Below are 121,734 nucleotides of genomic sequence, written 5' to 3' on the forward strand. Positions count from 1 at the left end.
CGGATGTGTACGTAAAGCTGCTGGAATTGATTTTAAAAAAAAAGTCTTCTTCCAGGTGAGTGAGATTAAGAAAACACCGAGGTACCGTATATCCACAATTAGTTAAAATCAACACTACATCAAGACGAGATACACTTCATTTCTTTGAAAGGGATCATGGAAAATCATGATATATAATAACGAGCTTAGTCCGTGTGTGTGTGTATGTGTGTGTGTGTGTGTGTGTGTTTGTCTGTGTGCCACGAAATTCGAAAAAGGGGGTGCGACGGGTACCTCAGCGTCGGATTGGTGCGCCGGCGCCGGATACCTGTAAAAAGGATTGCGACGGGTCCACCGGCGTCGGATTGGTGTGCCGGTTGCGTTGCTTTTCACCTCTATGTCTCCTCTAGGCGTCTTTTCCTTTCACATTTGCCTTAGGTTGGTATAATGCCTTCCTCAGAAAGTGGAAACACCAATGAAACCGGCTGCTTAAATAGTACACAACAGTTTATATGATTTGACCAGGAACATTATCTTTATCAGTAGAATGATGTTTTTCCCGTCATTTTATGCCAAAACATCATTCTTTGATAACTGTTCGAGGGAAACAGAAGGAAAACCCAAATTTCGAGTAATGCATTCAAATTGTGTCTACATCGTATTGGTATCAACGGAGTGTTTGAAAGCGAAGTTTGACTATTCTCCAAATGTAGAATTGACGCGTTTAGAAGGAGAACTATGAAATCTTTTGTTTTTGTTTACAGTAAAAAAGAAAGAAGAAAACATTGTTAGAAAAGCGGGGTTCTGAGTTTACAAAAAATGTCACTACCATTAATTTTTGATCAATTGATCAGTGAAGGCGAGCGAAGAGAACACCACAAAAAAGTCTGAGGTCCGGCTTTAGCCGGACATTCAGACTGGTAAAACAATAATAGGCTATAATGGTGGTCAGCCGGCCACGTTCCAAGGTTCTCCGTCACTACTTCGATAACGAGAAGCTCACAAGTACTCTCCGTACACACTCGATCCTTTTACCGTTTGCCCCTCTGTGTGCCTGAAATCCAAAACGTTTGCAGAGAACTATGTGATGAAGTTTCGAACGCTACGTTCCTGGAACGACGATCAACAACATTTTGAAATGCTGGAAACGCTGAGCAGAGATTCTGTGGTGTTGAAAGCAAGAAAGAACCGTGGCGGTTACGTATACAGGGACGTTAATCAACGAATATATTAGCTCAAGTAATTTCCACACACACAAATACCTGATTCAATTAAATTCCATACGCATCTCGCAATAGAGCACAGTTTCCCTAGAATCCTAGACTCGTTTCTCAGTTCTCTCAGTGTATCCGAACTTGACTGACTTTGACTCGTCTATCAAACTCACAAGAAGGAACTGAGGTCCGACTGGTTGCCCTATCTAAACGATTGAATTATAAATCCACAGAAGTGCGATGTCGGAGCTTTGAGATGTCAAAAATCCGTGACATATGATACACTGTACTACACTTTGACAGCCGTACACGATCCCATTCAGCCTCCAGGTTTCCAGAATTTACAAGAAAAACGAGAACGGGATGGATCTGAAACAATTTGTGAGCATAGCTGCGTTCAATAAATACATAACATCCCCTACGTCACGGTAGTTCACAGGTAGATAACTCAGAAGTGTGTACAGAACTAATCTAAGTGTTGAAAGGGTTCAGAGTACAGTAGAGTGATGGTGAAAATTAGTTCCGAACACGTTTTTTATATTCATTTTAATTTCATCTATCCAGTTATTTTACTCTATGTTTATTTTTGAACTTTTCCAGCTTCCAATTTCTCCTTTTCATCCCACGGGCGTCTTTAATCACCTCCGCCAATATTTATTGGGAAAGGATCATTGCTGCCTTACATTTCCTGCTACTTCACAGACTTCGCCTTTTCCTCTCTCTCTCTCTCTCTCTCTCTCTCTCTCTCTCCCAAATCCTTATCTTCGTCGCTCGCACCAAAATCCAAAAAAAGATATCCGCCTAAACGCGGCAACGCTAGCTCTTAAAATAAACATGAACGACGGCCGAAAAATCCAGAAGCTAGTTGGCATAGCTGAAAACCACTCTGTGTTTGTATGGGAATTGAAATATCATGTGAATAGAAAAAAAAGAGAATAGGTGTGGATCCCCAAACGTCGACTGTAGAATTCAGTTTGACGTTCCGGTTTCACTGAATGTGGCCGCTACTGCTAGCTTCACTCATACTTCTAACGCAATCGCTTGCTTCAAAAGAATATCTGTTTCCAGTAAGTAAGAAAGAGAAATTCCAGCTAGCTTCAGTGTTCTGGTGAGTCTTTCTCACTAATTTCCTCCATCCTTCATATTGTTAGGTGTACTGGAACGTCCCCTCTGCCCCATGCGTGAAACAAGGGATTAACATTCCAATTAGCAACTATGGAATCATATACAATAAAGGTGAGATGCTTTCAATAATATATGGCAAACAACTACGGTTTCTATAAATCCAATTTCTAGTCCACATTACATTTTGACAGGCCAAGAGTTTATCGGTGACAAAATTGTGATATTCTATGAGAAAAAATTCGGTTTGTGCCCGTACTATGAAGGTTACGATCCTAAAAAACCTATCAACGGAGGTTTACCACAGGTTAGTATGTCAGAATTACTGGGAATTACATAATTTAAAAAAACTACTGGAGAAAAAACGATTTCAAGTCTCTTCTTTCGAAATATATACATGACAAAAAAAAGACAGAAGAAAATCAAAAATCTATTTTAGAACGTCGACATCGAGAAACATTTGATTCTAATAGAGAAACAAATCCGGGAAGCAGTTCCAGATGAAAATTTCAATGGATTAGCAGTGATTGATATTGAGGAATGGCGACCTTTGTATGAAATGAATTGGAACGATAAAATGGTAAGGGATATCTCTTCATCATCCTCATTATGCGCAAAAATATTGAATATAAAATTGTGTGCTTCAATAATAATAATAATAATAATCATGATATATAATAACGGGCTTATTCTGTCACGTGTGTGTGTGTGTGTCAGTCACGAAATTCAAAAAGGGGGTGCGACGGGTCCACCGGCGCCAGATACCTATAGAAGGGGGTTCGACGGGTCCACCGGCACCAGATACCTATAGAAGGGGGTGCGACGGATCCACCGGCGCCAGAAGGCCATAAAATGGGTTGCAACGGGTCCCGCGGTGTCGAAATGGTGCGTATTAACTTCGTGTGCATGTCGCAAAAGATAAATGGTTAAAGCCGTGGTCACTGGGAACGTGCGCTTTTCACCTTCATGATTCCTCCGCGTATCTATTTCCTTCTTCGTTCGCCTCAAGTTGGTATCATGCCGTTCTCAGAAAGGGGAAACGCACATGAAAACGGCTGCTTAAATAATAGCAGGGTGTTTATATGATCTGACGTGGAACGTAGTCTTTATCAGCAGGATGATGTCTTTCACGTCATTTTATGCCATATCATCATTCTTTGATAACCGTATATAGAAAACAGGAGGAAAACCATATTTCGCGTGATACTTTTAAATATTGTCTATAATATATTGATAAGGAGTGTTTGAAGCTGAAGCTCGAATGTTCTCCAAATGTAGAACTGACGCGTTTAGAAAGAAACTATGAAATCTTCAGTTATAATGTAAAAAAGGAAGGATTGCTGGAGATACGCAAATCCAATTTCATACAACTAATAACAGTAATATTAATTTTCGTTTGTCAGTGAAGGCGAGCGAAGCAAACACCACAGAAAGCCTGAAGTCCGGATAATAATAATAATAATAATAATAATAATAATAATAATAATAATAATAATAATAATAATAATAATAACAGGAATAGGAATAATAATAATAATAATAAAGGATATAAATAATAATAATAATAATAATAATAACAGGAATAGGAATAATAATAATAATAATAATAATAATAATAACAGGAATAGAATAATAATAATAATAATAATAATAATAATAATAATAATAATAATAATAATAATAATAACAGGAATAGGAATAATAATAATAATAATAATAATAATAATAATAATAATAATAATAACAGGAATAGGAATAATAATAATAATAATAATAATAATAATAATAATAATAATAATAATAATAATAATAATAATAATAACAGGAATAGGAATAATAATAATAATAATAATAATAATAATAATAATAATAATAATAATAATAATAATAATAATAATATAGAACAGCAGGTTTATAGAATAAGCTAAGCCTCAATCAATGATGTCGCCAGATGATACTTGAAAACACCTATCACCTCCGTAAGCTACGTAACGCATTGACGATGCAGCTATCTTTAAAAACCTACACACACGGTTGTAATGTGCGCTATTATATCTGCGCAATACCGTACTCATAAATCCCTCCTACCGATCCCGAATAACTCGCGAAATTATCGAGAATTACGACAGTTGGCGGCCGATGTTGTTGAGAGAGGCTATACTACACGCATCCTGTAGACCGTACATTATTGAGGATTATCGATTAAACGATACTCGTTTCGTTTAGGTCTACCAGAAAGAGTCCATGAAGCTTGTCCGATCCAGGCATCCAACACTACGCTGGAAACAAATTGAACAGATTGCGGAAAAGGAATACAATAGAGCAGCAAAGTGAAGTTATAGCAGTTTTATGAGCATTTTAGTGTAAACCTTAAATTATATTTTTGAACTCCTAGTAACTCAGTCGTAACATCACTCATTTCCTTACTGTATAGGATTGTACTTGCCAGCTTATTGTATTGTAAGTGGCCACTTTGTCTGCGTTGATCAACTCTGCGAAGGATTCGCAATTGAATGCAACAAATTCTGGACAATGTTCATGCTTTCAAAATTTCATTATTTCATTTTCATAGTTTCTTCAAAGCGAAATAATTCATTGTGTAATGTGACGCATACAATTGTTCTGAAAATTACTTTCGACCAATCACAGAATCATGTAGGCGTATCACTGCGCTTTAGTTAGTGGTTGACGTAGAATTAGAGGGCGGAGTCCAGCGGCGGTTCCTTCGCACCGCTTCTAACGTAACAACTTATGTCATACCTACCCAATCCCCTTCCCTCCAAACCAAGTCGTTTTGAACGGGCTCTGAGTTTGTGTCCGTTGTTATCAATGTCGTGGAACATATTTGATCATAGAAGACACGAATAAAGATAGAGATAAAAAGATAAATAGATAAAAATAGATAGGGATAAAAATAAGCAAAATATGATGTGCTAAAAAATATTCATTCAGGACATTTCTCATGAAGACCTTGAAAAAAGCCAGGGAAGTACGTCCGAATGCCTTATGGGGTCTTTACGATTTCCCCTTCTGTAATGGGAAAGCCGGTGAAGAAAAAGGAGATTTCGAATGCTCAAAGGAGGCCCAAAATTACAACGATAGGTAAGAATGAGTTTAAATTCACCTATTTTATCTATTAATTATAATTTTCTATCTTATTATGCTGCAGAATGGCCTTCATCTACAACACATCTCGGGCGTTTTATCCTTCTATATACCTGAATGGAAAAAAAACGTTCGAGCAAAATTTCCGGTTTAATAGGGTAAGTTTAGAAATTTGTTGGCTTCTGTGTTACACGAGAGCACCCTGTTCTGGTCACTTTGTGTCAGTAGAGAGAAAACGAAAAAGGGAAGGTATTCCGAAAAGATAGGGAGGGTGTAGTGTAGCGGCTAGAGGTTCCGCTTTCTGCACGATCGATCGGAGGCTCGAATCCGCCCCGGTGCTCTCCAAGCCTTTCATCGCTCTGGGGTCGATGAATTGGTATCAGACTTGCCTGGGAGGATAAACACACTGACTTGACACAGCGGCTAGCCACCGCAAGTCATTGTATAGGCCAGTTACACGTTCATAAACCTCAAGCGATTCTGAATTGAAGTGAACGTGGGGGCGAAGGTCCCAAGCGGGTTGATTTACTCCAGACGCTTTATCCTTTTATTGCGAAAAGATGTGTGCCTTTACTGGGGAAAAGTCCCTTAATAAGATCGAAAAATAGAAATTTAATAGTAAGGAATCAACCTTCAAAATATGATAACGAAAATAGACGATACATTACAAAAAATACAAAAAATACAAATACAAATATAAAAAACTGTAGGTTTCCAAAGAATCAGAAATGTCTCTTCATAACTCTCCGATCAGAATAAAAATATTGTTGAAAATTTCGCTGTAAATTCGTATTTCATTCACCTAAGAAACAGTTCCTACCTAAATTTTTATTCTACTGAATTTCTAGGCTATCATAAATGAAGCGAGAAGAATCGCAAACGATCAACAACGGCGAGTAGACTACTACGTTTACACTAAATTTGAATATGATCCATATACACGCTTTGATTGGTTTTATAAAAGTGTACGTTATAGGTTTTCCTTAAGCTTTTAAGGTACAGATGATCATCACTATACAAATATGTGTTTTTATTTAAGGAGGACATCTGTAACACTATGAAACTTCCTGCTGACCTTGGTGCAAGTGGATTGGTGCTGTGGAGTACCAGTAAAAATATGCGCGATCGATGTGGAAACATCGATAGATATATGAGAAATCAGCTGCTACCGTGAGTTCCTCTTCAAGGTCCAGTAGCACTTCGTCGTCCCTTACTGTAGGCCACCTTCCATAGCACCCGTGATAGTAGCTCCGAATCCTATCCTGGACGTACATGACCTACTACACGGATATGGTAGCCAATGGAACTTATGTCAGAATATTTACTTCGCCTAACGCCTTTATCTGGTACCACTCATATCACGGTGGCGACTACCAGTATCTCATCGTGTTCCCTCCGGCCTCAACCTCCGTTGTCTTCACCTCCAGCCACTACATCTGAAACTTAGACTTGCGACAGATTTCACACAATGAGGTCCGCTATACCCCCAGATATTGCTATATAAAACATGTGCTAAAAAATAAGGAAACTTCATGCTCGTTGCTCTAATGTCCATCCGTATGCTCTGTACTTACACAATGAGTATATAGCCATTTTATTAGCCCACGTACACATTTTTAATAACGTTAGTAATGGGTGGGATCAGATCGGCTAGGTTTCCACGCGCCCTACCAAACATAATCTCCCTCTGATATATCGAAGAAGTTAACAGAGGGCGCAGGGTCCCATTACCTTCAAATTTTGCATTGCAACCTCAAAGACGCTGGGTTATATCTTCACCACCATCTACTTCTCCTTGTCGGCAGTTGTAGATGCTGTGCTCGAGATTTTCAAGGTTGCTCCTAGTTGGATCAAGACTGCTCCGCTCATTGCGCACGCTCCATTTTCTGATCAATGACGAACGAACTTCGCCGTACTAGGGGACCTTTCTTTAGGCATAGGGTGGACGGATCGAAAAGCTCTCTTTTCGTTCATCGCATTCCTTGACGTTGATTCCTTTACCGTTCAGTCTAGTAAGGTGGATTGCATGCTTTTCTAGGGTGATAGTTAAATTAATAGTATCTGAGAATCAGCATTAAAGACATGCTCTCATCCTAGGTTTATTTCTACGATGAGGGATCAAATTGGTGAGTGTCGCCGAGAAATGTGTTCAGGAAACGGGAACTGTGTCCTAAAGAAACAACTCAAAAAGTGAGAAAGTTTGAGGAAGAGTCGGATAGCCTTCAATTATAACAAGTTAGCATTTTAAGATGTTATCAAAAGATGAACTATGCCGATTATGAGTGCCGGTGCGATCGTGGATTCGAGGGACCTGATTGTTCGCTGAAAAAGAAATCGACCACCACAATCAAATAATATCTTGTTGTTTTAGACTTTTTGGAATTGCTTGATGAATTTAAATATCAAAATCAAATATATGAATCAAAATAGATTTAAAAAACATTTTCGCTTAAAAATTCTGCCGAATACTTTCACGTAATTCCGAAAAGCGGTTTGGAATAAAGGTTTTGCATCATTCATTTTCATCCGCATTTATTTTCTTTTACAAGGAGACCAGTGCTAGTTCTCCTGATATGAATAACCTATTTTTGAATATGTCACAACTATTCCAAAACTTTAAACAGCAGCGGGAATTGCGGTACATCGAAATCGCAGAAAAAAATGATTGTTTCTTTTACTGAAACTTTTATTGAAACACGCAGAAAAAAAAATGATTGTTTCTTTTACTGAAACGATCGTCGTACACATTGAAGTCACAGATATCCAGGAATATAAAGGATAATTATGCAGTTAAACGATGGGAACAAATTTGTAACTTTTCTACAACATTTAATAATGTCAACAATTAGTAATTTTTGAAGAAATCCCTTTGCTTTCTATTATAATTAGTTTAGTGAAAGATTAAATCTTACAAAGAATAAAAGTTGAAGTACCAAGCATGCTTCAATCCCTTTCACCCATGTGTTCAGTTAAAATTTAGATTCGCAACGAGTAGAGTCAGCAAATCTTGAAATTGATAATGTTGGAATCTTTCTACAAATAGATAAGGGTATTGGGTGTACTTCAAGGGTAGAGTCATCATTCCCGTTTATCTTTAGCAATCCAAAAGACGGGGTGTCAAAAGCCTTGAGTGATCTCGTACCCAACGATCCAACTTATTACGAGTACAAGAGCAATAGTGATCCAATTGTGCAGGTTTTTCTATTTATCTGAGTTTTTTTTTATAGTTGGGTCAAAATCACATGAAGCACGGACAGCAGCGTAAGCGGCTGCAGCTCGAAGCGTGCCGTGAACTGGTTGGATCGTGTTCCTGCCATCCGTGCAGTTCATGTCGTTTTGACCCAACTCGTTCCAACCCTTGCCCCCCCCCCCCCCCCCTCCCCCCCCCCCCCCCTCGTCCTTTTCGTTTTGACCCAACTAGATCTGGATTCCAGACAATTGATTGGGGCGTCGGAGTTGCTCGCGTTTTATCGCGTAACAAGTTCGATCGTAGAGGGAGATGTGCAACAGAACTGCTCCTATGCCTTTTCTGGATTACTTAGCGGAATTGAATGTGATCGAACCCATATCTGTGAACTACATCCCTACCACAATGTGGTGGTGAAGAGATCCCGACATCGTCAGTTTCGTGGTGCGCTGTCTCGCATCCTTCCAAATGAATCTGACATCGATTCATCGATTCCGTAGGGATTGAAGACTTGCTTGGGTTGCTGTAGTGTCGAATCCATACGCATACACTGTGAAACAATGTACCGCTGCGTTCGGGAAGAAAGACTCTGAACTTCTCAAAGTGACGTGAGCATAGCTCACATGATTTAGTCCGATGCTACATATTCTTTCGAATGGATGGTTCACGAAAGCAATTACTGCGGGACCTGAGCAATGACAATTTTCTCTAGCTCCCAGCACTCTTGTCACTGTCAATAGATCTGTAAAACACAGTAACACATTATGATATAAACTATGATTTTTATAGTAAAACCAATAGTTATACTGTGAGTGGTGTAGTCAGCTAAGCTCATTGGAGTCGCCGAAGCCATGGAAATCCGAAAATTTTCATCACTAAGCGAAGTTATTTCAAGCGTTCCCAAAGTAAGAGGTTGGAAAATATTATACTTCAAGAGATCCATTATGAAAAATTGAGAATTCTTCTGTCAACCCCTGCTGAGTCTCTCCTTAACTCGAGAACAAAACAAGAGAGGATTAACGACAGAAAGAAGAAAAAAACAGCAAATTGCAAGCAAAAGGAAGGCCTTTTTAGATTTCCCCGAGAACTGAGTCAATTTCCTAGCTTTCAAAAAAAAAATATATTGGAGAAGAGTATCGCAGGGAGATTTTAGAAATGGAACAACTCACGAACTTTTCCGGTAAGATCGTGAAGTACATTGTTGATTTCATAGCATATTGATATTGGGCAACGACTACTGTAATTTCAAACTGCCACTACTGAAAATGAGAGAAACAAAGTAGAATAAAGGAAACGATTCGCCGAATTTGATGACAGTATACCACGAATCTGATGTGGTATGGATTTCCAATGGAAAGCTTCTATTCAGGGTCGCAGATTGCGGAAAACCGGATGATTCTGCTCATCTCTCCGTAGTCACTGCAAAAAACGGCTCGGTAGTATCCGCTTTTTACGACGGCTTGCATTTCGTGGACACCGTTGTGCACGCGCCGCATCAACGAGCGAGCTTTCGAGGATCAATAAGGTCTCCTCACCAGCCAATATTCAAGTTAAATTAATGAACAGACTGCCGAAAGCGACGAAACGTGCGCAGAGAAGGGATTTTTTTTTTCTCGTAGGAACTAAAGCGATTCTCATGCCGTTTCTTACGACGACCACGTAGAGATAAGCTCAATCACATGGTTTTTTTTGGAATTTATCACTCTGTGTAAAACCTTTCCATGAGAAATCCATACCACATCAGATTCATGGTATGCTACCTTCAAGAAAAAACCACTGAAAGAGATTACTGTCGTATGCAGAGATCTGCGGCACCGGTAACGCTCTTCTAACGGCGAGAGAATTTTCAATGCGTTCAATTCAACAATAGCGGGAGATGTGTTGCAAGTAACCAACAACGCGTACAGAAGACTTTTCACATCATTACTGGTCAGTCGACAGAAACGCGAGCCCACATGTATCTGTACAGATTCATATGCCTTCATGATGGCCGCAAGTACGAGTCTGATTGCTGCATTCTCGTGGTGGTCATGCTTCTACCAAAAAAACTAAGACGCTTGAGTATAGACGCTCCAGGCACATACGAACTTGCACAGTTTTATGGCGGAACTTACCAAGGTATTGGAAGAAGGTGCTATCATGCAGCAGAATACCAATGAACAACAAAAACACGTCATATGTATACTTAGAAAAACTGTACTTGTAAAGATAAATTTATATCTTTCCTAACGACGTTTTCTTCATTTTTTCCTTAGAAATCTCAACGTAGATGAATTGATGGTGAAATTGAATAATGACTTCATAGTTTTCTTCCTAAATGCGTCAGTACCACATTTGAAGAGAAGAGTATTCTCTTTTCACTTTACACTTATATTTCTTCGATACCGTAGCAATTTTGAAGTATAATTCGAAGCATGAGTTCTTCTCTTTCTCCTCGACAATTAGCGCAGAAAAATCTTCCGACATATGTTGACGTGAACCTCATCATCGTACTGGCAAAGACAAGGTTCCAGGTCAAATCATTTGAACTGTTTTCTATTATTTGAGCAGCCGCTTGCATGTGTGTTTTCAGCTCGTGAAAAAGGGGCCTGAACAACATGAAACGATTAACAGCGTGTGAATAATGGTCTGATAACGTATTCTCCATACATACGTTGTTGATTAGTTGCAACAGATCTCGCGTTTTTGCTAAAATAAATGCATCAAACAATTGTCTCCTGTCTCCGCCGCATAATGTACTGATTCTGTAAGCGAATCATCATGGCATTATCGTTAATCGCCCATTGCATACACTTTATTCTGAACGAAATTGCATCCTCACCAAACGTTATGAAATCTATCGTAGTGGCTGCGGTAATACTTTTTTCTCTATTTACGATGGAACGCCACTAAGTGCGGAGAAATACGTTTGACCGCAATGCTTACAACTACAGCGTTTCATTCTGTTTTTTTCTATTATTGTCCGAAAATAATGTACCGTACTGTCAGGCTGTGCTTAACTAGCAACTCTCTATGCTATTTACAAATCAACTTTCAGGGTTGTAAATTTGTTGGGAAACCTAAAGAAAAAGTATTCGGCGCTAAGCAATCCGCTTGGCGTGTGCCAACGCGTTCACTTAAATTCGGAACCGTTTGAGATTTAGAAGGGGCGCCTATCCTCTACGATGTCTCGTGGGGGTAACCGATGTGCCAGGTCTTTGGTTTTACCTTCCCAGACAAGTATGATAATAATTTATCGAACCCGAATGTACGAAGGGTTTGGTTGACAGTAGAGGATTCGAGATTTCAATCGATCGAGCGGTCACAGCAAAATCTCTTACCGACTGCGCTACGCCCTTCCAGTTTTGAATCAGATGGAAATAAGTGAACGCGTTGGCACACGCCAAGCGGATTGCTTATCGCCGAATACTTTTTCTTTAGGTTTCCCAACAAATTTACAACCCTGAAAGTTGATTTGTAAATAGCATAGAGAGTTGCTAGTTAAGCATAACCTAACAGTACGGTACATTATTTTTGGACAATAATAGAAAAAAACAGAATGAAACGCTGTAGTTGTAAGCATTGCGGTCAAACGTATTTCTCCGCACTTAGTGGCGTTCCATCGTAAATAGAGAAAAAAGTATTACCGCAGCCACTACGATAGATTTCATAACGTTTGGTGAGGATGCAATTTCGTTCAGAATAAATTGTATGCAATGGGCGATTAACGATAATGCCACGATGATTCGCCTACAGAATCAGTACATTATGCGGCGGAGACAGGAGACAATTGTTTGATGCATTTATTTTAGCAAAAACGCGAGATCTGTTGCAACTAATCAACAACGTATGTATGGAGAATACGTTATCAGACCATTATTCACACGCTGTTAATCGTTTCATGTTGTTCAGGCCCCTTTTTCACGGGCTGAAAACACACATGCAAGCGGCTGCTCAAATAATAGAAAACAGTTCAAATGATTTGACCTGGAACCTTGTCTTTGCCAGTACGATGATGAGGTTCACGTCATCATATGTCAGAAGATTTTTCTGCGCTAATTGTCGAGGAGAAAGAGAAGAACTCATGCTTCGAATTATACTTCAAAATTGCTACGGTATCGAAGAAATATAAGTGTAAAGTGAAAAGAGAATACTCTTCTCTTCAAATGTAGTACTGACGTATTTAGGAAGAAAACTATGAAGTCATTACTCAATTTCACCATCAATTCATCTACGTTGAAATTTCTAAGGAAAAAAATGAAGAAAACGTCGTTTGGAAAAATACAAATTTATCTTTACAAGTACAGTTTTTCTAAGTGTACATATGACGTGTTTTTGTTGTTCATTGGTATTCTGCTGCATGATAGCACCTTCTTCCAATACCTTGGTAAGTTCCGCCATAAAACTGTGCAAGTTAAGTAGTTCGTATGTGCCTGGAGCGTCTATACTCAAGCGTCTTAGTCTTTTTGGTAGAAGCATGACCACCACGAGAATGCAGCAATCGGACTCGTACTTGCGGCCATCATCAAGACATATGAATCTGTACAGATACATGTGGATTCGCGTTTCTGTCGACTGACCAGTAATGATGTGAAAAGTCTTCTCTACGCGTTGTTGGTTACTTGCAACACATCTCCCGCTATTGTTGAATTGAACGCATTGAAAATTCTCTCCTGTGTCACTAATTGCCTTATCCTTTATAATGTGACGATTTTTTTATAGCGAAGCATTAGGACATTATCGCTAAACGCCCAATATATACACTTTCACCTGAGAGATTTCACTTCTTCGTCAAACATTATGAGATCTTTCATAACGGCTGCAGTCATCTTTGTTGCCTTGTTCTATGTGACCTATTCACGCCAATTTACTAAATGTGAAGAATGGTGTTTGACCGTTTTGGTCCCACAAAAATTCTTTCGGGCTGATCTTTTTGATTGCCATCCTGGTACGTATGCAAGAAATGTGAGTTTACATTTAACTAGCAACTTTTCATGCTATTTGCAAACCATTTTACAGTGTCTCACTTCTGCTAACGAGCTTCTTGGATTAATTCCCGAATTCAGCGAACACGAGTGTCCCTATCTTAATTATTTCATCGTTTCTGAAGTACAGAGATACATTAAATTTAGAGACTCTCTGCCTCCTGATGGACATAGAGGCCACTCTATCGAATATTGCACGCAATCCGCCTACGAGAAATACAGAGCTCGCGGTACTACCGATATTGATCGTGAATTGTAGTGATGTCCCCTTCGTTTGTCCTCAGTGGGCAATAAAAATTTCAACTTTGTGAGCACTTTCTGTGAATTACTGCCTCGGAATTGAATTGTTGTTGTTTACAACGATTCGTCTCATCCTTTTCTAGAAATGTAGACATTGTTGAAAAATTTCGCAGTCTTCCTGCTGAAGATGAGGTTAGAGGTTAAAAGAGGACTCAAACTTGATTCTACCTAATTTATGTTCCCTCTATAAGAAAATAAGAGATAAAGTCTGTAGCATATCAACACGCTCAAAATGCGGCAGTGTGTTCCAAAGCAATCACTGCTTTTCGGGATTTTTGAGATTTTTGAATGCCTGTTGGCCCAACCATTCAATTGCGTGCACGGTCATGGGTGCGTTGAGAATTCCTCAACGGGGGTCGTAAGAGGGGAGTCGGATAAGGAGGGAATTCGTAAGTCTTGTCAGCAGAGGAGAAAAAAACTGAAGAGAGCAAAGAGAAAAAGGTGAAAGGATTGTAGATTTCGAATAAACTCATACAAAAGGATGTAAAATGTTAGAAAAATAGATAGCTTGAAGAATATCTTTAAATATTTTGGTGGTATATGTTGCTGTCATACTTTTAGTCCGAGACTAGTTTGGGAGAATATCATTAGGATAAATGCAAGGGATCATGAGTACGAAGGCAAGAAAAAGAGTTTAAATTATACAATGCGCTCTGAAGAAAGCCTTGCGGCCTTGTTTTAGGTGATTTGTTTTTAAAAGTCTTCACCAAGAAAATATCAATTATTGAATATGAGAGAAGGAATCAAAGAGTGAGTATCCGGTACCCATAGTCGGCTGAAGCTGATAGAGACCACTAGTTTTTGGCACTCGATGGCGCAACGTGGAGTGATTGTATTTTTTTTTTGCGTTTTTATTGCGATTGTCAGGGATCAATCAGCGACAGAAATGGAATTTTCGCATCTGGTGTACGAGAGTTAAAAGAGCACATTTTTCATCCGGCAGTGATGAATTTATTATTATCACTCGAAAAAGCAATATCGATGTTGTTATTGAGCGAAAAAAAAGACATCTACAGGCCCAATCAGGGAAATATTAGTACAAAGTAGGCCCATGAGTTGCTGAATACCGACGCTAAAAGTGAATTTCATGCAATTTCTGGCTGCGCTTTGAAGAGAGAAAGTTCTTCTATATACATATACGTAGTCTATTATACGAATTTGATTCGAAGTATGTTGTAGAGGAAGATTTTTACTATCATAACTTAATTCTACTTTCTTTCAGATAGTTTTCGTTCTTCCAAAAGCTGGTTGAGAAAAAGTTGAGAGAAATGCTAAATTTCTCACCTTTTTCTCAATTACCTTTCAAAAAAACCAAAGAGTACCTAAAAACGGTATTTTAACTCTTTTATAGCCCAAATCTTCCTTTACAGAACGAGGCCGCCTTTGTTTTCCTCCGTCTCCTCTGTAGTCCGTTATTCATATTTATTTCATGCCATTAAAATCCTCCAAGTGCTCCAGTAATTTCCAATCCAATGGACTCTAAATAGCACCTGTATGCGGTGAACAGTGCTCTAAATACAATTTCAGAAAAACTACCGTGAAATGTTTGTCCTAGTACTTTTTTCGATTTTGCAAAGATCAAGATTCCGGGTGGATCGAACTATTCATCGTCTACAATCGCTATCAATGAAGAAAATTGTGTGTAGGAAGTAGAATAGTGAGAAAATGGTTTTAGAATGTGAACTGCTTCGGTATTATTTGTCTTTTCTACTTTGCAAAACTGAGAAAATTTCGGCTGGTATGGAACCCCCGAGCGTTTGTAATTAGTGTCAAAAGAATAATTGTGTCATCGAGTACACGTTGAGAGCTTCCTCATCCTCTCAACTTACATGTCACCATATGTACTCACTTCTAATCCTTACAATGAGCTATCGGTGGCATCTATATAATATTACATCTTTATTTTACTTGTGTCAATTTATATTAATATTCATTATTGCACTATTTACTAATATTTGCTCTATTACTTGATTTATATATTGAGTTTGTTTATTTAATTCTGACTATTACAACTAATTTTTCATTGCTTTTCATTGCTATGTGAGCGGCTATACTAGAAATAACGAGAAAGAGCTCGTTTTCTGGAGAGTCTTCTATGGAGGAGGTCGATATCAGGAGGGGTTTTTCCCCAAAGACACGCTCGACCCTGTTTGCGAGGACCAGTCGTTACATCACATCAGTGGTTTTTACCCTCTCGGACGAGTCTTCCAGCAATTTCTCAACCCCGGAAGGACGAAAGATTTGGTTAACACTAAGCAATCTATATTTCAGTCATCGTCTTAACACCCGAACTTCTTACCGACTGCGCTACACTCCACTGGAAGATCGTAAGAGAATCGCATTTCATTGTAGAGGTGTGGTCAGCGCCGAATATGCTTGAGAGGAAGCGTCTTAAATATGAAGTGCACGTTCTGATTGATACACAGTCCTTTTAATCCGCAGTGCTCGTGTTAAAGATGCACTCGATCAAACAAATTAAGTCACGTCTTTACTACTGCTAGCATTATAGACATTAAAAGTGTGAAGTAGAATTAGCAATGAGAAGTACATCGGTAAGTCAAAAATCAGAGTGCAACCTAAGCAGAAGTATTACCTGTCTAACTGCTCCGAGGAAAAACTTTGTGTTTTGCGGGCTTACGTTCTGGTAGATTTCATCAGAGATTGAAAATACGAAGTAAAGTGTGAAACTGGTTAATCGTTTGTAAACAAAATTCACGACATTCTGATTTCATGTCGACTTTCCAAAACAAGTTTTTTTATGACATAGAAGTAAGATTCACACGAATACGGCTTCGAAATCTACATAAGGATTTGTGCAGCTGTCTATGGACGAAAGAAGTAGCACAACCATTTTTTAAAGAAAACACTACCTACTACAGATTCAAAGATCAACATTAGTGATAACCGCATTTCCGGGAATTTTAAACATGACGTAATATAAATACTGACGTTTCTCTATATGAAAACTACTCCGCTATCAAAACAAATAGCCAGGAATTTGTACGTAGATAACATCATGTTTCAAGTAAATTCTGAAAACGAAAATTGAATTCTTCTCGAACTACAAAGAAGCCAAAGGCATCTTTGCGGAGAGCGACTTTAATTTGTGAGAATTCGTGTCGAATAATTTAGAAGTAAATTCTGCTATATCTAGAAAGTATAAACTATCAGAAAATAAATTAAAATCCCTGGAAAACTTAATTACGAGATTGAAAAGGATGAATTCTCAACTTAAACAAAATTTTTCTCTAAAGACAAACTTAGGAAACGAGGTGTCGTGAGTCAACTCAATTCAATAAGTGATCCTCTTGGAATGATAACACCATTATTAATTAAACTTAAATCCTTAAAACTTAATTCTTAATGCGAGAAATCTATGACACTGGTGTACAGTGGGAAGATATTGTACCAGAAGATACCAGAAGAAGCAAATGGTACGCAGCTTTACAGGAATTTAACGATGTATCAATTACCATACCACGCTACGTTATTAAGTGAACACATTGATCCTAACAAATCCTCGTTCTGGATCTTTGCTGAGGCAAGTAAGGTCGCCATGGCAGTATTCGCATATCTAAGGCGGGAACAGAACAATCAGGTCACACGATTGGTTGGTGACAAGACATCCACTCAAAAGGCCTTTCAGACAATACCGAGCTTGTATCTAGTAGGTATTGTATGAGCTTTGCGCTTAGCGACGATAATAACAGAAGTTACAAAAAATAAACTCTCCTATTCACTTCCAGTGATGGCCTGTTGATTGATGAACAATCACCTTCTCTACTGCTTCTCAAACGGCCAAATGACAAAGATATTTAATAGTTGTGGACGGTCTTTGGGCTCTATGGACGACTTTGTAGACTAGGTGCAGGTGCAAGCCCCCAACTACACTTCATCCCTTGTACGTGCAAGGCAACAAACTCAGTTCAGAACTATTATTTTCTAAACATAACAACGAACTTAAAATTAATGCTATAAGTTGTGGCTATGACGCAGCTAAGAAGTTAAACACAAGAAATCATGTGGTTCTGGTGCGTTGTCAACAATCGTTCGGTACAGCTGAGGCAAAAGCAGCTGAACATTAGTACAACTACGCGAGAAGTGCTGCGACGAGACCGTTACTCATCCCTGCAGCCTGACAGGAGCTATCAAGGGGTCCCACCTCCATCGCAACAGCTCAGAGAATAGCATCAACCTTACGGCTAGTTTCGACATGGCTACATGCCATGTAATTTGAACTGGCGGCGGATTTGGGGAACCAGATAGCAGTCATCACTCTATTATCAGGAAGAAGCCGATTGATCTTTCCTCTACATTGCGCTGTAATCGCTCTGTATATAGTCTTCGTTTTCAAGTTGTTGCCATCGGTCTGTCTAAATTACAGTATGTGGCGGACTTTATAGTCCTTGATTGCGCAGGAAAATCATCTACGTATTCCTTAAGCATCATCATCAGTGTATAGCATGCGTGTCCAAATATTCATCTCTTGCATAACGATTTTTCTGCATCCTTCCCCTTTTTTTTGGGTCGCTAACATCTTAACACGTTCATATGCAAGATTTCTCTTGACCAATCGCAGTTCTAATTCCTCTCCCAAATATTTGCATTCTCATCACGTTTTCTGTCATGCTTCCCATATACTATTGTTACCCACTGCTAACCGATCCATTTATTCACAATAATGATTCCATTAATTTCAGAAAATACACAGTATTTCAGAAAATTGTACGTCCCTTGCGGTCCGTATCACACTCTGCAATAGTCATCGGTCAAATCATGGTGCTCAAATTGTTCATACTCGCAGGTGCAGATCTTGGTGGCCAGTGTTTAGTGCTGAGTAGATCGACTTCTACTTCAATGCCATCTGAATATGTTGTGGAGACCCATAAAAATTACAAAATCAACATCTAGCTCACCTTCCATGACCCTCCGGACCCTTTCACCACAGCAGCAACCACCACCTCAGAAAAAACCAAGGACCTAAGTTTTCAGTCCGACAACGTCTACTGATAGAATTATTGAATCAGTTTATCCTCATGTTCACATTCGATGTCAGTGAAGTAGTCACCAGGATACAATACTATACAGCGTTTCAATTCATATGATTCAAAATTACAATGTGTCAGATCAAGAAAGATCAACAAATTCGACAATTCGCGACAAATTGCGGATGAGAATAGAAAACGGATGGATGTGGCTTTGGGGAGGGGTGTCGTGGAAATACTTTAGCGCACAAAACACATACAATCATTAACAACGAATTGCGGTGCAGATCATACTTGTGCCACAGGCACGTCATCACTCCACCAGATGTCGCCGTGTTCTGCTGCTTTTAAGTCAGGAGCGCCCGTCCCAGCTTCTATTGGGGTCATATCGGTGTTGTCGGAGACGGCTGTTGGTTGCGAAGACGCAGTAGCAGTGAGATTGCCCTCGTCAAGGCTTTCTGTGCTTGAACCACTGTTGCCCATATCAGGCAAAACACCATCGCCTTCTGTTCGAACTCCTCCAACTTCTGGAAGGGCTCCGTCGTAAGGATGGAGATATGAAGACATCACTTGCGGTTCAGAGTTAATGTCGCCTTCTTGATAGGTTCCTCGTCTTCGAAACAGTTGATATCTGCAACAAAAACACTGGGGTCGCAAAAGATCAGTAGCATCTCGAGTACACAGCAAAACTAGCCTGTCGGTCTTCTTCCAGAAGTAGTAGTACTCTACAAGCTCGCCCACGCGCCTATATGGCAGCTGGAAGGAACGTATTCCAGTAATTTAGGAAATACAAACATAATTTCCATATATCATTTCCATTTCCATCCATTCATTTCAGTGAAAGCGTAAGGAAACCACTAAAACTCACCAATCTCTTCTGTATAACGGAGAAATTTTTCCCGTGCATTGCAATACCTCTCTCAAAGAGATCACGCTCGCCGAGATCCCACTCCAAGGCACCTTCACGAACTGTACGGAATGGTTGATTTACTCGTGCAAAGGGAAACGATGCCTATAAAGTCCTTATTAGACAAAGGCGAAAATTTTGTAAAAGCAGATGTGATCGATTACGTTGATGAGTACAGTTATGCACGTGCTTGTAAGCAACGTTTGATTTGAATACACGTATTAGACCTGCCATATCCAAATGTAAAACATAGACATGAACTTATAGTTAAATCTAGACGAAATATGGAAATATGGTTATGTCCGGCTACACATGCAATTTTATTGCATAGAAATCCACAGTTTAACATAAAATTAAAATATTGTGTTTAAAATGTTGTATTGGTGCACTTCTATCGAGCCAAGACGTCCATTATCATCATTATCCAGTAAAGGACAACAGGCGAAAAAAAAACGATGGAGAAAACCTACCTTCGCTTTCTCTATGTCGTAACGATTCCTATACAACGCACACAATGCATCTTCGTCGTCTCTGGTCTGAAACACGTAGTTAGGATTACAGAAAAAAAAACACAACTTATCAAGATACAACGTTCTTCATGAATACAGTAAGCTTTCCCACTATAAAAAGAACGGCATGGAAGACGTCGTTCCTTACGACGATTTCAGTTGCAACGCGCCACCCTTCTGCATACGCCGCATGCGCCGCCTCTGTTTTCTCACCAGCCTATTCAAGTGAAACTAATAAATAGGCTGCTGAGGGGACCAGAACGCTTATATAGAGTTCTAACGAACCACGTAGGAACGAAAGCGTTTCACACTCCGTTTTTTACGACGATTTTGAGGACATGAGCGGAACCACCCCGAATCCCGCAACCCACAACCCCATCTCAAACTTTTCCTGCGCATTTCCTCACCACGTCAGATTCGTGGTATGCTGCCTTTAAGTCAAGCTTTCGGTCTCCCTAAGTGACAATTCACAGATTTCACCTTTCTGAATAATTCCTCCAGCGAACAATGCGATTTGAAACATGTACTAGAACTAGATAATGAAAGTAAAGAGAACAATTATTGATTGATGGTTAGCTTCATAACAAAAACTAGCGAACACGGAGCAAATTCATACTGAATCGGTGCTACTATCCAAAGAAGCAGAAGGCCACCCAAATACTCACCGTCAAATAACGATCCGAAAACGTCTGACCATGAGCTGCTCGTAAATTCACTATATCCACAAGGTATCGATCAATATCTGCCTCTGTTAAGATACAAGAGGGTGCCCACAGAGCACCGCCTGGTGCTGGATTCGGCAATGTCGGCAAATCGTTGTCAGTATCACTGGACGCTAACGATGTTTCATCGTTCATAGATTCAGGAACAGCGGCTTGGTAGCGCCCAGGATCGACACGTACCTTTGGAAAGAATCATTTGGTTCGGAGCATCAGAATAGACTAGAAATTAACTCAAAAATGGAAACCTACATCCTTCTTCCACGGATCAGGGGGAGCGTAATCTCTGTCATCTGATTCTTCGCCCTCATCGAGCTCATCGTATGGAAGTTGGAAGAACTCAGTAGTTTCACTTGCTTCCACATCCACTGTTCCACATTCGCCAACATCTTCTACCACACCGACGTCAGAACAACTATCACACTGAAAAGGATCAAAGTTTCAAAACCTACACCGTTTCCAACAGCAATTGAGCACCAAAACTGTTCCTTCTTTTGGGAAGAAAGGAAAAGAATTGCGCTGATATGCGATAGCCTTAAGGAGAGAGAGTTACCAATAAAATAATAAAGAGAATGTTATTAATCGTACGACTACTGCTAGGACACAATTGCAGCTGAGTAAGTTTCTACACTCATATAATATCATTCTGCCCAATTTGATGGAAATTCCCCTCGCAAACTTAACGGTGAACACTGCGCCTTTCTAAGCCGAAAATGAAAAAAATACCTCAGCTTCTGCACTGTCCTCACCAGATAACGAATACCCATAACGCCTTCGCAGTTCCTCGATATCCATGGATCCTTCATCCTCCAATTCTGGAACGGAGAAATATTCTAAAAACCATTATTGCACTAACCGTTACCACATTAACTAAGACAGTGAAGCATCCAAAGTGTGGATGTAGGAGCTAAAGTTGGGACTTATTTTCGTATTTAAAATTTGTTTGCTCACCTCTAAGTTCGCTAGCATAGTCGACACCACCAAGCATCTCCTCTTCGTCTAATGTTCCTAAAAGCTTGAAACATAAAGTTGCTCTTGACAGACAAATAAATAGAGGAATTTGGTGCAGGAAGGATAACTATCGCAGGGAATAGCCAAAATACAAAACGAAACTCAGTAGCTTAAAATACTCTAACAGAAACTTCATAGTCCCAAAAACTAGAGGGTACGAATAGAGAAGGTTATTATTCAGTTCCAAAAGAAGGAAACACAAATGACAGGTGAACATAACATTTTCAAGACTAATACAAGTAAAGAGCAACTACAAGGCAAATACTTCGTAAAATATGTCCAAAAATTAGATAGACAGGTATATAAGAACACCACCTGTTCTACTCATGAAGGCTGCGTACTCTGGCTTTAGCGATGAGCGTATCATCATTTTAAAAGTGATGCACACACACCGTCTAGGAACAGAAGAAGTTTAACTGCCGTAAACAGTGAATAGAGCGAGCGAAGATTATCAAATCATGCTCTTCAAAAAGAAACTGTTCAATGATAGAAGAAAACTATTCTAAAAAATATTTCGAACATAATGAGAAGCAACACATTTCACATTTCCCCGAAGTGCAATTAGCGATAGTTATAGAACCCAATTTTTTCGCACTTGCAGTAAATCCTCAACTCCTAAAAAACCTAAAAACAGAGATTCAGGCAACGAGCTTTGGAATTACAGTTCTGGCTCATTGGAAATATGTCGTACCAATACGTTCTTCTTCAAAACTACGCAAGGTTCAACTTTCCCTGATTTACAAGTTATGATAATTTGCAGCGTCAATATCGTGATCCCGCGCTATTGGACTGCAGCCATTCCAAACAAAGTAATACGCATTTCATACAATTAATTGAAGCCAGACAGTCAATTTATGGAACTGGAATATCAGTCAGATCAACGAAGTTACATTCAATTTAACTATCTAAAAATGGTAGTGCGACCATAAAGATATAAATGTAAACAATCATGAATCTTTGGAAGTTGGCGGAACATTCAGAATGAATGAATGAATGAATTCTTGAACTCGAAATTATATCCAGAAGTCGTTCTGGACAAATGAAAAACTTTTGTGACCTCAAACCTTTGCTTTGAGCTTTCACAATGAAATTTCTATGACCTTTTTTCATTAGAAGCTCTTCCTTGTTCTTTATGTTTCCCTTTGTTCAACTTCTCAAAGAGCTAGACTTCAAGATATGTAACGTATGTCGAAAAAATATCTCACTCTTTCTAAAATAACTTCACTACGACATTTTTATTCTGCTGCACCGAAACCACCTTTAGGTGCCGTATTTTGCTAAAACAACTAAACTGTAGAAAAAACAAATTTTCAGTGACTTTCTGCAATAAAGAAGAAATAGCAGTCTAACTACAATGACAAAAGAAATTATAGACACATGCAGTACGTTTCATCTGTTAACTACCACTAACTTACACAGCGGTCTGGTTTTCCTTTTTCTCACAGTTCCAAAAAACCCTTCATTTTCCCTCACTAACAAATACCAGATAAGGGCACAAAACGATCGGAAATGCCCGCCATTTCACTTAATTGTTTTAGTTGTCAAACATAACAAGCAAAATTGAACTACAAACTGCAAGTTATAAACAAAAGATTCCATCTCTTACCAAAAGATTAGGTGAAATGCATGTATAAACGAAGAAAAAAACGGCGAAACGCAACAGTACGGCCGCCACCACTTCTGTTAGCCCGACCAACAGTGACGCGCTCACGTAGGTTCGATATGCTCCCCTTCCCCCTTCCTACCGAAGCCCCAACACATACACCAATGAAACTTTGACAGGTGGAAAGCTGAAAATGCCTATACCTGTTCAATACAAACACAATATACTATCATTAGAACCTATCTTTAGAAGTTAATTTGGAAGCATTCGTTCCTCAAAAAGAAGAACTTAGTCATTTTGGTTCACTGCACTACATTCGATGCAAAACTGAAACAGCACTGTCTACTTTTTTTAACCAGGATATTTCAAAACTTAGTTCGAAAAGCAGAAGAAGGTATTGTGGGATTTAATTTACATTTTGGAAAACTCAACATCTCGATTCTAGTTCCTCAAAACGCTAAGAAATTTGAATAAGCAACCATACTGTTAATCTTGATGTTACATGAGCTGTGTTTATACCGAAGTAGCTTACTATTTTGAAAGAAATGCCTGATTGACCAGACATTCATAAATGGAAAAGTGGACTGAAGTTTCTAAATCCGGTTTGCTCGCTCACAGAGGGAATTCTCTTACAAATCTCTCTTTTTAAAACAGTAACAAACTACACAGTAATAGCGAAAAAAAAAATCTAGAAGTCAAAGTTTACACAAAATCCACCTTCAAAGTCCTCTCCGTTGTCCTCAGCCTCTACGAAATCGTCGTCGCCATCATATGAGGACGCAGATCGCGAGTGCTCTTCATCGGCCATGAACGACCGAATCCTGGATATAACAACTTTGTACACAAAAATTAATAATAGACAATAACAGGCAGGGAAGGGCAAGTATTCACAAACAGATGGTACGGTTTGGAGACTTGCAAAAAGAAAAGTAGAAAAATAGAAATAAAACACGCAACTGAAATAGAACTCTCGAAAAAAAAAGCCAAATGCGAAAAGCAATCGGAACACGACAATGGTTACGCTGCCTACATTATTTACTTGATATTAAATACATCTAGAAGTTGAAAAAACAAGAACTTAAATAAACATCATTTCGAGAACAAATGGCATAAGATAATGAGAAAAGAGCACCTTCCTAGGAACATCTACGAGGAATTCGGAAATTTTCGACCCCACAAATCAATCAAGATGTCTATAGAAAATCCCCGTGTAACCCCTGGATAGACGAATATCGTCAAACCGAATCTGAGACCCATTTAAAGTTGGGCTTCCCGCCGGACACCCTTTAGAGGATATCTGCTTAAGGAGCTGCGAAAACGTCCAGAAAAGGATGTTCAGAGAATTGGAAGGTTGCTTCCATCGCTCTCATTGACTTCATCAAGTCGCAGATTCTGAAGACACCGATGACGTCATCCGAAGACGTCATGAGAGCGTCGCGAGGTCCAGCGGTTGCGTGCGCGGCGTCGGCTGCGGGACGGAAGTCACGCCCAGTGAATCGATCCAGCACCGCATTCGTCGGCATCGGCGCTTTCCGAAGGGCCGCGCACCGTCGGTATCGTCCAGCAGGCATCCGCAGTGTCTGGTGGATCTCAGAAGATGGGTGTGATCGCATGATGCGTCAGTGCTCGTAGCATGGGAGAGGCTGAGCATGAGTCTCATTTGCTGCTCCTCTCCAGCTCTTTTCACAGGATCCCTTGCACGTGATTATGGTTGGGGATGGATGAATTTACTGTCGTGTACACTGTATAATGAATGGCATCATCGCCGTGCAATAAATAGAGGACCAAAGAAGGTTGAACAATGATGAGCTTGTATTTCAGAGATTTTGACTATCAAGTACCGATCTTGACAATTCATTTTATATCATGGTGGCAGACCAGTACTCAAATAATACACGAATTCCTTTGTGTATTTACGTATATTTGATCGAAATTCAAGCTAATATTTCCATTTGTGTACTATACACTATTACCGTAAAAAAAGTACAAGTGCGAAAATGATATTTCATCGGCATCACTGCTCACTGGGAATTTTTTCCTGGTTTTTGGAGTTGTTCAATAGCACATTGTGGTCAGACTTGAAACAAACAACAGTCCGATAAAAAATTCGGGGGAAATGTAGTTGGGGGCATACACAATGACGCCCTTATTTCTGGACGCTCTATCTTACTTTTCTCTCTTAGTAACTAGAAGTAACTATAAGACTAATGCTTAGGTCTTAGGGGCCCAATTGATTTAATTATTTACTTCCAGAAATGAAGGGGACACTGAATGTCCGAACGAACAGTTGCGTAAGCGGTCTGTCATCTAGGCAAGCCTCCATTCAATAGTTTAGAATAAAGGAACGTTAAATACACATATAAAAGTACCGTTCGAATTCAGTCGAAACGTTACGGAATTACAGTTTCTTATGAGAGAATATGCAAATACAAAGGCAATATCCACGATAGGAAACCTCACACTGCAGATATCGCCTCTGTATGTGATAGCACAAATTATATGCATGGTTGAAAATGATAAATGGTACAATATTCAATAGGAGTTTGATTCAAATTACTGTAAGCGCATCAATACTCGTGAGAATGTTAGCAACACTACATAGTTTTAACATCGACGTTACTACTGCGAAATGGAATGCAAAAGGTTGCTCAAAGATTGGCAAGTTTATCCAACTTTGAAAGAAAAGCGAAAATCTAGATACGCTTTCCTCACAGACAAATTCAACTCTTTCATTACCTACCGCAACCAAATTATCAAACAATGGGGAATTTTACAGCTGCACACATACACCACACTAACTGAAACGCACAATTTTGAAAGGTTTACGTGAGATATGTTTTGACCAACGTTAAAAAGTCCAAAGCCCTATGTTCTGTCTGTTATTTTGTTCTGTTGTTATACATCAAGAATACCAAATTTTTGCGACAAACTTACCAAAGCAGAAGACAAAGAATAACCCGTCCAAATGATATATCAGATGATTTCTTACTTAACATGCGCAACAATGAACTAAAATGCAATTGCCGAACAGCATGAACTAGGCTTCATGCTACCCCGTACATACTTCCTCACTACTTCGTGCACTTTTGCGATATTTCGCGATGAATGTGTCACACACCGCGAAATAATCAGTTTCAAGAACAAAAAAGGGTATTTTATCCGGGAAAAAGAACGTTTACGAAATGCATAAATAAGTAGAACTATTTCGCCTTTGGGTCAATTGGAGTTAAAAATGGGAACAATATCGTGATTTAAAAAACAACCGGAAAACGTAGCATAAATCAATGAGAATACATTTCCGAAAAAAAAAAAACATTTCGAAAAGAACCGAACTTACGGAACAGCGTGCATGGGCAGTATTGGCTTAGAAAAAAACCAGAGATTGACAAGTTGTTTTTTCGGGGCTGGTCAAACTACTCAGTGAAGATTTGACGGGTGTTAGGAAATTACCACCACTGAAGTGGATCTAGTTCATCGAAAAAAAATTCTACTTGAAATCTACGACAACATAAATCTTCGGTAATATCATAGGTTTCAACTACGCTAGTATAATCAACTAACATTATTTTACATTTAAAAATAAGAACTGGATCCCTACCCGCAAAAAAAGCGAATGTATAGCAACGTTGAAAATATCTAACAAACAAAATGAATAAATACCAGCTATGTATAACTGGACCTAATTTTTGCATTGCAGAAGTCGATACAAAAGAGAGATCTACTGACAGCACAAAATAACAATAACATAAACAATAAATGAAACAGATTTTTAAGTTAAAAATTTAAAGATCATCTACTTAGCGTACATATTCCGGACACAATCGACTTGGTATCACAAAGGAGTACGGTTTCTTAGCCCACTTGTCCTTGAGGTCAGGTCCTTGTGGTCTGACCCGTAGCTGGTTCAGCACCGAGTCACCATCTATCACCACACGAGTAGTGTCATCTAAATCAGCTTTAATCATAAGGAGTGGTCCAAGATCCACTGAAATTACAACGTACACAAATTAGAATCAGTACATAGATCGACATTGGGAGAAAACTAAATAGAAATGAGAACTTAATGCGGAGAAAGATGGAAGTTAGGGTACGACTGCACATCTAAGATCGATAGAAAGGAAGGTAAGCAGAGTTTGTGAAATCGTGAAATTCTGTTGAGGAAACACAGAAACAAACTTAATAGGAGGCATATATCGTCGGATTAAAACTACGTGAACCTCGATATAGTTGTGCAAGCGCCTGTGCTCGAAGCGTCGCGCTGGAGCGTAGCGGTTGGAATCGAAAGGAACTCTCGCTAGCACCACTCATCGCTGCAATCCGAGTGAAGTTAACATTGATCCCACCTCGATCCCAACCGCTAGCCTTGCCGTGCCGCTTCGAGCATAGCTGACTACGCAAGTGTACCGAGCTTCAGGTCTTTCTGACCCGATGGCGCTGTATTAAGACATATAAACATGCACCCTACTCGGACGACTTGGATTTTAAGAACAAATCTTTCTAGACTTCTTCATCTATTAGAATACTTTGCTTAAAATCGAAATGACTTAGAGTCCAATGAAATGGGAAGGTAAAACATGCTATATTGCTTGAAAAAACACCAAAACGAATAGTAACCATAAGAGAGGTAGTAGCTCTGAAGCGCTCGTCGGATTCGCTCAGCTAACATAGGAAAGTAGTAATGGGCACGTAAAGGTATAAACAAAACAAAATGAACAAAATCAAGCACAACATCACACTGAAACTAATACAGTGTATATTAAAAAACTTGTCGAAAGATTTTGGAGGAGGATGAAAACACTTACCATTCTCCCATATATGTTGAACCAAGGCTGTTGCGTAATCCAACATTCTGGACTCGATTTCTGCTCTCATCACTTGGTTTAAGAGCTCACCTTGTGAATGCACAACGTCTAATATCTACAATCATTCCAATTATGGAAGTTTTCGGAATATGTCAAACAGATTCGAATTCAACATTATCTATACCTTGAAAGATAATCGCTTCCATTTGGGTTTTGCACATACCGCAACGCATAAATGGAGGACAATTTCAACTGATGACACGTACAGTTCTCCCGGCTTACCTTTCCTGGAATGGAGAAAAGTTCAAAATCAAAAAAGAGAAAAGTAAGAAGCAAGGAAGTCAACAGAAAATCTGTTTGTATTTATTCACTGGCGTTAAGTAAACGTTATGAGTAGAATATATCTTACTCTTTGATACTTGCAGGCTGGAGAAACACTTGCTTTGGAGGATGCCCGAACATTTGCAGTTGGGCAAGAACCTTAAAATCTCACCAGAATTAAATTTGATTCAATGAAAGTACCGTGAAACAAAATAGAGATCTTAGTTCTACGTCCTATTTATTTTGTTTGCACTAGCGAGATAAATAAACAATAACGAAACAAAACCCTAGGAATATTTCTTTAAAATAATCACAATGTACTGACGACAAAAAGAAATGAAAGGAACGCTGAAAAATAAGAGAGTAGTCCACCTCTGGGAGTGCCAACTCGGCCAGTGCATTCCAACCACTTTCCGTCAAAGACATACGTGTTAGAGCGACCTAAACAGAGTTCCTAAAACATGTCTCAAATCCTATTAGGTTCAGAAAGTTGTTGAAATGTTGAGTATTTTTACTGACAACACTACGAGGATAAAATCATTCAAAACAAATAAGGAATAGAACCAACTGCAATTACTCGAATTTGCCCGTATAATCACGTTTACCAAAAAAAAAAAGATCTCCTAAAGAAATGTGTATTATTTATTTGCAACAAAAGAAAGAGAAGCAAAGTGAAACCGTATAGTCGTCGACGAACTCTACAATGAACCGAAAACATCTCAGTGCATCGTTTAAAAGGACTCTTAATCGAACAATTTCTAACAATTGCTAATAATCATTCAAGGATTGATGACTCCAGAGAAGCAAAGACCTTTTCTTGGACAGTCTTCTTGTTAATTCCCACGAATAAGCCCATTTTTAACCGGAAATCGGATGTCACCAAATTGAACAACCCGTACAGAAATGATTCCAACACTCACAAAAGATCATTCTCTAATCACTTCAGTATTTTCGGGATTCGAAAGGCTGATGTCACCGTTAATGTAGAAGACCCGTACGCCCGTATAGGGAGGTCTCAGAGACGCACGCGAACTGCGTCTCAGCTGCGCCTCATTTTAATAAAGGTATTATCCGCAAAAGTGTGCTCATTTGTAGCAATATAATGAAACCCTGGGATTGTTAACTCCCGTGATCGAAAATATACGCTGCAGTACTGTTGAAACAATGGAATGTGTGAAATTCCAGGATCTGCTATATAAAGTAGAGTCAAAACGACACGAAGCACGGTCCACTTGCGTAAGAGGCTGCGTTCGAAGCGGGGCGGTAGAGAAAGCGGTTGAAATCGAGGTGGGACCATTGCGAACTGCAGCAATGAGTGGTGCTAGCGAGAGTCTCCTTCGATTCCAACCGCTACGCTCCAGCGCGACGCCTCGAGCGCAACCGCTTACATAATCATGTCGTGTCACATCATTTCGTTTTGAAACATACAAACAAACTACGTGTGTTGTAACACGGCGACGCGACGCATACTCATTGAAGGTTTCCGCTGAGCTCCTACAGTATGCAGTATGCAGAAAAACGTCCCGAACCTCTTTTCTGTTTTTTTTTCTTGTGGTTTTTCAAAATTTTCTCACTAATCAGTGCTTCTAAGATCTCATTTTGTAGGGATTAATTTTTTTGTCCCATTATTCCATACAACTGTATATGATTAGGGTTTGTTGCGATAAGAACTACAGTAGGATCGCAAAATCTTAGAAAAAGACTAACCATGCATAGTTACGCAAAAAATTGTGATTAGGAGAAAGCATTGAACTAGTGAAAAAGGATTTTCCTCGTATTATGGCTAAGAAAGTTAAAATGATGCACCACTACCCAAAAATTGGAGAAAGTAAGTCCCTACAAAGTAAAATCTTAGAGACACGCTAGAAGTTAAATGAGCGACAGAACCAACGGTGTACTTCACTATGACCATTTAATCCTATTCATGCTTCATTACACGAAAAAAAAAAGAGAAACTATGAAGAGCAAGAAAAAAGAGTTTTTTGTTTAGTGCTGAGAGAGATAGGCACACCGAAACAACGCGACGACGAGTCACGTTGTTTTTATCCAAATGTACTTATCCGAAATTCCGACTTACCATGAGACTTTTGAAGAGCAAATGATCTCGTAATGACTCAGGATTTCCTTGGGATAATGCTACCCAGTCCATTTCAATCGATGCAAGCAGATCAGTCATATATCTCGCGACGCCCGTTTTAGAAACTAATGCCGCAAACTGGAAAACAGACACAAATATTAAAGGTTATGAAAGATGTGCAGTTACCACATTTTTGAACACAATCACAGAGAAACTGAAGAAGGAGTATCCGTACCGTTCTAGGATCTTCGTGCAGCACGTCGCTTAGCAACAGAAGAGGAATACTCTAAAAGAAAGTCGGCTTGAAAGAATTTTGCCTCATAGACTAGATTACTATAGAATTAAAATAATACTCAGTTTCATAGTTGCATTCTCTACTTTCTCTTGAGTCTTCAAATCCTATTTTTTGTTCGCTGGAACAACTATAAACAGCTTTAACTTGGGGGCATGCGTGATTAGTCTTCGTTATATATACACGCTGTCACGAGTCTCTAAGGGGCAGCCGATATCTCTCCACAAAAACAAAGAAAAACAAAACAAAACTACACGTATACTATACTATAAATAAAAATAGAATGAAATTCAATATAAGTCAAATGTTTCGTAGCATAAACCTTTCGTTGGAGATGACTGTAGACAAATTAGTGAGGAGCTCTCACGCTGTAATAGAGGCGATATCCTCTGTTGGGGTAAAATAGCTAACTATTGGTTTCTATATTAAATTTCAAAACATGTATGCGTTGTTTATTTGCCAAATTTTCAATGGTTAACTTCCAAACTCATAAAGTCTGTTTTAACGGAATTCGAGAAATTATTAAACATTGCAACATTAAAAACTTCGGTGTTAGCAGACGTTTCACCTGTTTCACGACTTTTGACCCACCCTACTTAATAAACATACTATACTTCAGGATACTATATGAGTTTATCACGTGAAAAGAAAAATCAACTCAATCATGCTTACGGCTAAAAATCTCGAACTGCTTTAAAAATGAAATTCGTGTTTCTCTTAGCCTTGTTGTAACTATACTTCAGTATGATTGCAATTTCATTCTGCAATTTTTCATTTTGAAATAGTTTTGCAAATTTATTCTTTAGAACCTTTTGAGGATAACAAAGACTCTAGTTATCATCGTTCAAAGAGAAGAATCGTATCTTTCACTCATTTCAAGCAATAGACTTTTTCGCTTCATCGAGCGCTCTTGGAAAACCAAGCTTTAGTTGTCTTTGCCTAATAAGGCGGAACTTAATCCTATATCCTTTATCTGAACTAAGCTTTCGCATTGAATCCAGAACGTTAATTCAGTAATGATCTTTTTTTTAAAAAAAATCGCCGATTCTGACGCTAATATTTAACGACTGAATTGAATAGGGTTATAAGATTGATGACGTCGAGTACTCCCTCGGGAATGAGCAAGCCGCGTTAGCGACTTCTCCCGGAGGCATTCCGACGTCGAGCTTTGACACACAGCACTTATTGCAGGCACGACACCAGCCAATTGCTATAGCTGCTGGCCGGTCGCTTTCCCTCATCTTTGCATTTTTTTGTGGTTCCTACTACTATCATTACTACTAGTAGTAATAGCAGCAGGACCCAAAGAACACGTCCTTCCTCTAACCCAGACATGCCATGAAATAGAATTTGTCGGCCACATCATCCAATCTTATCAATCAAAATACTCCCCAGAGAAGCTGAAACAATGCAGTTTTGCCAAGCATTGACAAAACTTTCTCTTCTTTTCAGTATCGCTTTCCGTCTCGTTTATACTTTCATCGTTCTGAGCAGTTAAGACATTCCGATAGCAATGTGGACATTTGGCAATTCTCTCGCGTGCAGAGGTGACAGCAAAAAGAAAAAGAATTTGTCATCATTGCTCTTCTTATTGTTGTTCAAGGCTAATTCTACATTATTCAACCGAATGTGAGAAAATTGTAGCAGTGGTTGAGTGCATTTTTTTCCAGGTCAATCATACTTTTGTTTGAATATCCAGTATTTTGAGTGTATTGAAAACTAATTTATTGAAAGCTACAATTCGATTTCATTCAAAGCGAATGAAACGAACTAGATGAATGCTGCTTTCGAAAATAAATTGTTGTTCCTTTTATGACCACCCATCACTACTTCGTTAACTTTACTCTTATTCCTGTAATTATTTATCCACTACTGTAGAGAAATCTGAGAAATGAAGCATAAGAAACGAGTTGGACTTAAAAAAAAGTTGCATGGTTTTTGTATTTGGTATAGGACAATAGGTTTTTTTTAAATTTAAATTAGGATAAGATATAAACTTATGTTTTTTTTTTTCGTTATGCGGACAGTTGTGTTATTGACATTGATCTCATGAAAACGGAGTTGAACGAAAAATTTCTCGCGAACCCCTGCTGAAAGAGAGCTTAAGTTTGGAGCCAACTCATACATAATTATAGTGCTAGAACGACATTCGTAATCTGAATCTCAAGAGGATCAGTAAAGTTGAATTTCTGAGCCAATTATTATGCAAATGAAAAAAAAAGACAACTCATTGTTTTCATTTCCATCTGCTTTTGGTCCAAATAAATGCTCTCTAATTTATCTAATGGAGCGGGTGTGGCGCACTCCGTTAGAGGTCCACTGTGGCCACATGGTCGATGGTTCGAAACCACCCTAGTGCAAATCAAGGTTTTCATTCCTACGAGCTCGAAAAATTGGTATTAGATTTGTTTAGGAGAATAAAAACACTGACTTGCGCATCGGCTTGCCCCCGGAGCTCATTGTATAGGCCAGTTACACGTTTGTAAACCTCAAACGATTACGAATTGCACTAAAATTACCGCATCCCAAGCGGCTTGATATGCCTGCGATTTTTTTTAGTTTATCTAATTAGCGCGAACAAATCTATAAAGTCAGAACAACAATGTACCAGGAGCTATGTACTTCCCGAAAATCCCTTATTAGTTTTTCCAAACATTTCTTATCACTAGATTTTTTTTCTTAAAAAAAGATAGACGGAATTATCGAGGTCTAATCCATGAGACATGGATGTAACTTGGAACGTGAAAACGACGTCAGAAGGTACTTTCCCATAGACTTTCAACATTGTCTTGTAACAAATTGAGTGATGTCTCTGCCTACACCTCTTCATTTTCCGCCAATCCACTGATTCTTTCTCATAGCCAAAATTTTTTTGGCTGCTCATACCTCCTAAACACATTTTTAAATGGTTCTAAGGAAATAATACATTATACTTCGAGTCTTCTTTTCATCTCAGCATTTTTTTTAAAAGAACGAGCATAAATTATGTATAAACAGCAAACTATCAACCACTACAGAGTAAGATATTTAAAAAAACGAATAAAATGAGTGGAAAGTCGCTTTCAGGTCGATGCCTAATCTCGCATCAACCCCTCCCAACACGTCTACTAGTGAAACCGATTAGCTGTCCAAAATGTGCTTGACAAATTCTCAAGCGTTTCGACTAGTTTTGTTTGCAAAACGGATATACCAGAAATATAAGTGAGTACCTTTATTTTTTTTTTTTATCCCAGTCATTTTTGTAAAGATCCTTCCGTCTTTTTCATGTAAACAGGAACTGTTAATTGTACAGATGTTAATTCTTGATGCTATTCTATTTCTTTCTCTGCGATTTTTGTTTCTCTTCAAAATTTTCAAAAAAAAAAAAGAGTAGGAGAGTGGTTCAAGAATAAACCTGTATTGTAGTTGAAGAATTTTCAGCCTCAGCCATTTCCTGCTTCTTTCATCCTATGTGTCTTTCATTGTGGCATCTGCTGCTGCCTTTTTTGTTATCGAATCTTTCAACTCAGATAGATTTCGACGTCAATGGCAGCGAAGACTTGCTAGCGACCGCAACTCGTGGGTTTCGCTTTCTTTAAGGACCATCCCCGCTCTCAAATATCGTCCCAAATATGAATGTTTCACATCTATATGTTTTCAGTTTTTGCTCACTCATCACTTCCATTCAGATTTATTGTCAAAGATCTACTGCCTGAAATTTTCAACAACACCAAATTACTGCTGTATATCCATGATCAAAAATCGCAATATTTAACCGCTATCATGAATGAACGCCTCGAAGTTTATGAGAATCAACTCAAACTTCGACCACCAATGCCAACCCTGCCATGTACATTTCCCAATGCGTTGTTATTCGTGAGTTTCTTTTTTTTCGATGCAATGCAATTTTGCGGCTAAAATGGCTTCAGGATTCTTTTTTCGATCAGCTACAATCTATTCTATATACGGAGAGACCGCACGAAACTTTGGCTACTAAGTTCGGAAAATTTTTTCGTTACATTTTCTTCATATTTACCATCGTATGAAAGGTGTAATCAGAATGTAATCATCACACACGATTTTAGCTTGCACGATGCACGTTTACTACTTTATTACTGTAGGTAATGTTGTACCTACAGTAATAAAGCGAAATTTTACCGCAGTATGTCTGGAACATTTGTACGAGGATAGTAGGCATAGTACGAAAGCAAAACTGAGACCGAATAATTTCAAATGGACTGGTTCGCATTGTGATCGAAATAATAAATGAAAGTGGGAGAGTTCCGCTGCTTTTAAATGTCCACTCTCCTCCGTTATTCCTCCGACCATCATGCAACCTCTAAACCTCAATGAAATACCGGAGATTTTTTTGGGGGTTAAACAGTTGTCAGGCAGTGTATGAATTGTCAAGATTTTTTTTTTGAAGTGAAAAATTCACAAACAGCTACACTTACATCTCTATTCAGGTCTAATGTTTTCAGTACGGCCAAAAAATGTGATAGAAAGATGATTGAAGTGCTTTTCAAGCTATTTTAAAAAGAAAAAAAAAAAGAAAGCAGTGGGAACTGTGACCGTTTACATCCATGAGTTTATTGTAAGTAAGATATTAATGCGCATTAATATGCAGATATTAATTTACAACGCTGAACCTTGTATCAAGAGGAATGGTGTGTAGATTAATGGGCCTTACGTCAGAACAAACTCAACGATGAATATAGCCAGGTCAAAAGGACATGAAGCACGGACACTTGCGTATACGGTTGTGCTCGAAGCAGTGCGATGGAGATAGCGGTTGGAATCGAGGTGGGACCACGGAGAACTGCAGAGATGGGTGGCGGTAGCGAGAATCCTCGCACGACCCGAACCGCTACGCTCCACCGCGCCGCTTCGAGCGCAGCCGCTTACGCAACTGTCTCTGTTTCATGTCGTTTTGACCCAACTATATGACAACTGACGCTGCTTTTTTTACCTCTTTCCCCTACCTACATTAGCGATTCCAAAGTAACCTTTTAATAACTAAAACTTAACAAAATTGTTGACATGTTGCATCTGAGGGAATAATTGTAGAATGGCTGATTTCATACCGTTGTTGAAATTAATACTATTAAAGGTATTCTCCACAATCACTACAATCGGTTACGGATACATCTATCCAGTAACAGATGCAGGACGAATGCTCTCCATATTCATAAGCCTTTTTGGGATTCCTTTCACGATTGTCGTCATTAAGGATATGGCTTATATCATTGCAAAATTGATGAATTATCCCTGCGAACTGCTAGGTAACTACATCTCGCATGAGTCCATTAATGTACATTGCATATTTATTTTTCACAGCGAAATTTTGGGCAGCTTTCCGATTCTGTACGCTTAGACCCATCAATGAAGATGAACTGGAGAGAAAGCTTCATGGAGAGCATGGTGAGAGAAAAGATTACCGTCTACACAATATGGAACGATTGCTCGCCATACCGGTAAGTTGTTAATTATCCAGACTAATAAGAGAAAGCTCCAGCATACGATCCTTGCCAAGTTTGCTGTCTCACTGATTTTCACGTACGCTACCGCATCATTACGACCTGCTCATGTTTCTGTCAATATCTCCTGACATTATCCTGCATAGCTGACATTATCCTGTTGAGGAAAGGTGTTCACCGTGACATTAAAGTTGGTAGGAATAAGTGCGACGTTGCTCTCATCTGGATAGTTCGAGATATCTTGACGTCCATTTTTCGAGATTTATACTCCATGGTTCTACTGTGGCGCAAAATGGTGCCGCATTTTTGAGCGAATCAGATATATTCTTTCAGGTGACAGTAGCTGTGATGGCATTGGTTGGTTGGACATGCATTGGATGTTTTATTGTCCACTTCTATATCCCTAACCACGACACTTCTACCACTTTTTACTTCATTTTCAATTCTCTAGCCACAATCGGCGTCGGCGATATCGAGCCAGGACGTGGGCATTTTCCGAACATATTTGCTATTTAAAAGAAAGTAGTAGGAACTCATTGTTTTCATTTTCCTTTTCAACTAATTTCCCAAGTTAATATTTGAGAAGGAGACTACATATCAAATTATTAAATTTTGAAATCGTAGAATATCAGTGAAGAAATCATAATTAGCCTCAAAATTTTTCTTCATAGGGGCAAATTAATAAAATAAGAGGAAAAGAGACACAGAGAAAGAAACCAGTAAAACCAATAAAATTAGAATTGAACAAAAAAAAACTGCTGTTCAATTAAAACCTTCTAAACCAGCAGAACCAGTAGAACCAGTAAAACCAATAAAATTAGAATTGAAAAAAAAACTGTTCAAGCTGTTCAGTTAAAACCTTTTAAAGAAGAAATCGATTGATCTCATATTGAACAAGAGATGAAAAAAACTGAAAAAAAAACTCTTGATCGACTACAAACGTACAGAATAAAACATTGATGATTTATCAGCTTCTGGTGCATACTTCACATAAACACACTTCTTTTTTTATACTTATCTTTTTTTCGGAGGTACAGGATAAAGAGATTGTTTCTACCGTAAATTTGGGCTCTTATTTTGCCAAGGTGAAATCTAATCCTTTACATTTAAACGATAGTCTTTACCCTTTTCAAACTGCATGCAATAAATGAGTTTACGAGTGCTTATTTATCCTTACAGGTCACCCACTCGTTCTTTTTCTTCTATTCATCTACCTGCTCATTGGACTATCTATAGTTTCATTGTTCATAAATCTATTGCACACAAAATTTAGTCGCGCATATTGGCTTCCTGGCCGAATGTACATGCCTTTGAGGTTGTTTTCATTATTTATTTACATTGCAGTATTTTTTTTTATTGTTTTCATTTTTTTATTCTGGTATTTTTTTGCAAAATTTTTTGTTCTTCTTCAAAATACTGTTGCACAAAGTGGAAAGAGCTTTTAAGAACACATCAACTCCCCGCCACCCACACGCTGGCCAGCTTTGATAGTTACGAGGAAATGGGTATCAGCAGTGACTGTCCAGTAAATCACCTCACCACCTTGGGTATACTTCAAGCAGATGTAAGTCATATGAAAGCCAAGCAATTCGAAATTGATAGAGCTACTGTAACTTCAGGATAAGTGCCCTCTTCTCGGGGTTTCTCGTCGCGAATTCGCTTATATTGATGCAAATACACAAACAGAGAAAACGGTACACACTATTATAATTTGACCTCTTTAAAACACTGATTATTTCTGATTATTTCTGATTATTTCTTTTTCTTAGATTCCACACGGCTATCGCCCAACTCCGGTTCTTCCTAGCCCATCAGCAGTTGTGCTACCGTACCCTCATACCTCTCACGAGGACGTCAATTCGCTAATAGTGGAGACTTACGGTGTCAAACCAGCCAGACTTATTCTCAATCCGGACAAATAAACATATTAGTACATTATATACGTCAGATCAAGACAATATACAGCAGAAAAAAAAGTAGGAGTAGAAATCTAACTGAATATATGCAAGTGTGGTGAGAAAAAACTTTCAAGCTAAATTTAAAGCGGTTGAGCGCGGAATAAAATAAAATGAAACAGAAACCCACTTATAAGAGTAGAAATTTTGACTAAACCCATGAGGATAAGCTCAGACATCGCCAGATTGTTTATGGTTTATAATTATAATGAGTAACTTATATATAGTATTATAATAAATAATTTAGAAAACAGTAAATTGGTGAAAAACAAAACATTTTGAAGAAGAAAAAATAAAGGAAAATATTGCTTAATAAGTGAAAATATTCATGGTAAAATGAATACATTTGAAAAAAAAATATGAATCTGTCATAAATAGTAAAAATGTTTCACGTTTCACCTAAACAAATCGATGACTCCGAAGTACGAGAGTCATTCTCTGGTTAAATGAACAAGATATGGTCATTTTCTATAATGTTTTTGAGTCTACAACATCCTTAGAGTATGTAATGTCCTAAAAACACCGTTGAATACTATTGAAACGCAAAAATGATGAATGAGATGATAGCTATCTCAAAACAAAAGTATTAATGAAATTTAAAAAAAAAGGTTTCGAAGATAAAGATTATGAGAAGCAATTTACTGTGAGCAGTCGTTGGAACCAGTATGTGTTGAAATTACTACTAACCTTATGTTCTTGCGGTAAGTCCACGATATCTCGTGAGATACATTGACTTAGCTCATAACTTCTAGTACTTAGCACTTCGTTGATTTGGTCGCTGGTCGGTCCATTTCCAGTTATAACTCCATTCGTTAACCAATCACTATTAGCCTCATTTGGATCCTAGAATGATGGAGAATAGTCGATCAAGGTGATCGGGATCTTTAGCAATATGGATTTATATGGACCTTTTCTGGGATTTCCATGTATGCACTCCTTAAGCACGTTCGAGCACTTCCATAAATTGATATCTAGAAATTTCAAAATATTCTCTTAATAATTCGGTGAGTTTGAAAAATTTTTATTGCCTTGGCTTGCAGTGGACGTTCTCCTGGCTGAAATAAAAGTTCTAGCAGTGGATTCAGCAGATTCGCGATTACACTTCGCCGTTCGGTCATCTATAAAAGATGCCTCGGGAGTGGATCGCAGAAAAAAAGAAATAGAACATTGTGCTATACATTTTTTTCTGGATGGATTAACTACTATACTCTCTTCTCTTCTCTAAGGTGAGCGCGGCTTGTCGCTCTCGCTTTCTAATCATGGATAGATCGAGAACGGGAACGTAACAACACCCTGTACCGCTATCAGTAACCAGTTATTCAGGATCAAAAGCGAACAAGTTGAAAACACAGCGCAAATCCGGGTCGACGCAGTATTTAAGTCTTCGATAATGATTACTTCAACAGAACCAATAGTTTTCATGTCGTATGTTGTTACTTACTTTGTTTGGTATATTTGGAGGTAATAGGACCGGATCGCTCAAAAACCATTGAAGCTTGTATACATTTTAAATTCATTTTAGAATGTATCGTCGTGAATTTTAAGAAGTGAAATCATATTCTCCAAAACTATTCTTCTCTTTTCTGTGTTCTCCAAAAATAAAACTGAAAATCTCTTTTGTTGACATCACCTAACTCTAGCTTTTCATTGAATTGATCATCTAGATAGCAAATAAAAATTACTGTTCAGGTATGAAAGTCTACACGGTGACTTTCATTGCGAGCTCTCTTAGCGGCATTGTGTTAATATGCTGCCTTTTGTCCATCGGCCAAATCTACAACAATGTTCAAGAATTTTGGCGTGAGCTGGATGAAGAAATGAGCACTATTCGAGTACGTTTCTTACTCAGCAGTTCCCTTTAACCTCATATGTCACTACATTTACTATCCTTTAGACTCAAACTGATGAAATGTGGCGCGACCTTGTGCACATCGGCGCTACTCGCCGACGACGTGATACCTACAATCAAGGTGGCTCAAGTTCATACGTCGCTCCTAGTGTCCTTCCCAGCGCTCCTGCACACGCCTTCGCCATGCCCCCTTCGGGTCCTGCGCCCACCTCCGCTGGATGCATGTGTAAGAGTGGAGCTGATAACAAGTGTCCTCATGGACCTGTCGGAGCAAAAGGTTAGTTCCAGCATATACGCCAGCTACTCATTCACATCTTTCAAGTACTACAAGAATCTTTAGCATCAAGATTGAAAAAAAAAACATTCCAAACAAAACAATACATGTGTTCACGTATTAAAAATGTTTTAAAATAGATTCTCATCACTATACTGTTAATTTAAGGTCTTCCCGGACTTCCCGGTCCTAACGGTATTCCTGGAATTGATGGCAAACCAGGAGTAGACGCTCTTGACGTTAGTCCGGAACCTCAAGATACAGGAGTTTGCTACCACTGCCCACAAGGACCCCCTGGTGCTCCTGGACCTATTGGTCGCCCTGGACAACGAGGAATGAAGGGAGTAGACGGAGCACCTGGCCGGCAAGGACATGACGGAAATCCAGGTCGCCCTGGAGAAATGGGAGCCCCTGGTCCACAAGGACGTCCTGGTCCTGATGGTCGCCCTGGAGAAAAAGGAGCTGACGGACGCAAACCCATTGGCCGTCCTGGACCCAAAGGTCAACGAGGTCCTCAGGGAGACAGCGGAGCCCAAGGCAATCCAGGCCAAAATGCACCACCAGGCCCTCCTGGACCAGCTGGACCAGTCGGAGCACTCGGACCTCAGGGACCGACAGGAATTGGCGGACCACCCGGATTCGAGGGAGGACCTGGAAGGCCAGGTCGCGATGCAGAGTACTGCCATTGTCCAGCTAGAGGCTTCCATGGAGCAGGTGGAGGCGGTAAGGACTCTTACAACAAGGTCAAAGTATAAAAGCAACATACGCTTCATCGCATCTACATATCAATACCTTAGAGTTAAGGTGTCAATAAATATAGTTACAAAGATGATTCTGTACAGCATTAATGTCAAGGTATATTTTAAGTAAATGATGAAAGAGAAAAACCTCTGGATACTCTTGCTTAGCGAGAGCGCATATAGTTTTGCACAATCGGAGTAGTGTTGCGCAAACGGCCACCTGTTCTTCGGCGCCACATCCACTGACATATTCGACCAATAAAAATGCAGCATCGGTGAGCACATCATGTTGGACAGCTAAAAAATAGAAATCACACCAAATGTTCGAAGATCCCCATCACCGAGATTTTGCAGCTAATAGATTATCTGCCAACATTGCAAAAACCCAAAAAAATCAGAATAGATTTCCTGCACAAAGTGGCAAAACACTACAAATTATAAAATGTTTTCCAACGATGGCCTCAGGAACCAATATACTGAACAACCGGATTCGAATAACTCTTACGAAAACAAACCTATTGAAAAGAACGGCACTGGTGCAAACAATGCCATCACATTTAGTAGTGCTGTACAACCAGATACAAGTTGTTCGGATGCGCCTCTTTGAAGAAGTTGCGCATTGATATCAGTTCCATAGGTTAAAACCGCTTCCATCTCCTAAATTACCAAATATGTACATAATATGTAAAGGTTACCAAAAGGTTAACATTAGCCATCCAAAGTCAAAAACACATACCGTGAAACTGTTGTGATAATTAAATAAACAATAAGAAATATCTACTTACTCTAGTGGCAGCCGTTGGGTCCTCAGCTTGAGTGCTGACAATTTCTCGGGTTAACAATGCATGTAAATACAGTATGTCGTACTGAGCAATATTGAATACTGTAGTTGTTTTGCAAGTGTCAAATAACTAAACGAGTAATACTCATTTTACGGAATGAGGAGTGTAATATCCATAACATCGAAAAAAAAAGCTTCAAAAAGCAAGAGTATCCACCTACCGCATGGAGTTTCTGAGCGTTGAAGTGAACCAAACGCGGATAATCAATTTCTTCAGTGAGATCAATATGACCATGTCGAAGTAGACTGAAATACAAGTCGATACACTTTAGCCATATTTTAAGCAGTCGGACCATTTAGATTTAAGTGGCTGTAGCCATTGTCTCTTTCGTTCACTATTCCCTACAAAAACCAATTAACTTTACCTGAATAGCAAATTATTCACGCCTCCTTCTGTAGTTTCTTCATGACTTATGACAGCCTCTGATGGTTCCAACAATGTGCTATAAATCTCATGTGGTTGGTTGAAGTGCCCTAAAGGAAAAAATCTTGCCATTTTTTAAAATAATTTCTTCTGAAGCAACAAACTCCTACCGGACTTTAACAGAGACGACACTTCTAAAGCCGCTAGATGCAAGATTGATCCAGAGATCATACGTGTTACGGAAAGAAGCGTGGGACCGTCGGAATGATTCTGAAAAAGAAAACCAATAACGCACAGAATTAAACACATTGAAAAAAAAGTTACTGTGGAATTTCTCATCAATTTAGAACAGCGCATGCTCAACAACTTCCTAAGTTATTACATCACGCAACTTCAGCACTGATCACTGATCTGACCACTCCAGCAATGATATTTCTGGGAAAGGATCCCCACAAACCATGTCGTCTCTATTATATTGCGAAAAAAAATAGTACTCCTACACTCCTACAAATATTAGATAGTTAGATATTAGACCCACCAAAAAATCAAACCAGCTGAGAAAAGTTTCAAGATTTCCCATCAGAAACTCAAGATCAAGCAAAAACTAATGAATTGCAAAAAGAAATTGAAAAGAAAAATTATCCGCTTATGTAGGGGTTAACAGGTCTCTTAACAACAACATTATTGGTCAAATTGAAGATAACTAAGCGCCTCAATTTAGTTAACACGCAAATGAGTTTCGACAAACAAATGAATAGAAAAGTTCCTAGAAAAAATGTTGAATAAAACAATACCTGTGATAATGGTGTTGATAAAAATGGCGACGTAACAAGTTGCTGGATCAAATTCATAGATCGAACAAAGCGAAGCACTGACGACGAAAAGATGCAATCTACTGAGACCAATCGTTGCTAAAATATACAAACTCACAGATAACTTCCTAGAAATTATTATAAGTATCATCCTGATTGCAAAACATAAGAAACACACCAGTAGACGAAAAGCTGGCTCAATTAGTGCAGAAAATCGTAACTGGAAGGGATCCGGAGCGGCAATGAATTGTTCCAGGATCGAAAGAACTTGATGAAAACCAGTTGGAGGTGCGTCTGTGGAAGAAATCAGCAAATAGAGAAGAACAAGTGAAGTCAAACTGCATCAAACATGAGAGTAATCGTACCGATATCATATAATTGGCCAGATATGTCGACGGTCGGCTTGAAGCCGAACAGTAAGAAGCACAGATTATTTCCAGCTGGATCAGTCTCAATTGAGTCTAGAAAAGTATTGTGACAATAAAAGCAAGCAATACAAATAATAAAGTATATTATAGATGAGAACTACTTCTGCAAACCTTCGTATGAAAAGAGCAAGAATCAAACGAAGCTAAAAAAAAGTCTATCTGCGACAGACCTGATAATGTCTCAAGTACAACAAGCGCCGCTTCGCCTCTCATGCGAATCGGATCAGTTTCGTCATACTCTGAAATGAAAAGCTTGCATACTTCATACTATTATTAAAAACCAAAAGATCCAATATTCTCGTAAAGTTTCGCTTGGGAGCCAAACAAAATAAAAAGTTTTTCGCCTATTATTTTCCTGCCAGTTTGCTAGTGAAAGATCATCTATCAGAACACCTTTGAAAGAAAAAAATACTATTGCTAAATGTAAATATTGCTGTTTTCGAAGCAGATAAAATAAATAACGATAAAAATAATAAAATAATTATGATGAATAAATAAAATAATGGTATAATATAGAAAATAAAATACAACAAATAATAAATATGATAAATATTTCGTGCATTCGGAAGGGCTACAACTATGCTAATTATCATGTTATAAAAAAATGGTTTAAAAAAAAAGAGCTCCAATCTCACCTATGGCTACCAAATCCGAAACAGTGTACCGTATCGTGCCCGGATTCAAAATACCACGAATAGCACGAGCATTACGTGTTACCATTCGCCGGGCTCTCAACAACTCAACCATACGGGTCTGTAGTGATGGCCTCACCGCACATAATTCCCTCAGAATACGAGCTGCATATAACGCGTGTCCTGGCAGATCGTCACCCTGCAGCAAACATCTCATAAAATGTGAAAATTCATCAATTTAATGTCTAACCTCTTCCAAATAAAGCAGCAAAATATCCAGAACATTTAAACCAGACGGCTGCAGTGGCGATAATAGTAAAGTATGTAGCGGAGCGAGCATTATGTCGGAATCAGTGCTACGAATCGAAGCTTTTAAGGCAGCGTAGCGAGAGACCGCAACTAAAACAAAAAAAAACTAATTCAGAGAGAAAAATTATATTTTACAACTAACTTGATAACAGTTCAATAGCAGGCAATGCTGGAGCGGACGTTCTCCTTGAGGTTCTAGTCGTTTGATCTTGAACATTCACATCTTCGAGAAGTACCGAACAAATCTAAACAAAGAACTTAAACAACATATAATTTGCATATCAAATTTCCAGTTCATCTACCGCTCTATATATTGGAGTATCGTTGAGGATTTGTGCCAATAATGCAACATGTGGATCTCTTCGGATAACAGCACGAGAGTCCACATAGGATTTCTTCAGTAAACCAAGTAACGCCGTCAAAGACACTTCTTCAAGTTCGTACTGGAACGAAAGAAAATGTGAGGAAACCCATAAAGGACACACTTTGTGTCGAATTCAATCAGCACACGAGGAAGGATAGCTACTGATTTCACACCAATTTCTACTAATTTATGTTTGTTTCATATATTATATTAAAAATACCAAACCTACTTATTTTTACACAAACGATGAGTTAAGGATAGAGGAGACCAAGAAGTGAACCATAACAGGTATTCTATTTTGCAAAAATCTACATCTTCTTATCTCTACCACCATTTTTTTGTTTTTTTTTTTACTTTTTTATTTTTTTTATTTTTAGTCTCTAAAATATCTATTTCAGAAATCACCGTCTCCGCTTTCCTTCATATTACCGTTCAACCACAAATTTATGGGATCTTTTTCTTCTAAAACAAGTCACCACCGGGTTCAATTCCCAGGATCTTCGTATTTTTTTTCCAAAAATTTATTTATATATTCAGAAGCGTGGGAAAACCCATTTGTGAGTCTTCCGAAGCACACTATGTCATCGGGTCTCTCTGCTGATCATGTTACACTCATGTTTCCACATAGCAACCAAACAAAACTGAGCTTTGCACTTTTCCGCCGTCCTAGTGGAACAACAGAAAATCAATGAATTGCAACGCTATAACATTTCATCCCAACCTCCAGTCTACATGTTGTGGAACTACGCACATCTGCTGCTGCTACTGATCACATAACAATATCCTGACAATCTTCCTTCTGGTTTCTTGACTCTCTATCTACTGGAGTAATATTCCTGGATTTTCTGGTTTTTCGTAGCTGCACATCCCATATTCACACATTTTCGGGAAAAATTAACCTACAGTGATAAGATAACAAATCATTCTTTTTTTTTGATATTACGTGACAATTACTGGGGTGATTGTCACGTAATATCAAGAATTATCATATCATTTCGCCACAAACTTTACACTGTTTTATTGATTTGAAAAATGTGTCATTTTCTGTTCTCTTATTTTCCGTAAAATTGAAGCGCAAAGCAATTTGTGAATATTGATCTTCTTTCTTCAAGTAATTTATCTACTAGCTAAGTAGGTCGGATAATGAAGGACGTTGACTACGAGATCGTGAATTCCGTCCCACCAGATGATCGCATTTGGCTGGAGTGGAAAACGCTAGTTGAGAATGAGGGATGGACTTCAGATGATCTCAGTGTATTGACTCTCACACCTTCACTTCCGTCTACGAGAATTGTACTGGCCCGGAAGAAGGAAGGTAAACAGTACAATTTAAAGTGTCACTAATCAGCTAATCTGGGTCGGAATTTTTAGATGGAAGTTTCATTGGCACCGTTGTCTGGAACGAATACGACAACGTCGCTTTTATTGGTTTTTATTTAATGATGCCCGAATATCGTGGGAAAGGTGTTGGTTCTATTATCTGGAGGCGAGCAATGGAGCGGATACCTAAGGACTATACGATTGGTTTGAGAGCAGGTACGCATTGGAAAGCCGATCCATGTTTGCTCTTTTAACAGCAGAAAAACATGTTTTACTAATTCTCAGTGATAAAAGAGATCATGTACTTTGTTTCGTATATTAATGATCTTTCTGTGCCATGATAATTCGGAGGAAGTGAAAACCCATATACAAACTTCCTCAATCAAACAGTTCTCAAGTATAGTAGATATATGGATGAGTTAATCAATTCGCTTGGGATGTGCCAATGCATTCACTCTATTGGGCCCAGCCAATGATCAAGTCACTGTTTTTATCCTCCCAGATAAATCTGGGACTTACTTATCGACAACTGAGGGATGAAAGGCTCCAGGGCGGTTTCGAGCCATCGGCCAACCGTACAGTTGCAGCGGAACCTCTTAACTAACTGCACTATACCCGCCTTCCCTCAAAAATACGAGCCTATTATTTGAAGCATTAAGAAGCAAAATCCAAAAATATCCTTGATGAACTATCCCGAAGAAAGGCAACGTCACGAATCTAAATAGTCTGATAAATTTGGTGATTTTTTGTTGTATGTAAAAGAAGTTCTTGACATTGTAAGAGTCCACGCATTTCTTCTATAAGGAACTAGGCATCCCCCTTACTAGGTTGCCTCTCCTATCTCTTTGAAGGAGCGATAGGCGAGATCAACCTACTTTTATTTGCGAGTTCATAGTTCATATCGCGTGAATTAACAGTTTTTCTGCACGAAAATTGAATGCAATTGAAAATATGCAATATCCGCATAATCGATACCAAATATCTAACCCCATCCTTCAGTTCCTTACATGGCACCTCGCTATAAATCTCGGGACACACCCATCGAGGGACCCTATCAGTATTCCTATGGGATGGAATGGAAAACGCTTTCAGCAGTAGCCGAGAAGCATGGAACCAGCGTACGTTTGCATGTTCACTATCGGCATAGTATGAAAGCTTTTGTTTCTCCTGAATCTCTTCTATTTTTAAGAATCGCATTGTCAAGATGGTCCGTGACCTCGACAAAGACGAGTACAAGCAACTGGAGAAGTTCGACTTCTCCGTTGTTAACCGTGATCGTAGCGATTTTTTGCGTCATTTTCACAATCTGTCCTTCACTTCTGGAGCCGTACTTTTCAATGAGGAAAAGCAAATTGTAGCCTGTGCATACGTCTGTCCAACATCTCTCGCCTCAAGTCATCTCTTTAAATTAGCACCTCTTTATGCATCCAACGTTGAGGACGCTTTCACAGTTATTCGACCTCTTATTGAAGAAGTTAAAACTCGAGATCCCGAGGCACGCTTTCTTTTTCACGTCCTTAGCGACACTGCTGGTTCTCGACTTCTTATCCCTTTGTTCAAATTAATGAACATACCAGAGAAATTTTGTGGGGTCACTTTATACAGTAGACATTACGATAATCCTATAGACAAACAACGGTTGTTCATTGCCCACAATAATTCCGGTCATTTCGATGCCTAGTGAATAGTTTTAACAAGAGTTCGGATTTTTAGTTGCAATTTTGCTTCAATCCTTCTCTACCAAATTTGAAGAAAAAAAGAGAAAAAAAAACAAAAAGAAAGAGAAAAAAGAAAAGGATGTGTATTAGTACAATTCTTCTCACTGATCTGTCATTCTTTTTTTTTCAATGTTGTTTTTTTTTTCGAGAAACTTACGAGTATCAACTTCATATGTATTGATCCCCATAGGGTCGCGTACATGGTCTGACCGATCTATTATAATAGAACGATACCACCTTATCACTTGTCTGCTCAGCCACTTCGCTTTCTCTGCTTTTTGCCGCTTGAATGTGTTTTTACAAAGTTTTTTTTCTTAGAAAAGAACTTCTGTTTGTATTTAGGAGCCTTAATCTTGGAATTATGTAATATCGATCATTCCAAACATTTTACTTCTTGATATGTTTTCATCAATGCATTACTGCAAAATGTTTAAGTTCTCCAATTTGCTGTTTTTTATTTACATTCCTTAACATAATTAGTTTCTTTCAACTAAGCAGGCAGAAATTGGAATCAGCAGTAGCGAAGACAATTCCTGTAGTAACTTTTTTAACAATGTTGATAAATGAATGCGATGATCTGAGAATTTCATATAAAAAAACAACTACGAAAATACGTCGTTACTGCTGCTGTTTCCTAGCAGCAAGCATTTCTTTAACTTTGGAAAACTACAATAAACTTTGTTTTCATACTTTTTCAAATTTATCGGTTGTCATTGCAGAACCTATATCTGCACTTTAAAAGCAATAACAGAAGTATTTACGTTACAAACCGCTTCACTTGAAAGCTAACATTTGAAAAGTAAAATTATCCAAACGACAATACGACTTCGGTAAATTACGTGAATCACAACCCCTTGTTTTTGTTAACTGGGATCGAAAATTGCACCAAAAAAAAAAACGGTAAAATTTTCACGAATACTACAAGTGAGAAGTGGTTTTCGGTTGTACATACTAGTACAGTCACTACTTCGGTGCTACAGTTAAATCAAAAAGATATGTGATGTCTGGAGCAATTGTGTAGGGCTAAACCCAAAGCAGTAAAATTTCACAAAAGATATGAGTGAAAAAAAAGTTTTCCCCTACACGTTCAGTTTGCAGTTTGATTCGATAAAACAGTCTCCACCACAACGTTTTCCTATCCTGCAACTGTTGTACAAAGTTATCAACACGAAATCCACTAATCCTTTACAAACTTCCACAACCAATCTGTAACAACCCAACTATCGACGTAACCCAACACTTGATTCAAAAAAAAAAATTTTAGAATATATTCAGAATGAAGCAGTGCGAGTACGAAATATGCAATTATGTTTCGCCAGACGATCCCTCATGGATCGAGTGGAAAAACAGCATTAAAGCTGAGGGTTGGATCAACTGTGGTGACGAAAGCTCTCTTGCTATCCTACCCAGCTTCTCAAGCACTAAAGTGGTGTTAGCAAGAAATAAAGCAGGTAATAAGTAATTATTCAAAAATTGACATCAGCTGACTTTGCAGTAGACAAGGAAAGAAACACCGAAACCTAATTATTTATTGTGAACTTGGAATTTACATTATTTCTCCGACAAGAATATTTGTGGAGCAATATATTTTTTTATGCCAACGCCTTACTTTGTGCCTCTCATGCTTTAAACTCCTTTAAACAAAGTTTTTTCATTCCTCCACAGAGCAAAACTTTATCTAGACACTAATAGTGCTAAGATGCGAGAACATTTAATCAAGAAAATGTAAAATACATGTTGGAATCGTCGAGAATTCGATCGTTGAAGAATTTCATTCCTTTTCTTTTCCTCTCGGATCTTCTAACTACCTCCTTATAATAATACCTTATATTCCCCTCCTCTGCAAGTTCTCAGTGTAGAGCGACTATTATGATTTGCACATACGAGAGAAAGAAATCACCAGAATAAAATCCGAGAACTTGAATTCTCTCTCTCTGAGAATCTGAGAATTCTCAAAATAAGAATGGATTGCTCCGACAAGTGTATATGTTGTCTCAAGCACACAAAATGTAAGGAGCAGAGGATGCTAGTACAGGAATAACTACCACTCAGACGGTTCCAGCGTTCCAGAAAGGAATAAAATGTAAAAGAGCTCTTTTTAGAGCAGTAATGTGAAATAGTTTCGATGTTCTGGGCCATCAGAACTGAAGCTGGTCATTTAGATGAGAGTTGATGAAGAGAGACAGAACTATTTGACGCCACTTCATCCTCTTTTACGAACGAAAATGAATAGGATCCATTTGAGAATTCTGAAAGCTTCCGAGAAAAATCTATGGTCGGTTAGAGGGATTCTTCCCAAGTAGAACTTTTGGAGAGACTATTTAAACCATGCAACAACAATAGGAGGGATTTTGTCACAATATTCTGCTTCAGATGGGAATTTTATTGGTTCTGTTGTATGGAATGAGAACGATAACATGGCATACATTGGATACTACATTGTCCAACCGATGTACAGAGGTCTCGGTATTGGTTCTTTGATGTGGAAACAAGCATTGCAGCGGATTCCACAAAGCTATACAATATCATTGCGAGCAGGCCAGTTTTCATCAACATATCGCTCTCCAAGGGAGCACTAATGTAAACCTAGATTTTCAGTAGAATATATGGCACCACGATACAAGAAGACGGACACTCCAATCGAGGGGCCGATAATTAAATCACAGCGGATTCGAGTCCAAGATCTTGTGGACATCGCAAAGCCACGGCTATTAACTGTGAGTCTCAGGAGTGGCGTGAGAGTGCTAAAGTGAACGAATCTGCACATAACACTCTTTCTCTTTTCGTTTTGACAAGAAGAACAAATATTCGCGAAAAGCCTATGCAATATTTAAAAAAAGAAACAGGCTTTTTAATAAATTCCAAACAGAAAAAAGATCTATCTCACTTCCACGATTTTAACGGAATGGATGTAAAAACAAATAATTCTTAGCAGCTTCATCAAATCTCGTCTTGCAACTACAAGTACCATGTGAAAATAGATATATAATACAATTAGTGTGGAGATACAAGTCATATACATAACTCTTGGGAACTAACATAACATAACTTTTCAAACTGTTGGGAGTATTCCAAGATCATCAGTTCCTCTTATTCTATGTTTGTTTTTACTTCATTTTGAACACCCACAACATCTCCAAACGATCTCAATTGCAGCACTTATCCACGAAACTTGTTAGCACCCTTAGCCCTGAACAGTATCAAGCTATGTTGGATTACGATGCTGACATAACCGGTCGAAATCGTTCGGAACTGATACGTCAACACTTCGATCTAAATTTCACTGAGGGTGCTGTTGCTCTTGGAAAGGAAAATGACGTCATTGCCTTCGCCTCGGTAACACCAACTGGCACTCCTAACAGTCATCTCTACAAAATGGCTCCCATATACGCTCAAGGACTTGCCGAGGCATTCACAGCGATCTATCCACTGCTCAAGGAGATCGAAGCGAAGGTAGTTACATAATATGTTATAAGATATTGAATAATATTTAATAATTTCAACCAAACTGCTAAGCAAAACCCACATTTAAGGACGCTGACGCTATCATTGTGATCAACACGTGGAGTTCCTCAGTCGGCGAACAACTTCTATGGCCTCTTATCGAAAAGAAGAGCATCTTCTCAAAAACTGGTGCCTACGTGTTATTTAGCAAACCATACAAAAATCCTACAGATTTCTCAAGACTGTTTGCTGGTCACAGTCATGCGGCACATTGGGAAGCATGATTATATCGCCTCCGATATGCTGTTTGTCGTTGAAGAAATTTACTGATTCTCAACTAGTCACTTGGATACCTACTGACATTGTTTGAAATGCTACAAAAGTATAAAATTAGGACACTTTAGATCCAAATATACCGGCTAATGCAGGCTTAAAACATCTAAGTTAAAAATAGAAGTGTTGTTGATCCATCGTGAACACTATAGTCATGAAAACAAAACGAGAAAGGAATAGCGACGGCAGAGAGAGAAAAAAAAAGCTGCGAAACGTCAATAGCAACAAGATTCTTCTGTAATTCTCAAGTTTCTAATCCCCGTAAATAATACAGGAAGAAAACTTATTGGTGATATAAAAGAAATAAATGAATTGAAAAAACAGAAGCAACTCACAAATTGAGCGATATTCTTGTAGGATCGTGAGCCCATTTGTGACACTATCGACTTTGTAAGATACTGTAGATAGGGTGCAGCAAATTCAGGAATCACACTGTAATTCCATAGCATTGCCGATGAAAAAGAAACAAAGAAAGCGGTAAGAGAGACTTTAGTTTCAAAAAAAAAACTGAACCAGACTGCTTACATGTGTGAGTGCGACAGAAGAGATCTTAAGAGGTAAACAAATCCCAGAGAAGTATCGAAAATCTCTTCACTACATTCTCGCTCATCCAGTTCTCTCTGAAAAATAGCAATTACTCTACAATGTTTTATATAAGCTCTTAGAGAAGTTCACAAATGCTAAGCGCTTTTGTCAATAACAATTGGCTCTAGTCGGAATAGAATAGCAAAGAATTTAATTAAAAGTGGACACAGTTTAAAAAGATGAAATTACGACAAAAAAAAGCCTCCAGCTACTCACTGGAGACAAATAATGAAGTGCATAACGTTGATAAACACTTATTGGAACGCAATTACGCGTAAGATTATTAGATGCGATAAGGAGGAGCCGGACCCTCCTCAGGTAAAGGGGGTCTAGGTCATAGAGTGTAGCTCAACTGATGAGGATGCCTTTCCCGACCGTCCAAAAGTAAAGGAGTTCCTTCGAAAATCGCCCAAAAATAGAGGTCCTTTCGCCAACCGTCTAAAAGCGAAATGGTCGGAGCACTGGCTCCAACCATCGCATCTATTGTTACGCGTTCAACTTCAATTCAGAATCGCTTGAGGTTAGTGAGTCGGTGTACAACCTATACAACGACTTTGAAAAGGTAGGTGTGTAGAAAAAATAGTATTACTATATATGTGTATATCACCGCAATAGAAAACAACACCCTACATAAAAAAATAATGATAAAACATATACAGAAAAGAAAATAAGAAGAGATGATGCACTAGAGTTTCACCTGCAATCCGAGCAAAGCCCCATTCTCTGCGAAGGTACAGAGGGCATGCGCATTCAACGCATTCCAGATCCTAGAAAAAGATCTCTGTGAATATATTATCGAAGAATGCCTAGGGCTTCCTTTCTAACAACTAGTAGAGTCCTCACCTAAGCGCAGATGCCTCCCTCTTTGCTAAAGCAGCTACTAGTCGAAGAAGTGCCCCTTTTAACGGAAGAGGAACAGGCGCTGATACTATTCCTAACGTTGCGTCTAACACAGCCCATTGGCGTTCTTCCAGAAACACCTCAGCTGCATCGTCATCCTGTTTATGCCGAGGTTGAAAAAATTTAAAGGGAATAGTAGAATTTTAGCCCACCAAATCCACAACGGTCCTCGCCAAAGTGATCCAGCTAATCAAACCTATCAGTTCTCTGGGTGGAATCACGGCTTTTGGTTGTTGCTGCGCGGAAAGAGAATGTCTGAAAGTTCGGGTTTGCACGAGTAGCATCTTTGATGAATTGTTGCCTCTATCATACCCTATCATGGATGTTGAGCCAGCTCTTTCTCGGAAAAGCCTTTCGTATGATCTTAGAGCAGACATTACATGGTCCCACCCCACATGTACATCTACAAAGTGGAGAAAGTAGTTATAAGTTGTAGCACTTGGTAAAACCATGCAAAATAACAGTTTGACAACCCACCATCATGTGCCGATACTCTTGCAAATACGTCAAAAATGAAGGCTGCAACTTGTCGTGTACGACAAACTGCACAAAGCATGTCCAGATATGCAACAGCATGGACGACATGATGTGAGATTCGTGCGCGTTCCATGAATCGACAAAGTTCCATCTAAAACTATTATAATGTGCTTCAAACACATCTGACCAACCAATTACGTGGATAGAAAACTCACAGAACCAGAGCTACTATATCCTAAGCTGAGTTCTGTTATGCACAATTTCACAGCACCACTCGTTTTCGGATCATCAGCAATTTGATAAAGATCCGAGATACATCGAAGAAAACTCTCATAGTGTAGAGCGGGAGTAGCCTAGAAAGAAATTAAAAAAATCGTTCTAGTAAAGGCCAAAAAAAATATTAAAGACAACCTGCTGCCCTTTTTCCGCCATTTCGTCCACCCAAGTAAGTTCATCTTCAGAATTTCGTTCAATTTCCATTAACTAAAAAGTGTGTACTGAGTATTTCGTGGATTTTTTAAGCCTGTTTTAGAGTCGAAACACTTACGCATCAACCTAGTGAAAATAGTTGTAAAAAATGAGAACATTAACCAAATGAGAAAAACCATGACAACCTACCTTCGCGGGAAATAATGCAATCAGCTGTTTTAACATAGTATCCACTACGCGTACATGAGTACTACACAGCTTGAAAGAATCAGATCTGAAAACACAGGAAGGTCAGCATAGTTTTCTAGAGAAAGGGCAAACGAAAAAACAATGGAAATTTGGAAATGAAGGAAATATCGTGTGAATTTTTTGAAATGTGTGAATTGACACTCCGAGTAGAATCTGCATTATTATACGTACATTTCTTTGATTTGAAAAAAAAAAAACTTATTTCTTGGCTGACATCCAGAAGAAAAATTTATCGAATCGGTTTAAATTTATGGAATTATACAAATTTATTACCAAATCAAAGACCCACCCGATCACACCATGACGAATGAATATCATAGCTAAGTTCTTGATGGCTCGATCCACAACCTTATCAACGTCCACTTCAACGTTTGTTATGTCTACAAAATCATTCTTGATTGAACCTATGCAACCTCGAAAAAGAATGAGTAAAAAACATGTATGGATAGAACAACAGCTAAGGGTGTATAAATAGAAGCTCACTTAAGTGATCTGCTGGGCTCACAGCTAGAGCTCGCAGAGCTATTGCACAGGCGAGCTGGACAGTGCCGCATACCGATTGATCACTCCATACGGTCTCGTTTCGGATCTCCTTTACGAGATTTGAAAGCACAGCTGCAGCAGTGTTTGCTGGAAAAAGATAATGTATGGAAAATTCCTCGAAACTAATTGTGAACTGTTACATGAATGTTACAGAAAAACTCATTATGATGGTCCGAAACGAGTACTCCAACCTTCTAACCAACATCATAAGTGGACTAGAAGGATAGGAAGACTTACTTTGTGACAACACACTGCTTGAAGTGAGTTTCACGAGGCAAATCCAGGCGGACAGGTGATGGGCAGAAAACTTTTCTGCCAAAGGCACAACCTGAAAGTTGAGATCTATAGCAGCATTAAACGTAACCTAAATCCAAGTTCTTGAAAGTAGAAGGAAGTGAACAAGGCTAGTTATTTTTTTAAGCACAATTCTTCCATAGTTTCAAATAGACCTAACTTTTTATGATGTAGGTTAAAAGAAATTGGTTTGAAGAGGTTAGAAGGAACAAAGTTGAAGAGGAAAACACTGCCAGTGAACAGGTGTAATAAAGATGCGAGAAGTTAGAAACAGCAATAGATTTAACGTGAAACTCCCAAACCTTGAGGATAGGGTAGATATCGGCCAAGAATTCATTCGAATGTTCAGCTCCCCACTCACAAAGTGAATAGAGTGCTTCTGCGCTATTTTCACGGATTTCCTCTATCACATTGCGGAGCTGTAACAGAACAGCTAATATTCTTATAATAAATCGTAAATGGAAAAGGAACTAACCAAATTCTGATGCCGAGGCCCGCCAAGACCATTCACATGCGGTTGTGACAGCATGTGGAACTCAGTAATAACGTTAAAAGTCGCTTGTAGTTCTTCAAAAACAAACTATAAATTCAATCAGAAAGGTGAAAAGAAAGCAAACTAACGTAGCAAATGTTGGAACATCGTACGCTGCACAAAATTCTGTTCAATAAACACACGAAGACTCTCATGCATTGATTCCTTGTCCCATTCGAGCATTGTTCTCAGAAGAACAGCGAGAAGACGATGTACATCATAGTAGCATACAACAGCAATTAGACCACGATTCAAGCAATCAAAATGGATTTTCTGACTTTCCCCTGCAAACAGTAAATAATCGAATTTAATTGGTAACGCAATTTATTACAACTAAAGTGGAAAAACTAACTCACCGGAAAGCACTAGTTCAAGCGCTTCCATTTCGTGGAGATTGAAAATATCACTGATAATGATCGCTTCATCGCATAGTGGCTGATCCAACATCACTTTGACGCCATCAATTGGAATTTCCGTGTTTGCTTTAAGTTTGACACGATCAGTTGGAGATTTTCCCTGTAGCGAGAGAAATTTTGATGTTACGACCGTGCAGTTGAAAACTATGGAATGCAAGACCAGTGCACGGTTATCAATGGAATTCTTTTCAGGAATCCCATAGTAGTAATTTAATGGAAGGTTGCTGTCAAAAATAAGAATTTCTGTTACTTCAGATATGCCAGAAATGCTGGGTTACTACTTCCTTTTTTTCAAGAAAAAAGAAAAAAAGTAGAAACAAACTTTCTAGGAAGACATCGCTGTTCCTTTCATACTGAAACTTCGAATAATGCACAAGATATGGGATAATTTTGCCGAAGAAAACAATATTCATCATTTGTAGTCATTAATACGTGACCCACTTGATTTTTCAATATATTCTGAATCCTCCACTTGAACTTCTCCACCTCCTTAATCAATTCGCTACAAGCCGCAGCATCCTCAACATCAGTAAAGTTCTGTACTGCTTCACATGCTCGCCGAACTTCGATCCACATAGCCTTAAACAATAAATGGAACTGAGAAATCAATTCACGGGATTCTGGAAAGGACGACAAATCTGAAATCCAAATAATGATCGGATCCACATCTACTTTGGCAAATTTGAAAATAATACATATCAAGAACACTGAAGAGAGGAAATTTAGAGAGAACATAAAAACTCGCGAAGAGGGAGAAACTTGGAATTTTGAGCAACTGCAAAACTCCCTTTAGAAAAAAGTGTATGAACAACTGATCAGTGTTAAACGAAGGTCGAAACAAACCCGTAGAATCCACAAAGCTCGAGAGATACAAGTCCAACTGGTAACAGGCGAAAATATAAATTTTTGAACTGTGCCCTTGACATTTGAGCGTATACCTATTATTAGAGCACGCAATCCAGCAGTTCCTTTAGCGGGTAATGGGATATTTTTTTATTAATTAAAACCAGGACATTTAGGAATCTGATTCAAACTGTGAACGTTCGACTTTGATTTGCAGATATGAGATAGGCGTAGACGATAGGAGCTTGCTTTTTCCTCGATCTTTTACTTGCTGTTCTTCCAGTACCTCACGGAAGAATAGTTTCTGAACAAATGTTCATATCTTTCTTCGGAAAATCCTCTAGAAAGAGATTCTATGTTTGCTTTATCATCAAGATTGTCTCAAACCTGTGAGAGGACCGGTTTCAGTGGGCTCAGAAGTGATAAAATGGACCCATGATGATATGGCTGATGAGGTGATTGTGAACAAAGGTTATAGTTCTGAGTTCTGCAAACTCCAGATACTTAAAGAAGAACTCAAATCAGAAGATAATCATGTATATAAACACATGGCAATAAATAAACAATGACAAATAATAATCTTTGAAAAAGTAATTTTATTAATTTGAATTTGAATTTTTCTTTAATTTTTCCAATTTTATGAAAATATTTCGAAGAAATTGACCTTGTATATGATTTTTTCAACTTCCCTGACAGTTCCCGATAATTCCTCCAAACAATGGCTGAGAACAAAGAGAGCCGCCAATGTTTAGCTGTTTGAAAATTGAAGCTGATGGAAACAAAAACTAAAATTTTCCTGTCATATTCTGGCGCGGAGAAGAGAGTTCTAAAAACTGAAAAGTTGACCTTTATCAGTGAGAATTCATCGTCTTGATTCCTGGAAATTCTGAAATTAGTTTTCCTATCATTTATCTATAATAAAATAATTACGAGATTATTTGGGTAATTGACAAGACCTAAGCTAAGCTCGAAAAGAACCAGACACTTCAATGCTGACACAAATACTGTGTCGATGACAAAGTGTTTTTCGGAAGAAGTATTTTCTCTCTAGTTGACAAGAAAAAAAGGCTTAAATTCGAATGTTCTCTTATCTTGAAACCTCGGCAAAAAAAGCCCCTGTCTAAGTTTTCTAAAAGTGTTCTTACGAGGTTTTTTTTAGATTGAACTTTTATTTGAGTGACGTTTCGGTTTTTTCGCCGTCTTCAGACGCCTAAATAGAGGTTGATTGGAACAATTCTACGTTTATCCCGTCAAGATCCACCACTATCCTGGGTCAAAGTTTGGATAATCGTTCAATGTAGTGAAAATAGAACCCCGTATACATTGAAAATAATCTAACGTGTTGTTCCACCGAATGCACGACGGCAGACTGCATGGACGCGTCTTCGATGTGTCACGAAACGATAGGGAAATAAAAGTTCCGTGGAAGAACTTAATAGGACCCCTGTAAGAAAACAATACACCTAAATTATCCAGAAAAGTTCCAGTGTTCTTCCGTAGCGCATTTTTCTGGACGTGGAACGAAGTCTAACTGGTTTACAAGCAAGTAACTAACACAATTGTTGTTGACTAGTTCGTCGATACATTACAACTTCACTTGCACTGCAGTCATAACGGCATCCATCCGTTTGGTCACCACATTTAGAAGTCAATTACACTTCGTTTCATCCGAACACTTGTTCATATTCCTTAGATATTCATTCTTTATTTTATTTTATACCGTAGGAGGTCACTGGAATACAAAGAAATTCTTGAGAGCAGAACTAACTCAGATAAGTGTAATTTATATGTGGATCCTAGAACGTAGAGAAAAAAATTGGTGGAATAGTAGCATCTTAAATCCAATTAAAAACTAACTCTAAGGACATCACTCTTAATTTCCCAGTTAATATCACCCGTAACAAATGACCTCGACAGTGCCGTCAAGGTCATAAGGGCCTCGCACTTCCTTCTCCTACTATAGTAACAGATCCATTGTCCTTATGTGTTATTAATTAGTTCTAAGATCTACTAACGGCTTCAGCGGCTCGTATTCTCGTACGCTTATTTTCTAAGTGCCTCTAATACATGATTGCAACACCTACGTGGCGGTAAATAAGCCCTAATTACGGTTTTTTTTTCTGTTTTGAAAGATTTACTGTCGTTTTCTGCGTGCCGGCTCTTTTCCTGGATCTCTAGAATATTCAGGATTATAGAACTTATCAGAATGGTTGCCCAAAAAAAACACCACTTTTTCCATTTCCGTTCAACTTATCTTAAAAAAAGGTCCGGAAGTTTTCCAGATACTTTAATTTTTCATATTTTTTTCTTTAGTTTCCCAAATTTTCCAGATACTCACTTAACTGACAATGTTTCCGCATGCCCGATTATATTTATTATTTTTTTCTTTCATATCTCAGCGAGAACCGAAATAGCGTTTCCGGACCAAATCCTTGAATTATATATAAGTGAGGATGAGTTTTTTCCTAATCGATTTTTTTTGAAATGCAGTGATTTTTTTAAACTTCAATTCAGGAGAGTGTAATAAAACGTAAATTCGGTGTCAGACATATGTAGGTTAATTCTAATGCTAATTTATTATATGTTTATTGCTATATCTTTATGTAATACATCCTGAGGTTGAGGTAGCCGGGAATTTCTAACCATTCCTGCTAACTTTTCCCGAAAATGTAACTATTGTCGAGAATCATTGGTGAAGAGCATATTTTTCCCAAGATTGATTTTTTTTCCGGATCATCTCGCTGTAGTTATACGCTCCAGTACATACGTGAATAACAATTACTGAAGAGTGACACATCTCTATGAATCGATTCGGTTACCGTACTCTCTAGTTGGGAAGTGTTTTCCACTCCTGTGCAGGTTTTCTAACGGCAGTAATGACAATGATGATAGCCGTGTTTGCATCCAGAATAGGATTTCGACTTAGAAACAAGATAATCTTCTAGTTAGCAAGGTTCTTTGAGTATGTAATAAGGTAAAATATGAGGAATTTGCGAGCTTAGAGCTTTAGCGAAGAAATCTGGGAAAATGTAGTTGGGGAAGAGGGCACTCAGTCGTCCAGTTATTTCTGGAAGTTCTAACTTACTTTTTTTTTCCTCTTAGTAACTTTAGTTTACATGTCATAGATCCTCTGAGATTAATGCTTAGGCCTTAGGGCCCCGATTGATTTAATTATTTACTTCGAGAAGTAAAGGTGTCAGTGAGTGCCACCACCCTCAACTACTTACATATTGCCCGGGAATCTGCTTGTGCTGAAAATATGGTCTTGTATTAGAACCATAAATAAAACTGCATAAACTGTTCTCGAGTAACTTCTCCACAGCAGCTCTTTTTTTTCTAGACAGCAAAATGAGCCTCTTTTCCCTCAATTTCTTCGAATGACCCTATTCATATTTTTATATCGGTAGGCTGGATTCAATCACGCTCGGTTTTACTACCTTTACGACCCTTAAATCTTGTAATTAAGGACAACTGTCCTATTTTTGCTAGTTGTCTCATTCTTGTAATGTTTCTCCGTGGACGATTTTCAATTCAGAACACCAAAAGAACCGTCGTCCATGAAATTGTGTTGGTTCTGGTTCTTGAATATGGTATAAAGATACCGTTAGTTTCAGTAAACGTTTGTTACCTAAATTTTGAACGAATTTGTTGTCGATTTAATGTCGAAAGGTTTTCAATTTCCTATTTCCATTCGTGACAAGAATTTTCCGTCTCCATGACGTGATTGACTTTTGTATTTTTAAAACATTTTTGTACGGGACAGTGGAGGCCATAGTAGAAGCAAAAATCCGCTATATGAATGACTTTTATAGTGTGAGATTTCCTAGAGATTAATTCTAGAGACTTTTTTGGAGCAATTAAAAATTTTTCTTATCGTTTTTTTTTACATCTGGCTATACTTTTGAGGATCAAAACCATTCTCCTTACGGATTTGTAAAGCTATCGTAGTCAACGAATTCGCTAAAAAATCATTTCTGTATGGAATAGCATCAAAAATTTAAAAAAAATGATTCCAATGCCCCTATGCTTAAAAGTTGTGCGGGAAAGGAGTCAGTGAAGGGGAAAGGAGTGATTTATAATTGGAGAACTTTGAATTTCACTTATAAATGTTGTTGTCGTACATCCGCAATTACGTACCTGCACATTTCTGTGATCGCTTTCTGTGAACAGTATTTATTATTGCAGATGAAAAAAGAACTCATCGATGGGACAGTTGACGAGAATTTTGAGCCAATCAGGGAATCATTTCGGTGATTTTTCTTTTCTTCTGATGTTAAGGAAAAGAAATTTGGGTTCCATAAATTACAGTCACAATTATGGACATAATTATTTTTTCCCCTCTGCTTCTCTATCCTCACAAACAACACTTCCATTTAAGACACAATTTCACTGAAGGATGGGAACGAGGCGGTGCTGCTTTTGCTGTTTATTATCATGGAAAACTGGTAGTAGATTTATGGGGTGGTTATGCCGATAAATCGTGCAATCGTCGTTGGAATGAGGACACTATCACCACCATTTTCAGTTGTACAAAGGTAAGTGGATGTTGTGTAGTCTTGGACGACAAGCCAGGATGCGCCCCCACGTTCACTTCAATTCAGAATCGTTTGGGGTTCACGAACGTGAAACTGACGAATAAAATGACTTGCGGTGGCTAGCCAATGTGTCACGTCAATGTTTTTATCTTCCCAGACAAGTCTGGTACCAATTTATCGACCCCGGAGAGATTAAAGGCTTGCTGAGCACTACGGCGGATTCGAACCTCCGATCAATCGTGCAAAGAGCGGTGCCTCTAACCGACTGCGCTACACCTGCTCACGCGTTCAAGTATATTTTGTATAACAGCACAATAATTCAATACTGACCAGTATTTGATAGGTCATCATGGATATAAGCGCCGATTTTTAAGTTTCCGTTTAAATTTTTGTTTAAGTTTGTTTATGTTTAGGTTTTTTTTTTTGTTCGAGTTATATAACAATGAGGGGCGGGTGTAGCGCACTCGGAAAGGGGCACGGCAGTGATTGCATGTCAATGGTTCGAAACCGCACTAACGTTAGCGGAGCCTTTCATCCTTTCCGAGATCCGAGATCAGTAACCAGGTACCAAACTCGTTTAGGATAATAAAAACGCTGACTTGACACATCGGCTGCACCTCCTCGGATTGGCGTGGTTGGCTTCCCCTGCGGATTAATACGAGAGGGACCGTATCCTTTGATGAAATTAGTTTTACAATTAATCATAGGGTAATTCATGTAATATTTGGTGATTCCCGACTCTACACGAATCAGTTTGGTGTGTACGACCAACTTCTTGCAGCTGTACGCAAAAGCACAGATTTTTTCGTTTCTGCTGCAAGGAATAGCGGGATTCACTCGGGTCAAAATGACTCGAAGCCAGGCGCAGTTAAAGGTAGCGTATCACGAAATTAACGGAGTACGGAAACCCTAGGGATCCGTAGAGCTTGGAAAGAAGGCTTTTTTCCTACGAGGTAACTTGGAACCCACCAGCCTTGCGCACGCGCCGCGTCCACGAGCGAGCGGTCGAAGGTCGATTATGTCTCCTCACCAGCCTATCTAAAGAAAACCAATGAATAGGCCGCCAGGGAAACTGGCGTCGCTCCGCTCATCATCTCCCAATCGGAGCGTGCACAAGGGAGAGCGTTCTAACGCACCTCGTAGGAACAAAAGCGGTTTTTTTTAGGAAAACAGGGGGAGTTGACAGGGAACTGGAGCTCCAGGTTTTTGCTACGGTTCCGTATCACGTCAATTTCGCGATACGCTCCCTTTAAGCGGTGCAGTGGAGCCTGCGGTTACGATCAAGATACGACCTTCGTTCGTTCCACTTAGATTGCAAAGATCGTTTTGATCCAACTTGACTGCACCATCAGGATGTGGATTTTAATCAAATCCAACCGAAATTTCCCAGCTATTTTTAGTAGGATACATCCCATAATTTTATTATTAAACTGCATGAAACAGTATCTAGAACCTACTGATCATTTTCAGAGTGTCGCTGCAATTTGTGTGGCAATTCTAGTGGATCGTGGATTGTGCAATTACGGAGACAAAGTTGTAAAATACTGGCCTGAATTTGGTCAGAATGGCAAGGAAGACATCAATATTCAAATGATACTTGCTCATAAGGTGCTCAGTTCAGTTCTGATTTTAAAAAAAAATGCTACGTTGCTGGGGTCTCCTTTTATTAACGTTAAAGTTGTGGTTTAAATATTCCCTACCTTACTTATAGGCCGGTCTCCCGTATTTCGAACCTGCTCTAACTCTTGCCGATCTTACGGATGGTCTACGTATGGCCACCATTGTGGAACAGGAAGCGCCAAAATTCCTGCCGGGAACCAGGACGGCGTATCATCCACTGACATATGGTTGGCTTGTTGACCAAGTAGGTGTATAGCTGTAAAGGTAAACTGACAGTTTAATTTTACAAAAAATACAAAAACAGAAATACAAAGGGTTCTATGGGTCAACGTTTGAGACCCTTAGGGTTTTTTCTTCGACTGAAAAAGTGCTCTTATTGATAAAGAAACTTACTACGAAACATTTTGCATTATCAACTTTTAACAGAAATGAAAAAGTGCTTTGGATTAGCAGAAGTTTTCCCAACAAAAAAAACTTATTCTCACGTTCATTTGCTTTCAAATTCTAGTTCGCAGATATTCTGTCGGATCGATCCAAAACATCGAACAGTCGGCCAATTTTTCCGAGAGGAAATTGAAGCAAAACATCGTGAGCACATTTTTTTATTGTGTTTTTCTCTTTTTTCCTGTCTCAACTTCCTCAGAATCATCATTTCCTCTTTTCATCCGTTCATTCTTAGACCCTAGTTTCCTTATAGGTCTTATTCGACAAATAATTAGTTGCACTCATACCTCCAGATCGATTTATTGATTTTAGACGTTGATGTTCATATCGGTGATTGTGCGGCGGAAGAGGTTCGAGTGGCACGATTGACTGGCTTGAACCCTTTACTAGCCGTCAGGTAAGACCACAATTTTTAAAAGAACAATTCGGTGAATTGATTGATCCATGATTCAGGGAATTTTTATATGATCGGAAAATTGCGACAATTGGACGGTATGCGCTGGATCCACGAGGATATTTCTCGAAAGGACTAAGGAACATGCGAAATTTCGGGAAGGTCCGTTTGAATTTATTTTTTTTCAAGAATTCGCGCAGGACTTATAGTATCATGAACGAGTGCTAGATATTATTAAGGGCCCTATTAAGGACTTCACTCTTTATAATAATCCTGAAACTCGTTATGCTGGACAACCAGCAGTGAATGGTGTTGGATCGGCGAGAGGATTGGCACTGGTTCACCAGTTAGCCATGGACGGCACGCTATTGTCTAATGAGTTAAAACAGGTGATTACGGTAATGTTATTTAGCTGAAATGTGCGGTTACGGTAACATTGCCTACGGTACACCGCCGATTCATTATCTTTCAGAAAATCTTCCAACCACTATTCGTGGACGAGTTCGATCACTCAATAGGCGAACTGCAAAGCAAAGGCTACGGTTTTATGTTCACTCGGAGTCCTACGGTAATTTTTTGTGCATAGTCGGGTACTGGTTGTTTTGTTTACCAATCATAGACAAGCATGATTAGCAAAATCTAATGAACTAACAAAATTGTGCTGGTTCGTCTGGGTCTCAAACAGAATAGGGCTACAAAGGGAAATAAAATGATTCAAAATAAAATGACGACTATCATATATAATTTAATGGATATTATCGAATTATATTATTTTTAGGGATCATGGCAAGTCGGCCATATGGGCGTAGGAGGACAAATAGTACGATTTGATCCAGAGAACGATATTGTACTGTGCTACCTCACAAACGCCTTTAAGGCCGGATCTGGCGAACATGTCTTCACCTACAATCGATTGCAACGGAAAGTATATGAGATTATTAAGAAATGATCTAATAAAAAGTTTTCATTCGATATTTCGATCAATAAGAGGGTTCTATCAAAATGCTACAGTTACTCTCACGTTGTCCGATGGGAGCACTGAAAACAAAATGAAAATTCGCATTTGATATGATTATTACGTTTAACAAAAAACTGACTGAACAGTCAGCGACGGTTTTTCGGAGTGAAGATATTTCTTGTTTACTAACAACTGATCAAATTCGAAAAAAAAAACTAAAACGAGATTTTTCCACATTGCGAACAGTGCGGGACAGAAAATAATATCGTGATTGAGTTCCAATTCCTCCTGTAACTTTATCAATCCTCTTATTTTATAGGCTACTCTCCTGTTATCTGGATATAAGAGGCAGTATAAGCTCACTCCGAGTAATCACAATTGAATGAAAAGTATTAAAATAATTATAATAAAATTAATATTGAAAAAATTTACCTGCCACCCATTATGCAACTAATTCAACGACGATATTCCATTGTACGGATTCCTTCTCGGAGATGGAGATGAATTGCTTAAAGGCAGCATGACACGAATCTGATGAGGTGAGGGAATCTGCTGGAAAAGCTGAAGATGAGGTTGTAGATTGCAAGATCAGGGGGTGGGTCCGCTTATCCATCACGGATCTTCCGAAAAAATGACGTGGGAACCACTTTACTTCCTACGAGGAACGTTGGAACGCTCCTCTATGTATACGTTCTGGTCTCCTTAGCAGCCTAATCATTGGTTTTACTTAAATAGCCTGGTGAAAAGAAGTTATTGATCTTCGACCGGTCGCACTTCGATGCGGCGCATGCACAAGGGTGGCGCTTTGGAACTTAACAGTAGGGAAGTACGGGATCTTCCACGCCGTTTCTTACGGCGATCAAGGAGTGATGTGCGGAACCACTTCTGATCCAAAAATCTACAACCCAAACTCTAGATTTTCCCGTGTACCACCTTACATTCCTGGTATCCTGCCTTTAACCGAACACACATAATTAAAACTCCGATGCGGTGTGCTATACACATTTTTTTGTCGCGGATTCCAATATTCCTGATTTATCGGGTCGATCCTTAATGCAAAAGCAAGTTGATGTGTGCTGTTTTCCTCTAACATCTCGCTTGGATAAAACATGACTTTCAACCGAGGCATCTCCATCGCTGGATTGTACCACTCTACATAGACCACCTGCAGTAAGGTTTTCACTCTTTTCCCGGAATGCAGCGTGAGCCTTAAAAAAGTCAGTCAATCATACAAACCTTTCTGATAACTTATGATTATTTATGATCTCGACACTCACTAAAAGAAAAAATTCGGATTTCCTTCATACTCTCGGCGGTTACCTTTTCATGAACTCATTTATTCAAATTTATTATATTATTATTTTTTATTTTATTACATTATTTTTATTTTATTGTTATTTATTTTTTTCAGTATAATGAGGATGTACCGTTGTTACGTACCTTATTGAAAAGTTCAAAAGTTTTCATGTTTTCTTTAACACCTATCTACACTGACTCCTTAAATCGGATCTGCATGCAATCTTTCTCGTCATTCGTTTCTTGCAAACAAAAAAAAGAACGGAAAATTGAAAAAGTTTAGGAAATTACCCTAGAGAGAATAAACATAAAAAACGTAAAAAAAATCACCCGCTTTTTATGAGCTCAGTTATGTATATTTCACATATATCACATATTTAATATGTGGAATTGCTCTTTTTAAGATTTTCTCTCAAAAATACTAAATAATAAACTTTCAGCGCTCTTCACATTACATTACTGTTACTTTCATGTTTTCGGAAATATTTTCTGGAATTTTCAGGTGACAACGTCGTCAACAGTTGTTTTTAAAAGCTCTCCGCTTCGCAAATTCCTGAACCACACGTTCTCGTCATCGTTGAACGCGCATCACAGTCAACCAGACAGATATACAAACCAATGTCTATATTTTTGAAGATTTGTTTGTGTACAGGAAAGAAAAAAAAATATGTGTAACTTGTACACAAGCATTACAATATAACAATAATATAGCATTACAATATAACAAAGTAGTAAAATTTATTTATTTATTTATTTATATTTAGATATTTATTGCGCTCAAAGGTGTGTAAAGAGGAAGAGGCAAGGAATGAATACAAAACGATAATATAGAAACAAAAAATGTAAAACAACATGCAAGATCGCGTGAAAACGAGCTAAAATAGTTTTTATTTTCCTTGTTTCCTTTATTTTTATATTTTATCCACTTATTCTTACTTTCTTACTTTTATTTTTTTTATTTATTCTCGACCTGTTGTTTTTTTTTAATTTCAAAGAATTCAGGTTTCTCCTTCATGTTTTATGAACGTTAAGCCCAAATTCGTATCCATAGCTTCATCAGGTGACTCGTCATACGTGGACGTATTTATATGGTCACATTTATTCTTATTTAAAGGAAAGAAATACATTTGTCGAATTTTTGAATGAAGAAAAAGTTGAAATAAAACAATTTCTCCGTAAATTCACTAATTACTTCTTTGTAACTAATACATCATAGATTTTCGTATGCAGATTGTTATAGGTGAGCGTATGTTTGCCAAGTCCAGCTTTAAGTGCATTTGTTACATAGGAAATCACTAATTCGTTGTCTGGATCCATTCGAATGCACTGTCCACCCATCGATGGATGTCCAATCTGCCATGATCCCTGAAAAGTCAAAAAAAAAACGATGAAAATAATCACTAGGAGCCACGAAGCGTTGAGAATTCACCGTTGGACTTCTACAATAGACGAAACCATGCCCTTTACTTTCCTCTTCACCAATTGTATGGTCGAAAAAATTCTCGTATTGCGGTTGTCGAAAGGTCTTAAGCGTTTTAGATGACATTATTATTTTAGATTCTGGATAAACGCGAAAGAAAATATTGTTACTTTGAAAAATTCTTGTGAAACAAGAGTTCCATCCATGAAAATCTGATGTAGAAGTGCTAGTCCACGAGCGCTTGCCACACCATTCACAGCTGGTTGTCCAAATGTTCGCACTAATGGATTGTTGAACATCTCAATGCTCTGAATGGTGAGTAAACAAACAAGCAAATTCTATTCGAAAATATTTTCAGCTGTCATAGAACCACGCAGTACAGAGGAGTGGAGGCAACGAATTACGACACCTCCTCCCTTTACCATCACAGAGTTCTACACCTCAGAGGTTTGGAGGATTGTGATGCATTCGGACGAAGCCAGTTGGACGTACTTCACCTTCTGTTACAACCGTGATGGTCCCTAACTCCCAACCCCTGTCAGTGGTGCTGTTCTCTTGTTAATATTAGTTTGGACGGATTTTTAGCCACATATTTCCCTCATAAAGTCCTCGAACAAAGAAAGCATGAACTAATAAGAATGTGGCGAAGAGAAGGCTCACACGGAAACAAGAAGACGAGAACAAAAACGTCTCCAACGTCTAGGATAAATCGTCGAGATTCCACGGATATATATCGAATTATGCAGAAACGACTACAGTGATTTGAATCCACTCTTCAAAGCTCTCCTTCTCACCTCACTTAGCGGTGTTGGTCTCCTAACTCCTGCTAAACTGGAACTCCTGCACTGCAAGATATTACCCATAGAGAATATCCTTCGGTCGTGCACCCGATCCCTAAAGATCAGCGGTTCCATGTAAACATAGCGGGAATCCGTGAATATCCACATTCTAACCGAAAAGCTGTGCCTTTCAACGGTGACAGCTTTGCGATTCTACTTTCTTGTTCAACACATGAACCTATGTAGACGTCTGTGTCTGGAATTTCATAAGGGTAAAAGTAATTTTGCTTAGCTTTGTAAAAAATAAATAAATTGACGGTACGTACTGTGCTTTTGCTGGACTTCATCGCGGAAAAAATCTCCTATGCTACGGTGTTGCCCGTCAATCCGACAGAACACCTTTTAAAAACGAGGATTTTTTTTTTCGCTGAGGACAGGTGCACGTCCATACTCTGTGCCGTCTCACCTGATCGAGTAACCATCCAAATGTTATGGGATGATAGGCGATCTTCGATCCTGGCGGGTACTTTGGACACTCCTCCTCAATCAGCTTCGAGATTCTCATTGGGTCTCTTGCTTCGTCCAATGTAATTTCTTCTTCGAAATATGGCAGTCCAGCCTTTATGAAGTTAATTGAATGGATTCAATTGGGAAGTACTATATGTGACCAGCTTTATTCTGAGAGAAGTAAAAAAAAACCAACAAATATGGGTGAAAAATATGGCCTACAAAAGCAAAGTAGAATAGAAAGAGGTGTGATTGTAAATGTTATTAGATTATTGTCCCCGTATTTATCATTGGGACACGGTTACGCTTTTCTGAGATCTGCTAAGCATGAGAATTTGAGGAAAAATGCTCTTCAGGTCCCCAGAGGTAGCGATCGAGAAAGACTCAAATTTGACCTACTCGATGTGTGAGGATCATGTCGATAGTGATCTCATGCTTTCCGTTCTGACCAAATCCCGGCCAATATTTTATAACTTTATCCGAGTAGTCACATTCTTTGTTGTATACTTTTAACGCCATGCAAATTGCTGCCACACTCTGTGAATTTTATTCATTTTAAGGTTTTTAAAAAAGATATTATATTTACGGTATTTTTAAAGATATTTTTAAGGTAAGGGTCGCTCACTTTTGTGCAACTAAAAATGTTTGTAATTGTTTCTCGAGTCCAATTTCGACCATTCGCTCGATCAGCCCATCCACCCCACAAATCCACAACAAGTTTTCCTTTGTGATATACAGCGAGTGCAGCTCCATCGTGTTCCAATTTATCCGTAAAATTTTTCCTGAACCTGCGTTTTGCGTCTCTAACATTCGTAATAAGACACGATTTGTTGGAATCTACGTACATAAAAACATCCTTCACTCCTTCAAACCCATCTACAGCAATTCCGTCAATGTAGTCGTTTCTCTTAATAAAAAAAATAGTAACTTATATGAGCAGTTATTTTCAATACTCATTAGAGATGGACGGCCGTTATATATAAAAAATCAATATTGTTCAAATGTTAAAGCCATCACCCTTATAGAATCTGACTTGGTATGGATCTCCGATGGACGTACACTATCCGGGATTGTACACTGCGGGTACATGGGTGGTTCCGCTCATCTTTCCCTGATCGTAGTAAAAAAAAACGGCATGAAATACTCTTTTTTCACGACGATTTCAGTTGCTAACGCTCCACTTTTGCACACGCGCCGCATCCAGTTGCGCAGCGGTCGGAAGATAATGAGTTCTCATTGTCCTCTTATTCAAGTGAAACCCATGGATAGGTTGCTGAGGGGATCAGAACGTGTGCATAGAGGAGCCTTCTAACGTTCTTCGTAGGAACTAATGCAGTTCCCACGCCGTTCTTTAGGGCGATTAGGGAGAGATGAGCGGAACTTTTTTTTATTTCTAATGCTGATATGTTGCTCGTAACTGTTTTGAGTTGAGCGATTTTGGACAAAATCTTACCCTCCTCTTCCTTAGCTGTTGTTCCTGAAAAAAGTACCTATTAAGCTTGTTTAATCAGTGAACTTCGAACAGTATTTCACTCACTGGTTGTATTTTTCCCTCAGTTGCGATCCCAGCAAACATCTCCTGATTGGTCCACCTAACCTTTTTTGAGGAATTGCGAATTAAAATGAGACGTACCCATTTCAAATGAAATGAATTTTGATACAGTTATCGGATAGATGAAAAGTTTGGCTGATTACAAAGTTTTTAAGTGATGGAAATCATTTTTATTCAAGAGAGTGGATTTATTGGTCTTTCACTAGCACTTCCACATAATTTTATAATTTTGTTTAATCAAAGCAAATAGAAGAGCTTTGTTTATCTTTTGTCTTTCATTCTTTGCTACAATACTGCCTTTTCAACAGTTATACAGAAAACAGCACTTTTTGAACGACGCGGTGGAGGCAGCAGGTGGAACCGAGGTGGGACCTTTGCAAACTGCAGCGATGTGTGGTGCCAGCAAGGGTTTTACCACGCTCCCAGCCGCTACGCTTCACCGAAGCGCCTCCAGAGAAGCCGCATACGCAATTGCGTACATGCTTCATCTCGTTTTGACCCTAGTATACATTTAGCGGTCACTGGAGCTAATGTGCAAACGTTTGGACCGATAAGACTTTAAGAGTGGCTTTAAGTCAGTCCCACCTGGACGCTGTTAGTCTGCCTCCACCTCTCATTTGAAGGCATCACTCCACGAATCTGAGGTGGTACGGATTTCAGGTGGAGTGTTCGTATACGGGATAGTAGATTATGGAGAAGGGGTGATGGGGGCGATTCCGTCCATTTCTTCCTAATTGCCGTAGAAAACGACCCGGAAGGTACTTCTTCGGGCGTTCTGGCGCACTATTTTCTACAAGGAGTTCGACTGGAGCGCGTCAGCCTTGCGCGGCGCCCCATCTTCCTGGGCGTTTTTTACGGCAATTAGAAAGAATTGGACGGAATCACCCTCTTTTCCACAATCTCCTATCCCTTATAAGAATTCTCCACCTGAAATCTGCATCACCTCAGAAAGCAAAGAAACAAAATAACTTGGAAGCAGCGTGAGCAATCTAGGCAGTTTTTTTTTGTTATTACTGGAGGAGTTCGTATTCATGTGGTGCTGAAGTAATAATATATGTTTCTATAGCAACCCCAACGAGAATTTTGTTACTTAATACCACTTCTTATATCAGAAACCTCAACTTTTGTGGTAGGTGCTCTTCTACTGTATGTACATTCGCATGTATACCATGCGGTCGTGACCTGTTCTTTGCAGTTCTGTTTTCTCTCTGATTTCTGAATGCCTGCAAGATTTGGGATCTTTTTGTTTTTGGTTTCGGATGTATTTCTTATGGTACGACTTGTCCTTACGTTAGCAGTAATAAAGAGCAGTAATAATCTTGGCTCCTGCTTCACTCTGATAACCGACAAGTTTTCAAAATTTTACTACAGTAGCGACTCGCAAAATACGTGCGTGACTGCTCGTTCAGCCATGTATAGGAACTAGTTTCTCTGGTTGGACCACCAATACAACTAATGTTTCTAATATTTTTGAAGTTCCCGCAAAATACTGAGCTCAAATAGGACCTATAATAGCGTCGAAATGATGTGAAGCACGGTGCAATTGCGTACGCGGCTTCTCGCGAGGCGGTGCGGTGGAGCGTACTGGACCTCTTGGTGGCACCATCCATCGCTGGACTTCATATCTATATACCTTCGATTTGTCCATATTTTAGAAACACCATTCGAAATAAGAGATGAAGCTCGCTTTTTTTTTCTCCTCAGAACCGTGCTAAGAGTAAAAAAAATGACACTTCTTAACTAAACACACACACACACACACAGAGGAAGCAAACCTAATTTCATGTTTGGGTCCACAAAGGTGTGGACCTAGAACTCGCTCCACATTCTATCTCAAAAATGCAGAGACCTAAAGTAGGGTAAAATTCGTCGTTGGGGCGGGGGCACTCAGTGGCGCCCTTATTTTTCCAAGTAAACAATTAAATCAGTTGGGGCCCTAAGACCTAAGAATTAGTCCAAGAAGATCTATGACATGTAAGCTAAAGTTATTAAGAGAAAAAAAAGTTAGTTAGAGCGTCGAGAAATAAAGGGGCCACTGAGTGGTCTCCCAACCACATTTTCCCTCCGAAAATATACGTTCCCGTGGATTTCTGCTCCAGAAAATCTTTGGTTAAAAAAAAAACGTGTGCGTATGTTATATGGTATATGCCGTGCAGGAAAAAGTATCAAGGTTACACCTGCAGCGTGCCCACTGAATTTGACGGACCAAAGTGTACGAAGCTTACTACATCCAGAATTTTGTCCTTTTCGAAGTAGTTTGTGAATATCCGGAGTAGCACAGCGTGATACGGACTGATACGTACTCCTACTGTATCCTGACTTCATCATCTCCGCAGACTCGCACGTAGCACTTCTCGAAATTTGTGTATTTTTACGTCGTCAGATTCAATTACGTACATTCAATTCAGTATATTTCTGTCAAGCCTTTGTTTAACTTAGAATTTTTATTCCCTGCTTTAGTCAGTTCTTCCACAGCTTCTTTGTTCTTGGTATCTCTATCTTATAATCTTTGTTTGAGAGTTGTTTCGAGAAATGAATTGTGCTTTTAGATGTTTTGGGAAGAGGAGAAAAAACTAGGCGAAACAAGGGACGAAACTATCGAATCCTATGTCTGCTCAAATAGATTGAAGGATATCCTAGAACTTCCATATACATTACAGGAGTTATGGGGAGGAAACAGACAGTTAATAGATTAGTACGTTTTCAATGTTGCTATTTGTGAAAAATTGTGAAAATAACCCCAATTATCTTAGTTTCTGTCGTGATGATGTGCTCAAAGAGTTGGCCAATACAGCTCTTCGCCCGAAAATTGACGATTCGCAGCCAATCAAAACTCAGTACAAGTATGTTTGATGATTGAAACTTCGTATTTTGTTATGAAGTCCGCTACAGTTTGCAATCCACAACCAATTTCTGAGAATATTCAAAAGGCAGCGTAGAGGAGTGTTTTTTGATGCTATTTTATGTTATTGTACGTGTATACCGTCTTCCCTTCTGCTATACTTAAGTCACTAGTTTTATTGTTCTAGAGTAGATTGGATTTCTGCAAAATCTTATTGTATTTCACCATTGCAGGCTTTCAAACGCTTGCATGGAAATCTTGACCTTGCGAAACAACAACGAAATCACGGACGCATTCCTTGAAGTGAGATTTTCACCAGATTCCAGTATTAGTTTTCTTATTTACTTCATCAATCAGTAGTGATTTTTTTTTATATTTCAACTTCCTTCTAACCATTTTCCTTATGCTTACTTATTTGCAGAGCGATGAGGCCATGAAACCCGTAAAAGATTTTTTCGTTGATAATCCCTCTAGAAATCATCTAGTTTGTGGATTTTTCATGCGAATTGTCCAGCATCTGTTCCATAGATCTCTTAGCAAGGTATAGCAAACGCAATTTCGTACGTGTTCTTCGCAATGCACTCATTTGTTTGATTTAGACATTGGATATCTTGTCTTCATGTGACTTTATATCTAACTGCGCATCTAATTTACGAATGGGTGCAATAAGCGAGTTGCTTCAAAACATAGTCTGGATTCCAGAGATTGCTGATGATTTTTTGAAAATCAAAGAGGTAAATCTATTGAATTTGTTGACTTTCACTTATGCATTGACCATGATGGGACGTTTTCTGTTTGGGATTTCGTCTAATATACAAATCTTGCAGTGGTACGTGAAGGAAGGTTTGTGCATGAAAATAGTGGACCTGCTAGATCCCAGTCAAGCTGTGTGTGTGCACGAGAACGTGATGGAATTATACACAAATTTAGTTCGGTATGCCTTTTATCGATAGAAAGCTGCTCTTGTTTTTTTTTTTCCGTAACGAACTTATTGCTTAAGAAACACCAGAGATCAGATGTATGCGTTAGATGTAAAAACCGATGTTTTGAATGACGAATTGCAGTCGGAAAATCTGATGTCTATATTGATGAAAAAGATTTTCTTGGTATGTTTCATACTTGTTATAGTTCATATCTTTCCTTCAGTTTTCTTTTCTTCTCTTTTTAGAGTGTGACTGCTTCATAATTCCCACCTATATCGCACAGTTAATAAGACAACAAACAACTCTCCTAGTAATGCAACGTTTGCTTCTTATTTTGAAATTGAAGCAGTTGAAGCAGTGTCTGTCGACGAATTAATTGTGCGGCATGTTGCTATTGTTGCTCTGAACTCTCAAAGAAAGAAGTGTTAACGTTTTTTATACGTCCTCAATTTTGATACGGCTCTGCTTCCCTAATTATGTGCAATGCATCAACGTTTTATTAATCACCCACACAATTTTCTTTATTTTATTTCTCAAGTTTTATTTCCTAAGCAAATCTTTGCTGTCGAGTTTCTCTGAAATATTTCATTTCAAACCCATTAACAGTACATTTCAGCGGGATGAAAATGGAGCTGTGAATTCATCTGTAACGCGTAATATCTGCGAAATACTCATCTGCCTTCTAAGCTCCAACCATATTCTTTTTCGACCAAGTCACACCTTGTACAAAGAGTTCAACGGTGAAATTCAATGGGTTGGAGGAAATCCGTCGGCAGCGCTTGGACAAAGCGAAGGATCGAAGGAGGCCGAAGAAAGGGTAAGCTCAATTCCTGAGCGTGTATACTTTTCTGTCATTGATTACTTTAAATGACGTGGAGTTCATTTAGTTATGGTGTCCTGACTCCTCCCGAATCACAGAGACGGTTGTAGCAAGCTACACGGGCGAACTAATAAATTTGGTTGTTGAGGAGTTGAAGGTGTTTTTTTTCAAACATTTTTATTCCCTCTTTGAAAGTTTATGTTATAAATTTTTAGGCGAATATTGATCCTGTTGATGAGACCTGGTATTATATTCTGCGTTTAATTGTGGAGTTGTGTGACACAAACCATCTGCCTACGCATGAAACACTTGCAGAACAACTCGAGAAATGTGATATTAAAGAGGTTAAAAGCAGCCCAGCATTATTGCAGATAACTAAACTTCACCTTTTTAGTTGTTCCTGTCTGTCTGGCATCATCCACGATGTTCTGTTCTTCATGGATTGATACAAAGGATTGTATCCTTCATCTTATTCTCGGTGATGGATAAGCCTTCTCCACTTATTGCTCATTTATTTAAAGTGAGAGACATTTATCTCAACTTTTTCACTTGATAGAGGAGTTCCACAGAGTGTCTTTCTTGAGGAAAAAGAAACTTGACTGACTGTATAGTAGAAAACAGTTCTTTTTTTTATCATTCGGTGTATATTACATCTTCGCATATCGTGGATTGTGTACGATTCGCCTTCAGAAACTCAGTTCGAAGTCCAAAAATACTGGATTGGACATGTCGTCATTTCTATTGTTACAGTACTATCTATTGACGATATCCGTTAAGCGACGGATGTATTTCTATCCTCTGTTGGCAGTAAAATACACATGTGGTTCCGCAGATATATTTAAAAAAAGAGTTATATTTGACTAGGGCTTCCTTTTGGTATAATTCCTGGAACACTCCACTGTCTTTTTTACGATGGAGCAAGAACGAAGTACCGCTACAGCGGTAGAGAAATTTTGAACTGAACCAGATATTTATGCAACTCGTTCCTGCCTATTTAACATTATGCACCCTTTTTCTGTAGGAAGTAATTAATGCGCTCAAAAAATAGCTCTGAAATTATAGAAAGTAAATCTCTTGGAAATGTTGCGCCACGGTGTCGATCCTCAGTGTGTTCTTCCGAAAATTGATCTGTATTCGCTTCGAACACACCATGTCCATATAGCGCTGGCTATCGAGCAAGCAAGAAAAACTTCAACGAACAAGGAAACAATTGAGGAGCTCATAGAGGTTGTTGACTATGCTGTATTAAGTATGTATGACTAGATGCGTGGACATATTTTTACAGGGTTGCACATTCTGGAAGGAAGTTGTAACTAAGGTTGATGAATGGCTGACCTGGAATCTTCCGGATCCCGATGTAGCTAATGTTCGGCCATCTCTACATCATGAGAATATTGGTAGTGATTTTTAGTCGTCTTATTGCATTTTGTTTTGACAGGAAGATGGCTCTGCAGGAGAAGTAATGGATGATTTCGAGCGCCAGATTGGAGCAACTCAACAACATGTCCTGCACGAGTTCAAAACTCAAACCGTTTGTGTCCCTATGACGGATGTGTTTGATACAGCGCTAGGAGAGCTACCAGTAACCTCGGAGACCAAAGGGTTAGTGAAGATTGTGCGCTTTTTCCGTAATTACATTTTTATTCTTTTTCTTCAGATTTTCAGTCCACGGGATACATGTGCGTAGTGTGGATATGGATCTGGAAGAGAACGATGTAGATGAGAGCAAATTTGAGGAGGTGTGCGCCCCGAAGAAATGCACGCTCCTAGACGACTGGCCGCAAGTAAATGCCGACAAATCAGGTGATCATGACAAATCACCATGTCTATTTACATTATGGTGTAGGCAGAAGAAGATCAATGGTTCCCAGTTCAGCACATTGCGTTCGCTATTTTCCGTATGAGCTCACTGATTGATTTGCCACCCCTGTAATTGTTACAGGCATAGGGGTGATCTTTTTGTGAATCTTTTAAGCCGAATTCTATTATCACGTTTTTGCAAACAGCATACAACATGGATCGTATCGTTTTACTTTTTTGATTTAGTGGGCAATTAGTTATTACAGGATTCTACGCAAGTTGTGATTCTGATGGTTAATAATTTCAAGTTTTCTGCAGCGTTCGATATAGTTGCAGATTCCTTAGAGGAAAAGAAAAACTTTTCAGCTGGCGACAACTGGACTGGAGTGAAGAAGTCAAATGGAGAAGCTGCTTTTGATTGGCTGGATAATTCTAAGAACTCGAAATTCAATGATGCTAATAGTTTCCCGGTTCAGTGGAATGAGATGCCAACTAAAGGAAATGGTTCAGGTAAAAACTGAAGTCTTTTTTTTCATATTTAAAATGAATATTTCAGACGCAGATGATTGGGCTTGCTTTCCACAAGATAGCAGTACCCCAAAGAAATCTGAAGATGAAGATGAATGGGCTGATTTTTCGACGATGAAGAACAACCGTAGTCTTGCGTCGGACAGATATAGTGACTGGCCTGGAGCTGATTCAGAGGTGATCGAGTTATATCACTGACGAATGTCAAATCGTCTTGAATTAGAAGTCGCATAGAAATTAGGGCTCAAAGATCAATTTTCTTTTAGGATAAATGCGATATTCATGATTTACAAGAATAATTGTTCTTTTTGCCTTGAATCTACATATTTCGGAAAAAAAGAGGACATTTATGGCGCAATATCGCGTGTGGAGATACAAATCCGCACGATTTTGAATCGCAGCTGATTGCGACCTTGCTATTCTGGCAATATTGTTACTATGTTTGGCTTCGAGTTCAAGCTCGTCCTCGGAAACAAACAAGCGAAAGCGGGCGCAGTACGATAATCGCGAATTTTTGGCCGCTGCGTTTACCTGCTTTTGTATTACTTCGACCTGGGGGAGAAGAAAAACGAAAGAAAAACAAATTGTGAGTTGAGACGAAGTACATCTGTATACGTGTTTCTTTCAGAACACAACTTGGTCGAGCTCGAAGGAAACTGAAACAGCGGATCCTGTTTTGGCTGGATTTGCGTCTGGGGTTATAAATTCTTTGGACGAAAACTCATCAGCATCAGCGAATCAGAGCGAGTGCTAAGCTTTTTTTCACATATTTTTTGATAAACCAGATACATATTATACCCAACGTTTCGTGTTGTTCATTTTGCATCTGCGCTGATGCTTGAAGTATGACCTCATATTTTGCCCAGTGGTACTGATACGGGATGTTCTTAGATTTAATAATTACTAAATTTGAGTTTGAACATTATTCAAAGGTACTGGAGTTCGGCATTTTTAATAAGACTGAAAAGTTGACGTGACCAAGAATTAATGTTTCTCATATCTGGGGTGTCCGATTTTGAAGCAAAAGTTTCGATTTGGAACACGTGGTTCGCAAATTCGTTGCTCACCTCATCTGTTCTTATTTTTCTCCAAAAACAAATTTCGTTGTGTGTACACGTTCTGAGGGAAATAAAAAAGTTTAAAATTGTTCATTTTCTCCCTTCTCATAAGAATGAAATACGGTCCAATTTTTTTTGTAAACACCGTTCATGTTGTATTTTTGGCTATTGTGACATATTGGAGAAACGTGTTTCCTAAAGCATGGCGTAGCGAACCCAATTTTGATACTTCATTATAAAAAAACGTTTGAGATCATTTATTGGAAGCAACTATTTCAAAAGGCAATCGTAATTAGAGCCGTAATTGTAAAAACTGCACAGTCTGTTGTTTTGTATCTGAATGAAGCCAGTACTTTTGGTCTGTGTTCAGAGCCGAGTACCCCTCTTTCAGTAGCTGATTACTTGTTTTGTACTGTTGGTGGTTATGACATCCTGCTCTATCGTATTACATTCTCTTTATTTGTTAGATTTTTCGTATCGATTCTATAATATGTGGATTTATGTGAATTCTCACATCTTCTTTGTCCTGGTGGTTCTCACTTTTCAAGAATGTTCGCAGTACAGCCATGTTTACAGTATAGTCATGCATGGATGTTACCGGTCTCTTGACTAGGCGAAAATTTCACTTTGTCTCAAAGATATCTTCATTATATCGTTTTGTATTCATCTGTAAAGAAATTGTTATAAGATGTTATCTTGGGTTGCCTTCTTATCATGTCACACGCATTCCATTAGATAGCACGAAGGCAGATGAACTTAGTCTAGTTCGTCAGAAGCAGTTGTTGTCTCTTATCGATCTTTTTCCGCTTTGGTTTTCTGTATTTCATGTTACTTGCTATTATTATTAATAATGGTGGTTGTAACTATATTGTATGTAAAAAAAGAATTCGCTAATGTGGACTATTTTAAATATTGAAGTTAGTATACTCAAATATCTTCTTCTTCGACTCTCTTTGCATTTTATTTTGAAGTTCATAGTCTAAGTGATGCTTACATAACTGGCTTAGAAATACTCTGTTTTTTGAGAGTAATTTCAATCTCTTATGTTACAAAACGTACAATCACCTAAAAAAAACTTGTCTTATGGTGCAACTACGTAAGCAGTTACACTGGATTCGTTGCCCGATTGGAGATATGGACGGTGCCACTGTGGTAGCTGCCGTTTAGATATTGAACTTATGCAATACAAATTCATGCGAACTACTTTCCTTTGGAAAAGTTCCGGATGTAATCTGCAAAGCAGTCATGCATCTTTACATCACGTTTTGGATAACTTACGTAGGCAGCAGTTAGGATACTGTTATAACTGAAGTTTACAATTACTCATTAATCTATAGATCTACAATACCTTACATTTTGATTAGAATGTTTTGTTATACTAGTTGTGTAGAAATATAGTCGGTCAAAACGACATGAAGCAGCAGCGCTCGAAAAGGCGTAGTGGAGATAGTGGTTTGAATCTGTGGGACCATTGCGAACTACAGCAAGGGATGGCGCCAGCAGAGGCCGCCCGCCCTTAGATTCAAACCATTACGTTCCGCCTCATCGCTTCGAGCACAACCGCTTACGCAACTACACCGTGTTTCATGTTGTTTTGATCCGACTATAGTTTTGTTTTGTATTCAGTGTTTGTGTGGTTTGTCCCTACAGATCGTCTTAAATTCCTTCTTGTATCATGCTAGTAAGAGTAGTTTAATGAGTGCTTGTTGAACTATATTGAATACTTTCAATATAGTTCTAGAAGCACTCATTAAAGTTAAATCTAAGTGAATAAAGTTTTCATTGTTTGGATGCAATTTAGTATTCAGTTTCAGCTTTTGAACATTCTTTTTAAATTTGTTTTTATTCATAACGCCAGTCTTCTTCATTGCTACCTCACATGATTATCTTTTCATCTTCGTGGTGAAATTACAAGTAGTTTTTGCTTAATTAGATTGACGTATAATTTCTCTGAGTTTTTCGGAATAGGCTATAAAGAATTGGGTTAAAACGACGTGAAGCCATTGCAGATAAATAGGCGATTACGGTTGAAGTGGCGCATTGAAGCAAGTGGTTGCGATCGAGGTGGAAAACTGCTCTACTCCACCCGGCTGTCGAGGTGGGTAAAGGTTCCGTCTTGACCACAGTGGCTAGCTCGACCGCGCCGCTTCAAACACAGCATCGTACGCAACTCTGCTGAGTTCCAGATCGTTTTGATCCTGCTATAATACATGCCATATTTTCGTGTGAGCTTGAAAACTAAAACTTATTTTCTTAACTTTTCTTTCAAAAATACGATCAAGACTGCGCATAGTGTTTAATAAGACAAGAAGTTTTAGAAGTTGAGTTCTACTTTCCTTTCGAAAAAGTTGTGTTGATTGTTATGTCCATGATTTATATACGTCGCTGCCTTTGCTTCCTACTTTTACCATTACTTTGTTTTACTGTTCATACATGCGTAAAAGTTCAGATAATTAGTGTAAATTGTTTTTTTTAGCAGTAAAAACTTTGAAATTTTGAATAACTAGTTCATCATTGTAATAGATGTCACAGTTCTTTATGATTCTGTTATATTTGCTTCTGCACTAGAAGTACTGTATTCCTTCTACTTTTCCCTCTTGGGAAGACCAAATCGGAACACAAGTTAATGTATCGCTTTTTCGATTATTAAAATTTTCTTTTGTTCACATGATTTGTTCCGAAGAACATTTTGAAGATGTCATCGAAAAGAAAAGTGTTGTTGATGGGCAAGAGCGGATCAGGAAAGACAAGCATGCGTTCCATCATATTTGCCAATTATATTGCACGTGACACGTCCAGATTAGGACCAACTATGGAGGTGGAACACGCGCATGTCCGGTATTAATCCACTAATTTTTATGTAAAAGTAGCTTTGAAAATTCTTGTTTTATGTGGATGATTTTTACAGATTCCTTGGAAATCTTGTTTTGCATTTGTGGGACTGTGGTGGACAGGAAACGTTCATGAACAACTATCTTACTTCACAAAAAGATCAAATATTCAAGAATGTACAGGTAACCTATATTTTAGTCTCTTTTTGATTGTTTTTTTTTCTCGTTATTACTTCTTTTTTATTTTTCCTCTCGAGTGTAAGGCCTTTTATCGGCACATAGTAAGATCTTTGCAGGTGTTAATTTATGTTTTCGACGTCGAAAGTAGAGAATTCGAAAAGGATCTCGGTTATTACCAATCTTGTCTTGAAGCGCTTTTACACAACTCACCCAATGCTCAGGTATGTTAGTTTGGGTTAACAAGCATTTTGAAGCAGCCTTCCGTGGCAAATTATATGCAAGCAGCAGTCGATTGTCGTCGAATTGTGAACGGCTTATATCCTGTGTCCTTCATAATTTGTTTAACAGCGATTTTTCTCCACTTTGTTTAGGTGTTCTGCCTTATCCATAAAATGGATCTTATTGAAGTTGATCATCGAGATAAGGTATTCTACTTTTATCATATGATGTTTAGTTGCTAGATTTTAGATCTCCTATACTATCCTTTATCTCTTTAACCAAACTACAGACGTTTGAAGACCGAGCAGCCCTCGTACTAAAATTCAGTGAGTTAGCTGCAGGCGCAGACCGTGTGAACGCCGTTTGTCAATGCTTCCGTAGTAGCATATGGGACGAAACGTTATACAAGGTTCGTTAACAAGCAGTGTCAAGTGATTCTTCGCTGTTGGCTTCACTTTTTTGATGTTGTTCTTTTACTCATGCATGTTTATAGGCATGGTCAGCAATTGTATATAAACTGATTCCAAACGTTAGCATAATGGAGCAAAAGTTGAAACAGTTTGCTGCCATACTTGATGCTGACGAAGTAAGCCATGCTACTGCGTTCGCAATTGTTTCCTTCCTTCGTTTCCCGGAACCAAAGATTCTATTTTGGATCCTCTTACCTTCATAGCTCTTGGGTTGATTCCATAGTATACTTGCCTCCATGTCGATTACATTAAAAGTGCTCGGTGACATGGATTTTCTGTTTATTGATGAAATTGTTTGGAGTTTTTTTTTGCCATTTCTAGTATCATCGCAATAACTTTTAGGTCATGCTTTTCGAAAGAGCAACATTTCTTGTGATTGCTCACGCGGAAATGACGGAGCATCGTGATATGCATAGATTTGAGAAAGTCTCTAATATTATTAAGCAGTTCAAGCTCAGTTGTAGGTACGTAATAGCGTTTACATGTTTTTTTCTTTCTTTTTCGTACTGCGTTTATGTCTTCTGACTGTCTGTCTTCTGTCTTCTGAGGGTCTTTATCAGGGATGACAACTCCATAAAAAAAGTGAAAGTGAACGTTTGTTAAATTCTTTTGCAGAAACACTTATTTATGCTTTTGACTCAAAAAGAAAATAAACAGCCGTGTCACCTTGCTTTGAATTCAAACTAGTGCTGCAATAGTATGTTAACGCTGCTGTGTGATATGCGGGAAGTTTCTGTTGATTTCATAGTCTTCACTCAACCACTTTGTTCCTTCATTTTCAATTATAGTCGAACAAAGCACATGTTCGTTTCCCGTAGCTTGAGCATGCGCTTTATTTTTTGTTTTTTAAGCAAGAATGCATCTCTGTTACCAATTCTTGTCGTGAAATCAATGTTATAGCTCAAATCTCGCATATTTATGAAAATCTAGAAAGTTGTGGAATTCCTAGGGCGTATTGAAATCCATAAATTTCTCTAAATTGTTTTCAGCAAAATGGGCTCACAATTCGAGTACATGCATGTAAGGAATAGCCGTTTCGCTGCATTTATTGATGCATTCACTCCGAACACCTTTATAATGGTTGTACTTGCGGACGGGAACGTTTCTCCTGCAGCCACTCTCATGAATATTCGTTCTGCAAAAAAACATTTCGAAGCACTAGAGTCGAAGTAGCTTAGTAAGTTTAAATCCTTCACGTAGTAGTGCTGTAGTGTTTGAGAAGCATAGATTACTCAACTACCTTTTTTGTGAGGAGTTGCTCGATATGCGGTATTCGAAATGTCAATAAATGTGTGGATTTCACTCAGGAAAAACGCTAGTACCGCTATTTGTGCTGAATTTCTATAATTCTTTTCAGTTATTAAGTAAATGCCAACGCCGTCGGCGTCGTTTATCCACAAACAGTCTCATTTTGAGGTACTGTTGACGACTAACCACCTAAAATTGAATGTTTTTGGAAGCGATGTCTTTGTAGTTTCAGGGATTCACCACTAGGGCTGTCACGCTCATTGGAACCACTCAAAAACTGCTGCTTTGACGTATGCAATTCCATTAATATGCGGGTTCAAATTGTACAGGCTATGGTAAAACTTGCAACTTCTTTCACGGAATTTTAGCAGCCCTTTGGCAAGAATTATGTCAGTCTATGCGATCGTAGAATATGTTGATCATAATGATCGCGTACTTTTCTTATGTTCTTTAATTCAAGTGAACAACTTTTGCTTTTTAGATTGTAACTATTCCTTCAACTTTTCTGGATTACTGATAATCAGAGATTATCATACACTAAGATGGAGCGTTCACCTTAAGATTGTGAAGTTGAAAGGCTGTGATTTGAGTTTCTATGCATCGTATAGTATTCGTTTCATTTTGTTACGTCTTTACCATTTCTCAAAATGTCGTTGATAGCAACAGGAGAAAGTCTTATGCAGAGCTGTTCCTATATTTTGACTGTTTTTAATATGAGTGGTCGTTTTAGCCCTAAATTACTGACGTGGAATAATTGCTCCGAGAAAAATCTTGTTGAGACTACAAAATAACTACAACATAGTGGGATGTTTCTAAACTTTCTAAGCATAGCAAACAAAACAGTTGGTAGTGAGTGCGTGATGAAAATAGTTATCTTAAGTTTAGTCTCGTGTAGCTTGCCAAATTATCTTGACCAATAGATAGCAGTGCTTGCGATTTTCATGCGAATTTTTGTTTTTTTCATGTTGAGGTTATAAGTTTGCATTTTTGCTCCAAATATTCTTCCAAATTTTATCCATAATTTTTGATGATCGGAGGAATTCGAAAAAAATGTAAGCAAAACGGACTAGCAGGGGTCGTGTAAAGAACGAAATGTAGCTGTCTTTGTGGGAAATAGTGCAGTATTTGTAATGGTTTAGCTACTATTTGCTCGTAAATGGTATTACTAAAAAAGGAAAACGTGTCGAGAGTCAATAAGTATCTCTTCGCCGCCAATGTAAAATACCAGTTGTTATTGTGAGTGCATAAGAACATCGAAAATATGGATCTGATGTAATCTGTTAGATAGCCCAACCATCCCAGAAAGTAGTAGCATTTTGCCCATGTTTTACTCATCATTCACATTTTATAACTTCTCTTCTTTTTTCTTCTCATATTCTGCTGTGCCTTTTGCTGTGTCTTTTTTATGCCACATACATTTGTGTTATCTGAAGCTGGTGCATTTCTGCTTATTTTCGACTTTTCCTTCTTTTTTTTCATTATTGTGCCTTGTTCTTATGTTTGCTAAAAGTTGCAGCCAGCAATTCATTGTAATAATTTGATCGCATTTTGCTTTTGATGTTTTACAGTTTTCGTTACGCAGATATTTGCTTCAGATTATAAAAACATAAAGGTTACGTTATAATGTATTTGTTGTAATATTTGCGGCTATTGATCCTCAACAAAGTGTTGTATTTGCCTGAACTCGTTGTACTGTACTGTTTCTTAAGATTTCGTTTCAGTTGTGGTAGGAATCGAATAGGTCCAAAGCTGGACTTCAGCAGATGGAGGTCGTTGCGGCTGTTGTCGTTTGTACCGTGGCGCCTTTCATCTATACATCTTTGAGGTGAGTCACATCTTGTCCACTCAATCATTCTAAAAATTCTGCGATTTGTTAAATATAAATGTAAATGTAGTTACTTTCATGGTCTTCGTGAATAAATTTAGAAATAAACTTTTTGAGTGTTCATGATGTTCAAATGATTCCGTAAAAATGGGATAGGAAGTCTGCATAATGTTAGATTGTGGAAACAAGAGACTGTGATACTATATGAGTTTCAAGAGTAGACCGGTTCTAATTTTTTTTCGATTTGTTCGATTGTCCGTATTATCAAAACTCTCAAATCTGTTACGTATTGAAGATCTTAAGTTCTTAACATTGAAACTTATAAATGTTCAAAAGGGATCTAATGTTACCTATTTGAGGAGTTATCTACCCACAAGGGTGAACTGCTGGTTTTGCCAACATGACCAACGTGTCCCATACGAGCAGAGAAATTCGTTTATTTGTTCGAATTGCGAACAGTACAATGGTTTTGATGCGTCTGGCGGATACAACAAGAAAATTCCTGGGCAGCACTGTGTTATAGCTGCGAAACCAGCGAATCGGTGAGCTATTCGTCTTAGAGTCTCTTTTACCATTTTAAGTTATTACTAAAGGCGCTAGAATAGTGAACTGTGTAAAGCTTTGTTTTATTTTGAATGTAGATTCTGCACACCGTCAAGAAGCGCTTTCACACGACCGGATGTTGTACCACAGGAAGGATTTGGCAGTAATGGACTCTGCGACCAGTGCAATCGACAACAGGAAATCATAATGCGAAAGATAGCCGCATTTGAACCTTTAAATGAGGTGTTTTTAAGTTAATTTGAGTTCTTGACTTTCCTCTAAAATTCATTTAGGATCGTTGGAACGAAGAACTAGATGACTATCGCTACAAACTCAACAAAATCTACCCATTGTGCGCAAAGTGCACATTTTTCGCTCAGAATAAGATGCAGGAGGAAAAGGTTCTTTTTTTCAAAATTTTTCTTCCATGTTATTGCTAAGACGAAATTAGTGCTTCCTTTGAATGCCGGATAATTTCTGATCCTTACAATGTTTTATTTTCCACTGATAAGTATGGAATGTCTGATTTTTCTTCCTTAGAAAGCGGAATTGTTAGATCTACAGTTTTCTTCTTCTTCACTCAGTCTATTCGGTCTTTTTCTTAAGTAAGTTGAAGTGGATGTATTCGGAGAAGGAGCAAGTATAGTGGAGGAGAAAAAAATTTTCTTCTTGATAAATGTAGGTCACACGTAGTTAAAGGCGTTCTATCAAAAAACTGACGATGTCGGAGTTTCTGAGCTGCAATTTGAGTTTAGGCTCTAGATTGCGAGTAGAGAGTGTGATCGTGGCCACACTTAATTCCGTCTAATCGTCCTGAAAAACGACATGAGAAACAGCGTTACTTCCTTGGAGGTACGCTAGAACGCGCCGCGTCCAAAAAGCGCAAGATCGTAGGCAAGAGAGCGTAGGTATAGCGAGGTCTCCTCAGCAACCTATTCAAGTAATACCAATGAAGGAACCGGAGTGTGTACAAAGGGACTCGTTCTAATGTCCCTCTCTGGAACTAAGGCAATTCCCATGCCGTTTTTCAGGAAGACTAGGGGGAGTTGAGCGTGGCCGCGCTCCTGCTCGTAATCTACAACCCGGACTCCCACAGAGAATCCAACGATTTCGTGATTTGTTGCCTTTAATGGTTTTGATAGATTCTTCAGCCTTCTTTGCCCCAAAGCTGAAATTTTTGGCTTTGGTCTTCTGAACAATCTTTTTTTCAGAAAAAGCATGCTGATCTTATTGCATTGAAAAATCGCGTCGCCAATTCGATAGTTTCTGGATTTACTTCGGTCACGAAGGTGGCAGTAAAGGTATATTGCTTTATTGATGGGAGTGTCCTGCTTTGTAGAGAGGTCACATTTCTCTTTATTGTTGCAGGCAGCCGCACGCAGACGTCGACAATTTTTCGCTGGAGGTCGTGTAACTGAAACTCTTCATGCTCTTTCATTTGTTCTAACGGTTCTGCTATTCTTTCCTCAATTGAATCAGTTGCAAGAGGTAAATTTTCTGGTAAATTTGAATATCTTTATGTTTGAGAATGACCAACATGTATAGGTTAGTCTTGTTGTTCAGGATGCTGACCTGGATTTGTTCCGTTTGCCGCCGTTAATTCGGCTTGCAATGCCGTCGATTCTGGTTAGTGCGTATCATATGGTTGGTGGACTCTTGTGCGCTCACACTGTATCGATATGGACGAACAAGTAGTCATTCCCAACTTTTATTGAATCCACTCATAGTTCTCTTGTTTACTCATTGCGATCGGAATATTTATGCTGGGTGGCAAAGATAAACGGGAAATGTTGAATTTAGTAGTGGCAACTCTGAGTAGTTGGTAGATAGGTGGAAGCGGCATCCTTCAGTATACAACTTTTTATCATTTACTAATCACGGACTAGTGGATTGGTTCAAATCGCGCGTTTTCTATGAAGTTATTTTTCAAAAATGGTGATAGTGCGACTCCGAAATCCGGAGTTTCGACGTCACGCCCGCATTCCGACTTGCACGACATCTGTACATGTGTTAATAATTTCGAGGATACGGGCTCAACTCTAAAAAAGAAACCGTCAGGTTTCTGGTAAAAACATAACTTCACGTATATCGACATTCATTGGCCGCAGGACCACCTGATTTGTCTGTGTGTGATTTTTTTTCTTTGCAATTTGCATTTTTTTCTTACTTTCGTGAGAATACTTCAAAATTACCCGTTTTTCTGTGCCACCCTGTATTAGTACAGATGTTGGAAGGAATTGTTAGGTTTTCGAACACACGTCAGGAAATAAGAGATGTGAAGCAGTGAAGCAGCCGAGTGTATGAAAAAAATAGGTCTGAAAAGGAAGCAAAGTTGACTGGACAAGGTTATTTTCGTCAGAGAACAAACTGCTGCAAATTTTCGATTTTTGAAATAAAAACACACGAACGTATGCATCTCCTCAGTTAATGTAAAGATGAGACATCTATAGTCATTTTCCATTTTTTTTTTAAGCAAAAGGATTGAGTTGGCGTGTTACGTTTAGAGGAAGAGCGTTCAAATTTCAGACGCTTGCTTCCAATTTGATGTCGTCACTTCACAACAAATTTTCTAGGTGTCGAGCTACACTACCTGACCTTCTTTTGCCTTTTTTCGCTGGTCTTCATCTTGCGTCGTTCAGCGTCCCGGAAACAGTGAGTGAGATCTCTTTTGTTCTTCATTGTAGTCCAGAGGAAGACTGCAGAGTGTTAGCTGCATGATGCATGGATCACCTCATTTCTTTTAAAATTAGGCATATCACGAAGACTTGGCTCTGTTTCGATGTGCGTTCGCATCGTTTGAGATGTTACTGGCAACAGCTGTCACATTTGTTCCTAGGAAGAAAATGCACACTAAAAGACCGAATAGGATTTTGTCAAGGTTTGGCTTTTCCTTCGTACTGGCGTACTGTTTCCAAACAGAAGTTATCCGCTAAGGCATTGCTGCCCTTTTTTATTTTATTTTTTTTTATATTGCACTTGAGCTTCTCAACTATCGTCACAAACTCCAAAAATATCTATTTCTTTGAAAATTCCTATACAGAGAATTTTGAAAGTGCTGGTCAATAAAACTACGGCTATTCTGTTTTGAATTAGCGATTCTTTCTTGCCTTTGAAAATTTGCGCATGAAGGTTAATCGAAGTGCTCATCACGAATGCGTCCTTCGAATATTTTTATTCCTTTGGTTTTTGAGAAAGAAATTATTTTCAAAATATTCAGCTTAACAATTCCATTTTGGAGATCTCTCCTTTTTTTCAAAGACGTCTTTTTGGAGATGCATGCTTTCTTGGTATATTTTTATGTTCGTTTATAAAACGACTGATTTGTGTTTCTTGGGTTTTTATTTCTTACTTATAGTATCACTGCTTGTCTCTTTTTCGTTATTGGTGAGCTTTTTCACGTTAGACGAAGTTTGTCCAGCCCTTTGTGCAGAAATTTGCGAAAGAAAATGCGGAAAAAAGAGAAGAAGAGCACTGCAGCACTGCGTCTAGTGGTGCATTTTTGATTAAATGTAGTAGAATATTGCAGGACGAATTATTTTTAGTGCCTTCTCCTTGGCTTCCACGCCAATGTCTCAGTGTTCATCGCAAAATAACAGCTGCAATAACTCTATGATTTCTCCAAACATGGGTAATACCGCTGGAGTTGAAGCATTATCAACACCACCATCAGAGTTATCTATCCGACATCGCATGAAGTGGCGTGAACGTCAGGGAACTCCTGAACCAATGACGTCGCCAAAACATACAAAAACTGGAGAAGATTTCGAGGTAACGCCTTTTGCAGTTTTAAGTCTTCTGAACCGTTCTTTAGACACTACACTCGTTTAGGATATGGATTGGGAACCTGTATCAGACAGAATGAATTCGGTTGCTAGTTCATCTCATTCGATGCGTCCATCGGAAGTGATGGCAAGGATGATTCGAGAATCAACTCCTAGCCGTGAATTGGCTCCATCAATGTCGTCGCTGTCGCTGTTATGTGGCAAAAAGTCTTCGGCTAGAAGCGATTTAGGACTATCTACAAGAAAAGGTGTTCTGTGCTCCAGTAGTGGATTCGGACCTACCCGTTCCTACGCACCATCGCTGGCTCGCTCGAAGTTTTCTTTAGTAAGATAGCATACACTTCTATTTATAGCACGTTTTTCACATTCTAATCTACCACCATGTTATTACTTTTTGAAAATTTACTTGTTCAGGCGAAAAGCAATGTATCTGGCCTACCATCCATCCGCTCTATGCGCCGTGAGGATTCTCCGGCGAGATCCACATTTACATCCATTTCTCAACGAGAAGAACAAACAAGAAGTCCTTGGATTACGCTTCTTCTGGTTACAATAGCAGTAATTAGCTTCATGGTTAATATCGGTTTGTTCTACATGGTATTCAAGAAGTGATTATGTTTTGTTTGGAAATTGAGCAAGTGTTGTTACTGTTTGTTTACAGATTTAAATTTCTTCTTGAGATTTTTGTGACTAGTTATCTTTTCTGACTTTATTTTTATTTGTGTTCATTAATGTAGGCCAGTACTAATTTCTTCCCTTTTTACATTTCATTTCACATGCAGGTACCTCCCTTAGTCGCCAGTTTCCTTGAGTTAAAAGGTATCTATGCATCCCATTTCCCTAATCTCATTGTTCGAATATAGTTTTTTTTTTGGAGGAATAACTAGTAGTATTTTTTTGCCTAGTATGTTGTTTGAAAAATTGCGAACAAAAGAATGCATGTTGTTATATATGAGCTGTTTTTTGTTGTTCATTTAAAGGTCTTCCAAACTATTATTAACAGATCTCTTAAACGAACTCTTCAAGTTGCTATGTACACTTTCCTATTGTTTGTCTGGTTATCATTGACTTTTGTTCGTTATCCTGGTTCATTTACTGCGCAAAACACGTACGAGTATTGATATCCTGTGACAAACTGTGCGACATTTCTCTTCGGTGTTTAATTGTTGAGTAAATTTCTTGACTGCTTGTATGTGCTTTTTTTGCGGGGCTATGAAAAAACGACTGTGCTTAGCCCCTAAGTACAGTACCGCGAGTGTTGGTATTAGGTCAAATCACCGTAAAAACAGATCAAGGATAAAGTTCTTGGCATCGATCAATCCACTTGGGATGCGACTACACGTTCGCCTCCAATTTCGTGAGGAATTCAAATAACCAGGACTATGGTGAGTTCCCAAATACACTATCTAGCGTATTGCAAACAGTATTCTATGAAGTTTATCGCATGGAGAGAGAGGATTAGACGAATTGATTAACGTAAATTCAAATATTTATATCGCGAAATAATCTGCGAGACAGTTTTCTATATTGAACACAATTTTACCAAACATTTTACGGTCTTGCCCTCAATGACTAGCTATAATCGAATAAAGCTGCTTTTAAAGGCATCATCCCACGAATCTGGAGTGGTACGGATTCGCGGTGGAGTATTCGTATACGGGATGGGAGACTACTGAGAGAAGGGTGATTCCGTTCATTTCTTCCTAATTGCCGTAGAAAACGGTCCGGAAGATACGGCTTCGAGCGTTCCGGCGCAGTATTTTCTACGAGGAGTTCGATTGGAGCGCACCAGCCCTCTGCGGCGCCGCATCTTCCTGTCCGTTTTTTACGGCAATTAGGAAGAAATGGACGGAATCACACCCCTCTCCATAATCCGTACCACTCCAGATTCGTGGAGTGATGCCTTTAAAAAAGAGGTGGAGCAGTTGTTGTCACAAATCTATATGGCTCTCAATCATCCACAAAAAAAAAGTCTGGAAGGGATAATGATGACCTGTACGTTGACCTAGGCTTATCGTCGGTGTGACATATGATAGAATGAGTTCAAAGAGAGTAATTCATCGATGAGAAACAAGACCAGCACGTGAAAGATCAAGAATGAATGACTGAAATAAGAGATAAGAAAATAAAACGCGAAAAGAAGAGGAGAAGAGAGAAGAAAAAAGAAAGTAGGAAAGAAATGAAAAAGAAGAAAGAAGAAAAGAAATTTAAGAAGTAGTTGGGTATATTCGAAAAATTTACATGTCGAACGATGAAGTATAGAGTGCTCTAACTTGTCGACTCTCAGAACAATAAAAAGATTAGCCGATCCACAATGAACGATCGACCGCCATAGGTCAAAGAGTCCCGAGAGGATTCTTACAATGCCATTTGTGTGAGGATTAGATGAAATCCTCAATCTAATGTTCATAATTATTCAAAAATACTACTGTCGTACTGTTTGTGTTTACGTATAACCACATCTGAAAGGCTACAGTATAAAAAAGTAAAAAATAAAAATACTATATAACTACAGTATGAAGTGGAGAGTTGGGGGGAAAAAACAGATCTTTCCAGTATTTTTACATAAGCAAACAATTTTCTCATTTAGAAATCTATTACAAATCGCGATACCTCATCTATGGCGTTTGATCCGTTATTGATTGGATGCGTAAGGAGGATCGCGGTAAGTCTTTATAATAATCATAAACATGGTCATTAGTAATTTAGTCCTATGGTTGCTGGTTATAGAACGATTACAGTAAATTGGTATCGCTATGACCGTAGGAGCTAATCACTCCATAATAAGTCAATAAACAGATCCAGATAGTATCTAATCTGTGTTGTTAACACCTAACTCGGATCATTTGGTCTTCGTTTGAGTGTATTTAGCCTTTCAGCCGAATATGTGGTGTTATTTTGGTCTTTAGGAAAAATCAGACGAGCCATTAAGGACCTTAACCGACTTATTTATTTCTCCACTCATTTGTTTATTAATTCGGGAATATATTTGGTTGTCCTATAAGTTGCTTTCCACAGTCTTCAACAATTTAACCCAGCCAACGACCTGAATCCTAAGCTAAAACAATCAATAATTTTAAATCCAACGATGAAAACCACTGCGGGTCCTGCTGACTATCTTCTTGATTGGAATATCTTTTTTGTTGAGTGAAAAAAAAATCCAGAAAAGTAGCAAGAAAACTTATTGGACAACTTGATAGAAGACCGAGCCATATTTGTTTTAATGTTTTAAATTTTTTATTTATTCGTGGCTTCTGTTGACCATTGCGGTTATGTCATCTCATATATATTAATTTATGATGTAGTTCATATTCTGAGACAGATCATTCCAAGTTGATGGCGAAGGAAACCAGAAAACAAAAAAGAAGCTACTTTTTCTTGACAATCAAAGAAAAAAAACTTAGAATGCTCAAACATTCTCTACTATCTCCCTTTTCTTTTGTAAGCTTTGTCCTACACTACTTGGCGAAGTGATTTTGATGATTCCGATAAGATGGGGATAAAAATTTCTGGAAATGGATTGCTTAGAATTTGGCAACGAAAGAGGAACCGAATTATCCAGTATTTTACCGAATTATTCATTATTTTTCATTATTTTTAAGGTCAAGTTCTACATTGTCTTCGTTCGGAACTGTATTTCATTCTTCAGCACTTTTTCCTACTAGAATGTTCCATTTTCAGCCTTATGTAAGTAATTTAATAACAAAATTTCATATACGGGAGTTGAAGCCCGCTTCGCTGTAGTTCACGATTTCGCATATAGTTTCCTCCTAATTTTTTTATTTTTCTGGATTTTTTTTACGGTCTAGGGAACTCGAGTGCCTTCGAGGAACCTATATATTTTTCGGAGTTAAGGATAGCTCCAGTTATACATACCAGAAGATGCAGTCCTGGACTGTATTGTTCAATCGAATCAAAATTTCCAAAAAAAAATCTACTTATCCCTAGTAAATTCCTCAACTTCCGGACCCCTGAGCCTAAAAGAGTTTTGTGTTGAGTTACCCCCGAGAGATCCGAGAACATCTGGTGAAACGGGAAGAGCAGCTGCTGCCGGTCCATCTCACTTTTTCGGCTGTTCACAGCAGATGTAACTGATGCCACCACACACTCTCTTCTCTCCTCCCCTCCACTCGGCCATTCCTCACATTTGTGCTCTTACAATCGCTAGCGATGGGCTACTTCGGATCATTTTGCACTTTTATTTAATCTAAACTCGTATTCGGTGCGGAAACGTTTATTTCGATGCTGTATACACTGTACGGATAGTCGTTATAGTATACATCTCGCTTGCTTTCCATTTGTAACTCCATTTTGTGATATTTTCTGGGATTTAAGAAGAAAATGCCCAAAATCCTTAAATCCACGCAAAAGAATTGACCAAAGTCTATCTAATTATCCGAAAAATGTTTGAGGATTAATCTATGACTGAATCTATGAATGAGATTTTCTACCAAATCCCTAGTTTCCAGAAATTTCCTATCTACTATCACTGCTTATTTTTCAGCTATGTAACTAAAATAAACTTTGTTCTAAGTCCTGAAAGCACCTCTATCTACTGTGGCATGTTAAGCTTTGAGATCTACTTATACCATGGTAGCTAGGAGTTTCTAGGAGTCATTCCTTTAGTCTTTAGGAATAATCGAAGATGCTACCCACTTTTTAATGTTACTCAATCACCTTTTGAGCCATTCTGTAACAAATGGAATAAAAAACATTAATATAAAACATAAATAATATAAATTTAAAAAACAAGTACATAATATTGTGCTTAATGAAATAAAATAAAATAAAATAAAATAAAATAAAATAAAATAAAATAAAATAAAATAAAATAAAATAAAATAAAATAAATAGGGGAAATGTGCACATTGCAGAATGGATCAAAGTGCATATTTTACGTAACCATGGATCTATTTTTCTTAGCTCTCTGTCCTATCAATCCGCTTGGGATGCGCCAACGCGTTCTACTGTAATTCGTAATCGCTGAGTTTTTGGAACGCGTGTTCCCATATACAATGAGTTACGGGCCCAGCCGATATAACAATTTAATGTTTTTATCCTCTCAAATAACTCCGTTACCATATCATTGACTCTGAATCGAAGAAGGCAAGGTTGGTTTTAGGGCAGTTTCGAACCATCAATAATACAGTCACAGCAAGACTTTTTACCTGCTGCGCTACACCCACCTGAAGATCTAATTGAGTTAAAATAATTTTCTGAGAAATTTCTGGTGAAATAAATGGGAGAAAATGATAACGAACTGATACTTATGTAGGATCATTCGAAATGAAATTACTCAAGAAAAATTTTCCCCAAGCTCTATTTTCTCAGGTATCAACACGACGAGAATTTGTATTTTTTTTAAAGAATTATTTTATAATTAAAAAAAATAATTTTAACTTTATAAATTTTAAACAAGTCGGGCTTTACGGGTGAAAAATTAGGGAATTCAATTAAACATGAGGGGATTGTTGGATTTAAGTGGAAATTTGACCCGAAAAATCAATAAATAATAAAATTGAAAAAATTTGGCATTATCTGAATGTTCTCCTCTTCTTCTCAGATCTTCACCACATTTCTCCGGAGATTTCCAGCTTGTTTCTCCAATCCTCTTGTTTTTACTTTTCTCTACGCTATGCTGTTTTCTTCCACCGAATCATATGCTGAGGAATTTCTAAAATGATTCTGTGGAAATTTTCAAATATATCTCTCGTTCTAAACTATTTTTTTGGATATCAACAGAATAAAAATATTCCTTGCAGCAGGTCTACCATGCTGCTACGGGTGCTGCTATCAGCAGCACTAGTGGCTTGTGTGGTCACACATGTGTTAACACCAAGTTTGTTGACGATTTCGCATCGAAAACCAATCCGTGCCAGCTCCACGTGCGGTGAACACAACGGACAACCGATAAACGAAGTGTACTGCTCACTTACTGGTACGTGCCAGAGCTCAGTTACTCGCTCAAATTAGGAGTGACTGGTTCAATTATTTCCTCAATTTCTTCCAGGTTCCACTCAATACTCTCCTCTAAATTATTACTCATATCAGGAAGACACGACCAATTCGTTACCACTTGCCGAACTAAGGCAAGAACGTGAAGCGTTTATTCAGGTTAGTAGACGAATGACAAAGAGTTTTGTAACCAGTCGTTTTTTTTGCGTTGCTATTGGTCAAATGGGCGGTCCTACAAGGACATCTGCTGTGATTGGCTAATTCGCACATATAATTCGTTTGTGAACTTCTTTCATGAAAATACCCAATGGTAAAAATTATCTACAGGAAAAAAGTGAAGAGAAGAGAGACCGGTGCAAATTAGTGATGTTTCATCTGCCAAGAACATTTTCTAACACTTAATTGTTTTTGTTTTAAATAGCTCTCAGCAAATTTTGTGTCTACTCGGGAAGCTGGAAGAAATCCATGGCTATAGTAGGGTCAGAACGATATGAAGCACGGTACGGTTGCGTAAGCGGCTGCGCTTGAAGCGGCCCGATTGAGCGTGGCGGTTGGCATCGTGGAAGGATCCTCGGCTACCGCCACCCATCTCTGCAGCTCGCCATGGTCCCACCTCGATTCTAACCGCTACGCTCCTCCGAAGCGCCTCGAAAGATGCCGCGTACGCAATTGCGTACGGGCTTCAGGTCATTTTGCCCCTACTATATATGTTTTACAGCCCATTCTAAGCAGCGTATATAGTTTTATCTGAAATCTTTGGTGTACCGTAAGATGAGGGGTAAAGTGTCGTTGGGGGGCCACTCAGCCGTTGGCCCTCTTATTTCCCGAAGCTCTAACTTACTTTTTTCTTTTAGTCACTTAAGTTTACATGTCATAGATCCTCAAAGATTAATGCTTAGGCCTTAGGGCCCCGATTGATTTGATTATTTACCTCGAGAAATAAGGGCGCCACTGAGTGTCCCCCCAACGACACTTTATCCAAGATGAGTTATCAAACCGTTTTCGTCATTAAACTTAATTCTCCTATTTGAGTTTTTTTCATACAGATAGACGAGAAAGTTGTCGTTCGATTGTCGATTTAACTATTCATCAGAATTTGCTTCTATTTTCCCTTAGTGAAATGAACACTGGAAAAAAAAAACAGCCGCGATTTTTGACCAGTTGACTGTCGATTAGATCAATCATTTTTGGCGGGATCCCGCCAAAAATGGAATGGTGAACAAAGGCGAATCATTGGCGAGTTCTATGCACAGACAGTTCGCTCTATTCAACAATTTCTTTTGCTCAGTTCTGATAGAATCTCGAACATCATCCTTCTTTGTGTATTCACGACATCTTGTCATTAGTTAGCTCCTCTCTGTCCTAAAGTGTTTAAGAATGATTTGTACGGCACTGATGCTTTTTTGTTCTTCATTTTCTCCACTTCTGACATCCTTTCCTTATTTTCACAGCTTTATTTCATCTTGTCTAGTGAACAACATTGTGTTTTTAGTTCTCACACAAGGCTTCGGGCTTCTTCGACTAAAATTAACAGTTTTATTTCTCCTCACATTCGAAAGCCCAAAAGATATTCCTTGAACCTTGGCACAATGACTGCAACTCGTCGGTTGTAAATGTTCTTCAGTTATTTTTGTTCATTAAAGGGATCACCCCACGAATCTGAGGTGGTACGAATTTCAGGTGGAGTATTCGTATACGGGATTGTAGATTATGGAGAGGAGGGTGATTCCGCCCATTTCTTCCTAATTGCCGTAAAAAACGGCCCGGAAGATGCGGCACGTACACAAGGCTGGCGCGCTCCAGTCGAACTTCTTGTGGAAAATTGCCAGAACGCCCGAAACCGTATCTTTCGGGCCGTTTTTTACGGCAATTAGGAAGGAATAGACGGAATCACCCCCTCTCTATAATCTACTATCCCCGTATACGAATACTACTTCTGAAATCCGCGCCACTTCAGATTCGTGGAGTGATGCCTTTAAACAAGAATATAATTGCTTATAGTTGAGTCAAAACGGCATGAAGCATGGTGCAGCTACGTAAGCTGTTGCGCTCGAAACGGTGTGGTGGAGCGTACCGGTTAGGTTACGCAACTGCACGGAACTTCATGTCGTTTTGACAGTACTGTAACTGTACCTATTGATTGCTGGAATTCATAGTCCTGAAAACGATTACACCTTTGGTATAAAGTCCGAAAAAAAAAAACGGAACTAAAATTAACTAACCACACCATCGATTTTATGACCCAAGTTCATTCTTCCATGCTTAATTTCCTTATATTTAATTGAATATAATGTAATTTTTCAAATATAATTGCCTTATATTTCTCATTGTGGTGTCACCTCATAATTATAAGCACATTGATGTTTTAGTTTTATTTCCGTAAAGAATTGGTGTTCTAGGGTGGACACGGATGTGGACACTGTATGGCTGGTACTGTAAACGCACATCCAGCGGAGAATATGGTTGACGGTAACACGAGTTGGTGGCAATCTCCACCGTTGTCGAGAGGAATGGAATTCAATCACGTTAATATTACCATCGATCTTGAACAGGTACTTTGTGGAATGCCCATTCTCATTCAGTTAAAGATTTGTAGTTCTCCAGCGAGATTGTTGAAAATATTCCATCTTCGTAGACATAGGTTTGAGCCGACCGGTCTCGTAGCTGCACTTTCTAAATTCGCTAACAATCGATATCCATCAAAAGCGTATTCGGTTAAAGACAAGACGGGATATTCGACCTGTGGTCTGGATCACAACCCTTTCATATTCCTTTCAGGAGTTCCATGTCGCTTACGTATGGATCCAAATGGCGAACAGTCCCAAGCCTGGGACATGGATTCTTGAACGCTCCACTGACTATGGGAAAACTTTCCAACCATGGTACTTCTTCGCGGAAACACCAGCTGAGTGCATGAGGGTAAGGGCTAATTTCCCTCTTCTCCACGTTTCACTCATAAATGATCATATTTCCAGCAATTTGGTATGGAATCGTTGTCACCAATTTCCGAGGACGATCGTGTGATCTGTCGTTCCGATTTGGCAGGCATCCACCCATTGGAGAACGCTGAAGTAAGGGTCTTGCATTAAATTCATCAGGTTAGAATCACTAATTCAAATCCGTCATCGAATAATTTCAGATGGTTATCAAAATTTTGGAACATCGCCCAAGTCGAAACAAATTTTCCTCGTCAGAAGCTCTCCAGAATTTCACAAGAGCTACAAACGTCAGGATTCGTCTACTTGGTACAAGAACTTTACAGGGACATCTGATGGATTTGAATGACAGAACGGATCCTACTGTGACGAGAAGGGTACGCCCAATGTTTTTGTACTACCTTTCAATGCTACTTCCAATATGCACTAGGGTTTGCAAGTATGTTTTCTTTTAAATTTCTTCACCTTGTCGTGGAATCTTCTAGAAAACGGATGAGATAGATATAACATGCATGAAGAATGCAGCTAGTTTTTGAAGGATCTAAAGGCAAACGTATAATGAAGAGAAAATATTCGCTGTGCCCAACAATTAAAACAGTTAACAACCTTATGTTATGTTGCCGTATGTTTAGTATTTCTACTCAATCAAAGAAATCCTCATGGGTGGACGTTGTGTATGCAATGGACATGCTGGCACCTGTGACATTCTTGACCCAAGAAGGCCTCGTGCTTTACTGTGCAGGTAGCGTTCCGGGCTATAGAAAGGATGAAACCAATAAAATGTTTCTGATTTTCTTCAGATGCGAGCACAACACTTGCGGTGACATGTGCGAACGTTGTTGCCCAGGATTTGAGCAAAAGAAATGGCAGCCAACAACTGCTCACAATAATTTTACTTGCGAACGTAAGTTTTTCTGCTTCAGCATTGCTGATGTGGAGAAAATTGGTACCTAATGACTTCGTTCAGCATGCAATTGTTTCGGTCGTTCTGATGAATGTGTGTATGATGAGGATGTGTTTGTCAATCGGTTGTCACTTGATATCCACGGTAATTACGAAGGTGGCGGTCGTTGTTTGAACTGTAGAGATCATACCGAAGGAGTGAACTGTAATAAGTGCGTATTCGGCTACTACCGTCCCAAAGGAGTCCGATGGAACGATACTATGCCATGCAAACGTTAGTATTCGCTTCGTTCTATTTGCTACACTAGTACTTTTTTCAAATTAAGCATATATAATTTCTTTATGCACAAGTTTTGTAGCTGTTCTACTGATCCCTTGTTGTTTTTAGCGTGTGCATGCGATCCGAACAAGCATACTGAGGATTGTGAGGAGGAGACCGGCAAGTGCTACTGCCAACCTAGGTTTGAGGGTGAAAACTGTGACAAATGCGCCAAAGGATACTACGATCCACCAGAATGCAAGAAATGTGAATGTGCTGTCGAAGGGACTGTTGGAGATGTTTGTTTGGTCAGTTAGTTGGTCAACCATTTTTACATTAGTTTTAAGAAGATATTTGGAAATGAGGTAGCTAAAACTATGCGATTCGAAGGAATGAATTGGAGCTGATACTTCTGAACTCCAGAGTTTTTTAAATCTATATTTTTTTAGCCTGAAAACGGACAATGCCCGTGCAAGCCTGGTTTCGGTGGGACGTTCTGTGAGACGTGTGAACCTGGGTTTACCAACGTGACAGCTGGATGCAAGGGTAATCTTAATTAATGTCAAAACTGGATTTGACATAAATTTTCGGATTGGTGGTGTATCAAGTGTACGAAACGTGTGATTCGAACGCTCACTACTAGGCGTACTATCCTGCATTTCTTGCAGCGTTAACGTTTGCACTGGATTGAAGTCATGAATGCTTCTAGAAAATATTTGGTCTATAGTACTTGGATACGAAATTGAAATCTAATTTATCAGTTAGATGAAATATGTAGTGACCGTGGTGTTGTGGGGTCCCAGTTGGAAACTGCAGCATGATTGTTGTGTTCTAATTCATACTTTCTGTGAATTTTTTTCTTTTTCCCTGCCAGTGACAGCTACCTGACTCCAGAAGTCATTTCGCTGTTTTGGACTGCAGTATTGTTTGTTTATGAATTTGTAAATAATAGCTTTACAATATAATAATTATCTTAATCTTCTGCAAGTACTAATTCACAGAATGTCAATGTGATGAAACTGGTGCTGCCCACTCGAATTGTTCTGCAGAAACAGGACAATGTGTATGCAAACCATCGTTCAGCGGATTAATGTGTGACCGATGTCAATCAGGGTTCTTTGGATTCCCGAACTGCACATGTAGGGATTCATCACCGTTTAAAATCTTGTGGAGTGTCCCTCCTACTTAAAAAATATTCAAGTCTGTAACTGTGATCCGCTCGGAACCGAAGGCGGAGTTTGTGATCCTCATTCTGGACAATGTATGTGCAAAGATGGGTTCTACGGTGAGAAATGTGATCAGTGCGACATTGGATATTACGGATACCCGAACTGCAAAGGTTATTTTTTTTTATGGACTATCATTGATTGTTTAGAAATCACTCTCTCCTCTCTGCTACATTGTTCTACGCAATGTTTTGAATTGCAGAATGCAACTGCATGGGCGCAGGTGCTAAAGCTTTGGAGTGCGATGCTGCTACCGGGCAATGTCCATGTTATGCAAATTTTACAGCGAGAACTTGCGATAAATGTGCTGTAGGATTCTACGATTATCCTAATTGTAAAGTGAGGATTGTTCTATCGAGTTGTAACGTATCCCAACCTCGCCTTGAATACGTATAGGGATCATGCCGCATTTCTTGTGCTCATAATATCTTCTGTCTGTTTGTAGGCTTGTAGCTGCCTAATCGAGGGAGCCAAAGGTCAAGCCTGTGACAACAAGGGAAATTGTTATTGCAAAGGAAATTTCGAGGTTCGTAATGCTACAGTGAATGTGTTGCTTAAAGATCTATATGATATTATTGTAGGGAGAAAGATGTGATAGATGTAAACCGAATTTCTACAATTTCCCAGCATGTGAGGAGTGTAATTGCCACCCAGCTGGTGTTACCCTTGACTTTGCTGGATGCGACAAGGTAAAACGTTTGCACATATTGAGTACAGTAGTAAATAACTTGTATAACTGTTGAAATCCTCAATAATTAACAGTTCTATAGCTAGAGGTCCTCGTTTAGGTACAACCGGGAGAACTGTGCTCTTGCCGTAAGAATGTCGATGGTCGGATTTGTGACCAATGCAAGCCAACATTTTGGGACCTTCAATACCACCACCCTGATGGATGTATCGGTGAGTTATTTCTTCCATGGAATGATCTTTAAAGTAACGCATTAATATCAGTCTGCATGTTTCGTTCACAGCCTTTTATTGTGGAATTAAAAGTTCATTTATTGTCCGCATTTTACTGTTCTTTTTTCAGAATGTGACTGCCACTTGAATGGAACTCTTTCTATGTCTAACACATGCGATATGAGGTAAGTCTTCTTCCTGACTACAACTCGTCTTTCTAGCTTTATTTTCTGATTACAATCGCGGACATATGTCCGATAGAGATCCTGCACACGGAATAAAATGCGGGATAAATTGTTGTGTTTAGATCAGGGCAGTGTGTCTGTAAACGAAATGCAGGTGGCCGACGATGCGACAAATGCGCCGATGGATTCTACAATTTGCAAGGGTTCAACCAGCTCGGATGCGAACGTAAGTCACCACTTGAGCTCCCCTGCAAACGAACTGTGCGAAAGAAGAGGTACATGACCTGAGCATCGCCTAATGACACACACATTACTAGAGCTGGAGTTAGTCTCTGTAGTTGGTACGGTAACCTTCTGATGTGCCAGTTATAATATTATGACACCATCGTTGACATTTTGGGTGTTTTTTTTTCTAAAATAATCATCCCTATTGTTTATTTCATTTGTGATAGTCTCCACACCTTATAAGAAGACCTATCTTGATTTATCTGAATTTTTGTGTTACAAAAATTTCACCAAAGTCAGTTTAACCTGGTTTATTGTAACTAGTCAAAGCTTAGCTTTCATGCTTGCAATGTTTCGCCAAACACATGTCTGCTGGAAGTAGGTAGAAATCACACTGCAAGAAGGGATTTTTTCCCCCACGTCGCCGCCTAGGTTTTTTCATATTTGCCGTCGTAATCCCGGCGAGTGACAACTGAGCGATGACGAAGCGATCAACATCTGATCAGTGAGAGAGAATTACAAATGTACTTTGGAATATGCAGTCATTTGTGCTACACTTACAGTAATAAGCCAACGTTTTTTTAAACAATGATCTTGTTCTAATTGTATTTAAAAATTGAATTAAATTAAATTGTAATTGAATTAAGGAAGTGTTTTCAGCATGCAATTGTGATATTGGTGGTGCGTTGCGTGCAGATTGTGATGGGGTTAGCGGTCAGTGTCGCTGCCGTCCGAGAGTAACTGGTCTGCGATGTGATAAACCCATAGAAAATCATTATTTTCCAACATTGTGGCATCACCAGGTACTGTTATTTTTGTGACCTTCAGAAGTCGTGTTTAGAAGTTTTGTTTGCTCTAGTATGAAGCCGAAGACGGTCATACCGACGATAACAGACCCGTTCGTTTTGCCGTTGATGAGGATCAGTTTCCAAACTACAGTTGGCGTGGATATGCAGTATTCTCACCAATTCAGGAAAAGATTATTCTGGATATCGATGTTGCGAAGGTATGTGTGCCATAATTTCTGTTTCGTTTTTTTTTCGGCTCAGTAGTTTTAATGGTGAACTGCTCCGCTGTGAAATACCTGAACTCACCATTTCAGTCTTCGGTGTACAGGCTTCTGTTCAAATACCACAACCCAACTACCGTGCCCATCAATGCTATTGTGAGTGTCGCTCCAAGGATGACACACACTCAAGGTTAGCAGAGGAAAACTTTCAGCATCACTATGTTTGCTTTGCACTTTTTGCTAATACCACTCTCCTTCCCGCACAAATTAAAAGGGCGGTAAATTTTGTGGAAAGTCAGAGTAAATTCTCCATGACTGGCTTTAGATTAGGTCAGAGTTATTTTTGGTCCCTTATATGCATTTTGTTCGCACGACGACTAATTCTCCACGGATACTAATGTTCTGAATCAGGCTTGCTAATTTTTTTTTTTTTTTGCAGAAACTCATAGTCCACATCAGGGTAGTTGATATTTTTGGTACTGTTGATAGAAATTGTATTGATTGATTCGGAAACAACAAGCAATTTACATTAAATCTACAAATTAAGGCTCATTTCAGACATTGAACAATCTGAAAAGGTCGTTTTTCCGCCAACAAACGCTCCTGCAGTAAAAGAAGTAACCGTAGCAGGAAAACCATTTATTCTGAATCCGGGTAAATGGTCGATCAGCATCGCTACCAAGCAGCGCTTGTTCTTGGTGAGTTTTTAGGTTGTGGTTGAAATTAAGAACGAGATTGAAACAAGATATCAGCTTGAAAATTTTCATTTATTTCGACTTCTACCTGCTCACAATTGATACTCTTCTAAGAAAAGGAGTGTTGAACTCCGCAAGCTTAGCTTGAAGGATTAGATATGCAGACGGTTTAGGTCGAAAGATGATTAGGGTGCGACAACCATTGGATAAATAATCTCAGTAAACGTCTATGTAGGCCAAATTATAATACATACTGTTCTTTTCAGGACTTTGTCGTCGTACTGCCTGCTGAGTACTATCTTGGCACTGTACTTAAAGAAAGGGCAGCAGAACCATGTGAAGCACATACTGCTCATAATACAACCTGTGTGGATTTGTTATACCCACCTATGGCGGTTGCTGCGCGTGCTGACGTAAATGAGCAGAAAGATACATTCAAGGAAGTGAAAATTGATGGAACAACAAGTGATCTGAACACGGTAAGTGCTAAGTCGTCTAAACTGCTCCGATGAATAATGTCAGGTATTTTCTAATTAGCTAATTTGTGCTTTTTATCCAGGTACCGGTAGAAATATTGCCTGAAATTATCGGAACTGCAGCTCATGTTCAAGCAGGAGAGGATGAAGAAGTGATCGAAGTAAGAAGGGTGCTTTCACTTTTATCTGCTGTTGAGACTAATTTGACAAATTCAGACAAACATTGAAGTCCCAGAAGACTACGATTATACCGTGGTTGTGGAGTACCACAATCCAGACAAGTACCAAGTTCCTCTTACGCTAGATATCACCCAGGATGGCGAGGAAAAACTCAACGGATCCATTACTATACATCATTGTCCATTTGCGTAAGATTAGAATGTTCACATTTGTGCTAGAGACCAAAGGGTAATCTATGCTACGTTTCGTAGGACGTTTTGCCGTGAAGTGGTTACCGAGGATGGAAAAGTTGCGAGTGTACTGTTAACGAAGGGAACAGCTACCGTACAGTTACATATTCCACCGATGACCCAGTTCGGCATAGCTGCTGTGAATCTAATAGCGAAGAATAGATGGACTAATGAATATCTTCAGCAGGTCAGTAACAGTTTTCTCTCAAAAGTGCTCTATAGGATTCGAAAAATTATTGACACGTGTATCAGCCGGCTTTGCCATTAAGAGCTCAAGAGAAATAGTCATTATCCACGAAAGAAGCAAAACTTAGTTGTAGGTGCCAGTGTGTGTCCGAAAAGACGGCAAATGTGTTCCACAACAGCACCCACCAGCTGGTAATTCTATAGCGACGGAAGCCGAGGCCGGTGCCAACCAGGTAATAGTTACAGTGTGGCTGCAATTAATACACTTTTCTCCACCTTTCAGTAGTCAAACTGAGGTTTTTGGCGCTTAGTGTGTTTCCAATGAGTAAGTCAATTTCATTTAGGAAAATGCTATTTCCGGCGACAAATTACCATTTCCCATTGCTCATCCTAAAGAAGTAACCGTTGTCCCGTTGGATGATAGTCAGGTACGCAAGGTGTTAATGCTTAGACTATTTCACAAGCATGGCGACACTTTTTTTTTTGAAAACGTGACGTAGGCAAGCCCGGAAAAAAGCTCATTCCTATTCAGGGTACTCTCGAAATGAGCGGAGTTGTGCCTGGACGTGGACACTACATGTTCCTTGTGCAATACTTTAATCCAGACAACACACCTTTGGATATAGGTGTACTCCTGCAAAATGACCATTACTACGAGGGTAAGATTTATTTTTGTCATGTTTGCTGCGCACTTCTTTGCATTCGTCTATAAGTCGTGATAATTCCTTGATGAGAAAACACTGTTTTTTTTTAAATCCATCAATCAGATCGAGTAGATCATAATATTTCAGAGAGTGAAGCATCTCTTCTAGAATACCATGGTTTGTTGTAGCTCATAAACACATTGAATCTATGCTATCCTTTCGCTGCTATACGTATAAGGCTTTTGAATGCTACCCTATCGCTTCCTTTGATAGCTCCATGGCTGTCTTACAAATATGAGGCTGACATTCACTTATCTTATTTCAGCGGTCGTCCCGCTCGCGTACTGCCCATCAGTCAGTGGTTGTCGTGCGTTAATTAGGGACAAGGAGAAGCCGGAGGTAAGTGGCAGGGCGGGTGTAGCGAACTTGGCAAGAAGATCCTTTTGATACTGAAGTGCAGAGAAACCGAACAAGTTTAAATTGATTTGTTCTTGTAAATGAAAAATAAAATATAAAAAAATAATAAATAAAGTGAGTAATAAATAACATTAAATAAATATTACATAATAAAAAAATAAATATGAAAATATGAAAATATTCGTAATCAGGTGTATAATAATGAACAAAAATCAGCTAGCTTTGCACAAACATTTTATGAGCCCTGTAGAAGGCAAAACAAATGTAATGTCCTATGTTTAGTTGACATGTTGAGTAGTTTTGAGTCGAAATGGATATCATCTCCTAAATCTAGAAAGGATAACATGATTGTTTTGTATTGCACTGATTTTAGATAACTTGATCAGAATAAGAGGAATTGGAACTTGGTTTTTTATCCGTTTTTCTCTTGAAATTACCACTTTTAGGTGATCCAGTTCTGGATGGAAGATAAGTACATTGCAACTTTGTATCACAACACTTCCCAAAAAGGACCGGTCTTTATTGTAAGTGTTGCTCAAGTTCATTTCAGCTTGAGATTACATTGATCTTATGTACAGTTTAGATCCATTATTTCACGGATCCAAAATAATTACTAATGTTATAATTACCAGTAATAATTACTAATGTTTTCTGAAGGAGATTCTTTCCTCATGTAGAAAGCTCTATTAGAAGAATAAAAAATAGAACAGTTAGAGAAGTAAGGCGATTTAGGACTCAATTACTGCTGTGCCGTTCCATTCTTTCCATGAAAACCTTATGACTCCTCTGCCAATCGATCTCTCGTCGGAATTCATTCAGCAGTGCAGCTCCGATTTTTATCAGAACGAGTACGTTTTTTCATTTTTCCTCACTTGCATTCTTCTCCTATTTTATCGCTGTCAATTATTTCATCTCACTATAGCCCTGAAAATGTGACCGACTTCTGCCGTGAGAAAATCTTCTCCCTCACGACCGAATTCAATGCAGCGGCCTTTTCATGCGATTGTAATGCTAGGGTAAGTTTTGGTTTTGGCATTGTTAGACGTATACTGGGTAAGAGGTTATTTGTTAAGGGATCAGAGTCGTTCTGTTGTGACGAATACGGTGGACAGTGCAAATGTAAAGCGAATATCATTGGACGACGTTGTGAGAGATGTGCGCCTGGATACTTCAACTATCCGGAATGCATAAGTGCTGTTACATTTTGTTATTTATTTGCCATAGAACTGAACGCACTCTTCTCTTGTCTCTTGAGAAGATTTCGCTAGAGATTTGTTTTTTGGCCAAATCGTAGATTACTAGTTTTTTGAAAAAATGTTATGTTAAATGCTACGAGAGAATATTTTTTTAAAAATTATGGGATTGAGGGCTAAAAAAAAACTAAATTTTAGAATGCAAATGCAGCATTGGGCAACAGTGTGATGAACAGACTGGACAGTGCTTCTGCCCTCCACACGTTGAGGGTACATCTTGCGACAAATGTGTGAGCTACGCATTCGGTTACGATCCACTGATTGGTTGTCAGAAGGTAGCTGTTCAATTTCAACCTAGAAATACAATGGTTCATATGTATGAGCCAGTGATCTAAATAAAATCTTTCTCCCATTTAACAAAGACTTATTTCAGTGTGGATGCCATCCACAGGGGTCGGAAGGTGCATCGTTACAATGTGATCCAAATAGTGGACAGTGCTTGTGGGTGTTTTTGACTATATTCGCTCATTCTTTTCTTCCCGACTATATTTCCTCAAAATAACCATCAATTGAGGCCTTCCTAACTCTTTCTCCCTCTTTTTTTCTTTTATTTCCTACCTTTTTAAACCGCAATGAGATGTTGTTGATGTTGCGTTATATTCGTTAGAGCACACAATGTGTACATGCTTTATGGACTGAACCTAATGAGTCACATTTTGATTTGGACAATTTATGAAAGTAGAAGATTCCACATGATTTGTTCCACTCTTCTGTTTTAGGTGCCGTGAGTCCGTCGGTGGACGCCAGTGTGATCGCTGTCTTCCTGGATTTTATGGATTCCCACATTGTTACGCATGTCGTTGTAACACGGCAGGAACAACCGAGGAGATTTGCGATCCATCGAATGCACGATGCACTTGCAAGGTTGTTAAACTAGCCATCTGAAAGAAGTAGATGCACGAAAGCGTGTTTCAGGAAAATGTTGCTGGACGCGAGTGCGATACTTGCAAACCGGGCACATTTGATCTATCAGCCGGAAATCCGAAGGGATGTATCAACTGTTTCTGCTTCGGTACTACCGATCAATGCAGATCCAGCATGTTCCCGGTCTCAATTGTAGGCGTTGATTTTTTCTTGGCAGCAAGGTGCAAATCCCTAAACATAGTTTGCAGACCTCATTTGATATGTCTGGATTCACCGTCGATGATCCGGTGGGTAACCTCACAGTTGAGGAAGACATTGTCACCTACACAGCGGATGAAGGATCGCCGGCTAGTGTGTACTTTAACGCACCAATAACTCATGGATCAGACTATACAAGCAGTTATGGCTTAACAGTGAGTTCTCAGTTTACCTAGCCGCATAACTCTTATGTCTAATTGCTTTTCCTTTTTCAGCTGTACTTCCAAATGTCTTCACATCCGCAAGAAGGTAAACATGTGATGAGCTCTGATGCAGACGTACGGCTTTACGGAAATAATATGACAGCCGAGTTTTGGGCTCCTGAACAGCCAGCACACCCTGAAGAGGCGTTCAGCGTCAGGGTGAAGTTGTTGCCGGTATGGGCTCTACTATTGCTACTATTTTTTTAACCCCTTCTACGCTATAAACTAAACTCTTTCCATATCCATTTGATAAGAAGAAAACATGGAATAGAAAAGCGGACACAAAATTATTTTTAAAGTAGCAGGAACATCAATTTGTTTCTTTAAACTTGTCAAAAATACATTATTGGATTTCCATAGCTTTTTTCTTGACATTTTGCTTCATAAAAAGCATTGTCACCTACACAGCGGATGAAGGATCGCTGGCTAGTTCAATTTCCTACAGTATTCATGTACTGTGCTATCGGAGCCATACTATTTGAAGTGTATGAAAATGCTGAGGAAATTTTTAAAATTATTCAAGATTGCTTCGAAACTGTCCTTTTGCCGACCAAGCTTTTCATCCCATTTTTCATCAAGAGTCAAATTATAACCCTTTGTAAAACAAATATTAATGTTTTAAGTGAAAATTTCAAGAGAAAAAGTGGAATGCAGAGCCTGTTGAACTCTAATAAACTATCATTTTCTGTTAGTAGCAGGATATTTCCTGCCATAGTCACGATGGTTATTCAATTACTGCACAGTGAACCGACACTGTTGATCATTTTCCCTAAAAATTTGCATTCAGGAAAACTTCTTGTTATCAACTGGTCAGCCGATAACACGTAGTGAACTGATGATGATTCTGCACTCGCTGGAAAATATTACTATCAAAGCGTCCTACTACAATAACCCGAAGTCAGCTCAGCTTGTTGAGTTCGGTTTGGAGGTTTCTGGAGAGGTGCAGCTACCTAAACTTTGCTTATTCTCCTGAAACCTATCGTGACTTCTCCTCTGCTTTAGAATTTCCCTCCATCAGTCATTAGTGCGTCCTCTGTGGAACAGTGTGCCTGTCCTGCTCCGTACACTGGTGCCAGCTGTCAGCACTGCGCTCCTGGGTACTACAGGGTGGAAACTGGGTCTTACCTAGGTGCATGTGTGCCGTGTGAGTGTAACGGACATTCAGGATCATGTGATCCAGACACAGGTGAGTGAGCAGAGCCTCGGCTGAAGAGGAATGTGCTACTCCTTCGTTACGGTTGCATGCGGCAATTTTCAGGTGTTTGTTTCGATTGTCAACATAGTACTCACGGAGACCATTGTGAATTGTGTGAAGAAGGGCATTATGGAGATGCAACAGATGGCAGTCCGTACTCTTGTATGCCATGTCAATGTCCATTCTCACCGACGAACAATTTCGCGACCGGCTGCCAGGTTAGGAGCGTCAAAAGGAATACGAATTGGTTTCTCATTGTCGCAAATTCCGTTATATCCTCGAAATTTCTTCCAGGTATCTGAATATGGACAGCTCTTGTCGTGTAACTGTAAGCCGGGCTATACTGGGGATCGTTGTGACAGGTAAAATCATTTTGAAACTATATTTGTGTTCTTTTTTCCTTAAAACGATTAACGTGATGTTCCTTTGTTTAAAGGAAGCTGTATTATTTAATTCTGTGTTCCTTGTTTCGTTTCTATGCTCAATCGCTTTTCCAACGGGACTTCTAAAATTATTAAATAATTCTTAATGAAAGATTTACAGATGTGATGCTGGCTACTTCGGTGAACCTCAGAGACCAGGTGGATCGTGTCAACCATGTGATTGTAATAACAACAATAACTTGACGGATTCGAGAGCGTGTCATCCAATAACTGGAGACTGCTATCTTTGCGAAAATAACACTGATGGTCGACGTTGTGAATGGTGTGCACCATGGTAAATATTTGATAAATTGTGTTTATCACATCCTTTTCGGCGCTCATATTCCTAATTGTAGGTTCCACGGAGATGCAATCACAGCGAAAAATTGTACGGCATGCGCATGCGATCAGTGCGGCTCAACCGTCTGCGATAATAAAGCTGGCACATGTGAATGCAAACCAAATGTGGAAGGCACGAATTGTGACAGATGCTTGGTTTGTTCAACGTTTCCGTGTTTCAGCTGTTGATTTACATACAAACAATGTGTTTTTAGCCGGATTACTGGGGCTTTTCCCGTTGTTCCGGATGTCATCCATGTCACTGCGGCATAGCATCATCTTCCACCCAATGTGATGGGGAAACTGGCCAATGCTCGTGTAGACCAGGTGCAGCTGGATTGCGATGTGAACATTGTGAACATGGTTTCTGGAATTATGGAGAGTACGGATGTCAAAGTCAGTTGAAGCTCGTTCCAGAAAGTTAAAGCCATCCAGTGTACAGGGTATCAATGAGTAATCTCTACTTTCAGAATGTGACTGTGAGGCTGACTTATCTCTGGGTACAGTATGTGACGTACGCACTGGACAATGTCACTGTCAGGAAGGAGCCACCGGCGCTAGATGTGATCAATGCTTGCAGTCCTATTTACGGATTCCCAAATTTGGATGCCGACGTGAGCGCTTTGCGAACCATTTTGCAGTCTTTTTTCTACGATTCGGTTATTTTTACTGCATTACTTACTGCGTGTCCCTGCATTTTAGGATGCGATGAATGCGTACATCATCTTGTTGCTGATGTGGACAATTTTGGTCTCCAGGTTGATCGACTGAATATGTCAATTTCAAATATTTCATCTGCGACAGTTGTTGGTGCCAGACTTAGCCGCAACTCTAAAAACGTAGCGAAATACACGGTGAGCCACTCAACTACTCTCAGCACAATGTTGAAATTTCCTTTTCCCTTCCCGGAAAGATGTCAGGAGTACCGCTCCATGAATTGTAGGAAATGGCCGACTTACTCTCTGGAGACGAGTACAACAACTTCGTAGGTGACGCTAGGGCAACTTTAAGCAACATGTCGTTACTGTTCAACTCAGCAGATAGGTGAGTAGATTACTGTTGTTTTATTGTCGTTCATTATTCAAATACTAGCTCAAGAAATCTCATCAGAAATGACCTTAGAGAATGGGATCCTCGAATTTGATGGGTATTTGTGATTAGATCTTAACGTCATTCTGACGTACCCTAATGCAGGACCTTTTGCAGTTTAATTAGTTTAATTTTGATCCTTTTTTTGAATGTTCTTTTTTGGAGTGCTCGACACTCGAAACGAAACTCGAGAAGCTCGTCGCACGAATTTTTGATAATTGTTTCTGACAGCACGGGTTCAGAGAATAAAACTTCTTGACATTTGAAATTCCAAATATTTCGTCACTGCTTACGAGGTTCCTTGTTAGCAGAAACGAGCTAATTGGGATCTTTCTTCCACTTCATTCATTGGCTGAGGCTTACAGAACCCTTCCTTTCCGGTAGAATGATGTCTTTCGTAACGAAAGCGTAGCGATCCTAAAAAAAGACCCAAATAAGTGATTGAATCAAATCGTGAAATTTGGTTTTTGTAGGACATTTGCTGTTACCGGCGACGATGTAGAGCGCACAATGAACCTTACGGATGAAGCTGGAGAAGTCCTACAAGACATCCGTAGACGAGCAGCGGTATGATACAAATAACATAGGCATCGTTAATGCTAATTTTTAATGTTAATTTCTTTTTATTCAGGATGCTTCTGGTGCTGTAGACCTTGCGAAGAATTTGGTAGCTTCCCTTGGAAGTCACTCATCCGCTTTGTTAATCGATCCAAAATGGATCGAAGATGCTGAGGAGACGCTGCATAATTTGGAAGTGGTGACAACGTCAGTGAATTTGCGGCATTTTTTCTGGTATACTCAGAAAAAAAGTATCATTTACAGAGATGGTGCACCAAAACAGGCCTCCGAGGCTACTGCGGCTGTGCAAAGCGCTCAAGAGAAGCTGAGAGAGCGTAGTGAAAGAATCGAAAACATGAATAAGAGGGTTGAGGATGCTAAGAAAAAGGTGAGCACTCGGATAGACGGATTTTTAATCATATCATCCTCTGCATCAATATTATTCAGAACGAAAAAATCGCGGATTATTTGAGCGATGCTCAGCACTTACTAAAGGATTCCCGTAAGAATTCCGACGAATCGCGTAAGGTATGTTAGTGTCAATTAGTTGACCTCAATTAAATAATTATCGACACTAAGCTTCTAGAGTGCCACCGGAGTGTCTACAGTAAGACTGGAAGGTCTCATCAAAGCTCTAGCAGATGGACGTGAGAAGGCTGTGGATGAGCACAGAATAGTCAGCGAAACACTTCTAGAGGTCAGCCTTTGGTGTTTAGAGCTGTTTAGAGCTAACAGCGGATAAAAATTCATTATTGAGATTAATTATTGAGCTTCAGGTGAAAAATCTCACTGAGCAAGCAAAGGACTCTCGTGAAGCTATCGGGAACTCAGTGGCGAACATTGCAGAAATCCGGGCTGAACTTGCTGAAGCAACCGAAACTAAAAGGGATAAGCGAGCAGCTCCGGCTCCGATCGATAAGGTGACTCTCAGCACTATCAAACGGAAAGAGTTCGCATGATGTTTCCAAGTAAAAATTTCTTTTAGACAACTCTCAACAAAAAAGTTGAAGAACTAGAAACTGAAGCAAACCGACTCAACGAGACTTTTGGGAGCACTCGACTCGAATCTCAGGTTTGTCCTCGCCTCCTTTGGTCAATAAACTTTTTCTTATATACATAGTGGGGAAATTGTTAACTTCTTCCTTATTGTTCTGCTATGTATGATTACTCCTGCTATTAGTATTACTATTTTTGGATTACCACTGTTGATACTACAACTTTATTTAAAGAACGCTGTGGAGGCAGCAACAGCTTACAGTAACCTTACGGAATCTCTGAAAACGGCTCATGAAAAAGCGCAGTGGACAGTAGATGAAATAGCTAAACTCGGTGAAGGTCTTAAGGAAGAGGTGGGTATGACTTTTAAGGATATTTCCTTAGTTCATATGAAAATTTCATTTCTGTCAGAAGGATAACGTGAAGAAGGCTCTGAACGAGTCTGCTGTTTTGCTACGTCAAACGTCTAATCTTCACCAAAGTACTCTGAATGGGCTCAAGAAGGAAGCTATCGACACAGAGAAGAGAACTGAGAAGGTAAGGGAATTTTGGGGGGAATAGCTTGAAAGAAAGTCTTTTCTATGGTTTCCTCTATTAATTACTGGTTGCAGTTGTTGACGACGGTCGACGGAATGCGTCGTGCCCTTGAGGGAATGCGTACGTCAATTAAATCACCATTGAACGACTCCACATTTGCAGATGTGGAAAAATCAGCTGATCATGTGAATAGCTTACTCATTGATTCGGACAAGGTAACGTTTATAAATTTGTACCTATTTGTTATTTACGCCGTATAGCGAGATTATATGAGAAGATATTTTTTATTGGAGTGATGAGGCAGTCATGTTCAGATGTTAAATACGTCGCGGAATCGTATAGGTGAGCTGAAAACAGCCACTGATGCTGCAGTATCGGAAGCAACCGAAGCACTACAGGGTATAAAAACTACGAGAAGCAATGTTAAGGAGGTACGGATAATTAGTAGCCCTTCTTCCTCTTCCTCCTTGCTACTTTTATGCATTCCAGTCATTGGTCGTATTGTTACGTGTTGAAATTCTAACATTTACCATTCTTCAGCTATCTACATTAGTTCCAAACCTGGTATCATCCTATGATAAAATGCGCCAAATGGCTGGTAATCGCACGATGAAGGTGGAAGCTTGTACGGACAAAATAGCATCGATTAAAGAATTAATTGCGGTGGCAAGGGATGCGGCTAATAGAGTTGGTTCTATTTTTCTTTATTTTTTCTCGGAATTCCAACTGTTAATAACTGTTCATTGATCCAACCCTTCTTATGTTTTTAGATCAAACTGGGAGCTCATTTCGAACGTGGAAGTTCTCTAGATTTGGCAATGCCGCACAAAGTTGCACGATCAGCGGCACATACTGATATTGCGTTCCATTTCCGAACAACAAAGGATCACGGTTTGTTCTTATTGTATTGGCATTTGAATAGCGATCATTTACTGCTGCGAGACAGCAGTTAAACAGAATGCTTCTATGTAGCAATATCTACTCAGGTATTCCGCTATTCTTCGGAAATGAAGAAGGATCTGCTGGAACACGTGCGGTACCTACTGATGACTACATTGCTGTAGAAATTGAATACGGTAAACCAAAGATCACTATCAACTTAGGAGACAAGCCACTGTTGATCCAGTTGGACACGTGAGTTTTTGAGAGGAACAGTTTCGAATTTCCATCTATAATTGTAATGTATGATGTACCATATGTTACGTTTACCTTTTTTTTGTTTTATTGTGGAAATGAATTTCGTGTATTTAGCCATGTTTCTGACAATCAATGGCGTCAATTAAGTGTGGAACGTATAGGGAAATCAGCTACTGTGAAACTTTATGCACCTAATAGCGACCAGGTAGAATTAATTTCGATTTTCTGATGTGCGCAGGATCACTTATCTTCGATTCAGGTGGAGGAAGAAAAGAAAGCTACTGCAGAAGGCAACAAGAGTATTCTAAACCTGCATCAGACGATGAGCCGTTTGTTTGTTGGAGGAATTCCACCGGGTAGCAAGGTTAGCTATTTAGATTTTCGAACTTAATTAAAAGGAAAAAATACAAAATGTGTGATCTCTTTGAAGATTGCAAACGAAGTGCGCAATCGCGACTATGAAGGAGATATCGAGGATCTCACCCTCCATGGTGAACCAGTTGGCTTGTGGAACGCGAAATCTGCAGGAGTGAGGGCAGTAAAAGGCGCCACACCTCGTCCCCGTACAAAAGAATTGATGGCTCTCCCAGGTACAACGAGAATGTTTCTTTAGTTTGAGACCTAATGTCTATTATTCCAGGAGTTTCTCTTGATGGAGAAGGCTATCTTGTCTACCAGATGGGCTACTGGAATCCACGAAAAAGAGCAGTGATATCGCTACAGTTCCTCACATTCTCACCCGATGGTCTTCTATTCTTCATTGGGAAAGACGTAAGTTTTTCTCCATCATTTCTTTCTTCGTTTCTTTTAAACCATTATTACATTCAAATATGTTAGTTGAGAAGAATTTCCAGCGCGACTTCTTTGCTATCGAATTGTCCGCTGGAAGTGTGAAGCTTTCTCTCGATTTCGGATCTGGTGTAGGACAGTGGCTTGCTGATGCGGTACCCTATAACGACGGAAAATGGCACACTGTATCCGTGATCAGGGATGGACGTCATGTGAAGATGGACGTAGATGGTGCAACGGTAGAGTGTTCGAAGTTTTTGCTTAAATTAATTGTCATGAAGACAATTTTTCTGCTGTTGTGGTTTTTTTTTTTTTGTTGTTGCAAATTGTCTCTGTGAAATAGCAGCACAAATTTAGGTTGCTGAAGGAGATGCTCCAGGAGAGATGTCCGATCTTGGTGTTACTGATTACTTCTACATTGGAGGAACGCCTTCCGGAGTTAATACGTACGGAATCAGAAAGAAAAGAGAAAAGCTCTCGAGAAAACATTAATATTAGATGGCCAATTGTTTGAATTCAGACGTTCACCAATCGAGCCGTTCCGTGGTTGCATCAAATCCGTTCGTCTTGGATCTGATGAAATGAATTTATACGCTAGTCATGCCAGTAAAGGTGTAAGGAATGCATGCCCGTTGGGAACAGTAAGCACAGTAAGTTAATCGCTTTCTTAATACGTGACATACATCTGCACACTATTGTAACATTGTGATAAGAACTAGGTACGTAGGAACTACTTCTTTAGGTATCAATTCTATCCGATCGATCATCAGCAGTGTTCGAGAATATAACAGCAGCGGATGAAATGGACGTTTCGTTAAGATTTAAGACTCGTAGACCAACAGGAACATTACTCACAATTCAATCAGAGGAAGATGATCTACTGGCGCTAAAAATTGAGGATGGAGTACTCGTTGCCTTTGCTGGCGATGACAAGGTATGCAGCAGAGTTGGATTTGGAGTGATTTTGACGATTTTTGTATCCTGTGCTCTCAGGCATCGCTGGAACTCGCATCAGCTGCAGATGAGCAATGGCACTACGTGTCAGTACGAAAGACAAAGGAGATCTTGAGAGTTGATGTTGATGATTTACACTCAAAAGAAGAGAAAAGACGTAATGGTGATGAAGTGGTGAGTGAATTGGATTTTAGGTAATATTCATTCATACTTCTATTCTTGTGGAGCTAAATAACATTTTTTTTTTAAATTTTGAATAGATCCTAAGTGAAACCTGGAGTTGTTTTGAAGTGTGACTCTTCATTTCATGTCTTTTTTCTCTCTAATAATTTTAAAAGTTTTCCATCACTTCTTTCTCCACATTCCTCTGCAATTTACAGAGAAATCGACGTACGACAGTGAGTTCTAACTTATCCGCTCTAATAGATGCCTAACTGGTGTTCTTTTTTGGTTTTTTTTTGAATTTCGCTTACTTTCAATTATTTGCGTTTTCAATTATTTGCTGTAACATGACTTTGCCATGATTTTGTTTGGTTGTGGTAGGTATGAAAGAAGAACAGGACTTGAGCAAAGGTGGGTGAGAACAGTTATGGTTGCAGGGGAGCTGTTTGCATAGTTTCGCTCGAGTTCTTCACATTTTGCACGAAACTGCATAATTTTTCATGGCCGCTACTTTTCAGTTGTTTTTTTTTTTTCAATATGGTGAGCACCTCTAAATAATGGCATAGACAAAGATTGATAGCTTGTACCCACCCTTGCTCATTTCTGAATAAGATTCTTTGAGAAAAGCCTCTGTTTCTACGCTGATGGGTTTAAGTTGAAGCTGTTTGCATAATTTATATATTAACATTCAAGGTGGTTCACTTATTGCACACTTCATATATCAATTCCATTTAGACTCCGGGTGAGATGGCCAAAATTTTGTTCGGTCGTCATGATGGTTCATCCTTTGTTGGTTGCGTAGGAGATGTGTCGTATAATGGACAATTACTTGATTTTGCTAAGGTAAGAGTTCAATATTTCATTTCTACCTCCTATTCCTAATGTCAACCACAATTTCTAGGCCAAAATCAACGAAATATCTCTTACTGGATGTTCATTAGCAGCAGACGTTATCAAAACGACATTGATGCCTGCCGAAACCACTCCGATTACTTCTGAGGTAGTATGCAAAAAACATAAAGAAGAAAATGAGTTGAGGATTTGTTTTATAGGAGCCTGCAAAATTGGTTACTGAAACCACATCAACTGTAGCGCCTACTGAAGCTGAGGCAAGTTTTTTTTTTGAATATTTTTTCAAGTTTTCAAGGGACTGACAAAAAGCTTGTAGCCAGCAATTACGAGCACAGTTCCCACCACAACAATCAGTCCAACCAGCACAACTACTAGCACAACTGCTGGTACAACCACTAGTACAACAACTAGCACAACAACTAGCACAACCAGTAGTACAACTACTAGCACAACCGCTAGTACAAGTACTAGTACAACCACCAGTACAACCGCTAGTACAAGCACTAGTACTACGACAAGTCCTCCATCCACAGCAGTGATGACCACGAGACGTCCGAAAATTATTAAACCATACAAACCATCTGTAAACATCACTACACCTACTCCGACGGTGGTAACAACCGTTCCTGTCGTGACAAAGGCATCGAACGTGACAGAAACCCCGACAGAGGTGCTTACAACTACACCAGAGGTGGTGAAGGAGCATGTAGTGGAAACGACGATGACTGCGGAGCCAAATCGAAGCGCTGTGAGTAGAGCAAGTAGCGTCGCAGAATGGCTTGCTTCCACCCTGAATTAATGCTTTGCTTTTCAAAAGGCATAGTCCAACCCAGGATCTTATGAATTTTGGTGAAAAAAAACGATTACCCTGGCTGTCAAGGTTATTTTCTGTCTCGGGAAGTGATTAGAATTGTGATTAGATAAAGATAAAAGCAAAAAAAAAATCATAGAAGTTATAGTTGGGTCAAAACGACATGAGTCACGAGTTTAGTTGCGGTACAATTGCGTACGCGCTTGAAACGATGCGGTGGAAGCAGCAGTTGGAACCGAGGTGGGACCGTAGCAAACTGCAGCAATGAGTGGCCAGCAAGCGTTTCACCACGCTCTTAGCCGCTCCACCGGAAGCGCCTAGAGAGAACTCGCGTACGCAATTGCGTACGTGGTTCATGTCGTTTTGATCTTACTGACAGTTTTGGTGGCGTAACTAAACGTTGGACTGTGCCTTCAAATTGCTGCCTTTCACCCTGTCCCTGATTCACTAACATGCTCCAAAGAAGTGAATAATTTTGAGTGATAGTTGCTTCTGCTATCTCACGCATCTCTTCTCACGGCTAACAGAATTGATCCTATTCATGTCTACGATAAGTTTTTCGGTAAACCTCTGTTTCAGCCAGTTCCGGATGGAGCTTGCGCATTACGTCTGGATCCTATCCAATACAAAGATGAGGTAGACGGAAATCGATTCGGACTTCAACCGAACAGCCGTTTGGAATATGAGATTGTCCCTGATTCGTTCGATAAGAGGTAAGCTGGTTGTCTATTTTGACAATGAGTTTCAAAATAAAATATTATATCAACATCTGTCCAGCATTTGTTGGTAAACAACTTTTCTGATTGCTATTTCCCAGTGGAACCTTCTCGCTTCAACTTCGTCCGACTGCCTCGAACGGAGTGATCTTCTTTGCTACTAACGACAAACACACGGATCACATTGGACTATTCCTCCTCAATGGTCGAGTTGTCTTGTCGTTTGACACGGGGGCTGGACAGGTTCGTTATCGTACTTCACTAAAAACGTTGCCCTGCTAGGTCCGAAACCCGGTACCCAGCAAATATCTGGATTACTTGTCCAATTTCTCATCAGTTTAGACAGTGATCCGCTCGAACCGGTCAATTCTTACTGGAGAATGGCATTCAGTGAAAGCTTCTCGACGTGGAAACGAAGGATCGCTTGTGGTGGATAACGAATCAGCCGAAGCTATCGTATCGGCTGGAACGGATGCAATTGACACTCAACCACCACTGTATCTTGGTGGTATTCCAACTGAGTTGGCTAGTTATGCACGAACGATTTTGCCGGTGAGTTTATCGATTTCATACAAATGAAATGCTAGTCGTAGATGTACTGTTCAGGGTGTACGATCCGAGTTTGGAGGTTGCATTAAAGAGTTCAAGTTGAACGACAAAAAATTCGAAACGGTATCCCGAGAGCATGGAGTTGGAGAATGCAACACTAGAACAGAAAGTGGTTTATACTTTGGAAAAGAGGGAGGCTACGCAGTTCTCAAAAAAGAATTCCAAGTAAGTTCTTATATCGATCACCTTACATACTAGCAGCATGATAGCAACCGTTTCCAGGTCGGTCAATCATTTTCCGCTGAGATGGAAGTCCGTCCGCGCACGAAGAATGGCGTTTTGTTTTCTGTGGGTGTCGTAGAATATCTGACTGTGCAGTTTTTGGACGGTACTGTAAAGGTAGACCCAGCACTATAACTTGATTAGACTTCTGATGGATGCTGTGAATGAAATGAGGGATGTTCAGTTCACAGTGGATAGCGGATCCGGTCCCGAATCCTTAGTCTATACCCCTCCAGCTGATAATGTTCTATGCGATGGACATTGGCATTCGATCAAGGTTAGCTTTTATTGGTTATTTCCTCAATTTAATAACTGATTATCTGCTTATTTGTTTATTTTTTAAGATAATGAAGAAGAAGAATCTCATGACATTAACAGTAGATGGTAAAAGCAATTTGAACATAATGAAGAAGAGTAAGAAACCGGAAACAATGACGAAAGATCCGATATACCTAGGAGGTGTTCCGGAGTCTGTTGTTAACAAAGGCCTGGAAACCAGAGGTGAGTGTCGCAGAATTAGTTGTTATTGATGTTAGGGATTAAATTGTTCAATTTTTCATATAATTTTGTGTTCAGAACCTTATGTTGGATGCGTCCGTATTATGAATCTTGGCGGAGGGAAGAAGGACAAGAACAGAATGAAGAAGCAGTTGGACGTGTCAAAGCTGGAAGTGTTCGGAGATGTCAACAAGCAGGAATGCCCTCTTGACTGATGTTTTTTCTAGAACAAATTCGATTTTTCACATTAATTTTCCTAGAATTTCTAGATGTCTTTCTAAAATGCTGCTGTTTTTTGTTGTATCGCCAATTAATGCTCTTATAAAGTTGTCGAATGAAAATTGTTGCAGAAAGGATAGAATTCTCAATCAACGGAATAATCCTTCACCGATCAAGTGAAACGTGACTATATTTCCTACAATCGACAAATATATGACATTTTTCTGCGGAATAATTATCACCTGCTCCCACCCTCCAGGATGATCCCATAAAAAAATTTCGAAATACATGTTTCAAAAAAAAAACGGAGGATATTGTTACTATTCGTCTCATCAAATTGTTGTCACACATTCATAAACGTTGAAATCGCTGCCCTCTCTTTCCGAAATCTACTTTATTTTTGGTACCGAAATACAATAATGGTTTAATCACCCAAGTTTAGGACGGGTGTAGCGCAGTTAGGGGTTCCGCAGCCTGCATGATCGATTGGAGGTTCGAATCCTCCCTAGTGCTCACAAAGCCTTTCATCCCTCCGGGGTCGATAAATTGGGGTACCAGATTTGTCTGGGAGGATAAAAACACTGACTTGACACATCGGCTAGCCACCGCAAGTCATTGTATAGGCTAGTTACGCGTTCGTAAACCTCAAACGATTCTGAATTGAAGTGAACGTGGTTTCAAAGGTCCCAAACGGATTGATTAACGCCAGAAATTCTATCCTTTATCCTTTATTTTTCTTAACTAATTTTTCCATTTTTTTTTTTGCGATAATTTGAGCATGCTACTACTGATTTGTGGAAATGAACTGAATGAAAATGTCAATCAAAAATATAAATATATCAAAAAT

At 39.0% G+C, this 121,734-nt stretch overlaps 14 protein-coding genes across 30 annotated transcripts; 8 read left to right on the forward strand and 6 right to left on the reverse strand.

Moving 5' to 3' along the window:
* Positions 1-2,188: 2,188 nt before the first annotated feature.
* RB195_020902 (uncharacterized protein) lies at positions 2,189-7,775 on the forward strand (the record flags this gene model as incomplete). The annotated part of the gene is made up of 11 exons (XM_064189434.1): positions 2,189-2,260; positions 2,345-2,429; positions 2,510-2,622; positions 2,755-2,895; positions 4,542-4,645; positions 5,268-5,417; positions 5,485-5,578; positions 6,269-6,385; positions 6,460-6,590; positions 7,518-7,610; positions 7,670-7,775. The coding sequence occupies 11 exons, from the start codon at positions 2,189-2,191 to the stop codon at positions 7,773-7,775; spliced, it is 1,206 nt and encodes a 401-aa protein (XP_064045315.1).
* A 5,611-nt stretch (positions 7,776-13,386) lies between these two features.
* RB195_020903 (uncharacterized protein) lies at positions 13,387-13,830 on the forward strand (the record flags this gene model as incomplete). 2 transcript variants are annotated; one of them, XM_064189435.1, is made up of 3 exons in its annotated part: positions 13,387-13,551; positions 13,606-13,661; positions 13,719-13,830. In XM_064189435.1, 3 exons carry the CDS (start codon positions 13,387-13,389, stop codon positions 13,828-13,830), a joined length of 333 nt encoding a protein of 110 aa, XP_064045316.1. The 2 variants fall into 2 exon arrangements, with proteins under 2 accessions (XP_064045316.1, XP_013293761.1); XM_013438307.2 differs by having other exon boundaries at positions 13,606-13,830.
* Positions 13,831-19,144: 5,314 nt separating this feature from the next.
* RB195_020904 (uncharacterized protein) lies at positions 19,145-26,956 on the reverse strand (the record flags this gene model as incomplete). The annotated part of the gene is made up of 10 exons (XM_064189436.1): positions 19,145-19,487; positions 19,551-19,612; positions 19,725-19,868; positions 20,234-20,299; positions 20,938-21,174; positions 21,244-21,414; positions 21,718-21,806; positions 21,943-21,999; positions 24,323-24,426; positions 26,943-26,956. The coding sequence occupies 10 exons, from the start codon at positions 26,954-26,956 to the stop codon at positions 19,145-19,147; spliced, it is 1,287 nt and encodes a 428-aa protein (XP_064045317.1).
* On the reverse strand, positions 24,907-25,176 carry RB195_020905 (uncharacterized protein; the record flags this gene model as incomplete). The annotated part of the gene is made up of 1 exon (XM_064189437.1): positions 24,907-25,176. One exon carries the CDS (start codon positions 25,174-25,176, stop codon positions 24,907-24,909), a length of 270 nt encoding a protein of 89 aa, XP_064045318.1.
* A 446-nt stretch (positions 26,957-27,402) lies between the features above and the next one.
* On the reverse strand, positions 27,403-39,930 carry RB195_020906 (uncharacterized protein; the record flags this gene model as incomplete). Of its 3 annotated transcripts, XM_064189440.1 has the most annotated exons (10): positions 27,403-27,551; positions 28,408-28,522; positions 28,592-28,694; positions 28,817-28,887; positions 29,101-29,169; positions 30,806-30,943; positions 31,041-31,091; positions 39,196-39,351; positions 39,417-39,479; positions 39,537-39,626. In XM_064189440.1, the coding sequence occupies 10 exons, from the start codon at positions 39,624-39,626 to the stop codon at positions 27,403-27,405; spliced, it is 1,005 nt and encodes a 334-aa protein (XP_064045319.1). The 3 variants fall into 3 exon arrangements, with proteins under 3 accessions (XP_064045319.1, XP_064045320.1, XP_064045323.1); XM_064189438.1 differs by lacking the exons at positions 39,196-39,351; positions 39,417-39,479; positions 39,537-39,626 and adding an exon at positions 33,183-33,224; XM_064189439.1 differs by lacking the exons at positions 27,403-27,551; positions 28,408-28,522; positions 28,592-28,694; ... (2 more) ...; positions 30,806-30,943; positions 31,041-31,091 and adding exons at positions 38,977-39,021; positions 39,907-39,930.
* RB195_020907 (uncharacterized protein) lies at positions 34,231-38,475 on the forward strand (the record flags this gene model as incomplete). 3 transcript variants are annotated; one of them, XM_064189441.1, is made up of 10 exons in its annotated part: positions 34,231-34,298; positions 34,518-34,655; positions 34,766-34,952; positions 36,187-36,358; positions 36,414-36,550; positions 36,887-37,037; positions 37,733-37,868; positions 38,000-38,117; positions 38,173-38,247; positions 38,323-38,475. In XM_064189441.1, the coding sequence occupies 10 exons, from the start codon at positions 34,231-34,233 to the stop codon at positions 38,473-38,475; spliced, it is 1,335 nt and encodes a 444-aa protein (XP_064045321.1). The 3 variants fall into 3 exon arrangements, with proteins under 3 accessions (XP_064045321.1, XP_064045322.1, XP_013293756.2); XM_064189442.1 differs by lacking the exons at positions 34,231-34,298; positions 34,518-34,655; positions 37,733-37,868; ... (1 more) ...; positions 38,173-38,247; positions 38,323-38,475 and having other exon boundaries at positions 34,860-34,952; positions 36,887-37,069; XM_013438302.2 differs by lacking the exons at positions 34,231-34,298; positions 34,518-34,655; positions 34,766-34,952; ... (2 more) ...; positions 36,887-37,037; positions 37,733-37,868 and having other exon boundaries at positions 38,055-38,117.
* Positions 39,931-40,199: 269 nt separating the features above from the next.
* On the forward strand, positions 40,200-41,386 carry RB195_020908 (uncharacterized protein; the record flags this gene model as incomplete). Its single annotated transcript, XM_064189443.1, has 3 exons — positions 40,200-40,340; positions 40,403-40,634; positions 40,800-41,386. The coding sequence occupies 3 exons, from the start codon at positions 40,200-40,202 to the stop codon at positions 41,384-41,386; spliced, it is 960 nt and encodes a 319-aa protein (XP_064045324.1).
* Positions 41,387-41,438: 52 nt separating this feature from the next.
* On the reverse strand, positions 41,439-46,045 carry RB195_020909 (uncharacterized protein; the record flags this gene model as incomplete). 2 transcript variants are annotated; one of them, XM_064189444.1, is made up of 16 exons in its annotated part: positions 41,439-41,465; positions 41,520-41,668; positions 41,887-42,028; positions 42,157-42,282; positions 42,374-42,458; positions 42,578-42,686; positions 42,747-42,846; positions 43,371-43,487; positions 43,567-43,682; positions 43,754-43,849; positions 43,987-44,055; positions 44,452-44,647; positions 44,699-44,847; positions 44,900-45,002; positions 45,060-45,200; positions 46,025-46,045. In XM_064189444.1, 16 exons carry the CDS (start codon positions 46,043-46,045, stop codon positions 41,439-41,441), a joined length of 1,746 nt encoding a protein of 581 aa, XP_064045325.1. The 2 variants fall into 2 exon arrangements, with proteins under 2 accessions (XP_064045325.1, XP_064045326.1); XM_064189445.1 differs by lacking the exon at positions 46,025-46,045 and adding an exon at positions 45,390-45,404.
* Positions 46,046-46,264: 219 nt separating this feature from the next.
* RB195_020910 (uncharacterized protein) lies at positions 46,265-51,887 on the forward strand (the record flags this gene model as incomplete). Of its 3 annotated transcripts, XM_064189448.1 has the most annotated exons (9): positions 46,265-46,436; positions 46,493-46,657; positions 47,441-47,559; positions 47,631-48,079; positions 49,435-49,610; positions 50,533-50,631; positions 50,758-50,876; positions 51,316-51,612; positions 51,693-51,887. In XM_064189448.1, the coding sequence occupies 9 exons, from the start codon at positions 46,265-46,267 to the stop codon at positions 51,885-51,887; spliced, it is 1,791 nt and encodes a 596-aa protein (XP_064045327.1). The 3 variants fall into 3 exon arrangements, with proteins under 3 accessions (XP_064045327.1, XP_064045328.1, XP_064045329.1); XM_064189447.1 differs by lacking the exons at positions 46,265-46,436; positions 46,493-46,657; positions 47,441-47,559; positions 47,631-48,079 and having other exon boundaries at positions 49,436-49,610; positions 50,533-50,619; XM_064189446.1 differs by lacking the exons at positions 49,435-49,610; positions 50,533-50,631; positions 50,758-50,876; positions 51,316-51,612; positions 51,693-51,887 and having other exon boundaries at positions 47,631-48,122.
* Positions 51,888-51,993: 106 nt separating this feature from the next.
* On the reverse strand, positions 51,994-58,579 carry RB195_020911 (uncharacterized protein; the record flags this gene model as incomplete). Of its 2 annotated transcripts, XM_064189450.1 has the most annotated exons (21): positions 51,994-52,032; positions 52,272-52,368; positions 52,462-52,556; positions 53,219-53,288; positions 53,365-53,519; positions 53,574-53,676; positions 53,734-53,824; positions 53,899-54,049; positions 54,114-54,251; positions 54,310-54,381; positions 54,517-54,601; positions 54,866-54,956; positions 55,060-55,206; positions 55,357-55,447; positions 55,716-55,832; positions 55,889-55,980; positions 56,035-56,229; positions 56,302-56,461; positions 56,803-56,940; positions 57,205-57,279; positions 58,544-58,579. In XM_064189450.1, 21 exons carry the CDS (start codon positions 58,577-58,579, stop codon positions 51,994-51,996), a joined length of 2,238 nt encoding a protein of 745 aa, XP_064045330.1. The 2 variants fall into 2 exon arrangements, with proteins under 2 accessions (XP_064045330.1, XP_064045331.1); XM_064189449.1 differs by lacking the exons at positions 57,205-57,279; positions 58,544-58,579 and having other exon boundaries at positions 56,803-56,937.
* A 2,810-nt stretch (positions 58,580-61,389) lies between these two features.
* RB195_020912 (uncharacterized protein) lies at positions 61,390-65,146 on the forward strand (the record flags this gene model as incomplete). Of its 2 annotated transcripts, none has more annotated exons than XM_064189451.1 (10): positions 61,390-61,454; positions 61,583-61,739; positions 63,210-63,347; positions 63,451-63,603; positions 63,875-63,947; positions 64,116-64,200; positions 64,257-64,359; positions 64,437-64,586; positions 64,670-64,765; positions 64,976-65,146. In XM_064189451.1, 10 exons carry the CDS (start codon positions 61,390-61,392, stop codon positions 65,144-65,146), a joined length of 1,191 nt encoding a protein of 396 aa, XP_064045332.1. The 2 variants fall into 2 exon arrangements, with proteins under 2 accessions (XP_064045332.1, XP_064045333.1); XM_064189452.1 differs by having other exon boundaries at positions 64,449-64,586.
* A 2,493-nt stretch (positions 65,147-67,639) lies between these two features.
* On the reverse strand, positions 67,640-70,733 carry RB195_020913 (uncharacterized protein; the record flags this gene model as incomplete). The annotated part of the gene is made up of 12 exons (XM_064189453.1): positions 67,640-67,816; positions 67,881-67,976; positions 68,042-68,179; positions 68,666-68,765; positions 68,825-68,906; positions 68,977-69,049; positions 69,117-69,269; positions 69,557-69,694; positions 69,783-69,939; positions 70,003-70,064; positions 70,611-70,634; positions 70,695-70,733. The coding sequence occupies 12 exons, from the start codon at positions 70,731-70,733 to the stop codon at positions 67,640-67,642; spliced, it is 1,239 nt and encodes a 412-aa protein (XP_064045334.1).
* Positions 70,734-72,840: 2,107 nt separating this feature from the next.
* Positions 72,841-84,145, forward strand: RB195_020914 (uncharacterized protein; the record flags this gene model as incomplete). Of its 5 annotated transcripts, none has more annotated exons than XM_064189455.1 (33): positions 72,841-72,921; positions 73,118-73,198; positions 73,259-73,404; positions 73,463-73,552; positions 73,785-73,854; positions 73,973-74,092; positions 74,151-74,285; positions 74,379-74,485; positions 74,552-74,657; positions 75,091-75,291; positions 75,362-75,451; positions 75,510-75,638; positions 75,689-75,814; positions 76,357-76,521; positions 76,580-76,691; positions 76,749-76,896; positions 76,952-77,097; positions 77,461-77,604; positions 77,651-77,799; positions 78,251-78,369; positions 80,727-80,778; positions 81,376-81,518; positions 81,589-81,694; positions 81,808-81,912; positions 82,063-82,116; positions 82,200-82,319; positions 82,404-82,496; positions 82,723-82,844; positions 83,370-83,460; positions 83,543-83,557; positions 83,738-83,796; positions 83,855-83,963; positions 84,110-84,145. In XM_064189455.1, the coding sequence occupies 33 exons, from the start codon at positions 72,841-72,843 to the stop codon at positions 84,143-84,145; spliced, it is 3,570 nt and encodes a 1,189-aa protein (XP_064045335.1). The 5 variants fall into 5 exon arrangements, with proteins under 5 accessions (XP_064045335.1, XP_064045336.1, XP_013307894.2 ...); XM_064189456.1 differs by having other exon boundaries at positions 83,861-83,963; XM_013452440.2 differs by lacking the exons at positions 72,841-72,921; positions 73,118-73,198; positions 80,727-80,778; ... (10 more) ...; positions 83,855-83,963; positions 84,110-84,145 and having other exon boundaries at positions 78,251-78,376.
* A 1,246-nt stretch (positions 84,146-85,391) lies between these two features.
* Positions 85,392-120,883, forward strand: RB195_020915 (uncharacterized protein; the record flags this gene model as incomplete). Of its 3 annotated transcripts, XM_064189459.1 has the most annotated exons (99): positions 85,392-85,453; positions 85,813-85,995; positions 86,095-86,239; positions 86,290-86,397; positions 87,208-87,297; positions 87,365-87,484; positions 87,560-87,687; positions 88,570-88,648; positions 88,747-88,874; positions 89,539-89,764; positions 89,825-90,103; positions 90,193-90,375; positions 92,369-92,443; positions 95,541-95,617; positions 95,658-95,716; positions 95,789-95,892; positions 98,133-98,285; positions 98,512-98,652; positions 98,709-98,804; positions 98,873-99,046; positions 99,302-99,411; positions 99,470-99,573; positions 99,637-99,846; positions 99,961-100,139; positions 100,281-100,377; positions 100,833-100,970; positions 101,033-101,170; positions 101,260-101,396; positions 101,503-101,583; positions 101,639-101,746; positions 101,846-101,957; positions 102,088-102,142; positions 102,265-102,368; positions 103,028-103,170; positions 103,227-103,373; positions 103,470-103,566; positions 103,935-104,074; positions 104,338-104,550; positions 104,631-104,708; positions 104,764-104,915; positions 104,979-105,144; positions 105,278-105,376; positions 105,488-105,571; positions 105,676-105,802; positions 106,113-106,186; positions 106,651-106,728; positions 106,937-107,052; positions 107,127-107,220; positions 107,278-107,395; positions 107,596-107,732; positions 107,831-107,898; positions 108,177-108,321; positions 108,373-108,513; positions 108,570-108,734; positions 108,795-108,956; positions 109,570-109,722; positions 109,785-109,968; positions 110,041-110,195; positions 110,272-110,339; positions 110,521-110,694; positions 110,756-110,894; positions 110,954-111,134; positions 111,209-111,352; positions 111,441-111,592; positions 111,682-111,782; positions 112,301-112,394; positions 112,459-112,592; positions 112,650-112,773; positions 112,833-112,913; positions 112,972-113,082; positions 113,162-113,305; positions 113,371-113,457; positions 113,615-113,734; positions 113,793-113,918; positions 113,993-114,133; positions 114,233-114,349; positions 114,459-114,605; positions 114,689-114,809; positions 114,905-115,052; positions 115,170-115,260; positions 115,315-115,419; positions 115,486-115,645; positions 115,696-115,826; positions 115,910-116,083; positions 116,202-116,290; positions 116,365-116,494; positions 116,587-116,778; positions 116,838-116,972; positions 117,696-117,803; positions 117,862-117,960; positions 118,013-118,073; positions 119,207-119,336; positions 119,441-119,582; positions 119,682-119,891; positions 119,946-120,113; positions 120,171-120,287; positions 120,355-120,447; positions 120,515-120,671; positions 120,747-120,883. In XM_064189459.1, 99 exons carry the CDS (start codon positions 85,392-85,394, stop codon positions 120,881-120,883), a joined length of 12,702 nt encoding a protein of 4,233 aa, XP_064045338.1. The 3 variants fall into 3 exon arrangements, with proteins under 3 accessions (XP_064045338.1, XP_064045339.1, XP_064045340.1); XM_064189458.1 differs by lacking the exons at positions 85,392-85,453; positions 85,813-85,995; positions 86,095-86,239; ... (8 more) ...; positions 90,193-90,375; positions 92,369-92,443 and having other exon boundaries at positions 95,551-95,716; XM_064189457.1 differs by lacking the exons at positions 92,369-92,443; positions 95,541-95,617; positions 95,658-95,716; ... (82 more) ...; positions 120,515-120,671; positions 120,747-120,883 and having other exon boundaries at positions 90,193-90,390.
* Between the last annotated feature and the right edge of the window lie 851 nt (positions 120,884-121,734).

This window comes from Necator americanus, chromosome II, assembly GCF_031761385.1.
Source record: "Necator americanus strain Aroian chromosome II, whole genome shotgun sequence".
Classification (NCBI taxonomy): Eukaryota; Metazoa; Nematoda; class Chromadorea; order Rhabditida; family Ancylostomatidae; genus Necator; species Necator americanus.